The sequence below is a fragment of the Gossypium hirsutum genome, chromosome A03, assembly GCF_007990345.1.
Source record: "Gossypium hirsutum isolate 1008001.06 chromosome A03, Gossypium_hirsutum_v2.1, whole genome shotgun sequence".
NCBI classification, from domain to species: Eukaryota; Viridiplantae; Streptophyta; class Magnoliopsida; order Malvales; family Malvaceae; genus Gossypium; species Gossypium hirsutum.
Window position 1 is genome coordinate 9,532,184 of NC_053426.1, and position 144,179 is coordinate 9,676,362.

The following is a 144,179-nucleotide window of genomic DNA, read 5'->3' on the forward strand; positions in this document are numbered from 1 at the left end:
ACTTAAAATGAGACTCGAGTACTTTTATTGAGCAAGTTTAAAGAGCTAACAATTTCATGAAACGTTAATTTAGCCATAATATTTTCAATTCTATAAAACACATGTCGTTCAAATTTAAGCAATAAATAGTTATTCATGAATTACCCAATTTTTTGAATTAACTAAGCATAGGAATTGAATGTTCAATTTCGAAAAAATAAAAAATAACCTCAATATAAGAATTAACACATGCAAAGATGAACAAGTAATAACATGGCATGTCTTATGAATCCTCCCTACTTAGCCCACATTGCCTTCAATGTGCAATTTTAAAAGAATAATAAATAGAAGGGTCAAGTGTACTCCTCGTATTAATTTGGCAAAAGGTGGTTTGGGTAGTTCGGGTTGGTTTTGGTCGATTCAGTCCTAGGTGTATGTTTCAACAAATGTTAGCAATAAAATTTGGCAAGGTGTGCCCATGCCATAAAATAAATCCTATTTTGATTTATTTTTGAATGAAAAGGGACAGCCTTCACCATCGTTCTTGGAAAATAACACATTAAAATAGATTAAATAAAAATATTTTTATTTTTATTTTTATTTTCAACATAAATTAAACTTAATTCAAAATTTAATGAATTAAAATAAATATGGGTTGCCTCCCAAAAAGCGCTTTTATTTAACGTCGTTAGCTCGACGAACTTAATTTTATTCGTTTGGCTCCTTGAGAATTAACTCATCCTTTACGTTCACTTGGAAGTTCTCATAAAAATGTTTCAACATTTTCCCATTGACCTTGAAATTCTTCCTGGATTCCTCCATCATTGGTGGATTGAAGCGTCTTTTGAGCTTTTTCATTCAGGTTTGTCTTTCCTCTATCAGAATCTTTAAATGTTCCAGTAACTGTTTGAGCTCCAATTTCGGGGCCTCTATATGAATGACGTCTTCACGTATTGGTTCTTTGATCATCAATAGTTCTTCATTTTTTCTATACCATCGAGATCTAAATTTCTGCATAGAAAAGTTTGTAATTCATCCCCTTTTTTATATTCAAAATTAAAGTTTGTCAATGGTTCAATTATATTGACAATAGAAACATTTGTCATTGCATTGGGACGACCCATATCCTTATAAACATTGAACTTGATCACTTCAACGTCAAATTCCATGGTGAGTGTTCCATTCATAACATCAATTTTTATTCATGCGGTGCTTAAAAATGGTCTCTCAAGTAGAATATCAGAAGAATTTGTTGAGTTGTCATCCTTTATGTCAACGATGTAAAAATCTATAGGAAAGGTTAGTTCATTTACCTTCATGAAGTCATTTTCCAACATCCCTCCCGGATGCACAACTGATCTATCTACTAATTGGATGATCACCTATGTTTCTTTCAAAGGACCCATGTTTAGTAATTTAAAAATAGATAAAGGTATAACATTAATAGATGTACCTGAATCACACATGACCTTTTTAATACCAACAGTACCTATTTTGCAAGATATAGCAAACATACATTGGTCCTTACACTTAAGTGGAATTTTCCTTTGTAAAATCATGGAAACGTTTTCTCCCATACCTACTATGTCGTTATCATGAGCTTCTTCCTACTAGTGCATAATTCTTTTAAGAATTAAAGAATTTCACATAGCGTGGAACTTGTTTTGTCGCATCGAGTAGTGGTATGTTAATTTCAACTTTTTGGAACATCTCTAGGATTTCTTTCACTTCTCGCTCCTTATTACATTGGGCGAGCCTTCCAAGGAATGGGGGTGGTACCACAAACAGTTTCTATGGTGCTGAACCCGTGGTAGCTGCTGGATCAAGTTTTTGTACTCCACAATCAGTTTCGTGATCACAACTCGTGCCAAGTGTTGGTTCCAAAATCGTTCTACTTCTTAAAGTCATAGCACTTACATGTTGTCGTGGATATGGTTCTGTTTGAGATGGAAACTTTGCTTGGGATTCCAAATGACTAACCGTAAGTGTAAGCTTTTTCATTTGCTTATCTAACTCTTGTAGGTGCACTTCAGTCTTTTGTTGAAAATTTGGTAGTAAGAGCTAACTTCCCCACTATGGTCTCAAGAGATGATCTTGAGGTTTGAAACGGTTGAGTCGGAGGTAGTCTTGGCTGATATGGTTAATTGTATTGAGATTTGATCCATAGCTCAGATTCGGGTGATCCCACTACCCTGCCTTATAAGTATTTGATTGTGAATCATAACATCTTTGAGGTGGCCTTAGGAAGTTCCCAACAGTATCTACTTTTGTTGTTGTATTCTCATGTAAAATTGGACACGAATCTGTTAGATGATCAGCTATGGCACAAATCCCGCATAACCAAATTGGTTTCATTTTTCTTGCAAATAAATTTTGAGATACATTAGTGAGTTTATCAATTTTATCTTCTAAGGATGGAGTACTTAACCCATGAACTCGTCTTGTAGGTATTGTAGTTAGTCGGAATTGTTGGGAATTCGTAACCATAGTTAAAATTAATTCTCTTGCTTTTTGAGGAATCATGTTAACAAGTGCTCCTCCACTGGTGGCATCAATCATCTTTATTTCCCTAGGGAGTAACCCCTTATACAAATATTGAAGAAGTGATTTTTCAGTTAGGCCAGGCTTGCACACAACTTCTTGTATCGCTCCTAATAGCCATAAAATGATTTGGTCTCTTTTTTTCCGTATTCCAACAATATCTCTCTTTAATTCAGCTGCCCGAGCTGCTGGAAAGAACTTGTCAAGAAATAAACGAGACATATCAGACCATGTATTAACAGATCTTAGAAGTAATTAACATAGTCATTCTCTAGCAGAGTCGGCTAATGAAAAAGGAAAAGCCCAAAGTCTAATTTGATCTCTTGTTACTCCTTGAGGTTTCATGCTTAAGCAAACTATGTGAAACTCCTTAAGATGAGTGTAGGAGTTCTCATTTTGCAAACCGTGGAAAGTGAGTGATAAATGAATTAAGCCCGACTTTAATTCAAATGGTGTCCCTCTCTTCGGATAAGTTATGCACAGCGACTGTTGCTTATTCGGTGCCACAGCGAGCTGACGAATGGTTAGATTCACCATTTCTTCTAGTTCACTGAGTGTATCGTCTATTGCTTCCGTGTAAGATAATGTTTCATATTTGACCTCTCTCACTTGTTATTGATTTCCACGTCGAATAACTTCTCTTTGTAGTGTTCGAGCTAACTTTTCGATTTTTGGTTAAACTTTTAAAGTCCCCAATTCTGATACGATCATAAGTAAAATAAATGAAAATTAGATTTATTTTCAATCCCCGGAAACAGTGTCAAAATTTGATAGGCGTCGAAACCACCAAATATAATTTCCTACGCTTTAATTGAATCAAATAGTATTATAGAGTAGTAGATTCAATCCAGTAGGGACTAGGATTCCTAATTTTCCTGTTTACAAGAACAAATTCTTGAGTCTAGGCAGTTGTCGTGCCTACGACCTATATGTGTAGAGCTGAAAAATAAATGAGGGGTAGTTTAGTTGATAAATAAAAATAAGTATAAAATGAAATGAAATAATAACAAAATGATATTTTCAAAAAAAAATATTAAGTAATTTAAATTAAGCCGGTAAATCAATGTGTGAATGCTTAGCCGTAGCCTCGATACACTCTGAATTTGAACCGATCATTGAAAATGAATTTCCTTTCTCTTAACAATAAGTTGGTTATAACGATTAAGGATGCCTTAACCGCCAACTCTTTCTTGTGTAGTTGGTTCCAGTATGACCTGCAAACCAACTCTTACCGATTATCTAACCACATTACACGCGTTCGCGATTTTAGATCTCTGCAGCCTTGTGATCTAGAAAAGCCCAACTCGAATGAACAGCCTCAACTGTGTGGGTCACTTAAATTCAATCATTATCTCCCTTGACGGAACCCAACTAGCTTTTTCCAATTGGACATGCCAATTTGTTCGCAAGAATCTAAGCTCAGCAGACGACCGTCTCGTTTTCTCAACTGTACGCCAAACAATTCGAACATGCGCTTTTTGAATTGAAATTGAATTAACTTTAAGAGATGATTGTGACTATCCCATATTCTGGAGAGATAACAAATACCGTGTTGAAAGGTTTTAGTGCAGGTTCATATCTCACGATTTTCAATAAGAATGATGACTGACGTAAGACTAAATGGGGTTTAATTGAACATGAAATTTATCATACTCAATTGGGGTTTAAAAGTGAAATTGATTGTAATGGTGATAGGTGAAAAGGAGAACGGACTTACAAAGTAATTGAACCTAAAAGAAAGAAAAAGAAAGAAATTGGCAGTAAACTAAAAAGCTATAGATGTTGGATGAAATAAAAGAAAGCAATTGTATTTAATTTCATTCAAGTGTGTCTTTTCATGCCACCCATACAAGGTATTTATACACTTTTCATATGCTAAATTTAGCATGATTCCTCCTAAGAATATATCAACTAAAATTAGATTTTTTCTATTTATAGAATTTGATAATTTCAAAAATCTAATTTAATTATCTACTAATTCTGTAATTTTTTAATTTGACCCATTTTCTTGTTTCTTGTTTCTTGTTTCAATTTAGCCCATTTTGCTTGATTTTGAATTTTGGCATTCCAATTTCATCCTTAATAAGATTTAAGCAAGAAATCATAAGTTTAGTAGTATTCTATTAAAAAATTAGCCAAAAATAGATGAATTAAAAGCACAAAATTAACTTGATGTCAATGGTTTTATTCTTCTGCTCTGTAACCTCGTTCCATTGTGATGTGTATGTAGCTATCAATTGTTTTTTATGCCAATTTCATTACAAAAACTAATAAAATCTTGTGATGTAAACTCTCCTCCTCAATCTATATGTAAGCATCTAATAAAGAGTTTGTCTCCTTTTCAACATAAGTTTAAAATTTTTTAAAAACAACAAAAGCTTCAAACTTGCCAACTAAAAAAAAAAAGCCTATAATTTTCTACTGAAATCATCAATGAAAGTTAACAAATACCTCTCTTTTTTTATGTTGGAAAGTAGCTTGATCGATTCACAAATATCAACATGGACCAACTATAGAATTTGTGAAGCTCTTCTTTGGAAATGGATCTCGTTGTTGCTTCCCTACTAAATAGTCTTTGCATAGCTTTAAAGGAGACTTGAATTGTAATAAGCCATGCACCATATTTTTTTTGAAGAATCTTCAAGCCTTTAAGGCTTAAGTGTCTATAACAACAATGCCAAAACTACACCAAAGCTTTTGTAATTATGTTGAAGGAAACAAATGCTATAGGCTGAGATACATCATGCGAAATGAACATCCGATTTGAAGACATTATTGCATCCTTAATTAAACCTTTATCATGATGAAAAACCTTACACCTGTCATATTGAAATAGAATGAAAAGTCCTTTTTCTTGTAATTGCCCGATACTCAACAAATTATCCTTCAACTCCAGCACATAGAAAACACATGTGATAATCTGTATTATTTTATTCACTCAAAGCCTTACATTGCCCTTTCTTATTACAATCAAGCTTGAGTTGTTTCCCTATTTTACAAAATCTTTGTAACATCCATCAAAATTAAATAATTGTTCCTTCTTTCCACATATATAATTACAAAATCTTTGTAACATCCATCAAAATCAAGAAACCATGTATCTTATTGGTTGGAAATGTTTGTATCGATCATCAACATCTCTTCCTGAGTCTCTGCATAATTGGCCTATTTTCCTTTTCGTGGAAATTCCCATTGAAAATTTCTAAGTCTATGACAATGATAACACTCTATCGTAACTTTGTTAAAACTTTGTTTGACTCATTCACTTTCACATCTTCTTCTGCCATTACCTTGACCCCTTTCTCCGAATTAATTTTTATGAGAAACCTTTAAGGCATGTTCTTTCTTAATATGAGAGCTCGTAAATTGTTTATGCATAAGTAGATTGCTTTGTAAATCATCAATTTTCAGTGTACTCGTATCCTTCGATTCCTCTATGAAGCATACAACATAGTCAAACTTGGAAGTCATAGAACGCAAAATCTTTTCAACAATAGCATCACCCTTATCTTCACCATTTGCTTTCATTTTGTTAGCAATGATAAGAGTCCGAGCAAAATACTCAATCACAGATTTTCCCTCATTCATGTGAAGAACCTCAAACTCTTTGTGAAGAACTTGTAAATATGCACCCTTAACTCGTCTTGAACCGTTATATTTCTACATCATATAATCTCATATGTCTTTTTCCATGTCTATGTTGAGAATCATTTCCAAGATCGAATGATCTAAGGCTTGAAATAAATAATTATTTTCTTTCAATTCTTTTAGTTTCTTATCGTCGATTTGCTTTCTTTGTGCTTCTATTAGAACCATAACTTCTGTTGTAGGAACTCCATTCTTCATCAGGTCTCAATGTTCTTTTGATCATAAAAATTTCTCCATGAGCATCACCCAATAATCATAGTGCCCATTAAATTTTGGTGATGTCGATTGCAAAAAAGAACTCTCTATTGTCATTTTGGAATTACAAAATACTAAAAAAAATATTGCTCTAATACCAAATGTTATAAACTTAAGGAGAATTTATAAAAGAAAAAGAACTGATAGAGAAAATCTAATGCATTAAACTGAAACAAAATTGGCTTTACATTATAGAGTCTTACATAACAAACCAAGCTAAAAATAATCTAAGTCTAAAGATTTTAACTAACAAACACAATCAAGTAACAAGAGAAAATCCTAGTAAAATAATGATTTTATTTACTAAAAACTAACCAAATCCAAACAGAAATCTTCATTTTTTTAAAATATCCGTTTCTAGTAAGATACTCCAAATATATAATTTTTTTTAGAAATGTCTAACCATACTTGTACGGGAGATATACATTGTAACCAACACTAACACCCAAGTTTGGGTCCTTTGTTGTTCTCTCTTCAAAATTTCAATTATTAACAAATAATAAAAACATATAGCCAATTCAAACCCCAAAAATTAAGAAAGAGGAAAGGAGGAAGAAAAAGGAAATTAGCAAACAATGGAAAAGATTAAAAAAAACATTGGAAAGGGAAGAAAACAAGCTAGAACCGTAAGGCAAAAATCACTCGAGACCAAGAAAATAACTTTGCTTCTTCTACTAAAGAATAATCACTCTTGACAGCAACCTACAAAAACAATAAAAAAACATTCCATGAGGTAAAAGTACCAAGAAAGCCCCTGTATATAGCGGCGTATTGCATTTCGACCCCTCTTTTAAAAATGGGCAAATTAGCCCTTATACATTTCAAATGTGCAAATTAGCCCCTATGTTAATTTTATTAATTAAATGATGACATGAAATGTTAATTTAAACGGTTAGTTATTAATTTGATCCCCGGAATATAACTAAAATATCATTTTGATTTTTTAGAAATTTTTCTTAACAATAATTCTAAAAAATTAAAAAAAATCTTTAAAATAAATATAAATTATTAAAAATATTTTAAAAATTATGTTTAAACTTCTTTAAAAAATTATCTAATACAATGAGACACCAATGTTACCTGTTGACAACGGTTTCCAATGCAATTCTAAAAGCACTCATTTCAATAAAATCATGGTTTTATTATTGTTAAAATATAAAAAAACCAAAGAAAGAACATATTTACAATAAACAAAATCTTTCGATTTTTACAGCTTTCTTTGATAACGAAGAAGAAGATAAAGAGAATGAGCTCCTTTCATTGCTTCTCCACCTCTAGAAACATGTTGATAGTTTTGAGATTTTATTTTAAATTAAAATTTCACCTTTTATCTTTTATTTTTTCGTAAATTTAAAACATTATTTTCTAAAATTTCAAAACCCATTGAATCTTTATTCAGAATCCAAATATTTATATTAAAAATTCAAAGCCCAGTAACTTAAAATTAAAGTTTCTTAGGCTATTAAATAATAACATATTCAAATGGAAAAGTTTATAATAGCTAAGAGGATGTAAAAATAAATAAATCAAAATTTTATAACGAATATTATACACCATCAGGAGAGACGATAGGAGATGCAAAGATGAATATTTACTAAACTAGGGGAAAATCTTGTAAAGTAGGGCTTCAATAAAGTCTGGGAAGTTTAGATTTTTTTGAATTTTTTAAAATTGGGAAGAAAGTCTTGTAAAAAGATGGTGATTTCTAGGTTTCAACTTGAAAGTTTGATAAATTTTTAAACATTTTGTTTCTGTAATATTTTTAGATTTTTTTACATATATATTTTGAATTTTTAGAAATTATTTATTTATAATTTTTATTTTTAAAAATATTTTAATATAATTTTTAATATTTTTAATATTTTATTTTTATTTTAAAGATTTTTTTTAAAAAAAATTTAGAATTATCGTTAAGAATTTTAAAAAAAATTTAAAATTATATTTTAGTTATAATTTAAGGGCCAAATTAGTAATAAACCATTTAAATTAATGTTTCAGACCATCATTTCACACCATCATTTAAATTAGTAAATTAGTAATTATTTACTCTCTCTCTCTCTCGAGTTTTACTGGCTAAATCTAACAAATGTAAGTTGATTGAATTAGCTAAAAATAATTTGAAAATGGTCTTAAGCTAAAAATAGGGGAAATATAGGTGTTACAAGCAAGGGCGAAGCCAGAATAATTTGTTAGGGAGGGCAGATGAAATTTTAATTTTTTATGGTCTATATCTTTATAATTTTTAAAAGATTAAATCAAATTTTTATAATTTTAAGGGAGCAAAGTATAATTTTACCTTTACTAATTTAAAATTTTTGAAAAATTTTAACGGCCTAAATAGTAATTTTACATTTTAAGGGGGTCGGACCCTTGCTAGCGCCCCTAAATTTGCCTTTGGTTACAAGTTAAGAAGTTCATTTTTCTTACACTCTCAAAAATTTAATAAAATATATTTTCAAAAATAGAAAAACTCAAATGTATATTATATTAACTTATTGAACTCAATGCACAAGTGCACCCTCTCAACTTAATTTCTATTAATTTAATATAGTATAATGACTTACAAACAAAAACCTCAAAGTCGAGTAACATAGGCTTTCTGCATTTTTTGAATTACATAAAACTTCCAACACTTACATGGGATCTTCATGTAATATTTGGATTGAGAAGAAAACGGCTTAGGAGAAAGTCTTGGCTTATTACTGGTGAAGGAACATAAATAGAGAGAGGTCTCTTGGGTTGTTGTGACTGTGAGAGTAGGAAGTTGAACAGAGGCTAAACAGTGGCACTGCAAGCCATTGTAAGAGAAAAGAAGAAAAAACCTCAGACGGCTGGTAGGAAAATTTCCTGCTTTTATCTTGTTCCTGTTTTGTTTTGATTTGTTTTCCATGAGATGGACCAATACTTGAACTTCGTTTTGACATCAACTCTAAAAGTGGTATGTGGTTTTGATTTTTTATTAGAGTTCATTGAATCCTTAGGTAAATTTTAACATGGGTTAATTGATTGTTTAAGTATTAATATTCTATTAATAAAGACAAATATTTTCACTAGTTGTCTTGGTTTATTTAGAATGATAGTTAAAATTTTTGTTAGACACTCGTTCGACACTCGTTCGACACGAGTTTAAATCGTATGACCCTCATCTTCTATCTTTGTAAAATATATTTTCATCAGTTTAACTATTTATATTTATATGGTGTTTAACCATTTACTTAATCATCAATAATATGTATTTTGTAGACAACTTGGATTTAATGTATTACAAACATTATCTATTTTTAATATGTCAGATTTAAGTTGTTCATATGATAAGAACATTCGTACTTACAATTAGATCTACGTATTTTAAATATGCTATATGTCATATCTAAACTTATTTTTAGTATCTAAATTACCAAGTGATTGGAAAAAAAGAAGAAGAAGTAGAAGTGAACTTCTCTCAAGCATTTGGATCAAATTTGAATTTTAGGCTTCGTTTGTTTGCAGGTAAAATGTTTTCAGGAAAATGATTTCTGGAAAATGATTTCTTGGAAAATGATTTCTGGAAAATGATTTACTTTTCTGTTGTTTGGATGAATCTGTGTAAAATATTTTCTGTTGTTTGGCAGATTTCCTGAAAATATTTTCCTGAAAAGCTGTTTTAATAAAAATTTATATATTTAAAAATTTATTATCTTTTCTTTGTTTGATTGAGTTTACTTTATATATATATCAATAAATTTATATTTTAAATTATTTTTACGTGTATTGCAATGATTTATTTATAAATAAATAAATCATTTTAAATATATAATAATACTCAATTATTAAATTAGAATATTAATCGTCATAAATTGAAAACAACCAAAGTCAAATAAAATTATTTGTAATTGTGTTATAAAAAAATAAAAAATAAGGATTGAATAATTATAAATTAGCTTCCAAACCACAATTAATACTAGAAATTAATAATATTATCCAAATACATAATTAGTATTACACCACATATAACAACAACATTATCCAATTGCATAACTAATATTACACCATATGATAACTAATATTACGCCACATGATAACAACAATATTGTCCAAGTGCATAACTAATATTACACCACATTAAAAGTATCAATATCTTCAACCTTGAGAAAATTTTTGAAGCCAAATTTTTCTATGCTTCTTACTTTTAACTAAAAAAGCTTTTGCCTCACATTCATGACTCACTAAATAATCAAACACGGAACAAAGGAAGTCATCATCAAATCCTTCTACCTCCATTGACACCACTTCTTCGTAAAGATGTGGTGTCTTATCCGCAGTAAATTGTTCCAAAGCGTTAGCAATTTTGCCAAGTTGTTCACCCACAAATTTAATTTGTTCATCATTGACACTTTCTTGAGCCTTTTTTCTTTTACGTTTGGATGTGCCAGATGAAGATACATTTGTTCTTACCTCTTCAGTCGCTTCATTCTCGCAGTCGATAGGCACTGAATCTATGTTATCATCATCCAAATATATGTCAGCAAATGTTCTGGCAAAACTCCCTGTTGCCATATCTTTGCCAACAACCAAAGTCATTTCATCATAATGATCAATACTTTTATTCAAAAATAGCTCATACTTCTTGTGCGCCTGTTGGATATTATACAAAATTAGAATAACAAGTAAAAAATAATTGAAATATACTTACCATATATATACATATATTACCATTACTGCTGCATCATATGTCGCTCTATCACATGTGATCATTTTCATGTTATCATCCCATCCAAAACCACTTTCACCCCGAATTGTGCATATAATCTGCCACTATTTTTTTACAGTCTTCAAATGATTTTCCACATGTTTTGCATCGCATTGGACTTGAAATTTTTCAGAAATAGCTTCGACAACTCGATTAATAGAAACTGCTTTGAAAGTATTAGAAGGCTTATTTCCTTTCTGGGCCTCCTCTGCTAAAATTTCAAGAAAAAGATGTTCCATCGATTTTGTCCACCTGAATTGCTTGGAGGTCCCTTCTTTGTTGCCCTTACCCATTCTACATTAATAAATGTCATTGTCAATCATTTCAATATCCAACAAGCTTAAAACATAATAAACTCAATATCTAACAAGCTTGAAACATAATCAATATCTAACAAAATCAAGACATAATAATTTCAGAATCCAACAAATATAATAAACTAAAATTTTAGAATCCAACATTAACAAAAAAAACAATTTTAATACTAAAACATACATAACATAGAAACAACAACCCTAAGCCTTAAACCTACCTAATATTTCTAGCCATATAATCAGTCCACATAGTTTGTGCAATTTCATCTCTCTTAGCAGACCATTCTCTTGCTTCTTCTCTTTCTTCTCGCTCCGTAAGAGTTGATATTATCAAATCAGACTCAGGCTCCTCGTATAATCCTTGATTAAGTAAATCACTAGGATCAACTCCCATGATATGATTATGAATGATGCAACAAGCCAAAACTATATCTACTTGAGTTTGAAAATTCCAAAATGGTTCAGCATCTAATACACGAAACCGTTTCTTCAAAATCCCAAAAACACGTTCAATAGTGATTCGTAATGATGAATGACGAAGATTAAAGAGTTCCTTTGCATTTTCAGGCCCTGAGCACTAAACTCTTTTAAGTGATATCGAACACCACGATATGGGGTAATAAATCCATTACGGATGCCATATCCAGCATCAGCAAGATAATATTTACCTACAATTTGACAAAACATAATTATTACTAATAAATTATGAGCTTACTAGAACTATTTGGTATTTAATGTTGTATAATTCTTACCTTCCGGAATTCTTAATCCTCTTGGGAGTGAAAGTGCATCACTTAAAATACGAGAATCATGTGCACTACCTTCCTAACCAGCTAGAACATAGGAAAATTTCAAATCAAATGTAATGGCAGCCAATACATTTTGTGTCATCCCCCCTTTACGGCTACAAAATCTTCCTTGAATGTTAAGTGGAACGGATGCACGAACATGAGTTCCATCTAATGCTCCAATACAATCTTTAAAATAAGGATAAAACCTTGGATTGTTTCTGATTTCACTAGGAATTGACTCATCAGGTAATCTAATAACTAGCTTATACAATTTCAAAATAGCTCTCAATACAACCCTAAAATAACGGTGAATTGTCTCAGTTGATCTATAATATCTAGATCCTATCACTCGAAGCCTTACATTATGACCAATTATATGTAAAAATATAACCATTTGCTCCCTAATATTCACCGATTTAGTTGATTGTAACAAATTATTTCTACTAAGAATATCACACAAATTAAAAATACAATCGGTCTCATCCTTATCACATCAATACAATGCTGGTCACCACTATATAAAATACTATTAATATAATTTTCTCTTTCATAATCTCTATTCACATGAGGGTGAGAAGTAATTTCCTTCCTAGTTTTTAATTTTTTAATCCAGAGAGCCCCAAAAGCTAAAACTGAAGCCACGACTCCGACAATTGCATGATGTTGATTACGATCCATCTACACAATACCACATAAATATTTGATCACTACAAAAAATACGTAAACTTTTCATAAGATCACATATATGACTAAAATTACCATGACTAAAATGCATACATATATATATAAAGCTTCTCAAGTAATGACTAAAGTTACCATGACTAAAGGGAATAGAGTTAACTATCATAAAAATTACAATGATTTTTTAATAACAGAAATTGATAAAATATTTAATCAAAAAGACCGATTTACTATCAGACCTAACATGTAAAAACTAATTTATCTATTCTATTAACGAAAAGAATAAAATATAATCTAATTCGTAACACACGAACCTGTATAATAATTTTACCTAGGATTAATTTTGAATCTTGGGACAAAAGGAAATTAAATCAAAAGTGGTCGGCCAAGGGTGGCCCAAAGAAAAAGAATCATGGTCATTAACTTTATTGAACAACGACTAAATGATGGAGAAGAAAGAAGACAGACAGACAGACAGGTCAGTTGCTGTTACCTCTTTTTACTTTTTTGATCAAAATTTGATTATACAATTTTTTTAATTCAAATAAATTCTATTTGTAATTAGTTTTCATAATAAAATAAATATTTTATTTTCAAATTAGTGAAATTTTTTAAATATTATAGAATAAAGATATATTAAAAAAGATTAAGAAAGCTGATAAATAAACGATTTTATTCAATTTGGTTATATACAATATTCAATTGGACTTGGGTTGTATATGTGAGTTACACTTATACATTTCTTTTAAGGTTGAGTCTTCTTCTTCTTCTTCTTCTTCTTTTTTTATAATCAAAATTTGCGGCGCTTATCAGGTAGTCGCGCTGCTCCAGCGGATAAATCTTTTGCTGGAGCGAAAAACTACTTTCCTCGCACAAATCAAACTAACATTTCTTTATACTTTATCCAATCTAAAATCTAAAAATATATAATAAACTTAAAAGTCCTAAAATATACTAAAAACTAATTTATAAAATAAAGTGAAATTCTAAAATCCTACTAAAATAAAAAACAAATAACTTTGATATGAATGCTCCTCCAAAAGAAGCTCTTCCCACTTCGCAAGGCCTCATTTCTGCTTAATTAAATTTTTTAGGATTTGACCTTTGGCTATTGTCTTCTTTTGTTGCAGTGTATTATCTCAACTTCTCATTTCACATAACGTGTTTCTCAATTTCTTTTTCATTTTTATCCATTTCTCTTCGAGCTTTCATCTTTTCTTGCTTTTGAAAATAAATCTTTTTTATCAAGACTTCAACTTTTATTAACTTTTGAGTTTTCACAAGTCGTTTCTTTTTTCCTTCACCAAGAACAAAATGATAAAAGTTCATGAGATTAATTAATTTTTGTAGTCACTAAAGAGTAAAAGAAAACCCAACTTTGAGTAAGGTCAAAGAAATCATTCAGCAACAAAACTCCAATTTTGAAGTAGATACATAGTCAAAATCAAGAAAAAAAAGTAAGCTATTATTTTCAAGAATAAAATGTTTTAAATGATAACTAAGATAAGACGCATAAAATTGAAGAAAATTTATTGGATTTAACCCAAAGAAAACAAAAGCAGAGTAATAGTAGTTTTCAACATAAAGACAATGAGAGAAGACCAAGAAACAATGCAGAAGAAAGAATTAAGCACGTTACTGGATGATTCTGTCATATTTGGCATCTTTATTAATGAGTCAAGCAAGAACACTTAGCATTACAACTCTCTTCTAATTTCGAATCATGATATTTGCACATCAGATTTTCAAATCTGTTTTATAAGAAGAATCCAAATTTGCTTTTAACATTTCCAGTTGATGGAGCCTAATTCATATACTTCTTGTGTTGGCAAAATTAAGATGTCCGGATCCTAAGAGTATTTGTGCTAGAACTAGTAGTGAAGCTTCTGGTTCTATAGGTTCACAAAGTATATGACACAACTAACCTAAAACAACACATGAGAACACCAGTCAAAACCCATCGAATGAAAAATGATAATCCCACCAACAACCGAAAGTATAAGCCAAAGTCATTGCCGACTACCAAGAGAATGACCACGGTTTGTTAGTATGGCAAAAAAAGCAGAAACAACAAGAATAAAAAGAACTAAAAGAGAGACAACAACCACACGTCAATCTCAATCCAAGGGAATCAGAATCCATATGAAAAAGAGAATCACCAAAACCACACGTTAATTGTATGTATGAATTAAAACAAATAAAATGCACCAATAAGAAAGGGAGTATGCTATATGGTAAATTTATTTGATGGTATGGCTTAATGCTATATGGTAAACTATGGGATTTTTTTTTCATGCAATCTAACAATCTTTGCATGAATACAAGGAAGAAGTAGAGAAGCATACAAAAATGGTGCCTGCAACTTTCTCAAGTAATCTTGAAGCTTGCTTTCTGCCATTTTAGCCTAAACTGGTATGCATTCTGTCTAGGAAGAATTAGAGTATGTTCTAAAACAATATTATCACAAGTCATCTGTCTAAAATTCCCAGACCAATTTATTCCTGATGCTAGGAAAATGAACTAAAAAGCACATTTTGTGTTGTTTATCTATCATATAATCAAAGATCTATGGCATGACATATGACTAGAACTTTTTTAAATTTCTTTTTTAATCTTTACTCATTGGTGCTGTTATTGAAGAAAGTGAATGCGAATTCATGAACTACTTTCTATGAATAGTTGAAGCCTATGAAGCTGAGTCATGGCCGTACTCATTGTGGCAGACTAACTTTTATCAATCCAAGGGAATCAGAATCCATATGAAAAAGAGGATCACCAAAACCACAACTCCACATCACAAAACCCATCACCAAAACAAAATGAAAAAGCAGAATAAGAAGATGCCATACCTTGCAAGGAAGAATGAGATCCTGAGAAAGAGGGGAAGACAGAAAACGAAACAGCAGCTTGTGTAAATTTTGCCTGAGCAGAAACGAAATGCGACGAATTAAGGAAAAAGGGAAGAGATTTGAAGAACGAAAGAAGAAGAAGACATGGAAGAATTTGAAGAATGGAAGAAAAAGAAGGCAGAACGAATGAAAAACAAAGCCTTACCTGGATGAAGAAGAGATGGAAAATGTCTTACACAATTGAAATCGGTAAGACGTTTTCCCCAAATTGAAGGCGATTTTACCCGTGTCCAGTAAAATATTTTCCCTTTGGAAAATGTTTTCAAGCATCCAAACACGGTAAAACCAGGAAAACATTTTCCGGAAAATGTTTTCCTGGCTTCCAAACGGACCCTTAGAGTTATTATTATTGGAAGGATTTTACCTGAATATCACCCTAAATAAATAAAATTAGTCTCCGAACTAAAATAGAGGACACTTGTAATTAAAAAAAACACCTAAATTAACTATTAAACAAATCGAAAGATCTTAATTCTATAAGATTCATACTTAGGCTGAGTTTGGATAGGCGGTGCATTTACTTGCAGTTAGTGTAAAAATAGCGATGGTGGTGAAATTAAATATTGTAGCATGGGATAAAAAGTAAACCAAACACATCGCACCACACCATACTCGTATTCAAACCCATACTTAATTAAAACATTTTAAAGATGAATAATGTGGCACGCTGAATAATGTCAATGTGACTTTTGGCAAGGTGAATGTATTTGGAACATCTTGGATTAGATTAAATTAATCTCTTTATTATTAAGTTAATTTATTTATTTTTATATTATTAAAAAGAATCAAATAAGTTTAAATTGTAACAGGTTTAATATTTATTAGATAAAGAAATATTTTGAAAACTATTTCTTTCGATTACAATTCAATTTCAAACGAAAGATTTCACTTATAAAACCATAAAAATTTTAAAAAATAATAAATTTGTTAATCAATAAATGATTTTTTTTAAACAATAAATGTTAACTCTATTCCAATTTAACTTTTTTTTTATTCATTTTAATAGTACAATAACTAAATTAATTCATTTAATAGTACAGGGACTAATATGATCAAGTTCTTACAATAAAGGGACCTCTCAAGTACATTCACCCTTTTGTCAAAGTACAAATCACCTTTCAAAGTCGAATTTAATCGAGTGTAATTCAAGTTGAATAATAATAAATTTAATCAAATATTATTTTGTAAATTCAAACACAACTCAAAATACAATCAAATTACTCAAATTTAATTAAATTTATGTATTCCATTTATATAGCATATTTCATATACAACCTTTTATTTAAATAAAGTACATAGACACTTTTTTTCTAAAACTATAATTTTTTATCATACACAACTTTCTTTTCTATATATATTATAAATAGGTTAAGCTAGAGTTAGCCTTAAAAGTGGATTGTGGTTTAATTTTTTTTAAAAAAAATATAAAATTAATTTCATTTTAATTTAAAAAAATTTATAATTCATTTTTATTTGTCCTAAAGATTTTTTTGAGTACATAAATTCAAGGCAGGACAAAATTTGGAAGTGTCATACTAGCTTATAAACTTTAGGTTACAACCCAAAACTAACAAGTTGGAGTTTAAAGAAAGATCAAACCCATTAGGGATTTAAACACTTGGTATGCTTAGTCGTTAGTCAGCCACTTAATAGAACAAATATAATGAATTAACCACTAAGCAGATGAGGTAGGGCAGCGTAGCAGACATACAACCACTGCCTATGCATCAAGCAGTTTTTCGAATATTAGGTACAAATATCCAGGTTGAACCCTGGTACTGGAATTCCTTTGTACTCTCTGCATCTTTATCACCTAAAGCTATTTTGCTTCATTATATTTACCCTCTTATTTATAATTATTGTTTAATATAATTATTGTTTAATACGAGCAAGGGTGAAACCTTTTGTGTTGGATATTAGACTATAATTTGGGTTTCATCTCGATGGAACTCATCTTCAAGGTTTTGAACATAAGTGATTAATTTGAGCTTTATAATTATTTTTTGGGTAAACTATATTAACAGTCATTTAATTATGACTTTTTTTTTTCTTTTGGTCACCAAGTTAGCTAATATAAAATTAGGAACACCAAAAATCTAAGATAATTGGGTGAGCAAAAAAAAATACTAATAGATAAATGATCATTTTATCACTTTTTATAGTTGGGGTTAAAAAAGAAACAAAAAATCAAAATTAGGTGACTACTAATGTAGTTTACTCGTAAATTTTTTCCTAGGGATTAGATGATCTATTTTAATTAGATTTTTTTAATATTTAATTTGTATTTTTTTTCCAACCATATGATTTTTTATTTATGATTGATTGAATATGATTTAATTGGTACTCGCAATGTCACTTCAATTGTACGGAAAAATGCTACAATTTGATTTATTAAATAATATCAAAATGATTAAAGTCTCATTTGATAAACTAAAAAAATTAAATATAAAAAATTAAGTATTTAAACTTTAAACACTAAATTTAAGTTATAAAATCTATTTGATATATTATACAAAATATAATTAATTTTTTTGATAAATATAAATTTGAATTATGAAAATTTTAATTCTACATTTTATTTTTAATTTATAAACATTTTGCCTTATTCTTAACAAAATCAAAATTTAAATGTACAGTCTTTACATGATAAAAATTAATTGAAAATATTCTCCTTGCTCTTATCCACTGTACCCAGTTTGGACACGTGACACCACGAGAAGCTATTTGAGAAGCATCTGTGGATGGCCCTTCACGTCGCATCATCCAACTGGACATCAAGTGACCGGCTGCTTAGACGGCTCATCTTCCTCCAGACTATCCAGTGTCGAGCCACTCGCTTTTAACAAGAACACCCTTTTCTCCAATAAAGGGTCACATAGGGACCAATAAGGCCTACCAACCTCATACCTCCTCAGCAAGGGGATGTTAATCATACAGAGCAACAATGCCAATTGGCTGACCATATGTTTATCACATTCTGAGTTTGTTGGCAACTAGACTCTATCGAATAAGGGATATTTTCCCCTACAAATAGCCCAGGGCATAATGAGAAAGGGATCTCTCCTTTCTTTTCGATAACCCTAACAACATACTAAGTCATCAACCCTCTTCTTCTCTCATATTTCGACTCTGGGCCTAGCTCAAGTGAACTGGCATCTTTGTCTCCATTGTCATTGTCAAAACCATTTTTTTTTGTAAAAGGGGTCGACTTGGTGTTTGAAAATGAAAACGAACAATGGGAGTCGCCACAGATCTTTTTTTATAAGGTGTAATCAAGTCGCCTTGTGATTGATCGTTTTAATAAAACATTTTGATTTACTAAAACAACAATTTTGGTCTACAAAATTTGAGAAGGCGGGTTCAGGCGTCGATTACGCAGGAGGAAGGGTTAGCACCCTCGTAACGTCCAAAATTGGTACCTAATTGATTAATTAACGTCTTAATGTCGAAAGTTGAAAACTCGAAAAGAATTTAAAATACGATTATTTCTTATATTAATATTTAAAAAAATGCTTGAATGAATTGAAACGAGCATTAAAGGCCCTCTTGTCTCGAGATAACAAAATGTCACATCCCGTAAGTTAGGACACAACATTTGAACCCTCGGAAATAAGCTTGCCTTTAAATCATTTTATTTTAAAATTTGTACTTTGATTTTTAAAAGGATATTCGGTTGTTTAGATCCAACGAGAAAAATCGAAACCCCGTAAGTTAGGGCACGACCTTCTTGAATTTCTAAACACGGAATATTGCTTTTACTTTTATTTAAAATTCATGTATTTTGAAATTTAAAAGGATGTTCGGCTATTTAGGTTCAACGAGAAAATTCGAAACCCCGTAAGTTAGGGTACGATCTTCTCGAATCTCCAAAATTCAAAACATTGCCTCATTATTGAAAATTCCCTTTTTACGCATTTGGATAAAGATTAATGTAATGCTTAAAACGAAACACGAATGAAATGTCGTATTAATAAAAGGCAATAATGAATACACTAATAAAACAATGCATGAGAATCGTATAATGTACACCATTTTAACATTAACAAGAACCATCAAGAGATAAATAAATAGATAATGGCAATAATGCTAAAGAACAATGCCACTCAAATAATGGAGATGAACAAACAAATACACAAATAAATACAAGGGAAAAATAATTTGTAAAATATCGAAAATATAGAATCAAATCAAAGTAAAATGAAATTGAGGATATAATTTGTAATAAATTATATAAATAATAATAATAAAAGCAAGTAAAAAAATGAAATATAAAATGCATAATAAAAGGGAAATAAATCAATTTGAAATATCTAAAAAGTAAGGAACAATGAATAAATAGATAAATAATAGGTAAAATAATAAATGAAAAAATAAAGAAAATCCATAAATGGTTGAAATTAAGTAAATGAAGACCAAATTGGAATTAAAATGGACCAAATTGGAATTAAAATGAACTTAAAGGCCTAAATTATAATAAAATAAACCTAAAGGATCAAAATGTAACTTAGAAGGATTTTAGAGATACATTTTAAAAATAAAATACTAAAGGGGCAAGTTAAAGGGTTTAATGAAAACGCGCGCAGGAGTGTAGGGACTACATAGGGAATTATTCTCAGTCCCCATGCACAACGTTTCAATATAGGCCAAAATGCAACAAAAATAAAATTGTGCAGTAAGATTGAAAAGGAAAAAAACAAATTAAGACCAAATTTTAAGGCATCGCAAAAGCAAAAGGATCAAAAGGGTAAATAACCCTTTTTAAACAAAAATATGCGGATTCTCAGGTATTCGGTCGGGTCGCGCGCGTGTCAGATGAAACGGTGTCATTCCAGCGCCTAAATGCATGGCCTAAAACGACGTTATTTCAGGCACTTATAAAAGTCAGTTTTTTCTTTAAAAAAATCATTTCTGCTTATTTCTCCAAAAAAAAGCTACTCTTCTTTCTCAAGGCCCTCGAGAATCCAACAATCAAGCCCGGCGAGATCCAAGGCAGCCACCGATCGCCAATGACGGGCTCCGCCATGCCCGGTGGCCGAAAATTGCAAAAAAAAAACTCTTTTTTGGCCATCGACCTTCCTTGTTTTCAAAAATAAAATGAAATAAAACAAAACAAAACAAAAAAAAGAACTTTTGACATCCTTCGAAACCATTGGGCTGAACATTGGTAGGTCTTAGGTTTCCGGCGCTAGAAAAGGGCCTCCGATGACGGAGGGATACTAAACACCCCAAGTAACCTTTTTATCCTCTTTCTTATATTTTATGTATATAAAGAAAAATAGAGAATTAAAAGCATAAAAAGATCACCTTTTTTTAATCTGTAATTTTTGTATTCAACTCTTTTTTTTTGTATTCGATTTAGTGTCTGTATTCGTGTGTAAAAAAAAATACACTGATGATTTCACGGCTTTTATAGCCGAATGAAAGTACAATGTTTTGCTTTGTTTTTGTTATTTGCTGTGCTATTGTGTTTTTGTCTTCTTTGCGGGTACAGACGCTAACTGTGGATGTACGGAGGCTGATGTGGCGTGCGGTGGTGGTGGCGCTGGAAGCTGGGGGCTGCGGTGCGCCTAGGGCTAGGGTTTCCTAGGTTGTCTGAAAGTGTTTAAGTTTTTTGGGCCATTCGGGCCTTGTAATTTTGGGTTTAAATTTCAGGCTTGTATTTGGGTTTTGAATTTGGGTTATGTTTTTATTTTTGGGCCTGGTGTAATGGACATTTAGACTATTAATATTTGGTTTTATTTATCTGATCTTGTTTGTTGGCCCGGGCAGATTTGGCCTATTACAGCTGCCCCTCTTTGCTCATTTTCTTGTAACGAGAATGGAGCAAAGACTTTAAAACCGGTCAAATTTGTCTGGTCTTGCAGGATCTCGACTTCTTTGGTGATTCTAATCTACTGCAACTTCAGGGGTATAGGAATTGGCGCTTTAATCTACTCTACTGTGACTTTAGAGAGGTGAGATTTGTGGTTTCAATCTACTCTACTGCAACTTCAGGGAGATAAGGTTTATGATTTTGACCTGCTCTACTGCTACTTCAGAGAGATAAGATTCGTAACTTGTAGCTTTAATCTGCTCCACCGCAACTTCAGGGAAATGAGATTCGCTATCTTCAGTCTGCTCCGCTGCAACTCCAGAGAGATAAGGCTGGTGGCTTCAATCTACTCCACTGCAACTTTAGAAAGATAAGATTCACCATAATTTGTAGCTTTAATATATTCCACTGCAATGTCATGGAAATAAGATTCGCTGTCTTTAGTTTGCTCCACTACAACTTCAAGGAGATAAAGCTGGTGGCTTTAATCTACTCCACTGCAACTTCAAGAAGATAAGATCCGCCACAATTTGTAGCTTTAATCTGTTCCACTGCAACGTCAAGGAAATAAGATTCGCTGTCTTCAGTCTGCTCCGCTGCAACATTAGGGAAATAAGGTTGGTGGCTTCAATCTGCTCCACTACAACTTCAGGAAGATAAGATCCACCATAATTTGTAGCTTTAATCTGTTCCACTGCAACGTCAAGGAAATAAGATTCACTGTCTTCAGTCTGCTCCGCTGCAACTTCAGGAAGATAAGGCTAGTGGCTTCAATTTGCTCCACTGCTACTTTAAGTAGATGAGATTTGTGGATTCACCGATCTTGCTACACCGTCTTCTGGGGGACATGACCTGTAGGATTGATTTCATGGGCCTATGCTTATGCCAAATGATTAGGATGTCATGATCAGAATGAATCAAATGATCCTAACTAGATGTGTATGAATGATATTTGCATGAACACAGAATGCCATGAGAATGATCCCTTCTTAATGTTTAGGTTGCCATTGCTTATTATTCATCAAGATTCTACCACTGACGCAATATCCTATCTTCTTCTTCAGCTAATATCTTTGACAGAAAATTCGAAGAAATAGTCGCACTTTAGACTCTTCTTTCTCAAATATTTCCAAACCTTAGGCTTGGTGAGTTCTAAATAATAGTCTTGTTTCAAGTTCTTGTACTATTTAGAAGCTTCCAGAGTAATATGCAAAACTCCTCTTGTGAAAGTATTGTTAATCCATTAATCGTTATTTCAATGCAAAATGCTTGAAAAAGATCATAATGATGGATAAAAAAGAAATTGATTGAAGGCATAGCTTGAGACGAATAAGTTAATCAAAGATGGAAAATACAATAAGAAAGAAATTGATTGAGAGAATAGCTCGAAACGAATAAATTAATCAAAGATAGCAAACTATACTAAAATTCAAAATGAGTAAGATGAAAACAGATGCCCCAAATATCGCAGCATGAGCTTCTCTACACAAACTTCTTGAGGACCATTTTGAGTTTGAGATGTGTCTAGGAGACCTAGAGTACTTTGTTGATGCCCTAAGATGTAAAGTTCCTCCTCTTTGTTAATTCTGAGAGGACAAGACTACCACATGCCCCATCTTCGATCAAAATTTGAGTTGCCCTTTTTCGGGTTTTCAACTCAAATCCCTTTTGGTCTCAAGGTGCCTTTTACTAGTTTTCACCTTGGCCTTTCCAATTTTTCTTCTTTTTTTTAAGCGATTTACCTATTGACTAAATGCCCATTCTTTGGTCAAAATTTGAGCTGCTCTTTTTGGGTTTTCAACTCAAAACTCTTTTGGTCTTAAGACGCCCTTTGCGGGTTTTTGTAACGCCCCACTTTTCGAGAATTCTGTGAATGTTGGCATAGGTTTAATTATGTTAGTGGGCCTCTAGAAGGCCCAAGCTTAAGATAGAACCCAGCAATTTTAGTTAATTTTTGTTCCATAAGAAAAAGGAGGTGAAATTATGAAATAGGACCTATGTGAAAATGTTTGAAAATGCTATAGGCTAAATTGAAGTGGCCAAATAAATAGGAGTGCAAAATAGGAGGATTTGCATGACAAACCTCCCATTTTACATGAAGTGGCCAGCTATCATGTTGTTGTAGACAATATGAGCACTTGATATCCATAATTCATGGTACAAATTGATAATGGGTTAGGTAAATATTCCATGATAATGGATTAGGTAAATATTCCATGATAATGGGTTAGGTATATGTTCCATGATGGGCATTTCATGCCTTTTGTATTAAAGAATTAAATGGATGAAATATGAAATTTGATTAAAAGAAAAAGGGGTGAAAAGAACAAAGTTTTGTCCATCTTTGTTCATCATAGCCGAAAGTTAGAGAAGAGAAAGGAGAGGAGAAAGCTCTTGAATGTTTGGTCACTTGGGGAAGAAAATTGAAGGTAAGTTCATGGTAGTTTGCTTCTATCTTGATGTTCATGAGTTCTTCTTGATTCTACCTTAACTCTTGAAGCATATTTTGGTTTTTGGTTGTGTTGTGAGCATTTGGTCATGAATTAAAATGAAGGAAATGGTTGTTGTTTCATGTTCTTTTGATGAAAAATGGAAGATAGGTGAAGTTGAGCCAAACAAATGAACATGCATGTGCCTTAGATGCTAAAGGGAAAAATCGGCTAACATGTTGTGCTTTAAAATGATGAAATGGAGATTATACTTAAGTAAAATCATAGATATGTGATGATTGATTGGTGATATACATGTTTAAATAACATGCATGCAAGTTATGTGTGAAAGAGTGATTTGGTAATAAATCTGCTTGGGACAGCAGCAGTAACGTGACTTTGGAAAATCACCATAAATTGTGGGAGATGAATTAGAAGCTGAATAAATTATGTAATTAAAGCTTGTTGATTCTAGTTTCAAATGAAATAAACGAGAACATATTTTGAATTCTGTACAATCAGAAATTTGATTCGTAATGAAGAGTGGTCAGATTAGTCAAACAGTGAAACATGCGAAACTTTGAGAAAAATCTGGTATTGATTGGCCAAACCAAAAATTCTGAAAATTTTATGGATATAAGATATATGAGTCTATTTTCAGGGAAAATTAACAGCACTTGATTTGGAGTTTCATAGCTCCAGTTATAAATGATTTAGTGACTGCTGCTCAGGAAGACAGCTTGCAGTGAAATTATGATTATGTGGTAAACATTGACAAAAATTTGTTAATGTGTTGCTTATTGATTTCTTATAAGCTTACTATGATCTGTAGGTGTGGTTGGCCAAATATTGTAAGGGGTTAATACGTAGTTTGTATTTGAATAGTTAGATTAACGTGTTAGTAATCCAATTGTAGGCAGTTCGTGTGTGGATCTCGTCAGCATATCGTCGCAAACAAGTGTGTAACTAACACCTTCTTTCTTAGTCTAGATCGGCAAAAGTCGAAAAGCTGAAATGTCTAAAACCGGTATTTTGTAGATTTGCGAGTGTGCGAATGCTCGTGAGGTAAATCGATTAATGTTTTTGGTAAGCTGCAAAATTTGGACTGCAAAGTGCATGATTTCTGTGCCCTCAATATTTTTGGGCTTAATGGGCCAAAATTGGAATGATGGGCCAACGGGCCCAATTCGGTAAGAACCCTCGGTACGTAATTCTGTTAGTACGTGAAAAGTAGGAATATGCATGAAAAACCCTAAAATAGATAAATTACTGAAATACCTTTAAAAGTGGAAAATTTACAGTTTTACCCCTAGTAGATAAATTACCGAAATACCCTCTAGCGTTAAATTGACCTAAATGCATGTTTGACTGTTGTTATTTACTGCATGCCATGTTGTTATTATCTGATGCATGGGATTGGGATATTGACGGAGGAAGTACTGAAAGTGGCTTGTCCACGTACTGGAGGCTTTGCCTCAATTTACTGTTAACTGAGCAGCAAGGCTGCAACTGTGGAGTGTTGGGCTGGGTGGGTTGAGCTATTCCCCACATGGAGTGTAGGGCTGGTACGGGTGGAATGTAGTGGTTGGTGGGTTGAGTAGTCTCCTCAAATGGGCTTGCATATGTTATTGATGTTGCATGTATTTTGAAATGGGCCTATGGGCCATACTGTTATCTGAATAAGGGGCTAAGGCCTAGTCTATTGTAATCTGAAAAGGGCTCTGGTCCAGTACCACTGTTACCTAAATGGGCTTAGGCCCAATAGGCTTGAGCTGACTTGGGCTTTGAATGGGTTTTCCTTACACACTGAGTTTCCCCAAACTCACCCCTTTTATTTTCATCCACGCAGGAAATCCCCACCCATAGTGGGCTTGGAGCTGTGAGGAAATTCGGAGTGGCCACCCGTTCTGAAAGTTTAATTTTCTTCTAGTGAACTGGACATCCTTTTAATTACGTTTGAGGTTTTGGGTTTTTAAATGTAATAAGGCCGCTTAATTATTTTTGATGGTTTTAATATGTATTACTAAGATAGGTATTACTTATTTTAACTGTTGAAATTGGATAGCTTCAGGGCGCGTTTTCAAAAACAACAATTGATTTCAAAATAACACGACAACAAGCAAAGCTTCCGCAATGAAAGTATTTTCCAAAATTAATCACTTTTCTTAAAAATGACTTAATCAAATCGGTTTCCTAGAAATATCCATAACGTTAAGGTGTGGCAATGGCGGTATGCATGTCTAGGATTGGATCCGAATGGAGCTTGGTACTTAAGCAGTCTGATGGACTCACCACCTCTTTTCCGGTTTCCTACTTGGTGCACAGCTTCCATTCACTTTAACCTATAATGAAATTATCTTTTAAAACACTAAGTAAGTTTTTCTGGATCAACAATATAAAATGTTTTGAACGCTTCGATGTGGCATGTCGGATCCGGTCATAACATCTGGGCCGGGTTTGGGGTGTTACAATTTTCGCCTTAGCCTCTCCTTTTTCTTTTCTTTTTCTTTTTTCTTTTCTTTTTTTGTTTTTTCTTTTCTTTTCTTTTTTCTTTTTCTTTTTATTTTTTTCTTTTTCTTTTTTCTTTTTATTTTTATTTTTTTAAGGTGAAGTATTTCTTAATTGAATTGAAATTCACAGGATTAGGCAGGTTCTTGCCATCAATATCGACCTCCTCCAGAGAAAGCCTTCTTTACCACATAAGGTCCCTCTCAGTTTGGCATCCACTTTTCTCTAAAGTCCTTTTTATATGGGAAAGATCTTTTTCAATACTAAGTCTCCCTCATGGAGTTTCTGGGGTGAACCTTTTTGTTCTAAGCTTTCATCATTCGTTTTTGGTACATCTGACCATGACGGATGACTTTCAACCTTTTTTCTTCAATTAAGTTTAACTGATGATATAGGGATTGGATTTATTCTGCTTCATCCAACTTCAGCTCAACCAAAACTTAGAAAGAAGGAATCTCAACTTCAATGGGCAAAATCGCTTCTATTCCATACCAATGAGAAATGTGTTGCCCCAATGAAGGTCCTGATAGTTGTTTAATAAGCATAGAGGGTAAATGATAACTTCTCATGCTAATCTTTATAAGTTTCAGTCATTTTCCTCACGATCTTCTTAATGTTCTTATTGGCTGCCTTAACTGCACCATTCATTTTTGGGCTAAATAGAGATGAGTTGTGCTGTTTGATCTTGAATTGACTGTAAACCTCCGCTATCATGCTGTTGTTCAAATTCAACGTGTTGTCAGATATGACCTTTTCTGGCATTCAATATCAACATATAATTTCTTTCTTTAAGAACTTGCTTACTGCCGATTTTGTGACATTGGAATATGAAGCAGCTCCTACCCATTTAGTGAAGTAATCGACGACCCCAAAGATGAATCGATGCCTGCTAGAAGCTTTTGACGGGATCGGCCCAATAACATCTAATCCCCGCATAGAGAAAGTCTATGAAGAAGTCATAATATGAAGAGATGAAGGAGGCACATGATTCTTGTCTCCATGAATTCGGCACTTATGGCATTTCTTGGTATAACGGATGCAATCCTCTTCCATAGTGGACCAGCAGTTCCCAAACCTCATGGTTTACCTGGCCATTGTAAAACCATTAGCATGTGTTCTTCAGACATCCTTATAGACCTCTTCTAAGATTTTTCTTAGGCTTAACAGTATCTACACGTCTTAGTAGCCCAGGTATATCTTGATACGATCATGCGAAAACATCTTGGAATTTTCGGGATAACTCAATGACGTCTCACTTTATCTTTATGGTAATACAAACTCTGATTTTCACCTCTTTCTCTTCTCCTAGAATCACAATGTCCACTGACTCTTTGTAAGGTAGGATCTATTTTTCATCTTCTCCTACCATCCTTAACAAATCAGGAGATAGGTTATAATATTTGTCATCTTCAAAGTCCTGAGATCCCTCTAGACACATGTCTCGCTCAAACGGAGCTTCTGGGTCAGTAGCAGCGTCGCTCATGTCATTGATATCTGGAGACCTGTTGTAGGTACGAAGGAATATCCAAAGAATAAAAGAATTTAAGAATAATTATTTATATGGTATGATCATGAATGAAGAATAAAAGAATATTTGAAAGGAAGTCTAAAGAACAAAAGAATTTAAGAATAATTATCTGTATAGGATGATTATGAATGAAATGGAAAGAATAAAAGAATATTTGCTCAAAGTGACAGCAAAAATGCATTTTATTGAAATAAAGATGTTGGACATGAGCTTATTTCATAAAAGGATTCTTATTGCTTCTAGGCTTAAAGCAACAAACATGTTTTGAACATTACTCTGAATCAATTCTAAAAACTACAGGAATCTCTTCCGCAATCCAATTATTCAGAACACTTTCAGGCTCATAAGGGCAAATGTCTAATAAATTTTCTCTTCCAATTACTTCTTCGGATATAACATTGATGCTCCAATTTCTGAACATTCCTTCTGGTTATTCAGTATATTCAAAGAATTCTAGTTCATTATTATTCATCAGGCCTTGCACCAAGGCTCTGAATTCGTTATACTTTTGAATCTTGTGACCCTTTTCATTATGGAACTCACAATAGTTCGTTGCTTCTACGAGTTTCTCCCCTAAATCCTGTGTGATTAATCCTCCTTCTACCATTTTCTTCCAAACCTCTCTCAGCGGGGTTTTTACTTCTGCTACATCTGTCTTGATCCTCTTCCCTACACTCTTAATTATTACGTTTACCCCTTTGTCTGAATAGTTGGGTAACGGATTTTCTGCACCAGAGATCATCAAATTTCACAATACCCATTTTGATGAGTCTTTCGATTATCTTTTTGAAAGCAGTGCAGTTCTCGATCGAGTGTCCTGTGATCCCTGCGTGGTACTCGCATTGGGCATTTGCGTATACTATTTGGGGTATAGGGGCTACATAAGTTTTAGGTAGAAAGGGGATACTATATGTGTATCAAACAAACTTTGGTACTACTCCCTATATGTGATTGGTATGAGCGTGAACCGGAGTTTTTCTGAATTTGGACTTGGATTGGGTTCTTGCTTTGGGGGGATCTGATGCATAATAGTTGTCGTCCTTGGCTGGCTTACGGTGATCGGCTTTGAATAGCCCTTGTTATACCTACTTGCATTATTCACCTCATTTTCCCTCTTCCTCGGGGCCTTTAAAGTATTAATTTAGGGGCTCCACTTTCTCCTTTTTCGTTTGCAACGATCTTCAAATTGCTTTGGGATTTCCACTCTCGCCTTTTCTGTTTCTGCTATATCATCCAGATCAAGGACAACAGGATTGGTTCGATTACCCCTCGGGTTAGAACCTAAACCTGTAGGGAAGTTTACCGGTGTTGAGGTACTGGTCTGGTATTGAGGTCTGATGTCAACGGACACCCTTTATGGATACGCGTTTGGTTATGCTTGGGTGTTTGTTTGGGTAAAGCCTGAAGGATAAGTAGGGTCCTCATTATTGCCCACGGCATTGACCATGGGGCTTTTTTCTTTTTCTAACCCTCTAGCCAGCAACTGGGTTAACTGACTCATCATATTTCTTTGGAATTATAGCATCTGATCCCTCATATCTTGTTAAATTTTGGCTAATTGCTCTTGTATTTGTATTTGCATTTGCTCTAATCTCTTCAACCTTTGGTCCATTGCTTCAGTTTTTCCTCGTGTACTGTAACGATGTTCCAGGGTAACTGCCATGATTTTAGGGTCTTTTGTGAGTTTTATTACATATGATGCAATGCAATACTAATGTATGAAATGAATGCAAAAAAGAAGCGTTGATTCTGATTCAATTCTGTTAGAACAACTTTACTAGAAGACAAATATCTTTACATAAAACAGATACATATACGGCCTTGCCCTCATACTCCTAGCGACGATATCAATCCTTTTTTTCATATCCGAATGTTAAGATTGAATCTTGCGAATCTTCCAAAAGATGTCTCTATTATCTCTGTTTTGTTTGATCTGGGCTGCGACCCATTGCTCACTTATCCCCGCGATGCTCGTTAGCTTCTTTAAAAAAGTCGAGACGTTGATTGCTCTCAAATAATCTTGGTTGGTTTGAATCATCGGGCAACGAAGCAAAGTCGTGTATTCCTCCACAGATTATCACCCTTCTCTCATTGTGTTTACTCGGACCATATTCGGAAGGCCGTATTGTATTCCACTTTATCAAGAAATCTATTTTCCATTACAAGCTTTCTATTTAGCAATTGAACATGAATCAACACTTCTTTTCTATGATGAAAGTGCAATGCAATCACAGTCAAAGCGAAACAAAATAAATCAGTACATAAAGTAAACATGAAATAATAAAGCGCCTATTCGGGTAACCACTAATGGTTCGGTGCGGCTTTACCTAGGGTGGGCTCTTAGGACTCATTATATGAGGTTCAATTCTAAAGAAAAGGTACCCGAACCGCCAGATTCCTCGATCCTCACCCATTATAGGCTCATACGGATCGAGTTTGGTTCAAGGGAATACATTTCCCTATGGCTATACGAAGATGAAACGAGCATTAAAGGTTCTCTCATCTCGAGATAACAAAATGTCACATCCCGTAGGATACAGCATTTGAACCCTCGGAAATAAGCTTGCCTTTAAATTATTTTATTTTAAAATTTGTACTTTGATTTTTAAAAGGATATTCGGTTGTTTAGATCCAACGAGAAAAATTGAAACCCCGTAAGTTAGGGTACGACTTTCTCGAATTTCTAAACACGGAATATTGCTTTTACTTTTATTTAAAATTCATGTATTTTGAAATTTAAAAGGATGTTCGGCTATTTAGGTTCAACGAGAAAAATTGAAACCCCGTAAGTTAGGGTACGATCTTCTCGAATCTCCAAAATTCAAAATATTGCCTCATTAAAATTCCCTTTTTACACATTTGGATAAAGATTAATGTAATGCTTAAAACGAAACACGAATGAAATGTCGTATTAGTAAAAGGCAATAATGAATACACTAATAAAACAACGCATGAGAATCGTATAATGTACACCATTTTAACATTAACAAGAACCATCAAGAGATAAATAAATAGATAATGGCAATGATAATAGCAACAATGCTAAAGAACAATGCCACTCAAATAATGGAGATGAAGAAACAAATACACAAATAAATACAAGGGAAAAATAATTTGTAAAAATTCGAAAATATAGAATCAAATCAAAGTAAAATGAAATTGAGGATATAATTTGTAATAAATTATATAAATAAATAATAGTAATAATAATAATAATAATAAAAGCAAGTAAAAAAATGAAATATAAAATGCATAATAAATCAATTTGAAATATTTAAAAAGTAAGGAACAATAAATAAATAGATAAATAATAGGTAAAATAATAAATGAAAAAAATAAAGAAAAGCCATAAATGGTCGAAATTAAATAAATGAAGACCAAATTGGAATTAAAATGAACGTAAAGGCCTAAATTATAATAAAATAAACCTAAAGGATCAAAATGTAACTTAGAAGGATTTTAGAGATACATTTTAAAAATAAAAGACTAAAGGGGCTAGTTAAAGGGCTTAATTAAAACGCGTGCAGGAGTGTAGGGACTACATAGGGAATTATTCCCAGTCCCCATGCGCAGCGTTTCAATTTGGGCCAAAATGTAACAAAAATAAAATTGTGCAGTATGATTGAAAAGGAAAAAAACAAATAAAGACCAATGTGTAAGGTGTCGCAAAAGCGGAAGGATCAAAAGGGTAAATAACCCTTTTTAAACAAAAACGTGCAGATTCTCAGGTATTGAGTCGGGTCGCGCTCGTGTCAAATGAAATGGTGCCGTTTCAACGCCTAAATGCATGGCCTAAAACGACTCAGTTTCAGGCACTTATAAAAGTCAGTTTTTTCTTTTAAAAAAATCATTTCTGCTTATTTCTCCAAAAAAAACCAAAAAAAAAAGCTACTCTTCTCTTTCAAGGCCCTCCAGAATCTGACCATCAAGTCCGGCGAGACCCACGGCGGCCACCGGTCACCTACGACGGGCTCTGCCGTGCCCAATGGCCAGAAATCACAAAAAAAAACTCTTTTTTTGCCCTCGACCCCCTTGTTTCAAAAATTAAAAAAAAAGACAAAAAAGGACTTTCGACATCCCTCGAAACCATTGCGTCGAACCTTGGTAGGTCTTAGGTTTTTGGCACCAAAAAAGGGCCTCCGATGACGGAGGAATACTAAACACCTTAGGTAACCTTTTTATCCCCTTTTCTTATATTTTATGTATATAAAGAAAAATAGAGAATTAAAAACATAAAAAGATCACCTTTTTTTAATCTGTAATTTTTGTATTCGATTTAGTGTCTGTATTCGTGTGTAAAAATTAAAAAAAAATACACTGATGATTTCATGGCTTTTATAGCCGAATGAAAATACAATGTTTTGCTTGTTTTTTTTTTGGTTTGCTGCGCTGTTGTGTTTTTGTCTTCTTTGCAAGTACGGACGCCAGCTGTAGATGTACGGAGGTTGACGTGGCGTGCGGTGGTGGTGGCGCTAGAGGCTGGGGGCTGCGGCGTGCCTAGGGCTAGGGTTTCCTAGGTAGGCTGAGAGTGTTTAAGTTTTTTGGGCCATTCGGGCCTTGTAATTTTGGGTTTAAATTTTAGGCTTGTATTTGGGTTTTGAATTTGGGTTATGTTTTTATTTTTGGGCCTAGTGTAATGGACATTTGAACTATTAATATTCGGTTTTATTTAGCTGATCTTGTTTGTTGGGCCCGGGCAGATTTGACCCGTTACAATCATATCCTCCCCTTGTTGATACCCAATATCAACATCCATTAATCAATTTTCATTTTTTTTAAGAAAGAAATCTATCTAGTTATTTTATTTAGATTATTAAATTTATATAAAAAAATTAGCTATTAAAAATATTAAATCTTAATTGATTTAATTTTTTCATGCCCAAATTAAATTTTGGCTACAAGCATTTCAAGATTATTTGGAGGCTTTCTCATATAAGACATTGAAAGAGGTTTCAAAATATCTTAGTGAGAGGATACGAAACTTGTCATAAGATAGTCGAAAACATTTGAAAAATAAAATGCTCCTTCGACCCTTTAATCTATAAGGCAAATGAAATTTTGTAAAATATAGTACTCCCTTTAGTTTACAAGGCAAATGAACTCCAACCCAAAATAAAATGCTTCGCTACGCCAATCAATGAGACAAACAAAATACCTTCTTGTTCAAATGAGGGGTTTTTTTCTTATCGGTTGAGGTCTAATCGATATAGCAAATATATGAAGTCTAGGGTATACCCCAAACTTTACAAGATGCCCGAAGTGAAAACTGAAAACCAACCACCTTTTGTCAACTCCTCAAAATGGTTCCAACTCATAAACCACTTCACTATTTTCAACCATGTTTCCTCGAAAGAAAAAAAATGCTATAAACAGCAACTCAGAGACGTTAAACTCAACGCTTGTTACAATATCGTTTCAAAGAGTTGGTTATTCTTTCTTTATTTCTTTCTGTAGGTATTAGGATGTTTGGTAGTTGGTTCCAACTCATAAACCACTTCACTATTTTCAACCATGTTTCCTCGAAAGAAAAAAAATGCTATAAACAGCAACTCAGAGACGTTAAACTCAACGCTTGTTACAATATCGTTTCAAAGAGTTGGTTATTCTTTCTTTATTTCTTTCTGTAGGTATTAGGATGTTTGGTAGCTATGTAAAGAAGCAAAACCTCACTCATAATAATGGTGCAATGCAGGGAAAAGCCAAGTTGAATTTATTTATATAAGCTTTGGACCAACCGAAACAGTATCTATATGTACGTTGAGAGTGGTGACTAGAGTGTACAAGTATCTTAAAGGGTAGTCTTACAAATCCCACAATAGAGCGTACCGTCTTCACTGATATGTTGACCAACGGTAGGGATCATGGAGCTTTTCACTTCAAGATCTTGGATTCAATCTCTTCCAAACTCAAACCTTTAGTCTCCGGGACGTAGAGGGCCACAAACAAAAGTGATATCAGAGCAATACCACCAAAAAGAAGGAAAAGATTTTCTGCCCCTAGCAGCTCCTGCAGAATCACAAACAGTGAAGTGGAATTCAAAGCATGAAAAATGATATTAAAAGAAAAGCAACTTTGAAAGAAGTAGACTGTTTGAGTATTGAACTGATACCTTCAATGGTGAGAATGCAAAGGTGACTATAGCATTTGAACCAAAGTTAGTGAGAACTGCAAGGCTAATCCCTTTCCCTCTTGTTCTCAGAGGGAAAATTTCAGACACCATCAGCCAACTGATAGGCCCAAAAGATATCTGCAGCACCATTTATGGGGTAAACTTGTCAGATTAACTCAATCTCAACAACAAGGAAAGCATATGAACAAATATTAGCTCACTTCTCAATCTGATTTTTTTTTTAAAAAAAAATTCCATGGTACTCTCTCTCTGATTGACTATTGGGGTTTTTTTCCCGATTTCGATGTGTTGAAGATGTATGGTTCATTTAATATATATAAGACTTTAGGAGTAAATGAAAACAAAAGTAAGATCTCTTGTCCTAGAAGGTCTCCCAGAAACACTATCAACAAGTAAACAAAAAAATTACTGGCCTGATAGCAACCGACATAGAGAAGTAGAGCAGCTACAGCAACATAAGGGAATTCTCCAAGAAATTTGTAATAAGCACAGAGCAGAAACAAGGAAAGAGCCTGCAGTGCAACGAGTTCATAAAGGAAAATAAGAACTTGCATAAAAACTAGGGCATCCAACAGCTGAAACAGTTAAAACAGAACCGAGGGGTATAGGTTACATACAATCCCACCAACACCTCCAATCAGCAAAGGCCTTCTACCAAGATCATCAACTTTTGCAACAGCTATCCAAGTCATCAGTAACTACAGGAACATATATACCAAACAGTACTTAATCAGCATTGGAAAGAAGATAACATAATAAACCATGATTTAGAGGTTAAATATCAACAACTATGAAGAATTACCTTGAACAAACCTACAACAACAGAAAGGCGGGTAGCATCAGCAGCTGCAGAGAATCCAGCACTCTGCAGAAACAATTTTACAGATGCTATTATACAGTTCGCCTAATTTACATTACATGACATGATTCATTTCAAAAACACAAGAAAAAAGTGGGAAAAAAAATTCAATTATCAATTACCTGTAGAATTGGACCAGCATAATACAAAACACTTGGTTGGCCAGTTATCTGTCATAATCAGGTTGTAAATAAATCCTTAAAACATAAAATTCTGCATTCTTAGTATTCTCTCCTTTTATCATTATATTAGCAAAAAGAAACAGAATTGTTTACTAACAAATGAATAAACAGTAAGTTCAGCAAGGAGGAAGAGATACCTGTTGAAAAAGGACTAAACCTCCACCAATTATGAAGGCTTTCAAACTTGGCCCCTGAAATACCTCCAAGATATTTCCTTAAGATTCCTGTTCCATATAGGCAGACTTCACTGAGATTAGGGTATCTTCTATTTGTTTCTCAGATGCTGCATCACCCGGAGCCCGACCCCGAAGTTTGCTTAGGGCAAGGATGGCCTTCTCTTTGAGTTCTTGTAAAGACCCTTTACCTTGAACCGCTCTGAGAATTAACCAACGTGGTGATGGTGGGAGACTCCACATTCCTAGTCCCATCAATAATGCGACTGGGGCACTACACCCATACATGTATCGCCATCCCCCAACAGCATTGATTTGGAAGCTTCCCACAAAATACCCCAACTACAGATGAATCTATACTTCAGCTCAGCTTATTTACAAAGAAATAATGTGCATAGTAATACCGCATCTTAAAAACCTTACCAAAATTCCCAGAACTATAAATAGTTCCTTTAGAGATATTAGTGTACCACGTATCTGAGACGGGCAAGTTTCTGCTATGTAGAGCGGAGCCCCATGCATGGCCTGTCAAATAGCATCCAAGCAAGTTGTTACAAATAAGCGCGTCATAATAAATCTACAAGAAATATCGGCAATTGGTTTTGCGAAGCTCACTAATCCAATACCCAGGCCATACAGTAGCCGTCCTACTAAGAGAACACTAAGGCCTGGAGCAAAAGCAGTCAGCACACCACCAAGCACATATAGTAAAGCAGCAATGAGGAGTTCCCTCCTCCTTCCTACATGCAGAAATAGAAATTATTTGTTAAGACAGATTCATATGTATAATCTCCAAGTATGATGAAGAAGTTGAATGATGTACCTAGGGAATCTGCAATTGGATAGACAAGGAGGGAACCGAGAAGGGCCCCATAAAGCGAGCCACTGACCTGCACTCAAGATATCACATATTACAGAAAGAAAAAGAACTGCAAATGTCCTCAAATGATGCATCAATTTTCCAAGTATCACCAAGAAATCATACCACTAGACCCAGCTGAATAGCTGAGAGATTGAACCAAGTAGTTCCACTAAGCTCAGGTGACTGACATTATCAACATAAGACATTAAATACAATAATAATATTTTCCAGTATAGTTAATGCTAACCAGGCATTAAATGGCAAGTTAATTGGATAAGGCTACAAGAAAAACCGTTAATCTGTTGAAGCACCTGCAAAGAGATTGTAGCACCAGAGGTGGCACCAATGTCATAGCCAAATAATAACCCTCCCAGAGCTGGAAACAAAAATCTGATTGCAATAATCAAAATTAAGTCGTGTCACTAAATGAACACTAATTTAGAACCTTTGAGGAGACTTCATGGTAATATGGTCTACACTTCATTGTTCTCTCTTTAAAATTTCGATCATAAACAAATAATAAAATAAAATACAGCAATTGAAACCCAAAAAATAAAGGGGAAATAGAAAACTACCCAGTCAAGGAAAAGGTCAAAGAAACACAGGATAGAGCAGAAGACAAGATAAAAACGTACGGAAAAATCACTGAAGACCAAGAAAAAGGCTCTTGGTAAGCTGAGTCAGGTAAAAGTGACTCTGCTTCTTCTCCTGAAGAATAACCACTCTGGGCAGCAACCTAAATAAATAATAATAATAATAATAAATTCCATGATTTCGAAACAACCAGAGTTGAAAATACATCTTAATTGTCGATATCTTACATGGGATCCGGGTTTCTGCCTAGAAAACAGCGATGGGCTTGAAAAAATGTTGATCTTGGTGTAATCTTTGGATTGAGAGAAAAAGAGCTTTGGAGAAAGTCTTGGCTTTTTAATGAAGGAACATAAAGGGAGAGAGTAAGGTCTCTTTGGTTGATGTGAGTGTGAGAGTTCAAAGTTCAACAGAGGCTGAGTAGTGGCACTGCAAGCCATTGAAAGAGAAAAAAAAAAAAAGAAGAGAAAAATCTGACGGTTGGCAGGAAATTTTCCCGCTTTTATCTTCTTCCTGTTTTAGTTTTAGTTTTTATTTTTTTACGTTTCATTATTTGATTTTTATTTAATTTTCCATATGAGTGGATTTGATCCTCCGTCCAATAATTGAACTTCCCTTCAACGTTTGCCTTAAAATGAAAGTCAAATAGAGCATTAGTGACTAAACTATAACTAAAGTTTTTGTTTCGGTTACGTAACTAAAAAAAGTTATAAATTAATTACTAAACTATTCAAAAGTTTTCATTTAAGTCAGTAAACTATTCAAAAATATTCATTAAAGTCACTGAGTTGTTAAATTTTTTTTAAAGTTCTGCCAACTAGTTTCAAGTGATGATTCGACAATTGGTACGGTAGATTAGTACCCATTGACAAATAGAAGAACATATCTTATATCTAAGCCGATCTAACGGTCACTGTTAGAGATTAGAGAAAAAAGTTATTTAAATTTTGGTTCGTAAATTTATGATGTCCAAAGTTATTTCATGAAAAAAATAAACTATAGAAAAGAAGGGAAAAAGAGAACTTTCGATTGGTGTAGGTAATACGAACAGAGAAAACCGTATAACATCAATTTTAATAACCTCACTTAAATAAAAATTTTTGAATAGTTTAGTGATCAAATTATCAATTTTTTAGTTAATGACCAAAACAAAAATTTATCCATAATTTAGTGACTAACGGTGTAGATTACCCTTTTCTTTATGAATGACCTTTAATTTACTCAAATTCCTTACAAAAAAAAGATGACGAGTTTACTATTAAAAAAGACAAAAAGCAAAATAAGTAATAACTAGTTAAAAAAGGATGGCGAGGATATAATGAGTAGAAAAAGGGCAGGAGAACAAGTGACAATAAGGACCAAACCTCAGCCATCAAGACTTAAATTAGGTTCATCTTGGTTCATTCGGTCGAATTTTTTAAAATTTTTATTAGTTTTTACTAATTTAGTTGGATTTCTAGTTTTTCATATTGCGTTGAAGTTTTCGAATTTGGGTTATGTTGATAAAACAATTTTTTGTTTCAAGGTGAAAAGCAAAGTGCATCTCACCTGGGAGCAGGAAAGAGATCCGATGAGAGGAGCCATTCTCATCAAAATAATATGAACTATATTGATAAACAACAAAAAGTGGAAATGTCGCCAATGGCACTTGAAAAGCTTGATCATAATAACCATGGTTTGGATTCAGGTTCTGAAGGAAGTGATAAGCACAGAACTAAGCATAAGGAGAAGAGAAAGCATAAAAGGCGTGAAGTTACGTCAGATGACGATTCTAGTTATGATTCTGAAATTGAGGATAGGAAAGAAGCTAAGAGGAGGAAGGAAGAAAAAAGACTAAGAAAGGAGGAGAAGCGTAGATGTTGTGAGGAGTGAAGTCGCAAAAGAGAAGAGTGGCGTGCGGAGAAGCTGAAAATGAAAGGGCAAGATGATGATGGTGAGGTGGAAAGTCTCATCCAAGTTTTGATGAAGAGGCAGAGACTAAGCAGAAGAAGCTTGAAATTGAGCTAAGGAAAAGGGCACTTGAATCACTCAAAGCAAAGAAGGGCATCACTGGCTGAAGCTATTGTGTTTAGGACACTAAAATGTTATTTCATCTTTGTTATTGTTGAGTAGATATTTGTATTTTTAAAGTTTGATTGGACTTATTTTTCAAGTGCAGTGTCTTTATATTTATTATGGCTTAATGTAGTTTGTGTTTACCGCTGGCAACTTGATTGGATAAATGAGGATTTCTTGAGCTATTCTCTTGAGTACAACTTTATGCTGACCTTGTTGGGTATGGGTCCCACTATGTGGGAAACCCATATTTTCTGGCACAAATGTTTTGCCTTCCTTTTTCTTTTGGTTTTGTCAAAAGCCAATTTTTTGGCTTATTAACGGGTGTTGGGCAGAAATTTTTCTGCAGAGAGCTAAAGAAAAAATAGAGAGAAAGAGAATAGAAAAAATCAGATTTTCAAGCTTGGTGCAGCAGTGATCAACTCTTCGATCGAAGGTCCATCCGTGGTTCGATTGAGCTGATTTTTGGACAGCAGCTAGGTGATAAGGTGTTCTTGACTTTGTACGGTCGGATTTTTCATCCGAGTCTTGTAGCGTCGGAAATACCCATTTTTCAGCAGCTACGTTTTTGGTGATGTTCTCTCATTTTTCTCTCTTTTGCTAAAGATTACATGTTGTTAGCCTTGTCGGAGTTGAATGCTTGTTGTAGGCTTGATATTGTGATCTTGTAGTTGAACATTTGATGATAGTGGAGCTCTTTATCGGACTCTAAAGTCCCGTGGTTTTTACCTTTAATTTAGAGGGGTTTTCCACGTAAAAATATCGGTGTCTCTATTTATTTTTGTTGTGGTTGCATTAGTTGATTTGTGGTTGATTAAGGTTGCTAGAGAACATATCTTGTGCTATTGTGCTTGCCATAATTTTTACAGGAGTTATAAGGAGAGAAAGAACACCGGTTGTGCTTTCGCTTTGTTTCGGTTGTTCGGTTTCTTCCCAACAAACTGGTACCAGAGCTTGGTTATTTTGTCAGATAATTATGGAAATTAATACGAGCAAGATGATTATGTTGAATGGCACAAATTATCAACTTTGGCGGAATAAAATGAAGGACTTGTTGTTTGTGAAGGCTTTGCATCTTCCGGTCTTTACTACTCAAAAACCCGATTCGAAAAGTGATGAAGAATGGGAATTTGAGCATCAACAAGTGTGTGGCTTTATTCGGCAATTTGTTGAAGAAAATGTTTACAATCACATTGATCAGGAGACACATGCTCGAACATTGTGGGAGAAGCTTGAAAGCTTGTATGCTTCGAGGTCGGGCAATAACAAGTTATTTTTGCTGAAGAAAATGATGGCGCTGAAATATAAAGAAGGAATGTCTATAGTTGACCATGTTAGTGAATTTCAGAGTATGATGAATCAGTTGCTTGGTATGGGTGTCAAATTTGATGACGAGATTTTAGGACTTTGGTTGCTTGCTACTCTACCAGACTCTTGGGAGACCTTTCGAGTCTCACTCATTAATTCTGCCCCACAGGGTATTATTACTTTGAATTTGGCTAAGAGTGGTGTGTTGAATGAAGAGGTTAGAAGAAGATCTCAGGGTTCTACATCACAGTCCGAGGTGTTGGTTATCGAGAACAGGGGGAGAAACAGAGACAAAGATGGAAAGGGTAGAGATAAAAGCCGAAGCAAGTCAAGATCGAGATACAAGAATCTTGAGTGTCATCATTGTGGTAAGAAAGGTCATATCAAGAAATATTGCTTCAAGTGGAAGAAAGAGAACAAAGGTGGTGGTGATAAACACGACCGGAATGACGATGAAAAATCCGAGCGTGTTGCTACTGTTACTCGTGAAGATTTGTTAGTTATTTGTGATCAGAATTTGGTCAACCTAGCATGCGACGAGACTAGTTGGGTGATTGATACTGGTGCATCACTTCATGTCACGTCGAGGAAGGAATTCTTCACATCTTATACTCCTGGTGATTTTGGGGTATTGAAGATGGGTAATGATGGTTTGGTTTCGGTTATTGGTATGGGAGATGTTAGCTTGGTAAGTAACAATGGAACAAAGTTAACTCTCAAGGATGTCAGACATGCACCGGATGTCCGTTTGAATTTGATTTCTGCAGGAAAGCTTGATGATGAGGGATTCTGTAACACCTTCAGTGAAGGGCAGTGGAAGCTGACTAAAGGCTCCTTAGTTGTGGCTCGAGGAAAGAAGAACTCAAATTTGTACTTGATGCAAGCTTTGACTTCTCGAGAGACGGTGAATGTGACACTGAATGACAACTCAACTGAGTTGTGGCATAAACGACTCAGTCACATGAGTGAGAAGGGGCTTAGCTGTTTAGCGAAGAAGAATCAACTTTCGGGTTTAAAGAATGCTACACTGAAGAATTGTGCTCATTGTCTAGCAGGAAAGCAGAAAAGAGTTTCATTTAGAAGCCATCCTCCTCATAGGAAATCAGAGTTGCTAGAGTTGGTCCATTCAGATGTTTGTGGTCCGATAAAAGTAAGATCACATGGTGGTGCACTTTACTTTGTGACTTTCATTGATGATTGTTCAAGAAAGCTATGGGTTTACACTTTGAAGTCTAAAAATCAAGTCTTTGAGGTGTTTAAACAGTTTCAAGCATCAGTTGAAAGGGAAACTGGGAAGAAGTTGAAGTGCATTCGTACTGATAATGGTGGCGAGTACACAGGGTCGTTTCATGAGTATTGTCTGCGACAGGGAATCAGACATCAGAGAACACCACCAAAGACTCCACAGTTAAATGGGTTAGCTGAAAGAATGAACCGAACATTGATTGAGAGAGTCAGATGTTTGTTGTCAGATGCAAAGTTACCAAGATCGTTTTGGGCTGAAGCTTTGAATACAGTGACACATGTGATAAATCTGTCTCCTAGTGTTCCTTTGAAAGGTGATGTGCCAGATAGAGTTTGGTTTGGTAAAGACGTGTCATATGATCACCTACGTGTGTTCGGTTGTAAAGCATTTGTTCATGTTCCAAAGGATGAAAGATCCAAGTTGGATGCCAAGGCTCGACAATGCATTTTTATTGGTTATGGTCTAGATGGTGAGTTTGGTTATAGACTCTATGATCCAGTTCAGAAGAAACTCGTGAGAAGCAGAGATGTTGTCTTCATTGAGGATCAGACCATTGATGACATTGATAAGACGGAGAAAGTGGATTCACAAGGTAGTGGTGACTTGATCGATGTGAATCCGGTTCCCCTAGACTCTTCACCAGATCCTATCCAGGATGTTGTGCATGGTGATGTTAGTGGTGACCATCAGACTATAGGTGACTTTGATACTCCCATGGATGATGTTGTGAATGATCAACAACAAGCACCTATAGCTCCACCAGCAGTTCCACTTCGAAGGTCTTCCAGAGACCGACGATCTTCTGTCAGGTATTCTCCTGATGAATATGTTCTTTTGACTGACGGGGGAGAACCTGAATGTTATGAAGAGGCTATGGAGAGTGAATGCAAAGATCAGTGGGTTGAAGCGATGAAAGGCGAACTTCAATCATTGCATGAGAACCATACTTTTGAATTGGTGAAACTGCCTAAGGGCAAAAGAGCTTTGAAGAATCGGTGGGTTTACAGGTTGAAGCAAGAAGAGAAGTCTTCATCTCCACGATACAAAGCTAGATTGGTCGTCAAGGGTTATACTCAGAAAAAGGGGGTTGATTTTGAAGAAATATTTTCTCCGGTTGTGAAGATGTCCTCTATCAGAACTATACTGAGTTTGGCAGCTTGTTATGACCTAGAGGTTGAACAAATGGATGTGAAAACTGCTTTTCTTCATGGTGACTTGGAAGAAGAGCTTTACATGGAGCAGCCAGAGGGTTTTGTTGCACAAGGGAAAGAGGACTATGTGTGCAGATTGAAGAAGAGCTTGTATGGTTTGAAGCAAGCTCCAAGGCAATGGTACAAGAAGTTTGAGTCTGTTATGGGGGAGCAAGGCTACAAGAAGACTACTTCTGATCATTGTGTGTTTGTTAAGAGATTCTCTGGTGATGATTTTATTATTCTTTTGCTCTATGTTGATGATATGCTTATTGTTGGTCAGAATGCTTCTAGAATTGAGAAGTTGAAACAAGAGTTGAGTAAATCATTTGCAATGAAGGATTTGGGGCCAGCAAAGCAAATTCTTGGCATAAGACTGACACGTGATAGAAAGGCCAAGAAATTATGGTTATCACAAGAGAGGTACATTGAGAAAGTACTTCAAAGGTTTAGTATGGACAAAGCTAAAGCGGTGAATACTCCCTTTGCTATGCACTTTAGATTGAGTGTTAAGCATAGTCCTTCCACAGAAAAGGAGAAGGAAGAGATGCAGAAAATTCCTTACTCTTCAGCCGTGGGTAGTTTGATGTACGCAATGGTTTGCACGAGACCAGACTTGGCTTATGCCGTTGGTACAGTTAGTCGGTTTCTTTCTAATCCAGGCAGAGAGCATTGGAATGCAGTGAAGTGGATTATGAGATATCTTCGTGGCACTTCCAACATGAAACTTTGTTTCGGCAATGAGAAACCTGTTCTTGTTGGGTATACAGATTCAGACATGGCCGGAGACATTGACTCGAGGAGATCTACTTCAGGTTACTTAATCACTTATGCAGGGGGAGCTGTGGCATGGCAATCGAGACTGCAAAAGTGTGTTGCATTGTCCACCACCGAATCAGAGTTCATTGCAGCAACCGAAGCGTGTAAGGAGATGCTTTGGATGAAGAAGTTTGTGCATGAGCTTGGTTTTACTCAGGAGAAGTATGTCCTGTACTGTGATAGCCAGAGTGCTATTCATCTTGGTAAGAACTCAACTTTTCATGCTAGATCTAAGCATATTGATGTGAGGTACCATTGGATACGAGATGTTCTTGAAGCTAAGCTGTTAGAGCTTGAGAAGATACACACTAATGATAATGGTGCTGATATGTTGACGAAGGCCTTACCAAGAGGAAAATTTGAAGCATGTTGTTTGACCTCCGGTATGGAGGCATTCCCCACATAGTTGGAGGGGGAGATTTGTTGGGTATGGGTCCCACTATGTGGGAAACCCATATTTTCTGGCACAAATGTTTTGCCTTCCTTTTTCTTTTGGTTTTGTCAAAAGCCAATTTTTTGGCTTATTAACGGGTGTTGGGCAGAAATTTTTCTGCAGAGAGCTAAAGAAAAAATAGAGAGAAAGAGAATAGAAAAAATCAGATTTTCAAGCTTGGTGCAGCAGTGATCAACTCTTCGATCGAAGGTCCATTCGTGGTTCGATTGAGCTGATTTTTGGACAGCAGCTAGGTGATAAGGTGTTCTTGACTTTGTACGGTCGGATTTTTCATCCGAGTCTTGTAGCGTCGGAAATACCCATTTTTCAGCAGCTACGTTTTTGGTGATGTTCTCTCATTTTTCTCTCTTTTGCTAAAGATTACATGTTGTTAGCCTTGTCGGAGTTGAATGCTTGTTGTAGGCTTGATATTGTGATCTTGTAGTTGAACATTTGATGATAGTGGAGCTCTTTATCGGACTCTAAAGTCCCGTGGTTTTTACCTTTAATTTAGAGGGGTTTTCCACGTAAAAATATCGGTGTCTCTATTTATTTTTGTTGTGGTTGCATTAGTTGATTTGTGGTTGATTAAGGTTGCTAGAGAACATATCTTGTGCTATTGTGCTTGCCATAATTTTTACAGGAGTTATAAGGAGAGAAAGAACACCGGTTGTGCTTTCGCTTTGTTTCGGTTGTTCGGTTTCTTCCCAACAGACCTTGCTGCTAGATTTCTGGTAATAACTGTCGTCCCACAACTGGGAATTTATTTTCTCAATTTTAGTCTTGTGGGTGTGAATTGTGAAGGCATGATTCTGCCTTTGATTGATATTTGCAGTTGACATATTTGGTTTTTGACATGAGTTTGACTTATGCCTGTGGTTGAAGATTAAGCAGGTCTAAGTTCAAATAGTTTGTTTATTTAGATAAACATTATATTAAGGATTTGCTTGGTAGGAAGGATGAGAAACTTATTAATTTAATGGTTAAGGTTCATGGTAGGGAACTAATTATTAATATTAACCATTAGATTGATAAGTTTTGTCCTTCCTACCAAGCAAGGACTTGGTCTTTTCTTATGTGTTAATGTGAGATTTCAGAATCAGCTTTTGGGGCTTAGATGAATTTTCATTTTTGTTTTTTTCAACTAGATGACTTGGTTGAGCAGGCCATGTGCAGATCTCTACTTTGAACTTCAATTCAGGTGCGGAGTTTTCATTCTTTTTATAGGCTTAGGAGAATAAATCAGCCTAGAGATTAATTTTCCTTTTGTATTGTACTACACCTACTCTCTCACTTTGTTTGGTGAACACCTATGGCCCTTTGTTTGATTAATTTTTTTTTTTAAGGCTTGGATAAGTTTTGTCATTTTACATAATGGGGTTGTAGGGAGAACAAGATATTAATTCGAATAGTTGGTGAGTTTGAATCATCTCAAGTCGATGTGAGATCAAGTCAGTAGGAGAGTAGAAGCTCACGAACCATGATGACTTTCATTTTTAAGAACTAATCATGAAATGTTAACAAAATAAAACAACAATAAAAGAATAAAAATCTGCGGATTCTATGCTTATTATCGATGTCCACAAAAAATTACGGTTTGTTCGTTTATGATTCGAACCAATATACACATATACATTCATGATTATTATACGAATTGGCTCATATGAGGCAAGTATTCTAGTAGTCTCAAGAATCCGTTTATATTTTAAGTAAGGTAAGATGAAACGTCGTGAATCAATTGGATATGATGATAGTAAAACCGATGTATAATTGGAACGTTTGGTTATCCTAGTTTCGGGTGGAGTCAGATATAGTTATTATGCCATAGAATTAGATTTGTGTACAGGTTTATACCTCGGTATTTACCGATGAGGCGTGGAGCGCATATTTTCTGCGGACATCCAATGAGGTACGAATCACATTTTACTTTAGTTATATCGATGAGACACGCAGAGCACAATATTTACTTCGGACATTCTGACGAGACATTAGGTGCCGGATTAGTGTGATGGTTGGATGATTCGTGAATCCGATCTTGAGTCCATATTCGGTCAATAGGGATTATATAACATGAAGTGTTATTTTAAGTTTTTTTTAATAGTTATATTATTAAACAATGAACTAATCGGATTGGTAGTTAAACTAATTGAATCGATCTAATTGGAATTCAATGATTTGATTGATTCAACCACTGGTCCAATTTTGAAAATATTAATTTTCATTTTATTTATTAAAATGTGTAATAAACTCTTCTAACGTGACTATATGTAAATTTTTCTATATTGAATTAGTATTTATATTATTGGAAGTCTTGTATTGAGCACTTACAAAGGTGACTAATTGAGATGCCATCGAGTTAAACGGTCGTTGTACCCTCGTAAAAGTGTGAGTGAAGATGCAGATGCCATTTATAGCATTGATCCCATTCCATCCATCCTCTTTCCTTTGGGAAAAGGTAAAAAGATATTTTTATTTAATATTTAGAGCGTATTTCAAGACTTAAGTTATCAATATTTATAATGCACTTTATAAATATATATATTATAAACTAATTTGTATCGTACCCTTTTATTATCGAGAGTTTACACATATCTATATTGGTACAAATAAGTACGCAAATGAAGAGGTAAGTGCTTAACTATTTGTATTTAATATAATTATTTGTATTTTCTACTGATTTCATATCAGAGAGAGGAGATTTAAGACTTAGTATCGAGGATCGTACCCCAGGTGGCATACATCTTAGAGAGGGCATACATCTCGATTATGTGGTGCCATACTATCGAGTGGCAATATAATGACCGGATATTGCACTAGTTTGGCATGTGGCAATCGATCCCACAAGAGTTAATAAACATACACTTCAAAATGAAAATTTGAAAAATGGAATCCAGAAAGAAAATGGACCGTTAAACGTAGACAATATATTATAGATTAGGACAAGCATCATTAATAGGTCTTCATTCATCACTTAATCCATTGGTATCATCTCCAAATGGAAAGAGTAGTTATTAAATGTAAAGAGTAACCATTAAATTTGACATCAACGAACATGAGTATAAGAGTCATTAAATGTAAAGAGTAACCATTAAATTTGACATCAACGAACATGAGTATAAGGGTATATACATGTTTTCAAAGAACATGTAGAACAATCAATCTAGTGGATCCACCTATTGAGAATATGTTGGTAAAATTCAGTTTAGAAATCAATTTTGTTATATAATAAAAAATTAAAGTTCTTTTTAAAATTAAGTAGTTGTGTTGTTTATAACAAATTTTTTTTTTACTAAATTTATACCTATATTTAGAAATAAGCTGTTTTGTTGTAGTGTTTTACTAACATGATTTTCTCTGTTATTCTCAAACCATCGGCTTGCTTAGAGTGTAAGCTCTAATTTAAGAATCGAAAAATATCTTACTAAAATTTGACAAAGTAACAACACTTAGTGATGTATGTTTGACTTAGCTTATAGTCTCTATTTATAGAGAATATCACAAGAGTCTTTATTGAACAAGAAATGACCAAATAATAATATTTTAATGAAAAAAATGTAGTCTTACTAGGACTAAACGAGATGGGTAACACCACCTCCTATTAAGAATAGTATTTGTCGCCCATCATGTACTAATTGTACCTCTTAGATTGAATTTTATTTGGGAATAATTATATTTGTTATTTGAATCATCATATATATGTTTCTATTTTTACACTTTGATACTCAATTTAAAGCATCCTCCAATGAGAAACATACGAAGGAAAACATTGTATAGTGATATTTAAATTGATATATAATATTATAAACAAATGTCGAGTGAAATAGTGAAACACATTACATTTTAAATGGGAGGCATAAATTTAAATTTTAAAAATGACATTATTAAAAAATACAACTATGAATCCTAAATATAAACAGTAAAACGAATATGAATTATAAAATACTGATATTAAAAATTTTTCAAATTATAAAAACATGTCATATTTTTTTAATTGAAGAAATAAATCTCTGTCCGGATTAAATGTGATTGCGACACGTTCCATTTTGCTGAAATTTAAAGAAAAAGAGACATCCTTATCTCATCCGAATTATGAAATCAATTTTTCCTAAAAGAAATACGAGACAGGTGGCGGAAAGGGGTAAAAGAATTTAGATTTTTGTATATTTCTTAAATTGTAATTTTAATTCTTTACTATTCAAATTTTTAAAATTTAATTAATTTGAGTTAATATATTTATAAAATACGAAAAATTAATTATTGAATTAATTCCAATAAATACTTAATAAATAAATAAATAAAAGCAACTAAAAATAAATAAAAGAAGCCGCTTTTAGGGAAGAGCACATGCGTGTGAGGTAAAGTTCCCCTCTGACTGGAGTTTAAAGTGAATTAGAGCACGTATGCGGAGGACACATAGTTAGAGAAGACACGTGGTGGATTTCAAAGTAAAGAGATATGAGGTCAGTGCTAGATATGACTTTTATTTAGTGGGAAGTGAGCACTACGTCACTCTCCCATTTTGGTATTACATTTCTAAATATCCAGCTATTCATCCCTTTTCTTTCGATAAAAATATTCAGTGTGAAAATAAATTTAGATAAAAAATTATTTTTTATTTTTTTATAAAATACTTATAATTATCTATAATTTCTCTAATTTAGTTTTTAAATAAGAAAATAATATATTTCAGTATGCTCAAACTTATATCTTATTGTATTTATTATAATACTGATGTTAACTAAATTAAAATTTCGTCCGTAAATCTAGATCATTTTAAATTTTGTTAAATAATATCATTAAAGTTGAATATATATATAATATATAAAAATATATTAAATAAAATGTATATAATTATTAAATATTAAATAAAATGGTTATATATTTTTTAAAGCATGAAAGAATTTATATATTTATTTTATAAATACGAATAAACTTAAATAAAATTTGAATATTATATTGATGAGGATTGAACTTGAACAATTATGTGAAATATAATAATACTATATAATGTTGGAATATTTTCAAATATTTATAGTGTTTTAATAACTATAAATGAATAGGTGTAATTAATCAAAAGATTATATTATTTAATTTTTAAAAAAAGAATTATAACTATCTAAATAATATTATTTGAATAGTTATAATTAAATGAATAATTATTCGTTTATTTTAAAGACATTATTATTCAGAAAGACACCTATTGGTGAAAGATGTCTCTACGAAGAGACATGAAAATTTTTATAAATAAGAATGAGATTTCATTTGGAAATCATACCAACAAATTCTAATATTCTTTCTTTCCTTCCTTCATTTTCTAATATTATTAGATTAATTTATAAAGTATTACTGCAGAAATCCTTTATAGAAATTGAGTTTCTTGTCATACATTGCTCAGTGTGTGGTGGGTTATTCTCGTCAGTTCAAAACGCAAATAGTCATTGGCTTCATTGTATCCTCGATGTTAATTTGCTTGGAACTCGTTTGCACATCAAAGATAGGTGGGGCGAATATAACCTTAAAGATAGTGATTTGATACACGCTTTGGAGCCTTATCCTATTTCTTTTTCTATTCAAATTATGTTCGTGTGTTTGAGATTTTCCTTACTGAAAATTTGTACTAACTTATAAAAATCTGATCTAAACCTAACTCGAGTGAACTATGAAAACATCTAATAAAGAGTTATGAATTTCGGTTCATATATTGGTGTTTTAAATATATTTTAATTTGGATAAAACAATATTTAGTCTCTAATTTGGATTAAGTCAGATAATTTTATCTTTTTTAACATTGTTAAAAAAATAACGTGACACTTTGAGAATTATATTAATTTAAAAAAATTAAAAATTAAAAATATATATAGAAATTTATAAAAGAATATATAAATATATAAAATTGAGAAACGTTATAATTAGACTTTCTATGGGTATGGTTTAGAATTGTGTAGGACTGCGACATTTTGATTGTTTTTTACTTGGTTTGCTTCGTCGGTTGGTTTTCAATATATTACTTGTTTAATATTAAAAACTAAAGGTAACAGTATTAGGTAACCTGTTAAAATGTGTAAATTAATGCTTTCTTATCTATTAAATAACGACGTAGGTCTAAACTATAACTAAAATGTTATTTAGTAATTTTAAAAGATTAAATTATTTTTAAAAAAAATTATAAATAAAATATTTCAAAAAATACAGAATATATATGTACAAAAATCTAAAAAGTTATAAAAAAAATTTAAATTTTTTTTTAATCAAACCTTCATGTTGAAACCCAAAAACTATGGTCTTTTTACAAGTCTTTCTTCCCTATACTATAAAACCTAAAAAAAATAAAAAATAAAAAAAATTCCATGCTTGATTGAACCCATAAATAAAATAAAATATTGATTGAAGAAAAAAAATTTAACTCAAAGTTTTGATTACTCGCTTTCAAATTTTTGATCCTTTTGTAACGTTCAGTTTCATCTTCATCACCCGTGCTTTCAACTAAAAGGTACATAAAAATTATCTAATGTTTACTTCCTTCTACTCTAGTAAATATTCATTTTCCCATCTCTTATCCTTTCGTATCTCTTGATAGTATATAATCACCGTTATAAAATTTTAATTACTCATTTTCGCATCCCTTAGCTGTTACAAACTTTCTCATTTAAATATCTTATTGTTTAATTGTGACAGCCCTAATTTGGCCCTAGTTGGAAAGTGGTTTCGGGATCACAAAACCGAGTCACAGAAATAATTAAATGTTATACTCTGTGTTTATTATATGTGAAAGTGCATGTATGAAAATTTCATGCTTTGATTTTGTCATTTGAGAGTAAAATTATGAAATAGGACCTATGTGAAAATTTCTGAAAATGTTATAGGCCAAATTGTAGTGGGCAAATAATTTGTAGTGTAAAATGGGAGGATTTGCATGTCAAACTCCCCATTTTATGTGTAGTGGCCGGCCATGATGTTGGTGGGAAGCAACATGTGCATTAGATAATAATAATTTAAGACATGAAGTTATGGTACTAATTGATATGTGTCATTTTATGTCATAAAATAAAGACTAAAAATAACAAAATGATGGAAGGGAAAAGTTTGTCCATCCTTGTTCATGGTAGCCGAAAATAGAAGAGAAAGGAGAGGAAAAGAGCTCTTGAATGTTCAGTCACTTGGGGAAGAAAATCCAAGGTGAGTTCATGGTGATTTGCTTCTATTTTGATGTTCATGGGTTTTTCTTGTTTCTACCTTAACCCATGAAGCATATTTTTTATTTTTGGTTGTGTTGTGAGCATTCGGTCATGAATGGAAATGAGAGAAATGGTTGTTGTTTCATGTTCTTTTGATAAAAAATGGAGAATAGATAAAGTTGAGCCAAGCAAATGAGCATGCATGTGCCTTAGATGCTAAGGGGGGGAAATCAGCTAACATGTTGTGTGTATTATGGCCGAATGTGAACTTGGATAATATTGAGTAATGTTGTGCTTTAAAATGATGAAAGGAAGATTATGCTTAAGTGAAGTTATAGGTATGTGATGATTGATTTGTGATATGCATGTTTAAATAACATGCATGCAAGGTATGTGTGAAAGAGTGAATTGGTAATAAATCTGCTTGGGACAGCAGTAGTAACGTGATTTTGGAAAATCACCATAAATTGTGGGAGATAAGTTAGAAGCTGAATAAATTATGTAATTAAAGCTTAATGAGTCTAGTTTCTTATAAAAGAAACCGTGTAAGCAAAAGAATTTCCGATGATGAGATATTTGAAGTGATGTGGGACAGGGTAAGAATGACTTCTAGATCCTCTGTTCTGTTTTTATAAAATCATTATAAATTGTAAAAAAATGGTTATAAGATGAAGCTTATATGCTTAGACTCCTTAATGAGTCTAGTTTCAAATGAAATAAACGAGAACATATTTTGAATTCTGTACAATGAGAAATTTGATTCGTAGTGAAGAGTGGTCAGATTAGCCAAGCAGTGAAATAAGGGAAACTTTAAGAAAAATCTGGTATTGATTGGCCAAACCAAAAATCTTGATAATTTTATGGGTAAAAGATATATGGGTCTATTTTCAGATAAAATTAATGGCACTTGATTTGGAGTTTCGTAGCTCCATTTATAAATGATTTAGTGACTGTTGCTCAGGAAGACAGCTTGCAGTGAAATTATGATTATGTGGTAAACATAGACAAAAATTTGTTAATGAGTTGCTTATTGATTTCTTATAAGCTTACTATGATCAGTAGGTGTGAAAGTTGAATATATGTATTATATTTTGAAAGTGATGCTTGAATAGTCGAATAATGACTAATTTAAAATCTTTAAATTTTAAGCTCAAGAGCATAGAGGGGCAAATTCGGATAAGAGAAAAGAGAAAGTAATCGAATAGCCGTTGTAATCGTTCGGCAACATTCGAGGTAAGCTCTTAAGTGTTTAAGCTTGATTTCTTTTTATATGCCCAAGAGTTAAATTAATATGGTAAAGGGAATGTAAATTTTTTTTAGTTAATGTGCCGAATATGTAATGATTTAAGGTTATAAGCCGATTATGGCTATTATGCTTAAGTTGAATTGGATTTGGAAATTTGATGCACTAAATGAGTGTTACAATGAATAAACTATGCCGTATATGTACTGGTGGAGATATCACGATTTGTGATTATTAAATACTTAAAGGAAACCATGATGTGTATAAAATTATTATTATTAGTCCTTTGTGGTAGCCGAATATGGCTTGGCACTAAAGTGATTAAATGTGAACTTCAATGAGGTAAACCATTAAAAGTGTGGTGCTATAAGACTATGGCCTAATACGATATGTGGATTCGTTCCGTAAAGTAAATTATTCAGGTATGCGATATGTACTTAGGCATGTTAAATTGATTGGAATTGAATCATGAATGTGAATTGAGAAGCATAGGTAAAAATACCTATGACATATATGTGAGTAAGGGTAAAACCATCGTAAATTATCAATAAGGATGGGCTATGTGTGGAACCATCTTATAATTGCTAATTTGAAAGGTTGTGTGCGAATCAGTGAGCAATATGTATATATTAGATGAATCGTGACCTTTTGGTTCTACTTGAACTAAGTTGCGCGATAAATAATTTATGCATATGACTTATAGTCGAATGGTCACTATGGGTTAAGTTTGAATGGTGAAATGGAAATGTGATATGTTGAATGAGATGTGTTAATATATGATTAAAGATGCATGATATTTGATGTGTATCCGGGCTTAAAGACCCGCAGGCTTCGTGCTGGTAAAATATCCGGGCTTAAAGACCCGCAGGCTTCGTGCTGGTAAAATATCTGGGTTAAATCTCGCAGGCTTCGTGCTGGTGATGTATATTCAGGCCTTCGTGCCTAGCAGGCTTCGTGCCTAGCAGGCTTCGTGCCGGTGATGTGTATTCGGGCCTTCGTGCCTAGCAGGCTTCGTGCCGGTGATGTGTATTCGGGCCTTCGTGCCTAGCAGGCTTCGTGCCGGTGATGTGTACTCGGGCCTTCGTGCCTAGCAGGCTTCGTGCCGGTGATGTGTACTCGGGCCTTCGTGCCTAGCAGGCTTCGTGCCGGTGATGTGTACTCGGGCCTTCGTGCCTAGCAGGCTTCGTGTCGGTGATGTGTACTCGGGCCTTCGTGTCTAGCAGGCTTCGTACTGGTGATGTGTATTCGGACCTTCGTGCCTAGCAGGCTTCGTGCCGATGATGTGTATTCAGGCCTTCGTGCCTAGCAGGCTTCGTGCCGGTGATGTATATTCGGGCCTTCGTGCCTAGCAGGCTTCGTGCCGGTGATGTGTATTCGGGCCTTCGTGCCTAGCAGGCTTCGTACCGGTGATGTGTTTTCGAGCCTTCGTGCCTAGCAAGCTTCGTGCCGGTGATGTGTATTCGGGCCTTCGTGCCTAGCAGGCGTAATGCCGGTGAAATGATATGTTATTTGAATTCGGTGTTCCTTGTAAGATAAGGGTTTAACCGAATGTTAAAGATGAAATGATAGTGTATAGTATCATGCTTATATGGCCTAATGGCAAGTATAACATGTTGGTAAATATGCAATATGCCTTTATAATCGAATGATAAGTTTGAAATGAATGTGAGTGAAATGTTATGCATAAGTTATCAAATGTTAAGTGTGAAAATGAGATGAAAGAAAAGTATTTGAGATGTATAATTATATACGTTCGAATGATGTTAGTACTCAATTGATATGAATATGTTATATGGAACTTGTTGATTTGATTATTCGGGCTTTTGAGCTTAACAGACTATAATATCGGTAAGATACTATTCGGGCTTTCGAGCCTAGCAAGCTATAAAGCCGGTGAAATGATATCGGGCCTCGAGCCTAGTAGGCGAAATGCCGGTGATTTGAGAAAAGCCTATGACTAAGGTACCTCGTGCTAGATTGTCAAATGAATACATTTAATACGTAAAGTGGGCCAGGTACGCAGTATGTACTCAGATGTGAGTTTGATTTGAAGTGAATCATAAGTGAGTAATGTGATACGTACGTGAATAAATGTTAAAACTATACCTATGATCATGATACACTTGGTCAGGGTGTGAAAGTATGTGAGGGTATTTGATTTAAATATGTTATATGAATTCAGATTAAGTGTGATAAGAATGCTGAACGTACATTATGTGCTTGTGTATATTCGGCCAGATGGCAATATCCCTAGAATTTGGCCTCTTAAGAAATTAAATAATCGAAGTATAATTGCGTTTATTTGTTTGCATTGCTTAAGACTTACTAAGCTTATGAAAGCTTACTCCGTTGTTACATTTCTTTGTTTTATAGATTGTTGACTTCAGTTACCTGCTCGGGTTGGAGTTCGCCAGAGATATTATCACACTGTCGAGCTCACGTTATCGGTGTAAGTAAATCCTAGTATTTCGAGTCTATGGCATGTATAGGGTTTTAATATTTTGGACCTCGTCAGCTCATATATGGGATAGATTGCATGTGAAAAGAAAAGTTTTAAATTGATTGAAATTTTTCAGCATGGTTTTTGTGTGATTGATTGAGTTTAAGCCGGGTAACACCTCGAACCCTGTTCCGGTGAAGGATACGGGCGAGGGGTGTTACATTAATACCCTAAGAACCTTTAATCTTTAAGTTACTGGATTTAACAACTTCTAGGTTTTGAATTTTGAATATAAATTTTTGAGTTCTGAACAATAACTCTATAATTTTCGAAATTTTAGAAAATAATGTTTTAAATTTATGAAAATAAATAAAAGATAAAAAGTGGAATTATAGTTTAAAATAAAACCCCAAAGTTATCATCACGTCTTCAGAGGTGGAGAAGTAGCAAAATGAGCTCATTGTTTTCATCTTCTTTTTCGTAGTATAAGAGATGAAAATTGAAAGATTTTGTTTACCGTAAATGTTTTGTTTTTTTTTTGTTTGATTATATTTCAATGGTAATAAAACCGTGATTTTATTAAAATGGGTATTTTTAGAATTGCATTAGATAACATCTTTGACGAGTAAGGTTTGTGTCTCATTGCGTTAGATAGTTTTCATTAAATTGAGAATTTTATTAAAAATGGAAATATTTTCCCATTATTCAAAGAGAGCTAAATTTTTCAAAAATAAAAAATAAAAACATCATGGTTCATCAAAAAAGAGCTTATTTGAATGTAAGTTTGGCTTTAATAAATTTGGGTTTGATTTTGTTTTAACATAATTTTTAATATTTTTCATAATTTATATTTATATTTAATATATTTTTAGAATTATTATTAAGGGAAAAATTTTACAATGAAAATGCTATTTTAATAGTAACTTAGGGACCAAATTAATAATTAACCATTTAAATTAACATTTTATTACACTATTTAACAGATAAAATTTAATGAATGGGCTAATTTGCACGTTTCGAAACGTAAAAGAGCTAATTTTCCTATTTTTCAGTAGAAATGCCAAAATGCAATCCAACCCTAAATACGGAGGCTTTCCTAAAACTTTTACCAAAATTAAAATTATTAAAAATTTATAATTAAATTTAAATCTATATACCTGTATATAAAAGCCATTGTTGACACGTTAGTCTGCGTCCACGTAATTTTTCTTTACATTTTTTAAAAATGATTAAATTCTAGTTTTGGTCCCCTGTGATACCAACCTTTAATATCTAATCTTTGTACTTAAATTTCTAACATAATTTAGTCTTTATATTTTTATAATGTTATTAAATTTCCAAATAGTTAATATGATTATTGAACAAAAAAATAGCTAATATGATTAATTTTTTGTTTAAAATATTACATGATTATATATAATTTAAACGACTTGAGTCTCATAGAGTGACTAATGGCTTCTCATTTCTTTTAGATTTGTGATCTTTTCTTTTTCTTTTTCTTTTTTTTTATGTTATAAGACGATTGTAAAATTTCAATTTTAGTCCTTAAACTATACTAGAACTTGAGATTTAATCTATTTACTTTAAATTTTCGATATCAATTGATTCCTCTATTTTTATAATATCATTAGTAAGTTTAAATAGTTAATATTATTAATTATTTCAATTAAATTAATCACGTCAATTTCTCTTGAGAATACTATTAAAATCCAAAAAAATATTTTTTTTAAAAAATAAGTATAAATATAAAATTATATGTGATGTATATTTGTTTGTATGTACAAGATTCAACAAGAATTAATAGAAAAGTGCATTATATATTATATAAAAATACATAAATTATAAAATGGAAATAGAAAATATAAAATATAAAAAATACATTATATCTAAAAAAAATAAAACCTTACATTGCATATTAATCCAAAAAGGGTAATTATACAACGCATTTACTAACCACTTGTTACAAATAGACTGATGCTACCTGCTGTTTGGTCTGCCCGTATCAGTGACGGGCAATCTGCCCGTAGTCATCCGGAAAAGACTAAAGAGCCTTCATATTTAAAAGCCTTCCATCTCTAGAGCGCGCGAACATTCTTTTTCATTTCACTTTCGAATTCGATTTCGCATTGAATTTTTTTTCCTTTAAAAGAAAGCGTTACTAAAAGAAAATATTGTAGCTTTAATCACAAGTTCAAGAGCTTCACTTATTACCGGAAATTTTTTATGGTAATAATCGAGTGGTTTTAGTCGTTGATGGCGGAGATCTATCGCGGAGTGATGAACGAAGGTGAAGCATCATCAACAGGTTGTAAACCGAGTTCACGTGCAACAACCTCGAGACGTAGGATGAAGATCAGACGGATCAAATTCGTGGACGTGACTCCATCGGAGGCTGAGAACGGCCGTAAACGCCACAAGTTTCAGGTATACGCGGCCTCATTTTCTCTAGACCGTGAAAACAGAGAAGGTAATTCTATATCCGATGAAGGGGAAAAACAGACAGTAATACATAAAAAATTCAAATCGAAAACGAGGGGAACTCCCTCGCTTTTGATGCCTGTCATCGATTCAGAGATGTATCCTAAATTTGGCGCCGCTTCGGTTTGTGGAAGGCGGAGAGACATGGAAGACGCCGTCGCTATTCGCCCTTCGTTTCACCGCCAAGGACAGGATTCTGCCGACTTTGGCTTCCACTATTTTGGCGTCTACGATGGCCACGGTTGTTCTCATGTAGGAGTCCTAAAATTTTGAAAATAGAATAATTATCGGTTATTTCTCTTCCTTTTATGAAGAAACTGAACCTTGTTTTTGACGGTTTTGGTGGTTATTATTTGTTAGGTGGCGACGAGGTGCAGAGAGCGGTTACATGAGCTGGTCAAAGAAGAGCTGGAATGCGAGCAACAATGGAAAAGTGCGATGGAGCGTAGCTTCAAGCGCATGGATAACGAAGTCATCAAGTGGAACGAGAGCGTCGTCGGAGCTAATTGCCGATGCGAGTTACAGTCTCCGGAGTGCGACGCTGTTGGCTCCACCGCAGTCGTCTCTATCGTTACGTCCGATAAAATCGTCGTTGCAAACTGCGGTGATTCTAGAGCCGTTTTATGTCGTAAAGGCAAGCCAGTTCCGTTATCGTCTGACCACAAGGTAATTTAACACTTCGTAGCTAATTTTATTTCGTTCAGAGGAAGAAATACTATGATCGGTTATAGTCTGTTTGTTTTCCGAGAAAATGTTCATTTTATTTTATCATGATTTTCTCCCAATCATCTTTTATTATTAATCGCGTATTATATTCATGCATATCATGTGAAAACGATGAGATATCCGAATCCGACGGTTGGGATTCGCTTGAGACCTAAAATTTGAAATTATACATATCGATACGATTTATTTATTTCTTGTCAAATATGCAACAGCCGGATCGACCGGATAAGCTAGACCGGATTCAAGAAGCCGGCGGTCGGGTCATTTACTGGGATGGCCCTCGAGTCCTCGGAGTCCTAGCAATGTCCAGATCCATAGGTGATACCTACTTGAAACCTTACGTGAGCTGTGAACCGGAGGTTACAGTAACTGATCGGACGGTAGACGACGAATGTTTGATAATAGCGAGTGACGGTTTATGGGATGTAGTGTCGAATGATACTGCATGCAGGGTGGCGCGTATGTGTTTGAGGGGAAAGGTCGACGTACACGCGCCGCCATGTTTGGTGAAAGGGATGGAAGGGGAGGTGGTAGTAGGTTCAACGAAAGGAGGGGAAGGGGGAGAGATCTCGGACAAGGCATGCAGTGACGCGTCGTTATTGCTGACGAAGCTGGCATTGGCGAGGCATAGTACCGATAATGTAAGCGTGGTCGTGGTGGATCTAAAGAGAGCCACGTAGACATTTGAAGTTTCAAAAGATTTTTTCTCCCTCAACACTTCTCTGAAAATGTAAGAGATCGTGGTTTAATTTTATTGGTCAAAATATATGTCGGTTTTAGATTTTAAAGTTTTTTTACTTGAACTGTTAACAATATATATATTTTTTATTTTTATTTAAATGTGTTAATCTAATTGATAATATTTTTCGTAAACAATGAGATTAAAAATTTTAAATAAAACAAAAAATTAAAATTAAAATTAAAATTTTATTTTATTTTATTTTATTTTTAAAGACGGATAATTTATTTATTTTTTATATGAATTATAATAATAAAATAAAATTTTATATAATAAAAATAAATAGAACGATTTTAACTCAAATTACAATTAAAGTGGTAAACACTATTATGTTATTACATGGAATTTATTTTATTTTATTATTTTAAGATTTAATAAAAAAATAATGAACAACTTTTTGAAGTTTACATTTTATTTCTTTTAATTCTAATATCTTGCACCATATTTCTAGTTCAAGTTCTGAGCAATCACAAACCAAACGTAAAAAATACTAAAAGGAAATATATTTTAACTAATTATATGTTAAGCCCCTTTTGAACGATGAAAAGAGAATCAGAGAGTGATGTAAATGGTAAAATTGAAAAATAAAATGTTTTTATAATTTTGTAAATTATAATTTTTTTTATTATGTATTTAAATTCATTTTTGGTCAAAAGTGAGTGGTAATTAGATTTTGATTCTATCATTTTTAGTTCAATACCTTTAAAAAGAATTCCTAACCAATTATAGTAGGCTACAACTCAATTAAATATTAAATGAATTAATATTTTAATAATCTCTCTTTCACCCTCCCCTCTCTCTTCCCCATTTCTAGTTACTTTCAAATTCCTCCATTTTTATCCCCACTCTCTCTCCAATCTCCCGTCTCCATTTTCACCTCTCTCTCCCCCTTTTATTCTCCTCGAGGTTTCTTGTTTCACTCCGAAATTAGGACAGAGAATTGATGGATTATCCAATCCGAAATTGCATCAGATGATTAATGGAGTCCTGTGAGAACAATTTTCCTAATAGCTACCAGCTAACTGTGAGATGGAGCTGCACGTTGTGGGTGAAATGTTTGCAATGAAATAAGCCTTGTTTTCAAAAGGAGATGCCAAATCTTGTTTCACCTGTGAAATTATGCTTCCAAACAAACTTGTCGACACCTTCAAAGAGCAAAATAAAAAACAAAAAAATAAAACTACGAGTTGTCAATTCCTTAAGCCATTCATCTCCTAATCATTAACGAATTAGATAATGATCCCATATTTTATGTATGGTATGGAAATTATTTTTAAGTCTTCTTCCATTTTGTTCACTGATATTTGAGGAATTTAACATAAAACATAGCAGTTCCCTTTCCAAATTTGAACCTTTCTTACAAATATCCTTCTTTTTAGTAAACTTTTCACAACCATGAATCTGTATTTTTTTTTTTGCCCAACATTATAAAAATGTTGGTGTTTGTGAAAGTGAAACTATAGCTATGAACTATTAAAGTTGATTAACAGGTAGAAAAACTAACAAAATACGAAGTGATATGCTGAAGAATAATGATCTAAAAACCTGCATTGATCAGAAACTTGTACAGCTTATATACATGCATTAGTAGAGGCTGCCAGCAATATAACTGAAAAGTAACAACTCTAACAGACTTAACTAGTTTGTTGGTTAACAACTAAGCTGAGCAGCTCAATACTCTAATATTCTCCTGGTTTTCTGCCCTTTGTTGATTTGCAGACGCATTAACAAATTGCTTTGGTGTGATTGGCTTTGTAAGAACATCAAACACTTGATTTGATGAGGGAACAAAATTGACTTGCAAAACACCATCAAGAACTTTTTCACGGACAAAATAAAGATCGATCTTCATGTGCTTGACCTTAGCATGGTGTGTAGGATTAGCAACCATCGAAACTGTAAAGGTATTATCACACCACACAACTAGCAATTGATTTACTGACAAACCAATTTTAGACAATAACTGTTTTACCCATAGCACCTCAGAAACACAGTTAAGCTGCGGTACTCAACTTCTAACAATGATATAGACACAATTGCTTGCTTCTTAGAACACCATGCAATAGGATTAGGTCCGAGATACACATAGTATCCTGTTGTTGAATAACGATCTTCAGTGGTGGAGGCCCAGTTAGCATCAAAATAGCAGACCAAATCAAACTAGCTTTTTGTAAAATACCAACCATGATATATGGTGCCACTAGGATACCGTTACACTCATTTGACAACTTTCTAATGAATGTCAAGAGGTGAATTCATATACTAACTAAGTTTATTGACACAATAAGCTAGATCAACTCGTCTAATACATACATATTGAAGTGTCCCAATAATGTTGCGATATAAGTTATTATCTTCGAAAGGGCTGGAATCCAAGGAAGTCAACTTAGGAGTGCCTACCATGGGCATAGGAGTAGGAATGGCTCCAATCATACCTATTTCATGAAGTAACTCAGTAATGTGCTTCTTCTGAGTAAGAAACATCCCGTGAGATGTTTGATGAACCTCAATACTAAGAAAGAAATGAAGATCACCAAGATCTTTGAGCAAGAATTTGTTGTTGAGTTGCTTTATTACCTCATTGATTTCTATATTCGAACTACTGGTAAGGGCTATGTCATCAACATAAGCTATGAGAAGAAGCAAAGTACATAATACATATCAAATAAATAACGAGGGATCAACTTTTGAAGGTTGAAAACTAATCTGGTTAACAAGAAACTTTCTTAGAGTGTGAAGTTAGACTCGAGGTGCCTGTCAAAGCCCATACAACGCCTTATTCAACTTGCAAACAAGACGTTCCCCATTGACACCTTGAACTTCAAATCCAAATGGTTGATCCATGTATATTTCCTTAGACAATGCACTATTAAGGAATGCATTATCGACATCTATCTGCCTCAATGACCATCCAGTTATTATAACAACAATAATAATGGTTTGAATGATATTTGCTCGAACCACTAGATTGAATATATCCGTAAAATCAGACCCAACATGCTAAGAAAACCTTTTAGAAGCCAATTGTGCTTTATATTGTTCCACAGTTCCATCGGGTTTCTTTCCACCTTTAAGAACCACTTGCAGCTTATAGATCGTCATGTTCAAAGAAGAAGACAAAGACCCCAAGTGTTGTTAATGGGAAGAGCCTACAATTCATTATATACAACACCTTGCCAATGAGAATAAGCCATTGCCTAATGAATATGAGGAGCAGAATCTAATAAACAAGTTGCCTTGGTAAGATAGACCTTAGGTTTGAAGACATCACTTTTATTACGAGCGATTATAGAGTAAGTATTAAGTAGGGTTAGTGGTATAGGTGAGAAGAACTAGAAATAAAAATAAGAAGTTAGGAAGGCAAATGAAAAACCCCTAACCCATATCCGCCGCTAGAACAGGATTTTGGATGTAACATCCCGAATTAAGGTCTAGTCAGAATAGTAGTTTTGAGACCACAAATCCAAAGTATAAATAATTAATTTGTGATCATTATGAGGTCTATGATATGAATTCATGCTTGTGTGAAAATTTCATAAAGAAATTTTATGTGTAAAGAGTCCAATTTGACTTTAGGGACTAAATTGAATAAGTTGTAAAATATGTGTTTCTAGAAGCTTTTAGTATGAAATAGCTTTGGATTATTAATTAGAGATCCCTAAATAGCAATTTTTCCAATTTCTATTTTTATGGACAAAAATGTGCATGCATGGTTAAAATTTGAAAGTTTAGTGAAAAAGGCATTTTGGTCATTTGGTTAATAAAAGAATAAAAAGGGAAAAATCAAGAAAAATTTGCTCATCTTCTCCATGCCATAGCCGAAATTCTCAAGCTCTCCATAGCTAGGGTTTTTCAAGATTTCAAGCTTGAAAGTAGGTCAATCCTAGCCCCGTTTTTAATGTTCTTTGCATTTTTAAGATCTTTGAAGCATTATTTAACCATTTCTACCCTTTATTTGAACTAGGGTTTATGTTAAAAATTTTACCATGTGTTTCATGCATGTATTTTGATGATTAATGGAAGAATATGAAGGATTGGTGCTAGATGAACATCTTTTTCTAAGTGATTTTTTCATGAAAACATCAAAAAGGACTTGTTTGTAAAACTTGTAAAAATAGGTCTTAAAAATGTGGTTTTATGAAAAATATGGGCTATTATAAAGGGAATATGAATCATCTAGGCTTAGGTGATAAAGAAATTAGACACGTTTCATTTTACGAGCTTAGGGACAAAAGTGTAAATATGTGAAAGTTTAGGGGCAAAATTATAATTTTGCCAAAATATGATTTATGGATTGATTTGAATAATGTGATAATTAAATAAGTGAAATTTTCTATAATAGATTAAGAAAAACAAAGTCCACACCTAAACCGAGGGAAGAACAAGGTTGTGGACTAAATCAAATAGTAGCTACATTTTTGTACCGAGGTAAGTTTGTTTGTAATTGATACAACATTTTATTATGTATTTAACACTTAATGTTGCATGAATTGTATGTTTGTCTTTGTGAGTATAATTGATGTTGTTTGAAAGATTTGAGGTGATGAAAGCTGGTTGAACCTCAGAAATACTTAGGGTATAAATATCATGACATTGGTTTGATGAGATCCCGTATAAGACCATATCTAGGATATGACATCGGCATCGATGTGAGATCCCATGTAAGACCATGTCTGGGACATGGCTTTGGCATCGTTATGTGATCCCATGTAAGACCATGTCTAGGACATGGCATTGGCATCGATATGAGACATCGTGTAAGACCATAGCTAGGCTATCGGCTTCGATATATGTGATCCCATGTAAGACCATATCTCGGATATGGCATTGGCACCTTACCATGTGTACATGATTTCCTGAGTATCCCTTAGTATTCAAAGTGGTTCAACGGATAGTCCAAGGACTCGTTAAAGGAAAGTCAATGTGTGATTGTGTTGAAAGGGTACAAGTATGTACATCAAGCTTGTAGTTATTGAGATTACGAAATGATAAAACTTTGGTAAGGTGGAAATGAAGGGATTATGATCTTGAGTTCTATTGAACATTATGTAAATCGAATGAGATAGAATATGACTACAATGATTATTGAGGATGAGATGATTTAAATTATGTTATGTATGTGTATGAAAATGCATATTTTTATTGTTTATTAATTACATGCAGGCTTACTAAGCTTTATGCTTACTCCCTCTCTTTTTCCATTTTCTTATAGTATTGCCAAGCTAGTTCGGGGATCAAAGGACGTCGGAGGTTCGCTCACACTATCAATTGGATCTTTTGGGTATAGTTAGTCTCATTATTTTGAGTATGGCATGTATAAGAAACTTGGTTATTTTGTTATGTGTCATATTGGTTAGCCAAATGTGTTGGCTTATAATGGTGTTGCAATTATTTTGTATATGGCCATGAGAGATGGCCCATATTGACTATTGGGTTGTATCCCTAATTAAGTATGCATGCATACAAGTGTGTTTATGCTTTGATGTGGTTGTGGATGATGAGTGTGATGAATAGCATATGTGCTTGATGGATAGTTGTAACCAATAGGGTGACCATATCGATAAATTCATGAATAATTTGAAAATGGATTAATAATGTTGATTGAATATGAAATTGATGTGAAAAGCTTTAAAGAAATATATCAATTTGAGTATGTGTTAAATGCCATTATAGACATAATTTAACCATGAATGTAAATGCTTGAGTATCCAAAAGTGCCATGTTGCACGCCATAAAGTGGGTTTAAGTATGTGAGTGCATAAAGGTGACAAATGGCTTGGAAAATAGCCTAAAATTTGTCCACACGGTTAGGCACACGGGCGTGTGTTTAGGCCGTGTATGACACACGGTCTACCCCCTTGGGCATGTGCTCAGGCTGTGTGACCCCTGCACCCTAGTTCATGCAAATAGAATGCCTAGTAGTAAACACACAGACTGAGACACGACCGTTTGTCTCGGCCATGTGAGAGACACGGCCATAGGACATGGGCGTGTGCCCAGACCGTGTGAAGTCTGCACCTATTTTATGGAAATTTATGAATTTTAATTGCCCACACGGGTGTGACTACATTTTGTGCATGACGTCACAAACAGAGAGCTCCACGGGCAAGGGAAACGGGCGTGTCCTAAGCCACACGGGTATGTGTGAGAACACGACCTAATCACATGAGCGTGTGGCCCTCTAAAAAGTGAAAATTTTTTTAAGTGTTATAAATGTCCCAGAAGTTTGTAGTTTAACCCTGAATCTTTCCCGATATATGTTTTGGGCCTTGTAAGCCCTTATAAGGGACGTTAAGCCTATGTGTGAATGAGCTTAAATTGGAGTGAAATTTTATGGCCCGATTTTGCATGTTTGATTATGTTTAAGTCCGGTAATACCCTATACCCGATTTCAGCGTCGAATACGGGTGAGGGGTGTTACATCGGAGCATTACTAGAATTTACAGATCATTTAACAAAAAATTCACTTCATTTAATATTCATACCTGAAAATAATCAAATTTAATCATAATGTCCCTTATATGAGCCATCAGGGCCCGAAATATTTATCGGGACTAAACCAAAAACTCAGAAAATTTTTTGGAAATATTAATTTTTTTAAAAAAATTTTAACACTGCAGGGATTATTCTGCTGTATGGCCAGGCCGTGTGAGAGACATGCCCGTGTCTTAGGCCGTGTGGCCATTCTGTTTTGCATAAATTAGAAGTTGTAGTGGATCCACAGCCATGTCATTTGGACGTGTGTCACACACGGCTAAGACATACGCTTATGTCTCTGCCTGTGTGGACGAAATAGACCATTTTTCCTATCCTTATTTCTTACCCAACTTGTCATCAAACTAACCAAACATTTTAGAATATCAACATCATAAGGCAAATTGGGCATATACCAAAATATCAAAACTCATATAGGCTAATATTTAATCAAAATAACTTATACATGCCATTATAACCAGAATCAAATTATCCAAAATTACCAATAGAACAGATGGATAGTGTGATATAACTCCGACAAGCTTCCAACCCATTCGAGCTTCCGATAATCGATTCAATGCATCATATAAATAAACATATTACCATTCAATCAATAGCTTGGCACTTGCCTAAGCATCAAACAACAACACTTGTTAGTGTACTTACACATATTTCATATAATTTCAACATTGATATACTTATTTTCTCAACATGTCACACTTGAACTTAATATTCGTCTCAACTTACATAATTTCCTTATATCAACATATCAAAAATAATCATATATGTACATGTCATGATACATATCATTCTCTCACCATGTCATAATACATATCATTCTCCTATCGTTTTTTTGTAATAATATATATCATTCATTTCATTATATCAATATTTCATGTACCATAATTTCCATGTATTTCACATATATTTATTCCGGTAACAGTTCATATCGAACTTAACATAAATCAAATTCCATGTACATATACTTTCCACAGCATGTGTCCATATATCATGTACAAATCATTATATATATTTCGGGCATATACGATAATAATTCATTTCGTATTCATATTGTTTCATATCAAAATTTTACTGTAACACCCCTTACCCAAGTCCGAGGCCGGGGTTGGGCACGAGGCATTATCATACTTAATTACATGCATACAATCGTTTCCAAGTCACCAAGACTTAATCAAATTTAAAGCTCTTTCGAACTTTGTTTAAACTCCTTAATGTGGGCCTACGAAACCTCAAACTTTCATTGGAAACCATCTGGACCCAACTCGGGTCCTTAAACTGACTAAATAAAAATAACTCTTGTAACAGGGCACACGCTCGTGTGGAAGGGCAACACGCCCGTGTGGTCATTATAACATGGTCGTGTTGATGGCCCGTATGACACACACAGCCTAAGCATCTAGGGACACACCCGTGTCCCATGCCCGTGTGAATTAAATTCTAAATTCGAACCTATAGGGGTTTTTCACACTTCCTGACACACGCCCGTGTCTATGGCTCGTGTCCCTCACACGGCCACGACACGCCTATGTCCTAGCTCGTGTCTAAAAATCTTGACATTCTGTTTCTGATGCCAGCATCCAATTTAAGGCATACGGTCGAGGCACACGCCCGTGGCCAGAGGCCGTGTCCTCCACACGACTGAGACACACGGTCGTGTCTCTGCCCGTGTGTTACTACCATGCATACTGACTTAAAATTTTTACGTGCAGGGGACACACGGCTAGACAACACACACATGGGGCTAGCTGTGTGTCACACATGGCCTAGGCACACGCTCGTGTGTCTACCCGTGTGGACAATATAGGGCTATCTACCAAGTTCTTTACCACTCTGAAACACAACATAATAACATCATAGCTAAAGTCTATATACAATTCATGTATTCAACCATACCAACAATTTCTCATTCATGAAAGACTACTTTCCATTCATATAATAACTTTCAATATTAGCAATTTTTCATGGCCTTGTACAAAATGAGTCAAACATTAAAGCAAGCCAACACATTTGACCCAAAACAATATGACACTAAAACAAAATCAAAGGGTCCTATACATGCCATAATAAAAAATAAAAGATCTAACTATGCCAAGTGCTTCGGATGATAGTGTGACTGGCTTCTCCGACGTAGGTAAGGATCCTCGAGCTACTTTGGCGACACTATAAGAAAATGGAAAGGAAAATAGGGTAAGCATAAAGCTTAGTAAGTTGCATGAAAATAAACATCAACTAATCATTATAAAAAAATATACTCATAACTTTTCATAGCTTATTCATGAATACCATAAATAGACGAAGGTACAACTTACTCATCGTCAACCATTACATTTCATATGTCATATATTGAGCCCACATCTCATACATTTCAAATAGGTACCTGTACCACTCATCACATGATCATAACTTTTCTCATATCGATATAAATCATAAATCTTTCGTTGAACCATTTAGAATTCTACCAGATACTCAATAGCCCTAACATGGGTTAAAATGCCGACGCCATGTCTCAAACATGGTCTTACGCTGGCTCTCATCTATCGGTGTCGATGTCATGTCCCAGACAGGTCTTATATTAACATAAAACAAGCTAACGCCATGTCCCAGATAGGTCTTACACTAGCTTGTATATCGCGAGGCCGATGCATGTCCCAGACATGTCTTACACTAGCTTTCGTCTCAATGCCGATGCATGTCTCAGACATGTCTCACACTGGCTTAAATATCTCGAGGCTAATGCATGTCCCAGACATGTCTTACACTGGCTCTTATACTGTGATTGATGCATGTCCCAGACATTTCTTACACTATCACACATATCACCCTTTATCACGGTACAAATATCCAAGTCTATTCCAAATGTTCAACTAAAGTCTTTACTACGTAAATTTCTCGGCATGTATTCTCATATTCAAAATCAAGAAAATTTATGTATATCAACTCAATTACACATCATAAATATATAGTTGCATTATTAACATACAACTTACCTCGGATCACAAAATGTAGGCGACTAGTCGGTTTTAGTCTACTTACTTGGCTTTCCCCCGGTCTAGGTTCGGATGTTGTATTTCTTGATCTAAAATAATAAAAATTCATCCATTTAATCACTAGATAATTTACTCAAGCAACAATTCACATTTTTGGCAAATTAACCATTTTGTTCCTAGACTTTCACAAAATGACCATTTTACCCCTAGACCCAGAAATCGATTTTTATCAAGTTTCCTTATTAGTCAAGCCTAATCGACCATTCATCTCTCTTATTAAAACCCAAAATTTCTAATATTTCACAACATTACTATTTATTTTACAAACTTTACAAAATGGTCCTATTAGAGTTTTTATGAGAGATTCTAGCACAAAAATTGTTTATTTCACAACCATGATTCATTTTCTTCCATAAAATTTCAGAAAAAAATATGAACACTCTTATGGTGAAACCCTATACTTTCAACCATTTTGCAAAATAGTCCCCTCATTTGAAAACTCATGCTATAAGGGTTCTAAAAATACAAAAATCATCAAGAAAGACCATCAAAATCACTTACTTGAGAGGGTTACAAGTCGCTCAAAATTTCAAGCTTTAAAACAACTACAATGGCTGAATTTTCAGTGGAGAAGAAATGGTGAAATTGGATGATATCATCTTTCTTTTATTTTATTTCTTTTTGTTCAAATAAGCCACCAATTTTTTACCTAACATTTGACTACCTTAATTCTTTGTCTCATGGCCGGCCAAGCTATAATATAAGGGTCTATTTGCCCTTTAAAGATCCCCAATTTATGATACATGGCAATTTAACCCCCTTAGCTATCAAATTAAGACTTTTCACTTTATGCAATTTAGTCATTTTTCACAATTAAGCCCACAAACACTAAAATTACTTCACCAAATTTTTCATGCACTAATATAAACATGCTATAACTCTAAAATAATAATAAAATAATTTTTTCGACTTCGGGTTGGTGGTCTCAAAATCACCGTTCCGACTAAGCCCAAAATCGAGCTGTTACATTTACCCATTAAATCAATTAAAATATCGATGATTACACGGGTAGTACACTCAAGGTGTACAAATCTATAATCATAGATGAACATATTCATCAAAAAAATTCCATATTCATATAGCATTATTTCATACTTCTATATATCATGTATCATCATTTTCATGTATTTCAAGAATATTCGAGATATAAATTCATTTAAACTCATATTTCTCATTTCGAGAGTTTATATCCGTTGAATTATTGAAATTTCGATGGGTACTCCAGTAGTACACACAAAGTGTACAAATCATTAACCCGTCAATTCCTTTTCAGAGGTATCCATTAGGGCACTTATTCCGAGCCACATATCATACAGCAGGATTACCAGTCCAGGCTAAATCCTGTCTGTAACATATGCTCTAAGAGCTTTGTCAAGATTACCAGTCCAGGCTAAATCCTTTCAGTGGCAAATACAAGCTTAAATCTAGATTACCAACCCAGGCTAAATCTAGTCAATTAGGATTATCAGTTCAGGTTAAATCCTAATTGAAACATTTGCTCATGAAAGCTCAATTAGAATTACCAGTCCAGACTAAATTCTAATTGAATCATATGCTCAAGAGACTTATATATGGATTACCCATCCGGGCTAAATCCATTATGCAACACATGCAATTCCACCAGGGAAATCACCTTTATCTATCGAAATCCAATATTCACACGAAATTTAATCCTTTTCAATTATTTCCGATCATGTGTTCACTTCTTGCATTCATATCATTCATATTATATGAATGTACTAATATTTCACATTCAACCCAATACAACATACAATTTAACATATTTTCATACTCAATTAAGTTGCACAAACTTACCTGACTAAATTGCAAAAAATACCAAGATTTAGGGGTATTTTGGAAATTTTTCATTTTTTCCCAATTTTCATTCAATCTTGATTTGAATTAATAATTTCATTCAATTTATTAATTTAGACAATAAAATAATTTATTTCCTTCAATTTGGTCATTTTGATATTTTTACAAAATTACCCCTAAAGTTTTACTTTTATTCAATTTAGTCTCTAAGCCTAAAACATGCAAATTATCCATTTTTAATATAAACCCTTTCTAGCTAAATATTCATATATTTATTTTCCTCCTCCTCCTCTCTATTCCACATCCTTAATATACATAATTCCACTATTTACTTATATTATTAACACCCCTAACCCGTATCCGTCGCCAAAATAGGGTTTCGGAGTATTACTAAGATTTACAGATCATTTAACAAAAATTTCACTTCATATAATATTCACACCTAAAATCAATCAAATTTAATCATAATGCCCCTTATGTGAGCGATCAAGACCCTAAATATTTATCAGGACTAAACCAGAAACTCATAAATATTTTCAAAAATATTTAAAAGTTTTCAACACTGCAGAGATCACACGGACGTGTCATCTGGCTGTGTGTCACACATGGCTGAGACATACACCCGTGTCTCTACCCGTGTGGATGAAATAGGTCATTTTCCCTAGCCTCATTTCTTGCCCAACTTGTCATCAAATTAAGCAAACATTTTAGAACATCAACATTATAAAGCAAATTATGCATACCAAAATACCAAAACACATATAGGCGAATATTTAATCAAAATAACCTATACATGCTATTATAACCAGAATCAGATTATCCAAAAGTACCAATAGAACCAAGGAATAGTGTGATATAGCTTCGACAAGCTTCCAACTCATTCGAGCTTCCGATAATTGGTTCAATGCATCGTATAAATAAACATATTACCATTCAATCAATAGCTTGGCACTTGCCTAAGCATCAAACAACAACATTTGTTATTGTACTTACACATATTTCATATAAATTCAACATTGATATACTTATTTTCTCGACATGTCACACTTGAGTTTAATATTCATCTTAACTTACATAATTTCCTTGTATCAAAATATTAAAGATAATCATATATGTACATGTCATGATACATATCATTCTCTTACCGTTTCTTCATAAACATATATCATTCATTTCATTATATCAATATTCCATGTACCATAATTTCCATGTATTTCATGTATATTTATTCCAGTAATAGTTCATATCGAACTTAACATTAATCAAATTCCATATACATATACTTTCCACACCATGTGTCCATATAACATTTACAAATCATTATATATATTTCAGGCATATACGGGTAATAATTCATTTTATACTCATATTGTTTCATATTAGAATTTTACCCATTAAATCAATTAAAGTATCGATGATTACACTGGTAGTACACTCAATGTGTACAAATCTATAATCATAGATGAACATATTCATCAAACAAATTCCATGTTCATATAACATTATTTCATACTTCTATATATCATGTATCATCATTTTCATGTATTTCAGGAATATTCGAGAATAAATTCATTTGAGGGGTTAAAGTGTAAATATAAAAAAGTTGAAGGACCAATAGTACAAATATTTTAAGGGTGGAATGATCTAGAAACTAAGGGAAACGGATAAATTAGGACCAAATTGAATAGGTGAAGAATTATGAGGGACTAAATTGTAATTTTACCAAATTAAGTGATGACTCAAAGATGGAATTTTAAAAGATCATGAAGGGAAAAATGGCCAATTAGAAAGAGAGAGAAATCTAGAAGGTAATGATAATGTTGAAAGTATTTTAGATTAATTAAATAAAAATTAGTTTATAAATATTTTGATTTGATTTTTAAATGATATTTTATTATTTTATTATTATTTTATTTAGTATATATAAGGAATGAAAGATGAAGAATCATCATCATCTTCTCATGCTTTCCAACATATGAAGAGAAAAGAAAGAAATAAACTTTCTTTTCTTTACAATTTGGTCCTTTCCCAAAAATCCACCATTTTTACTTAGAAATCAAAAGAATTTCCATAGCTACCAAGAGGGAAAAATATTAAGGAAACTATGGAGACTTATAATATCAAGTTAGATTTAAGAAATAGAAGTTGGAGGAGAGAGAAAATCAAGTTAAATATTGAAATCAATAGGATAAGGCAAGAATATCAAGATTTCAATATATTTTTAAGTTTGATATTGTTGAAAAAGCATGGAAATGATGTTAATGTAGAGTTTTCTTATATAAGATTTTATATTCTTGATATGTTAGTGAAGGAAAATAAGAGAAAGTGATGAGAAATATTGTAGAGAAAGGAAATAAAGGTGTTACAAACTTGGTAATTAACATTTTGCACTAAAACAGTTTTGGACAGTAACAGTAGTCTAACTTTGAAAATTCACCAAAAATTTTGGAAATCAAATTAGAGGATGAATAAAATATTAAATTAAATATTTAAATTTTGTGAGACAAGGTTAGAATGATTTTGGGTTCCCTTGTTCTGACTTTGGAAAATCATTAAAATTTGTATAAAAGTATATGGGGTTTTAAATTTATATTTTTAAATTATTAATAAGTCTATTTTCAATAGAAACAAACAGGAACATCATCCAAATCCCGTACTAAGAGATAATTAATTTTTAGTGAAGAAAGGTCAAAGCTGTCAAACAGCAGAACATGGAAACATTTGAAGATTTACTATACTTATTGGCTAAACTATAAATTCTGAAAATTGTATGGTAGAAATATATGTGAGTCTAGTTTCTAAAAAATCAAGCAATCTTGATTTAGAATTCTGTAGCTTAAGATATAAATAATTTAGTGACTATAACTGAAATGGACAACTTGATATGAACATATAAGTAAATAGTGGAATAAGAATGTGAAATGGAGAGGAGGAAGAAAAATATATATATATGAATATTCATCTAGAATGAGTTTATATTAAAAATGGCTATTTTGTATGTTTTAGGCTTAGAGACTAAATTGAATAAAAGTAAAACTTTAGGGGGCAATTTTGTAAAAATGTCAAAAATGACCAAATTGAAGGAAATGAATTGTTTGTTTTCTAAATTAATAAATTGAATGAAATTATTAATTTAGATCAAGATCGGGTGAAAATCGGGAAAAATGAAAAATTACCAAAATGCCCCTAAAACTTGGTATTTTTGCAATTTAGTCAGGTAAGTTCGTGTAACTTAATTGAGCATGTAAATATGTTAAGATTGAATGTTGTATTAGTTAGAATGTGGAATATTAGTAAATGTATATAATATGAATGCAAGAAATGAACACATGCTCGAAAATATTTGAAAAGGGTTAAATTCTGTATGAATATTGGATTTCGATGGATAAAGGTGACTTCCCAAATGGAGTGAGGTCCTGTATTTGTTGCAGAATGGATTTAGCTCGGAAGAGTAATCCTATTGACCTCATTATTGAAAGGATTCAGCCCAGACAGGTAATCCTAATTGAGCCTTTGAGCATATGTTAAAGTCTGGATTTAACCTAAGCTGGTAATCCAGATTAAACTCTTTAGAGTATTTGTCACAGAAAGGATTTAGCCTGGACTGGTAATCTTGACAAAGCTCTTAGAGCATATGTTACAGACAGGATTTAGCCTGGACTAGTAATCCTGTTGTATGATATGTGGCTCGAGAATGTGCGTTACAGGCAGGATTTAGCTTGGACTGGTAATCCTGCTGTATGATATGTGGCTCAAAAATGTGCTCTCAGAATAAGTGCCCTAATAGGTACCTCTGAAAAGGAATTGACGGGTTAATGATTTGTGATACAGAAAGATATTATCTTTGATACAGTAAAATAAGGAAATAAAGTGACAAAAAGGGAAATTTTGAGTTATGACAACATTGGGAAGTATATTATGATATATTAATTCAAGAATGGACTAAATTGTAAAAGTGAGAAAAGTTTTGTTGTCTAAAAGTAAATACTCAACTTAAAGGGTTAAAGTGTAAATATAAAAAAGTTGAAGGACTAATAGTGCAAATATTTTAAGGGTGGAATGATCTAGAAATTAAGGAAAATGGATAAATTAGGACCAAATTGAATAGGTGAAGAATTATGAGGGACTAAATTGTAAAAAAAGTAAAACTTTCTTTCTTTCTTTCTCTCTTCTTCTTACGTTGTTGCATGGGAAAGATGATGATGATTCTTCATCTTTCTTTCCTTATATATACTAAATAAAATAATAATAAAATAATAAAATATCATTTAAAAATCAAATCAAAATATTTATAAACTAATATTTATTTATTTAAGGCATAATTGTAAAAAAAGCCCTCAAGCTTTGGGGGCTTTGGATATATGCCCTAACCTTTTTTTTTTTGAAATCAGCCCTTAACATAACGGATTTTTCAAACATCAACCCAGTTGAAACGATAAACGTCAGCTGAACGTTAGTCAATAGCCGGTCAAAAATTTTGGTCTACATGGCGTTGCTGTTGACCGATGACGTGGCTCATATTAAAATAAATAAGCTGATGTGGCAAAAAATTAAACAAATTTAATAATCATAAAACCAAAAAAAAAACCCGAAATACCCAAACCCCTAAAATTATTTTCCCAAATTCTAAAATCCTCAAATCGTGAAATTCCCTAAATCCCTAACCTCCGAAATCTTTCATTAAATCCCTAACAATCTTCAAGTCCTTAAATCTTCAAATACCTAAATCCATAGCATTCCGAAATCTTTTTGAAATCCCTAAAATTTTTACGAATCAAATCGTTGAATCTCTAAAACTATTAGGAACGAAATTGTGAAATCCCTTAGAACCAAATTGTGAAATTTTTAATCTTTCCAGAAATTTTTATTTTTCTTCCTTGTTGTCTGAAATCATGGATTCACATAGTTCGAATAGTCAGCCTAAAGGTTGGGTAACGCATGGTTCGAAGAAAAAATCGTCATATGCAAATGTTGTTACTTCATCACGAAAGGAGTATGCCTACGATGGACCAACAGTAAAATGTCACTGCAATAAGTTAGCTCCAAGAGACACTTCATGGAGCGATTTAAATCCGGGGAGGAGGTTTTATGGTTGTTCAGATTTTCGGGTAAGTAAAGAATTTTTATTTGCAAATTGAGCTTGAGCTCAATTTTGATGATTTCATAGATCTCAGTATTTGTTTTGTTTTTATTTTGGATTATTAATGTAACACCCCTAACCTGAATCCGAACGCCGGATTAAGGCTAAGAGGTATTACCGAACTAAACATTTAATTATCTCAGTCACAGTGTCAATAAACATAAACAGAGATCGAGCTGAAATACATACTGATATTTAAGTTATACGCCATTTTCGTATGGCCAAAATATTTACAATTTCAAAACATAGTTATCATCAGCCTAACCTATACATGTCATATCGAGTCCAAAATATAATTCTACCAAAAAGATAGATAGTGTGATGAACTGCTGACGATCCCTGAGTCGGTGGCCAAAATCAACAATCTATAAAACAGAGAAATAAAGAACAGAGTAAGCTTTCAAAGCTTAGTAAGTTTTAAGCATCACAAACAATTAAAGACTTATCGAACATCGAAACATTCATTCACACTTAAGTATCATTCTTTAGTACTAATAATTCACAAAAAACATTGACTGAATGTACATGAGTACATAAAGAAATTTTAACAATAATTCATATACAAATATACCATGACCGATTAAATCATTCTCATATTCACAAATATAACCATCAATCATATTTATATATATATTCTTCTTTGATGCTAATGATTCACTTCGAAATCAATTCACCGATGAGTAAGTAATACGTACCTGAACATTTTAAATGTATAGTACTTACTCGACGATGGTTTACTACGAACATTCAATATCGTAATCTTACTTAACTTACTGGCATTAAGCCTGTTAGGTCTTCGGACTTGAAACCAATTACCAGCACAAGCCTGCGGGAATTTAAACCCGGTATAATACCAGCTCGAAGCCTGCGGGACTTTAGCCCGGACATATTTCCAGCACGTAGCCTGCGGACCTTAAGTCCGGATATAATTCCAGCACATAGCCTGCGGACCCTAAGTCCGGATATAATTCCAGCACATAGCCTGCGGACCCTAAGTCCGGATATACATCACTGAATGCCATGCATACTTATTCGCAAGAAAATTCAATTCACATAACATCTCACAATCATAGTTCATTTATTCCATTCGAATAATAGCATAACATGGGCACCATTCATATAACTTTTGGCTCAATAACATACATAAGAATATATTCCATTTACTTTCCAAGCTTAACTTCTAATGTCTATTCGGCTTTAAGCCTTAAACATAAATTATTTGTCACTCAACTATATTCAAATAGAATCAATAGATCGCAGTACAGTTATCATACACATATCAAGACATTATCAATTACGTACTAAATGTGACTATTCAAAACTTACCTCGGATATACTTGAACGGTTGCGGAAAGGCTACTCAATTACTTTCTCTTTTCCCCTATCCAACTTCGACCCTCTTTGCTCTTGAGCTTAAATTCAAAAATTTTAAACTAGTCATTATTCGACTATTCAAGCATTTCTTCAGAAATATAATATATATATTCGACTTTCACACACATAGATCATAGTAAGTTTATAAGAAAACATTAAGCAACTCATTAACAAATTTTTATCAATGATTACCACATAATCACAAATTCACAATAAGCTGTCTTCCTGAGCAACAGTCACCAAATTATTTATAACTGGAGCTACAAAACTCCAAATCAATTGCCGTAAAATTTCCCTGAAAATAGACTCATATATATTTTATCCATAAAATTTTAAGAATTTTTTGTTTGGCCAATCAATACCAGATTTTTCTTAAAGTTTCCCCCTGTTTCACTGTTTGACTAATCTGACCACCCTTTATTACGAATCAAATTTCTAATTGTACAGAAGTCAAAATATGTTCTCGTTGATTTCATTTGAAACTAGACTCATTAAGCTTTAATTAAATAGTTTATTCATCTTCTAACTCCACTCTCACAATTTATGGTGATTTTCCAAAATCACTTTACAGCTGCTGTCCCGTTCAGATTTATTACAATATACTAAATCACAACTCTTTGCATTCATATTATTAACCAAATATAGTTATGCAACCAAAACACAAATCATACATACCTTGTAATATGCATATCAAAATAACTCCAACCATGATCAGATATAACCGAATTTAAACATGAAAATTAAGCCATTTTCGAACTCCTATACTAAATCAATACATACCAAAAGCTAATTTTTACATATCCGCCAACTCGAACCTAAAACCATAACCGAATACTCAAGTACATATTATCTATTCTATTATTACAATTTATGCACATGTGGCTAAAACAAATTGAACCATTTTGAACACAAATATCAACTAAAAATACAACCATTTCCATATGTATATTTTACTCATGCAAAGACCATAACCGAATCAACCATAGATACCACCCAAATCATCAATTATTTTTTTTTAACACACCTAACTACTCAAAATCAACCTTTCATACACTCATATCTAATATCATAGGTAATGCCAAATGTTCAAATTCAACTAAATTTAAAGATTTAACCTTCATCATTTTAATTAATCACTACCTATTCTTCAAAACTTCAAATATAAGGTAATTAACACATATACTCATTTTATTTTATTCCCACCATGACCGAAAGCTCAAATTCTCCCAAAACTCAAAATTTTAACATGGGTTGAAATAAGAACTTGATAACTAACTTAAAAACAACTAAAATTTTAAGAACTAATAAAAATTCTTACCTTGATTTAAGCCTATGGTAACCGAATGAAGTTTTCTCCCTTTTCCTCTCTTACATTTCGGCCAAGAAGAACAAAGGTGAAGCTTTGTTTTCATCACCCATTTTCTTTTTATTAATTCATTACTAAATTAAAATTATAAAGCCACTATAATTAAATAATACATATATTCTATATAACATATCATCATTGCCGGCCACTACCTAAATAAAATGAATATTTGACATGCAAGTCCATCCTCTTTGTCACATGCATTAATAGGCCACTTAAGATTAACCTATCACATTTCAGAATTTTCTCACATAAGTCCTATTTAATAATTTCACATACAATTGACCAAATTAAAACATGAAACTTTCACACGTGCATGTACACATACAGTAAGCATAGATTATAATGGTTAATTATTTTTATGACTCGGTTTTGTGGTCCCGAAACCACTTTCTGACTAGGGCCAAATTAGGGCTGTCACAATTTCAATTTGGCTAAATTGGGATTTGTTTGTAGGACAGTGGTTGTGATTTCTTCAAGTGGTACGATGGGAAAATGTGTGACCGTGCGACTGAGTTACTGCGTCAATTGCGTGATAGTGAACGAAATCTTTTGAAGGATAATTTAGCACTTAGAAAGAATGCTATGGATTTGGTTGCATTTGATGGTAACCATAATGGTGGCAGTAGTGCTGTTGACGTTGAGGTTGAAGGAGGTAGATCAATTTGTGGTGTTGAAGGAGAAGTAGCATTAAGGAAAAAAATGTTGACCATGAAGCAAAAAATTAAAGTTATCAAGAAAGAGAAGTCATTGTATAAGATGTTATTTTCTTGCTCTATGTTATGTATTGTATGCATCACCATAGGTTTCTTTTTTGGTAGTACTGGTAAGAGGCATATGCAACTAGTAGTTGCAAATGTTGATTAAAAAATATTAGTTGTTTTTTATGTAATTTAACATTATGCTTGGAAGTAATGACCAATATTTGTTGTTTATGCCTAATTTAATTTAGCTTAATAAATAATGCAGTGACAATAAACATAAAACTAAAAGGAAAAATTTGATCATTTAAGCATATGATTTGGATAAATGTACTTTACAATTTCGATAAGTGTACTTTACAAAAGCATATGATTAGTCTATACAACATTCACCCTATACACCATCAACGCTATACCAACCAAAAACCAAAATGTGAGTGAGCTATACATAAACCAAAATGAAAACCAACATATTGGTTTTTAATACAACAAAATAACATTCAAAAATGGGAAATTCCAAAACCAGAATGTTGTAGGCTCAAAATGTAACTACCATCTTCTGTTCCAAAGCCAAAATGTTGTAGGCAAAATACCTTACACAGTACTTTTTAGATCACGAGCTGTCACGAGATGGTCCTGTTAAATAGAAAACATATACAACACAAGTTCAAAAGCAAGTTATTATAGTGAATCACAAGACAAACAACAGAAGTCATTCAAAACAAAATAACGATGATTTACTCGTGTTTCCTGCAACTCATTCTTATGTTCCCAGGTGGCCGAGAAGAGCCTTTCGCTTGTTATTTCGCTACTTGGGTGTTGAAGAAGTTTGTCCAGTACCATCTTGGCATAAAGCTGTCGTCATGCTCCTTGTGGTTCTACTAGACTACAAAAGCATTTTATATTAATATTAACATTGTATAAAATAACTCATATCAATAGTAAAAAGGAAGAAACTTACTGCAAAAAATGGAAGATTTCCCTTAGATTTATCTAAGGTAGTTGACCTTTTAATGGAAGATTTTCCTTTTTGTTTAGGTGGTTGGGCATCTTGCTGCAAAAAATTAAACATAATCATTGGTTAAACAAAATTAAAAAAATTTTAAAATAAAAAATGTACTCAATATTTATAACTAAAGAACAACACTGTACCTATTTCGAATTTATGCAAGACCGCTTGTTATGGCCATGTTGGCCACATTGAGTACATGTCATGAGTAAACCTTTCCTACTCAAATGACTAGGCTTCAATTTTTTGGGTTCATCTTTGGCCATCCTCCTATTCTTTTTTAGCCTCCCAGGCATCTTCCTTTCAATAGGAGGTAGCATAGGCTGAATACCTATTTTTTTCCCAATCATGTGGCCCATTTATGGGCTGCATTGGAAAAGAGTAAGCTTTCTTGTAGGTATCAATGTGATAATATTCATGCAGATATTCATCTGGTTGAAGCCCTAGGTGATACATGGCAGCACATGCATGGGAACATGGAATCCCACTTATTTGCCAACTTCTACAACTACATATCCTTTGACTTAGGTCCACTGTATACTGATAACTTCCTTTCCTCAACTCACATCCATTTTCACCATTCCATATCAGTTGCCACTCTACACAATCCTTCTTGTTGGCATCAAACTTAGCTTTCACCAATGGACCATAATTTTGCTTCCATCCATTACATAACTTCCTTTTTTGTACTATCCTAGTCATCATCTTGGTCCTAATATCCTCAAGCATTCTGATAATGCTTTTGAACCTAGCTTCGACAATACTTAAATTGAATGCTTCACACAAATTGTTGTCAACTATATCTGATTTACAAGTAGTCCCCAAAAATGCCCTAGTCCACGTCTTTGGAGACTTTTTCATCAAATTATTATAAACATCCTTATCTTTCTTCTCCAGTGCTGAACATAGATCCTCCCACTCCTTCTCAGTCGTGCACTTTGCAATCTGCCAGAAATCACACTCATAAGATTTCCCTAACTTCCTCCCTGACCAATTTGTAAACACGTGCCTCGCACAATTCCTATGCTCCACCCTTGGTAGTATGTCAGAAATTGCAATCTCAAGGCCCTAAGTCAAATTAATGAACGATTGTTAAAAAATTTTAGTTAAATACAAATAACAGATTAAAAAAAACAATATCAAGCTTAAAATTGCATATTTACTAACCTTTTGTTGGTCACTGATAATTGTGTACCCATACCCATCTTCCAAGCCCAAATCAGTTGATAGGAGACTGAGAAACCAACCCCATGAATCAGTGCACTCCACTTTAACCATAGCCCATGCAATAGGGCACATTTGGTTGTTTGCGTCTCTTCCAACAGCTGTGAGAAATTCACTCTTAATTGGGCCTTTTAGAAAGCAACCATCTAATCCAATGAGTGGCCTACACCCTGCTTTCCAGCCTCTCTTTAATGCATCAAAGCACACATAATACCTCTTAAAATGTGGAAGGGAGTCTGCTGTCACCCTTTGAACAACCATTTTTATTGTACTTCCTGGTATCTTTGACCTTAACTCATGAGCATAGTCCCATAGCAAACCAAATGCATCCTTATGATTCCCAACCATTTTCTCATTCACTATTTTCTTCGCTCTATAACAACAGTCAATGGTCACATTTACATGCATCTCAAAAGCACATCTTTTTTGAATTTCCCTCAGATTCATCTTAGGATGATCCTTGATAGTTGCTTCAAAATGTTGGGCAATCATAGCAGTAGTCACCATTTTGTTCTTAAAACTAACCGAACAATAGTGCTTATTCTGAAACGTCTTTATTTGCAAGCATTTCGCAACAGGACCGTAGCTAGCTCTAATTCTCCATGGACAGTTAGGGGAAGCAATGCACCTCACAACAACCCTTTTCGGTTCATTCTTAATAAACTTTAGTTGTCTTCTACATTCTTTGGAGTACTTTCAAATTGCACTCTTAAACTGTTTGCCATCCTTAAATAACATTCCCAGACTAAACTTTAACATGTCATTGTATACGGGAAACTTGCTCCTCTTTCTCTCACTATTTTCATGTTCTTCATCTTCATTAGACTCAACCAAGCTTCCATATTCATCTGAGTCCCATACCTCAATCTCATTTCCATCCTCCTCTTCTCCACTACGTGTAGCAGCAACATTATCTAGTCCATTTGATGTTGCAAAGTCATCAGCATATTCATCCGCAACATTATTCACTCTATCTGATGTTGCAAAATCACCAACATATTCATCAGCAACATTATCCACTCCATCTGATGTTGCAAAATCACTAGCATATCCATTACCAGAAACTTCACTATCATTATCCTCTCCAACAGTAGACCCTAAACTAATATGTCCACCACTTTCCATACCAATATCCTCATCTACCTCAATACCAGTAGCAGACACACCCTCCCCATCAGCTTGTACCTTTCCTACATCACCTTCCTCACCAGATTCTACCTTTTCTAAATCACCTTCATCATCAGATTCTACCCCTTTATCATCACCCTCCCCATCAACTTCCACCCCTTCAACATCACCCTCCCCAGTAGTCAACAAAAAAATTTCATCTACAATTATTGGGTTATCAACCTCATGTTCAACATATAACTCAATCTCCTTAAACTTGACCCAAAAGTCCAGCATAGCTATGGTTGAAGTGTCATCATAAATCACCCTTAGATTATTTTGTAACCCTATTGTATTAGGCTCATGAAAATAGATTAACATGACAGTGTTAAACCCTAACCCAATTTTGACTATTTTACATAATTCAAAATAAGATATTGTGTCTGGGTCTTCTTTAAGCCTAATCACTTCCCCACTTATATATCTAACATATGGATCATTTACAAAGTGCCCACCCACATGCAAAATAATATAATATTCATCATCTGATGACATCTACAAAAAACAGTAACACATTGTAAGCAAAAAAATTTAAAAAACAAACAAAGCAGTAACAGAAGTCTACCAGTTTAACATCTTTTCTGAGAAAAAGCAATTTACTTTGAATAAACAAACATTTTTCTAAGCAGAAAACATTAAAAAATAATAAAACAGAACTCACTACCTACATCGGGACCACTTCTTTGAATACAATACAAAATAGTAACACATGTCTATGATTTTATCTTTTTTTGCTTGGGTAATAGAAATCAACATCATCGGGACCACTGTCTCATCACAAATCGACAAAACAAACCCTACATTCTAGCACTGAAATTGCAATAATAAATCACAATTAACCATCTACAATTTTTACAACAGTTTTATCAATAACATTAGGATCACCATCGCATCAAAAATCGACAAAATAAACCTTACATTTTCGCACTCAAATTGCAATAGTTAATCACAAATAACCAACTAATCAAACCAAAAATAGAATTTATTTTCCCAACAAACCAAATAAGAAAGCACCTACCTTTCGATTTTGGGTTGCGGAAACTCTCACGATGGTTGATGTTTTTTCGTTCTCAATGATTTGATTCGTAAAAGTTTTAGGGATTTCAAGAAGATTTCGGAATGCTATCGATTTAGGTATTTGAAGATTTAGGGACTTGAAGATTGTTAGGGATTTAATAAAAGATTTCAGAGGTTAGGGATTTAGGGAATTTCACGATTTGGGGATTTTAGAATTTCGAAAAACGATTTTGGGGGTTTGGGGATTTAGGGGTTTTCTTTTGGTTTTATGATTATTAAATTTGTTTAATTTTTGCCACGTCAGCTTATTTATTTTAATGTGAGCCACGTCATTGGTCAACAGCAACGCCACGTAGACCAAATTTTTTGACCGGCTATTGACTAACGGTCAGCTGACGTTTACCGTTTCAACTGGGTTGATGTCTGAAAAATCTGTTACGTTAAGGGCTGATTTCAAAAAAAAAATGTTAGGGGCATATATCCAAAAGCCCCCAAAGGTTGAGGGCTTTTTTTACAATTATGCCTTTATTTAATTAATCTAAAATATCTCCAACATCATCATTACCTTCTAAATTTCTCTCTCTTTCTAATTGACCATTTTGCCCTTTTATGATATTTTAAAATTCCATCTTTGAGTAATCACTTAATTTGGTAAAATTATAATTTAGTCCTTCATAATTCTTCACCTATTCAATTTGGTCCTAATTCATCCATTTTCCTTAGTTTCTAGATAATTCCACCCTTCAAATATTTTCACTATTGGTCCTTCAAATTTTTCATATTTACACTTTAACCCCTCAAGTTTTAAGTATTTACTCTTAGGCAACAAAACTTTTTTCACTTTTACAATTTAGTCTTTTCTTGAATTAATATATCATAATATACTTCCCAATATTTTCATAACTCAAAGTTTCCCTTTTTGTCACTTTATTCCCTTATTTTACTATATCAAAGATAATATCTTACTATAGAAATTTTTGGGATATTACAGCAAATGTGATGAAGTGATTGATAAGGACACTATTGAGAAATATGCCCATATTGTGGTAATCATGTAACTGTTTTCTATTTATTTGAACGATAAACAAGTAAATAAATAAAGTTCATTTCACATTTCACTATTATGTCTTTTGTATTTATGTCTTTTATATTTTACATGCATAACGAAATTGTGATGAACAAATATTAGCTTATTCATTGTATAAAGTTCAAACTAAAGAAAAATAGTATTGTAAAAATGTTTACATTGCGAGAAAGACGACTTACTTCAGTAGATAATCTAAATGAGTCTGTAATCTCATAAAAGAATCAAAGTGAGCATTTGATTCAAATACTGAGAAAGATTATTATATCGTCTACAATTCTAATTGGGGAGATGACTAGTATTGATTATTGGAACAGTTGACTCCACAAGTAGAGACATAGATGTATTCTGAATTCATTTGTGAATTAATTCACTTTTGACGTTCATGGTGTGATTTACCTAAATCTTGAATTAGTCACTGACCATGTGTATACAACTTATGTGTTTTGATATAAGTGGATGCTTATGCTCTAAAGATGATCGAGCCAATAGCCAGTATTTTGGGTACATGACTTGTGTATAGCATGGCTTTACTAGCAACAGTGAAATTTATAGCTCAAATAAAGAGTTAATGATATCCTCTCATTGGCATTGTGTGAATTGATAAATATGGAGCGTGACTACGAGTTGCTTGTTCTCAAACAAGCAATTTATCACAGTTATTTGTTGACAATGATCATATGGAATCCACTAGCTATATGGATTTGGTATATAATTATGCGTGCAAGAAAATTTGAAAGGTTGTAAGTGTTTACAATTAGGTACCAAAACTTATTCTTTTGAAAACAAAATGTCACTCTACAGCGTCGAATGTTGGTCGTCACTACAAGACTTGATTACCATATCAGGGTGTGACACCGGACTTTGGTCGCCATGACGAGGCTATACAGTATGTTGCATCACGACAAGGAACCCCCTAACATCGCGATGTCAACCCGAAGTTTTTAAACTGTTACAAATTGGTCCTTTTCTATCTTGTGGTAATTTTAGAGCCGCCGTAAGCTCATGTAAGACCTAATAATAGTTGTTTAATGTATGATATACATGTTTGATTGCAATTAATTATTAAATTGTGAAATTCACACGAAATTTGATTGTATTTTCTCTGACAACGAACATGACACCTTGTAACTCAGACCCGACGATCGAGTCGAGGATCAAGGTATTACAGACCCGATGAGAAAAAAAACTACCTTGTGAACTGGCAACAAGGGAGGAGTTAATTACAGACACAATAGGTTGAACGGTGGCATCCAAGATTGCACTTGAGGCCCAACACCAAAATTACATAAATTTGCTTAAGGAGGAGACCTGTAGGCAGCACTCTTATAAGAAGCATCAAAACGATAGTAGCAACGATCAACGAGATGGCTTGTTTTTCCTTATAGCTGACACTGAATTCGAGAACCAGAAGAACGACCATGCTCATATCCTTGGAGGGAACTAGAACTAGAAAAAGGGATATAAGCTGAAGGAGAAACATTGTTAACTTGTTTATGAGTAACCACATTAACTGAGCTAAGAATATCTACCATTGTAGTTTGCTGACGTGCCTCAGCATCAAGGAGCATGGTAGTAACACTCTGAACACTATAAGGCACCTGACTAGCTAAAATAATTGTAACAACAAACTCAAAATCAGAAGAAATTCCATTTAGAATTGTTGTGACATGTTCATGTTCACTAATAACTTCACCACAGTTAGTAAGATTGTCACAGTAGCCTAGCCTTTGATTTTCATCAAAAACTCCTTCATGAAAAGATTACCTTTGCATTGAAAATGCAAAGCTCGTCTATAGAACATTAACCGAGAAGTAGTCTTACCGCCATAGATGCTAGCAAGAGTATTCCAAATCTTAGCAGTAAAGTCCATTCCGATGAGATGAGGAAGGACACCTTGACTAATAGAAAACTAGAGTCAAGACACGAAAGCACCGTCTTGCTATTCAAGACGTAAAAAATCAGGATTTTCCTGAAGTAAATCAGTTGCATCGATAATGAACTGTGGAGGTGGAACAATAGAAGAATCAAGAAACCCCTGAAGTTTGTAGGTCTTGAGAGCAAGGAGAACCTGTTGAATCTTCTTGGTTGAAAAAAGTCGACTATCAAAAAAACCATCGTTGGAAACAGAAGACACCAGTGGTGCAGCAGTTGAAATAGAGGATAGGCTAGTAGGATGAGCCATGAAACCTACAGCAAGACTTGTAATATGAAACCCCCAGGCAATCAAAGGATCAAATCTGTGAGGAAACAGACATTTGATACCATGTGAAACTATAACTATGAGCTATTAAAGTTGATTAACAGCTAAAAAACCTAACAAAATACAAAGTAATATGCTGAAGAATAATGATCTAAAAACTGCATTGATCAGAAACTTGTACAGCTTATATACATGCATTAGTACAGGTTGCTAGCAGTATAATTGAAAGTAACAACTAACAGACTTAAAACAGTTTTAACAAACTTAACTGATCTATTGGTTAACAACTAAGCTGAGCAGCTCAATACTCTAATAATGTCAACAATATTTCTTCAATAAGACTCATTGAGCTAAATTTATTTGTTGGCTTCGTAAAGAATATACAAGCTTGTTTGCATAATAATGCATTATTTGACAATTCTACATTCCAAATACCAAGTCCTCCTTCAAGTGTTTCGGCTATACATATATAGTTTCCTTTGGTTTTGATCATGTCTCCACTAGAACCATCGAATAATACAATTGGTTTTGATCATGTCTCCACTAGAACCATCGAATAATACAATCAACCTTATTTAGGCGCCTTAAAGTAGGATATTGTGTGTACCGGAATAGAGAATAGGATTGGTTTAATTAACGTATACCTTCCACCTTGAAGTAAACGTAAGGATTTCCATGTTGCCAACTTCCATTGCATCTTCTCCACATTTGGATGGAAAAATAATTCCTTGTATACCCAAATACTTCCCCAGTTGGCAATATGCTTTACTCTTAAGAGTTCCTAACATTCATCATTTCTTTTGTGCTGTTATTTACTCAAATTAATTATGAGACCTGAGAGCTTATAATATTGAGCAAATACTGGAGCTCGATAGGAACGAACATTCCCATTGAAGAACAAATAACAATCATTTGCAAATAGTAGATGAGATATTGGAAGGAATTTTTTTGCTATCTTTATACCTTGAATTTTTTTATTATTCTCCGCTTTAAGAATATAGAATGTTCTAACACAAGAGAAATTAAGTAGTTAAAGGGAGAAATTAAGTAGTTAAAGGGATAAAAGAGCTCTTTAGTGTTATTGATTCCAAAGGACTCCCATTCATAAGTACCTAATACAATATATCACTTATATACTAATGTATAGTTTGCCTCCATCGATCACTGCATCCCATCATTCCCATAATTTTAAGCTGGAAATTCCAACTAATGCGATTATATGCTTTAGACATATCAAGTTTAAATGCCCAAAATTCTCTAACCCTTCTTTTGATGAACTGCATATATGATCTTGTTGCCCAGCATGACATTATCCATGATGTTACGCCCGTGTATAAATGCATTTTGATATGACGTAATTATACCTTTCATGATTGACTTAAGACCATTACATTACATAATCAGTTTTATACCTTTCATCTAATTCAATCGACTAGCCGTGACACAATGCTTTTTATGCCCTTATATGAAACGCAGCAAATAGTAAACAGCCGATCTGACAGTTCCTTCTAATCCTGCGAAAAGGACTAGCATCTGTAGCTCACACAATGCTCCCATATTCCAACCCTATCTTATCTTGTTTGTGGATTTTCTTTTTTATTTCCTGACTGGTAATAGAATAATAGGTAATTATTTGATACACTTTTTATAAAGTCATAAGCAAATTAAAGATATAACAAATGTCACATTTATTTATATATTTAATTATTTTACTACACCTTACAATACACTTGTCATACCTAATAAACTAAACTCATTTGTAGAATCTAAAACACTCAATAATTTTCTAATAATAATTACTCTTTATTTAAAGGAGTGTATGTACTAGAAAGTGGTGAACTAAAAATTTTCACAAACGAGTGTCCTCTTTTAATTAGTTTTTATTTTTTAGTATAATTTAAAAACATATGTCAACTTCTTAATGTTGTTTGTGGAACTTAACTCCACTTCATTGTACCTTGTAATTATCTTTATTTAAATACTATTTTGAAAGGATTTCCCCTTAACAGGGTCCAATATCTGCAGAGTCTGTAAGTAAACAAGGGGGACAAAATTTTATGGCCACTGTATATGCATAATTGGCAAAACACCAGAGTCCAGTATAACAAGAGAATTAAGGATATTCTTTAAAAAAAACAAAGAGTTAAAAATAAAAATAAGACAGCAACTTCATTCATGCAAGGAACACAGAGATAACCAGGTCGCTAAATGTTCAAACAAATCTTAATCCTATGATGCTACAAAACATAAAACAGCAATTTAAACAACCAAAAAAAGAGGTGGATTTGCACACAAGATGCAGAAGAAGCTCACAATGAGAAAAACCCTTCCTCAACATGACATTTTATCAGGAACCAGTGTTTCTGCTGGTCAAAGCCTTCGAAAACTCATCTTCTCGGTTATGTTTCCTTGCTTTCTTCTTCGACTCCATCGCGCTTTAGTGCTTTCAATTTTCTGTAACCCTTGTCAGTACCGAATATCCTGTAAGAGAATATAACATGGTGGTCACCCATGGTCAGTATTCAAGGTTAATCAATGGTCAAACTGGGATTTATATCCATGACTGTATTGTGAAAATCAAATTGGAGTTCATATGAAACAGATTCGGAATGATTAACTATGATTAGTTTATAAACGGCTGATCAAAATTACAGACAGCATTGTGCATAGAGAATTTTAGGCAGGCAAATCCGTCCACCATATTAATGGCCAGAACTTGGAATGATCCAAAACCAAAATGACCTGAATCCTTGATGAACCAAACAAGTAAACTGAAATGACCTGAACCCGAGATGATTTGACCCGAAAAAATATGACTAGCAAACCCAAACAACTCGAACCAGAAAAGGCCTGAACTTGAAATGACCCGAATCTGAAATGATATGAAAATTTTAAAACCCATTCAACCTAAAGCTAACCCAGCCCATCCAATTGACAGGTTTGATTATAAACATAAGAGAAAGCAGATATTTTCTGCAAAACTTTCTTCTAAGCAAATATTGGAAGTGAACAAAGTGAAGCTTTTGAAGTTACAACCTCAGGCAGAGACCTAAGACAACATTTCATAACAAATATGAACTTGGGATGATGCAATTGAACCGCAAAAGCAGATCCAGTACATAAGGAAGCCTATTTTTGATAAAATGGACAAAGCTTAAAGTATCGAAATGTTTAAGAAGATTCATATAAATTCATCTACTACTCAAATGGAAGAAATAGTAGAAACCACAATAACCTACAATCTAACCATGGAAAATATGCCAGTGCTTCAATAAAAAATAAATGCCGAAAAACTCACCAGTCCATGTAAACAAATGTAGATGAGTAGTTGCCAGATTTTGTATAAAGCAAACGATGATGATAGTCATGAAAATCAGCACTGAAAAAGTGAAAATACGAACAATTACTTACAGCTAAAGGATAAAAGATAAACATCTAACCATGCGTATAAACTCAAGAAGCAAAGCAGCAAGCAAACATGGAGCTCACCCCCCATATAAAGGTAGAAAGTTTGAGAGGCTCCATGGAAAATGGTAACCACAATGTGCCTCAACTGTCTCTAGGACTCTAAGAGTCATCCATAACCAGAGAGTAATAAGATGTGGGCCAGTGATGGCTGGACCAATTATTGTTGCAAAGCCAAGGAACAATATCTCGGCAGGGTGAGCATACTCGGATGTCAGTCCAAATGGAGTAGCATACCTGTACAGTGTATGTATATCAAGTAACCAATAAGCACATGCAAAAGATCCAAGTGAGAACACTATTGTTCATAGTTTTAACTAGTACAAGCACCTAACATTGACACTTACTCATGATGAACACTGTGCACATGCTTGTACAGCCATTTTGTATGTAAAAAACGATGTCCCCAGTAAAACACAAAATCCTCCAGGATGAAATAGAATATTATCTGTGACAGAACCACTTTCCTGCCAACCAGATCCAGCTAGTTAGAGCTCTGAAACTAAGAATTTAATTTCATGCAGGTATATCTATGGAGAACATACTTCAGGACTAGTAATGAAGGTATTATGTCTGAATATGGTAAAAAGGAAGGGAAAAAAGCTCTAGCACATAAAGAACCTGTAAATACCAGGATGGAAATGGCAGACTACTCTTCATGCCCATGAATCTGAAGAAAGGATAAGATGCAATCATAAGCGGAAGGTTGACACCAATGTGATACAGAAGCAGGCGGGTGATACATTTTTCCTGAGCAGCAAGGCTGTTGTTTTTCGTCTATATAGAAACATAAATTACAAATGAAACAGATTTATTATGAATTCCACTAGAAAAAATACAAAGAAAGGATATTTTTTGTTATTAACAGCATTCATCCCCACAAATTTTATGTCAACAAAGTAAAAACGGTTGATAACAATACCAGCAATGAAGGGAGTTAACCTGAATCTTGTATTTGCTCAGCAATCCAGCTCTTTCCAGATATATAAATGGAAGTCCGGATAAGAAGAAAACACTTTCGTGAAGAAAGAAACTTCCTAGACTTGCTAGTTGGAAGTCACTGAAATGCGTGATCAGATACTGCATGGCGAACAAAGAAGATTTTCAGGGAGAATGTATTATATCTGATGACATAAACTGCTGTTCTAAGCTTAAAAACATCAGTGGTAGTGTTCAAACTAATGAACAAGGTCACTGTCACTGAAATGTGTGATCCAATATTGCATGGTGAACAAAGAAGATTTCAGGAAGAATTTCTTACACCTTAGAACATAAACCACTATTTCGGAGCTTAAAAGATCACATTATTGCTCAATGTAGATTAATAAACATTGCATCCAGAAGTGAAATCAATAAGCACAATTAGACACATTTACATTTTACCTGGAAAAAAGGGGAAAGGATCGATGAAAATGAATCGAAGCTTCATTAAGGTCCTTTGCTAGAGACCAATGAGATATAGGATAAAAGGAAACACTTGCAAGAAACACATATTCAACATTAACAACAAAGTCCTCAAATCTAGATTTCAATCTCAGGTACTTGTTACTGTAAGTAAACATACATTTTGTTTTGAACTGTAAGTAACATCCTAGATGAACTAATTAATGAAGAAGCCATTCTAGCAACAAATATATACACATAGTGAAACAGTGACCTGAATTCAAAACTAAAAACAATCTCCAATTTCGTAGCTATATAATCATTTGCAACACTTAAAATGCATTTCAAATTGTAAGAGACAAGAAAACCAAAGAGCATTATTCAATCAAACACTGCCTTGTAAAAATCGAAGATCAACATCCACCATTAGCCATCCAAATGTACCTTGATGTCACCATCCAAAAACAACTAAAACAAACAAAAATATAAATAATCCAATCGACCCAAACTTGAGATTTAACTATCTTTACATACAAAACCAAAAAAAAAAAACCAACAAAGATAGATCCATAACAAGTAATGGGCAGTGGATAAAAAAACTGAAAAAGCAACAAGAAAGAAGGAAAAAGAAAGAGCTTTACCAGCCACCCAGATTCAATAATGGCAGCCATGAGAGCTTGAAAGTGAAAAAAAAGAAGAAGCTAATTGATCTCCACAATGTTGCTTTCACAATAATAAAATCTTTTTGGAGAGAGAGATGGAGGGTAAAGAGACAGAGAGTGAATATTGAGAGAAGCAAAAAAAAAACCACGAGATGAGTACAGACTGTCGAAAGGAATCTGGGCTCTATTCATGGGCCCCTTGTTTTTATGCATGTAATTTCATCACACAGTAAGAAAACAAACTCCAAAATCACTACTTTTGCAGTGTAAGAAATTCTAACATGTGGACGGTAGAAGTTTTCAAGTTTGAACTGACATTTTAAAAGGAAAAAAAATAGGTTTTTTCTTAGGTTCTCCACTTTTGCCTTTTAATGTTTTTTCACTTTTCTTTTCAAGTTTGAACGTGTGTGGGTTTTGGCCTTTTCCTATTAGTTTGATTCTTAAATGATCCTTCAATTATTAACTTTAATATATTTAAAATTTAAGTGTTCAATCAAAAACTCTTCAATTTTATTAACCTTGTTTTTTCTTAATACGTTATATATATACATGATTTATGTGTTTTAATTATATTTTATTTTAAAGTAATATTTAATTTCTAAATTTACAATTCGACTAACAGGCCAACAGCTATTGTCAATTATGTTATATAAAATGAGAGTTTAAGTTCAATATCTAGAAACTCTACTCGTTTCTCCAATTATCAGAAAGAAAAAAAAAAATCAGATTAACTGAAGTACCCTAATAATAATTTTGCAAATAATTGGTGAAATTAAAACATAATTTCCAAAACTTCTTAAAAATTAAACATAAAACTCTCTAATGTACTCTTTATACTTTTAGAATTTACTCTTTATTTTTCAATTTAGAATTTACTCTTTATTTTTTAATTTTCAAAATTCGAGTACACGTGAATAAGGCTTTACCAAGGGTCAATGCCTCTTAAACAAGGTTTTAGACTCAGATTTTGCGAAAAAAATATTATTAGAGTCTACTTTATTCTCATATAAAAAAAAGTTGTTCAAGATGTACTTTCTTCGGATTATCCACATATTTCATCTTATTCATTAACCATAAGCAGCCATGGAAGGTCTCATTCATTGTTCAAAGATGCAAAGCAAGACTTGTATTTAAGTAAATGTGAGCTGATGAAATGAAAAACCAACTGCAATAACCAAATCAATGCAAAATACTAAATGCTACCCATATTACATATGACAAAGAAGAATACACACAAGTCAGATACTATTTAAGAGTCAACTAAATAGAAGACAAAATCTCATCAGCCATGGATAGATATATATAAGCATTTAAAAGGTGGCCTAAACCTTTTATTTAAGTAATAAACCCTAAACTAAAACACACAATCTAGTTTGTTCTTGGTGTAGCCCATTCAACTCTCAGGATGAGATTATCATAACCATAGCCATTGAGTTTGTTTATAGCTCTCTGGGCATCATCCTTGTTCACAAAATTAACGAAACCAAAACCCCGACTCATGCCAGTCTTCTGGTCAATGGCAACATAAACTCGACTTACTGCACCAAATGGCCGGAAAAGCTCGTGCAAGTCAGCTTCCCGGGTGTCCTCCGAAAGATTAGTGACCCGGACAGAGTTCTCGTCGTTTCTGCGTCTCATATCAGTTCCGCTTCTATCAGCTCCGGCTCTCATACCTGGAGGAACATAAGTATTCTTCCCTGATCCAGCAGCAGCAGTTGCAGTTTCAGGTACTGCAGGCTTATCGACGAATGACTCAGCCGGCAGAGCGAGGTCCTTGTATGGGCACCGAGATGTCCAGTGATCACCCTTCTTACCACAAGTCCTACACACCATAAGGACAGCACCTCCTTTTCCTAGTTGAGCCAAGGAATCTCCGGCAGCCTTCGGTTCTTCTGCTTTGCTACCTGTAGGCAGCTCCAAGAATAATTGTTGTAAATTAACCAAGGCCATTTACACCCAACAAGTAAGGTTCACTAATAATTCTAAGCTACTAAAATGCTAATTTTTTCCCCATCAAAACCTTCCATAAATTAAGCTAAGTTTTTGATTCACCAATTCACAAAGACGACAATGAATATCTAAGCTACCAGGATTCTTTGTACTCCTGTAATTACAAATGTGTGTATATATGCACAAAAATAAGCAAAAGTTGTCGGCTTAAATTAAAATACAACTCACCAGTGCCAAAATTAACAAAACAAACATCCATAAATTTATTTTTAAAAACCGAAAATTTTCATATTTTCCAAAAGCTATAATCCCATAAATTCAGTAACCTACCACCCCCCCAAAAAAAAAAAGAAAAAAAGGTTAAGAGAAAAAACCAGAAAGAAACGAACCAGGAGCTCTAGGTCGTTCAAGGAGGATTTCTTCAGTGGAAACCATAGTGAGTCGGCTACCAACATCTTCCCTTACAGCATCCCCAAACTTGGGCCAAGACCTTCGCTCCACCGCCTGTTTACTGAGCCGGGCATTAGCGAGTTTTCGGACCCGGGTCGTCGTCGTAATTTTGACCTTGTTTCCCTCATCGTTGAACTTGTACTCTATCACTTTCTTGATCCCGTTCTCGTCGGGTCCGATTACTTGCTTTGGCGGCAACAAGAAATCCAAATCCTCGCCGTCGTCTTCGTCTAATTCACCCCATCGGAGCTTTGTTGGCGGGGCCGGGTTTTGGGTCGCTCCGGTCACCATCATTTTCCAAAAAGAGAAATCAAATTTTAGGGTTTCGGCTACGCGGCGTGTGAGGGAAATGTAAAAAAATAGGTAAATAATATTAGGCGGTGGTCGAAAGAATGCCGGTTCAATGAAGAGCTCAGTAGAACGATGCCGTTTTTATTATTATATAACCTACAGTTTAAATTTATTTGGTCCTGAAATTTAAAATTTAAATATTTTTACTTTAATTTGATATAATTTACTCTCTATATCTATAATAATATTTATCTGTTTAAATTAATAACATAATTAGTTACTACTTTCAGGTAAAAAACATTTACCCCTCACCCTATGATTTCAAGAACATATACTTACCCTTGAGCTTGAAGAAAATCCATAAATCCCTAAAATTATTGTAAATGAAACAACAATTATATTCTTGTTATTATTTATTTATGAAAATTAATGGAAATTTAATTACATATTAAAATGTTATAAAATTTCATAAAAATTATTTTTTTACTTCAAATAAAGTTCAGTATTTTAATTTTATACTTAATCTATATTATATAAAATCTAACTCTTAAGGAGTCATAAAAGTAAATAGGGGTATAAATTATTTTTTAATTTTTTTTAAAATATACATTCCGTTTCTAGTAAATAAACAGGGTTATAGTAGATTTTTATTAAGTTAAAATTTGTATGTCTATATAATATAATATATATTATATAAAACCAATTCCTAACAGAAACATAAGAGTAAACATAGGGATATAAATGATTTTTTAATTTATATTAATATATACTTTCTGTTTCTAGAAAATAAATAGGATTGTGATAGACTTTTAGTATGTTATAATTTGTATATCTACGTAATATTTTTTATATATATACATAGCTCTTATTTGGTTCATATGAGTTAATAGGGTTAAATTTATCATTTAATCTTATTTTCTCTTTGGCTTATAAAAGTTTAATAAATCAAAATGTTTATTTAATTTCAATATCATATCAATAGGGTTAAAATTATTGTTATTAATTTTTATTTAGGAGTGAATATAAACATATTAGATAATTGAAGTTAATATAAATTTAAGTATATTACAAGTTACAAATTTGTTTTTAATTTTTCTGTTTCTATTTTAAGTAAATATAAAAAATTGCGTTGGAAATAATGGAGATTAAAAAGAAATAAAAATTTGTAGCCTGCTAGTTCGGCACGTTCTTTTTCTTTAAAAGTATTTTAGGGTTTTGTCTTTCAAGACCTTATTCGCACGCAACAGGGAGGCAGATTTGGGGAATTCCTGTTGCAGATTTGGCGAATTTATTGTTAGAGGAAGAAGAATCAAGGTAACGTGGATGTGGTGGATGATGATTTTCGATTTTGTTTAGTGTGAACAGTTCTTATAGAGAGTATGGTGAGTTTTTTGTCGTTACGAAACACTCTTGTGGGTCTCTGGCTTCCATTGAGGGGGTGATCATTACGGAAATTGGTGATGAGAGGTTTTTGTTCAGATTTTTTGTGAGGTGGATCTGAAGCGGGTTTGTGATGGTATGCCATGGACTTTTAATTGACATTTATTAATTTTTCATAAGTTAGAGGTAGGAGAGGATTCAATGCAGGTACCTCTGGTCTATTTGATCTTTTGGGTTCATATCTATAATCTTTTGTTAGGTTTTATTTTAGAAGAGATGGCACAGTAGTTTGGTAATTTTATTGGATCTTTTGTAACACCCCTAACCCGTATCCGTCACTAGAATAGGGTTATGGAGTATTACAGGACAACAAAATTGTAAATCATTCAAATCATACACTAATACAAACATAATTAAATTGTTTGGACCTTAAGAAACCCAAATGCTAACCAAGATACAAAATCAAAATGACATTAATCGGGTCAAAAACACATCAAAACCAACCTAATATGTGCCTAACCAATATACCCTCATTGGTACCACAATTATATACAATTTAATACAAAATACACATTAATTCAATTCATCAACTCATTCAAGCAATACCAAATCAAAATACTTAACAAAATTACCATAACCACAACAAATTAAATATATGTAAGCCACACATACTAGCATAACAACTATACCTCATTCTCATACCCTTTGCAAATTGGTTATTTGCACAAAATTTCATTCATAACATTTACATAAGCCAAACATTAACCAAAATAGCACAAGAGCCTATACATGCCATATAATCCGAATTTAACATTTCAAAAACTATTGAGATAAACTGGATAGTGTGACTTGAGTGCCGTTTCGATCGTCCAACCTTCTGAAAATCTACAATGACATTAAACAACACAAGTAAGCTTAATGAAGCTTAGTAATTTCGACGAGATAAACAAAAATCTTACCAAACTAACTATAATAAATCAAATAATTTCCAACAATAGAATATATGCATAATACCAATCATCAATTTATACAAAGTTAAATTTTAACCATACGAACTTACCTAGACTGAATTGTAGTAATTGCAGAAGTTCAGGGACTATTTTGTTATTTTTCCTTTTCCATGAGTATCTACGGGATCTTGATCAAATCATCAAACCAAAGTTGGCTAAATACTAAGCCCTAGCTATGACTTCCTTCTTTAACAATTTCGGTGGGAAAACAAAGGTTAAAGAAAATGATGCCACAGTTTATTTGTTTTACTTTTCTTTTAATTATTAAATTACTAATTTAACATTTGTTATAATATTAAAATTCACCGTTTAATGTCCACCTTTATCCATTATTTTTAATAATGGTCTAATTTTCAACTAAGTCTCTTTTCCTTATTCAATAAACCATTTAATCACTGAAAGCAAATAGTGACTAAATTTTACATCTTTTACAATTTAGTCCTTTTTAATTAATTAACCATCGAAACATTAAAATTTTTCAACGAAACTTTAATGCCACCTTAATGATAATCCGTAAATTTTTATAAAAATATTTACGACTCGATTTATAGAAATGAGGTCCCGATACCTCACTTTCTAAAACCACTTGACCTAATAAATCGTTATAAAACATAAATTACCAAATCAAAAACCTTTTTAAAACCATATTTGACTCATTTACGAACTTACTCGCCGAATTTGGCTTCCTCGAAACTACTATTTCTGACACTATTGAAAAATCGGGTTGTTACATTTTTCCTAGAATATGATGCTTCTTTGATTGCAAGGGGGTGTTAATAGATTTATGAGAATTCGAGTAAGGCTAGACGTCCAGCTCCGATTGAAAAGGAAAAATCAAATTGTATTGGACCAGGATCGTTCGGTTTATGCCCTTTTTAAGTATGAAAAAATAACGTTGTTATGCTTTCTATGTGGTAGGTTGGGGCACAGTGAGAATTTCTATCTTATTTGGGTAACATTGGGCACACAGGTTGTGGATTTTGGATGAGATATTTCTCTCAGGGCGGCGCCTAGGAGAGGAGCGGCAGTAGTGAGCAAGTGGTTGAGAGAGGAAATTTCTAAGGGAAATCTGAATGGAAGGTTTAATGAGAGGGGTAGGAGGACTAAGGCGAGAGGATATAACCCTATTGGTAAGAATAATCCTTAATATGAGCATAATGGTGGAGGGTTAGGTACAGAAGGGCCGATAGAGATAGGATCGTACTTGGAGGATAACCCGTTAGAATCAATGAATGGTAAGAAAAGGCAACATACCAAAGAGAGAGATTCAAGTGTTTTTAATCCTATGGTGTTAGAAAATAAATTTTCTTTTATCAATAGATCGGCGGCCGCTAGCAAGTCGGCGGACTGGGGGTAATAAAAATTTTAAGTTGAAATGTCTATGGGTTGGGTCATTCACGGGCTGTGAGGTGTCTCAAGAATAAGTTGAGACAAATAAAGCCCCAAGTTTTGTTTCTTATGGAGACGAAACTAAGTGTGAGAATGATGAGAAGGGTTCATGAGAGGTATGGGTTTGCTAGTGGAATTGAAGTCACTGCGGAGGGTTCTAGAGGAGGTTTACCGGTGGGATGGGTTAGTGGTTGTTCGATATAATTGAGAAATTTTTCACATTCGCACATTGATGTTGAAATTAAAGAGAGTGAGGGGTCGCCAAAATAAAGATTTACGAGGTTTTACGGATAGCTGAATGAGAGAGAAAACGAAGAATCCTAGCATCTACTGAGATAATATGGAAATAATAACTCATTTTCGTGGTTGATAATGGGTGGATTCAATGAAATATTGTATTCGTTCGAGAAATGATTAGGTCAGATGCTAAATGAGAGGAGGATGCAGAAGTTCTAAGGTGTTTTGAAAGATTGCGAACTGAGTGATTTAGGGTTTTCTGGCTAATGGCATACTTGGGAAAGAGGAAAGATTCCAGAAAATAATAAACGTGAATGGTTAGATAGGGGAGTGGCAACTTTGGATTGGTGGGAACTTTTTCCACTATTCTATGAAACACCTAATGCATACTTTTTTTTATAATTGTCCTTTACTAGTAGATATTATGGGTAAACATGGTGTGCAAAGAGGAATGAGTAATTTTCAGTTTAGATTTAATGCGGATTGGATTTTTGAGAATTCATGTAACAAGTGCATTATAGATCTATAGGAATCGTCTCGTTTGGATGTGCCAGAAAGGTTGGAAGAGTTAGGGAAGGAATTGAATAAATAGGCGAAAGAAGAGGCAAAAGGATAGAAAGCAGAAAACAAAGAAGTTGAGTTTGAGGTTAGAGAAGTTATCATTTATTGATCCTAATGAGGATAATTTGATAGAGTTGTTAGAAGTTAAACTTGCTTTAAACATTGAGACTGACAAAGAAGAACTGTTTTGGGAACAAAGGGATATGGTTAATTGATTAAAGTTTGGTGATCGTAATATAACTTTTTTCCACAAATTCACATCAAATCGTAAGAGAAAAAATGTTTTCAAGTGCTTATATGAAAAAAGTTGGAAGATGGGTAACAGAAGAAATTGATATTACTGAGGTTGCTGCTAAGTATTTTAAAGAGTTGTTTACTGCTCCATCAATTATTGATAGTGATCACATGCTGTTAGGCATAACCCCTAGCATATTGGATGGTATGAATGAGGAGTTGTCTGTGGCCTTTACAGAAGAAAAGGTGTGGGAAGCAGTTAAAAGCATAGCGCCTTTAAAAGCTTTAGGTATGGATGGTTTTCAAGCATTATTGTAGCAGAAATATTGACACATTGTGGGGAAGGATATCACCTAGTTCTATATTCAGGTGTTGAACAAAGTAAGGGAGGTAGAGGACATTAATAAAACCAATATAGTTCTTATCTCGAATGTCACAAATCCGGTACCGATGTCACAATTTCGCCTAATTAATCTATGCAACGTCATCTACCAAATTATTGCCAAGGTTATTGCAAATATGTTTAGGAAAGTTTTGGATGTATGCATTGATGAAACTCAAAGGGTTTTTATTCCAGGAAAATAGATTTTTGATAATTTTTTAATTGCCTATGAGTTTTTGCACACATTTAAAAAGAAGCATTCCACAAATAAAGGTTCCTTTGCTTTAAAATTGGACATGAGTAAGGCTTATGATAGGGTAGAGTAGGGTTTCGTGGCCAAGGTTATCAAATGTATGGGTTTACACTCACAATGGATCGATATGGTAATAAAGTGTGTGACAACAGTCTCTTATTCCGTCATATTGAATTGGAAACAAGGGAACCAGTTTTCACCTTTTCGGGGACTAAGACAGGGGGATCCTTTAAGCCCATATTTTTTTTTATTTGTTCTGAAGGGCTTTCATGTCTTCTTTGTTTGGCCAGGCGGGAGGGTAGTATTAGAGGAGAAAGAGTGGGGAGGAAGGATTTAACGATGACACATCTGTTTTTTTGGAAATGATAGTGCTTTATTCGAGGAGGCAAATGAAGAGGGAGTAAGGGCGATGAAAGATTTGTTAATAGAATATGAAAGATTCTCAGGACAAGTAATTAACTTTGACAAATCGTTGGCCTATTTCAGTAGTAACGTCAATAGCAGAATGAAAGCTCAAATAGAGGATATATTGGAAGTTCAAATTTTGTCAAACCCGGAAAAGTACCTAGGATTGCCAACAGTTTTGGATTGGAAGAAAAAAGAGGCATTTATGGGATTTAAGGAAAGGTTCTTAGAAATGTATTGATAGTTGGAATTTGCATTATCTCTCCGCAGGAGGTAAAGAGATCTTTGTTAAATCCATTTTACAATCAATACCAATTTATGCTATGAATTGTTTCTTACTTCTGAATACATTATGTCGTACGTTAGAAAGCATTATTAATAAATTTTGGTGGCGTAACCACAAAACAAATAGGGAAATACATTGGTAAATTTGGACATATCTTTTTAGTTAAATTTGACTTTTAACATTTTAAAAAAAAATCAAATTGCTTTTCTTTTTTTTAAACTGAAATTCTAACTAAAACATTAATATTTTTACAATGTTGAATTGACAACCAGTGTGATAGTATACGTTTACTTAATAATGACATGACATAATTTGTCTTACATGCTATGTTAACAAATATTTTAAAATTTATAAAAATATTAAAAAAATAAAAATCTAAAGAAATAAAAAGTTCATAAAAATTCAAAAAAATTAGTCCAAATTACCATGTTTCAAAATGTGACATTTTAATCTGTATTTACTTTAAAAAACCAACAATTTAACTCTTTTTGAAATCTCATGGTCAAATTCGACTTTTTTTTTAAAAGGTTAAAAACAAAATTTAGTTAACAAAGGACCAAATAGATAAAAGATATAAACATTGAGGGCTTAATTTCACATTATGCCTAAATTAAAGTATAATATTAAATATTAAATTTCAGCGTAACACAATTACTCCGGAAAAAAGAAAAACATATTTCATATGAAACAGTAAAAACAAGTAAAATTAAGAACAACCATTTGAATCAAACCAATTGAAGTTAAAAATACATATTTTGGCGAAGATCAGCAAATTGAGTCCCAAAAGATTGAAGAACCGTTAAAACCCCCGTCCAGATATATATAATTCCCTGCATTCAAAGGAAAATAAATAGAAGGGAAGAAGAACATTTTATTGTGATTCTTTCTTTTCTTTTCTTTTCTTTTCTTTTAACGATGAACGCTCACCATGCTTCCCTCGGTCGACGGACGGTAAGAGTAATTTCTTCCAAGATTTTGATTTTGCTTTTTTTTCCTTTTCATCGAATTTTCTTCTAATTTGACTCCAAGTTTTGATTACATTCATTTATTTATTTTAATTTTTGAGTGATTGTTTCTGTGATGATTTTGAATAGCTGGAGGAGATTCGTCAAAAGAGAGCCGCCGAAAGAATCAGCAAAGCTTCTTCCGGATCGGATCTCACCAAAGCTCCAATCCCTATTGGTCTCCCTTTACCATTTTTTATTCGATTTTTCCGCCAAATTTAAAAAAAAATTCTAATTTGTGCATTTTATTTTTTATGCTTGCAGATGTTCAAGGCATGAAGAAATCAGAAAGCGAAAATCGACTCTCTGAGGTATTTTCTGTCATTATTTTTTTTAAAAAATTAATGATGAATTTTTTGAATTATTGGCTGAAAACAATTCTATGAAATCTCCTTAGTTTTTATTTTATCCTTAATTGTCTGTTTGGATGCTTAAATAGTGATGGAAAAAAAAATTATGTTTTTACTTTTATTTTTCACGTGGTGTAATTTTAGTACTAGTTTTTCTGTCTCATGGAAGTTTAGGTTTAAATTCTTATGCACAGTTTGATGGAAGTTCTGGTTTAATTTGTGGCTTTGAAATAAGGAGCTTTTTGGAAAAATCAAAGTCATTCAGTACACACAAAATATTTAAAATTATACACATTGTTAGCATGATATTGGTGTGATGAATATATCATTCTCATGCTGTTAAATTGGCAATGCAGGTGGACATTAGTGGTTTAGTATCTCAACTAAAGGACTTGCAGAAGAAAAATGCAGAACTAGAAGAAAGTAACCAGATGTTATCTGTGGAGGTACTATAATCATTTTGCTTTTAGATCTTATCCTTGGAGTTTGAGCTAAACTAAGCCATCAGAACCTGCAATATGTGAATTTGTTGTTATTTTCCTGATTCAGCTTCAAGCTAAGGAAGCCGAGCATGAAACACTGCAAACACGGTTTAATGATCTGGTGAGTTGAGGCACCTCAATCTTTTATACCATGGGTTCCTGGTTATATCTTTTGCAAATTTACTCTTTTATCGGGTATAAGTGGACAAGTTTGTCAGACAGTGATCTTTGTTTACAAGTTTCTTCCCTGTTGTTTGGTTTGCTTTCTTTCTACTCTAATTCAAATTCAGGACTGTAAATATGGTATGGTTTAAACTTTTGAATAGTGATGCTTTCACTCAGGTATACTTATTTATATTCAAACTCTATTGATTTACAGGAACAGAATACTGTACCATCTCTAAGAAAGGCTCTGAAAGATGTTGCTATGGAGAAAGATGCTGCTGTTGTTGCGCGGGTATGGGCTTGTTTTTGCATTTTTTGTTATATGGGTTCTCTAACTTGTTCATTTTATGATTTGCTTACAGTCTGTTGTTTTAGTATAGGAGGACCTCTCAGCCCAACTTCGCATGCTCAAGAAACGCCTGAAAGAGGCAGAAGATGAGCAATACAGAGTGAGTGAGCAGTTTCTACTCTTGATGCAAGAAGACGACTTAGCTTTTAGCTTATCTGTTTGTCTTTCTTTAGGCTGAGGAAGATGCTGCAGCCTTGAGGGCTGAACTCAACTCAATGCAGCAACAATTGATGAGCAATTCATTTAGTGGAATAAATGCCATGGGGAGTTCACCAGATCAACTACAAGCATTAGAAAATGAGTTGGCTAGATTGAAGTCTGAATTACAGGTTGCAATGAGCTTAGTTTGTTTTTCTTTTTCCCTTTTGAAGTGTTCCTATGTGGATCTCTCATGGTAGTTTCTGAATTACAGCAAGAGTCATCGTTGAGGCAACAAGAGCGACAGCAATTAGCAGAGGAGCAAGCTCGGGTTTCTGCCCTGAAATCAGAAAAGCAGGAACTGGAAGAAAGACTTACTGCTATGTCCAAAAGGAGTTCAGGTAATTACTGTTTACTCAAAAGGGTTTTCATGGACAAACTGTGAGTGTCACCAGTGATGTTTTAAAATAACATGTGTCCACGACTGTACATGTTTAGGCCTGTAACTTCATAAAATTAAAATCAAGGATAAAAATCTCCTTTCCATTCGTTTTCCCCATTTGAAACCTATATTTTATTTTATAACACATGAATATTAAGTTCCCATCAAACATAAGTAACCTTGATGTACTATTTCCATGACTCCTGTTTTCTGCAATGCAGAAGTAGCCTCTGAGAAAGGAACGCGCAAGGAATTTTCAGTGGTAAGATAGTGCCTTTAAGTTATTGAGGATTAATTTGTTCAGAAGAATTTTATATCCTTGATTTGTCATGATAAATAACTTTGGCATGCATCTTGTAGTGCCAAAGTGTTATGATAACTTAATGCAGACACATTCATACTCCCCTTTCTACCCAAATGGGAGAATTCTTCTCTTTTTGTTGTTTCCATGGTTTGAAAAATATTTTCCTCCAAGTTCCTACCACCTCATTTCATCTTGTTTATCTACTGCTATTCAGCTTCTAAACAACATATAGTTGTTTCATCATTTAATGTACTGATAGTGGATTCATTTTGAAAGAGGCTTATGCTTCATCTAAGGTAACCTTTTCTGTATTTTACAGGAAGAAAAAGAAAAACTTGAGAAACAGCTACATGATATGGCAGTAGCAGTGGAGAGACTTGAAAACAGCAGACAAAAACTTCTAATGGAGGTAGAACCTTTCCTCAAGTCCTTATAGTTATGCCATGTGCGTTGGAAACTTAAATTGCAGTTTCCATGTTAAGGCAAAGTCTCTTTTTGCATTGACAGATTGATAACCAATCTTCGGAGATAGAAAGGCTTTTTGAGGAAAATTCTAATCTCTCATCTTCTTATCAAGAGGCAACGAACACAGCAAAGCAGTGGGAGAATCAGGTACAAATCAGTTGATGTAGTCTGTGCGATTTATGCAAACCGTTTTCATGAACTTTTCTATGAACAACATAAATCTTTACTATTCTAGTTTTCAATATGTGTTATTTGATTGATAAACGAGTCATCGAGTATTTGCAGGTTAAAGACTGTCTTAAGCAAAATGAAGAGCTTCGTAGAATTCTAGATAACTTGAGAACAGAGCAGGCTAGTTTGCTATCCAAAAACGGTTCTGGGGCTATTCAAACTGGTTCACAGGGAAATACAACTGAAATTCTCTCCCTCAAGGTTAGTTTGTTCCGGAGGGAAAACCTTATGACATGTATTGCATACTTTAGAACTCCATGTTGAACCTTAGGTCAATTACATGATTTTTTCCCCCTTCCAACAGCCTTCTGGCCTTCAAATAATAATAATACATTATCTGATTGTGTGCTATATATTCGTTTTCTAGGGACAACTTGTGCAAGAACAGAGCAGAGTAGATTCACTATCAGCTGAAGTAATGCAGCTTTCAGCGCGTCTCCAACAAGCGACGCTAGCATATAACAGTCTTGCTCGCCTGTAAGATATTTCCTTTCCTCTTCCTAACGACTTCTGAACTCATATCTGACAAGATTTTAGATGCTAAACTTCATTTGAAATGCCACAGCTACAAACCAGTTCTCCGAAACATCGAAAGCAGTCTCATCAAAATGAAGCAAGATGGCTCGATTACCATCTAGTGAATGCAATAGCATAGTTTCTTTTGGTGTAATTTGTTTTCGAAGCCGATTCTTGGGCAGAGGATTGAATTTCTGCAGGCAGTCTTTTTGGTTTGGCATGAGCCATTCATTATTTTTACGAGACAGGTAGTGTTTGTACTGCTTCTTTTAAGTGTAATTCGAACAACAAAAGAAGAATTACAGGAAAAATGTATTTCACAGAGATATTTCTTCATGAGCGAGGTTGTAAAAATCTAGACTGGATTGGTTGATTTCATCAAAAATTAGTCAATCCCACAGTTTAATCATATGTGCTGTTTTGAGGTTTTATTGTATAAATTGAATTGAAAAATTAGTAAACTGGTCAAAATTGATAAAAAGAAAAAACAAAAATCAATTAATTAATTTTTATTACTTTTAGATTTCATTAACAAAAAAATTTAGTTTTTCATTGAACTTCGATTTTTTTTTTGTTGTTGTAAATATAGCCTTCTTTCCCTTTTTTTTTTGTAAATATATTGTTTTTTCTTTTGATTTTTTTAAATATATGTCCTTATTTTCCTTATTTTTTTATTATTTTATATTTATTAGCTGAATTTTCTGTTCATTAAATTTATAAGATGATTGAATATTCAGATTAAATGGAAAATTATAGATTCAATTGATTCCACCTCCCATTCAATTTTGAACATGAAAGACAAGTTTCATCAACTAAGCTAAAATCATTAAATATCGAAAGATAAAAGGACTAGTTTTTAAAAATTTTCATTAAATCCTTTAAAATTTTTATTAGCCTTCAAAGTTTTTGAAATTTCTCATTGGAATTTTTTATAATTTTAATTAAACCTTTAAAATTTTTAAAAATTTCATTAAATTCCAAATTTTTTTTAAATAAATTAATCAAATCATCCGCCTCTTACTCGACCAAGAAAATCGACATAACTTGGTTACTGGTCTGCTGTATTAAATTATGGGAGAAAAAACACAACCATGAGAAGCCAACAAAACTTGGTTACTGGTCTGCTGTACATATCTCTATGTTCTCTCTGTTGTTTTTATGACTTGTTTTCCAAAACTTAAAAATAAATAAAAGAGAAAATAGTTATTACTACTAATTCATGAGCTGGACTAAATTGAATCTAAATATGATATTAACATATTTTATGTTTGATCAAATTCGGTTTGACCTGAAATATGGATCTAAAATTTTATTTAAACTTACCATATTTGTAAAAACTAATCTAAGCTCATTTTAGTTCTACACATTATTTTTAAAATATTTAAAAAATATTTATATTATTTTAATTAAATATTTTTTTTTGTTTATTGAAAATTTTTACACAATTATTTTAACATTATTTTAATATTTATAAGAGTGCTGAAACCATCAAGTCTGATAAAATGGGTTAAATAATACTTTAGAACACTCAAACAAGATCCTTTCGGACAGCGCAAGTTTGATTGCATTTATGATCTAACAGGTACTTAGTTTCATTTATTTACTGATAGCGTTGTTAAGTTGGATGCAGGATGGGCTGCTGATGGAGGGGTGGTGTACAAGTAAGATGGGCAATGGATCGCTAGATATAATCGATATTTGCATTTTTGTTCAGTTTTTTATGCTAAATTATGGAAAATCTTAGATGGCCTAAACTTTGTTCAAAAGGAGGGATGCAAAAAAGTTACCATTCACATTGACAATTTGAAGGTGGTCAAAGCTCTTCAACACATCCATACGACTAAATTAATTTCGGCCTTGATTAGAAGAATCGATATAATCTTACAAACTATGGAGTAATAAAAAATCAAGTATATCACCAAAGAGAGAAATCAAGTTACAGATAGTCTTGCAAAAATGACTTCAAAGAAAAATTCAGCTTTGCAAGTGTTTGCAAAAATTCCAGACAAGATAGCAGTAATTACTTTCATATTATGACTGTTTAATATGTTTCATTTGTCTTTTTCACCAAAAAAAAAATTTACAGAAGAGCAGTATTATATATTTAATGTAAAATTATTATTTCTATGTGTTATAAATTACATAATATAAAATATTATAAACTTAAAAATGAGCCAAGCCGAACCAAGTTTAGGTCTTGAATATTTAAGTTTGAGCTCGACCTATGTTTTAAACGGGTCTAATTTTTTTATCCAACCTATTTTTTGAGCCTAATATTTTACCTTAAATCCTCTCTAATTTCAAGCGAACCTAAAAGCGAAGCCCACCCCACAAACAGTTCTACTACCAATAATCCCCACATGAACAAACCCCATTCTGGAAATGGTGAAACCGATTCACATCACGAACCAGAATCTCTTTGTTTGTAAACTTGGAAATGAATTTTGTAAACGAGTGGCAGTCTTCACACAGCCTCAAATTCTTTGTTATCCTAATGGTTTCCCCTTTTTTCGTGTTGATCAGCCCGAATGCGACCGCTAGTTTCTCGCTGTGACCCAATAGGATCCGTTCCTTTTCGCTTTCATCGAGATCATACAGCACGACTTTCGTTTGTGGTGAGTATCCCTTCTCCTTCATCTCAGCGGCCAGTTTAATCAACAATGATTGGATCAGTTCGATCTGAGGGTTGGGCTCGTCAACGGAGACGAATGAGTACATTTTCCTTCTCACTTCAATCCAACTTCTTCCCGCAACTTTTTGCAGCGAGCGAGTTTCGAGTAGCTTCCTCACTCGCTTTACATCATCCCACATCTCAGCTTCTGCATAAATATCAGCTAGGAGTACATAGTTCCCAGCACTATGGGGTTCAAGTTGAAATAGCCTATGGCTAGCTCTCTCTGCTAGCTCTACATTACAATGAATCCTACATGAGCCAAGAAGTGAACCCCAAACCTTGGCCCCGGGTTCAATCCGCATTTCATCTATAATCTTAGCTGCCTCCTCTAACCTATTGGCACGACCGAGAAGATCGACCATACAAGCATAGTGCTCAACGCTAGGATGTATTCCGTGTTCTTTACACATCGAATCAAACAACTTTTTCCCTTCTTCAACAAGACCAGCATGGCTGCATGCTCCTAAAACACTGACAAAAGTTATAGGACTTGGGGAAACACCTTGATGAATCATCTCCTCGAAAATTTGCATTGCTTTCTTCCCATATCCATGAAGACCGTAACTCGAAATCAACGAATTCCATGACACAACATCCCTTTTCTCCATTCGGTCGAATATCCGTTGTCCTAATTCCAGCTCACCACATCGAGCATACATTGTAATAAGAGCACTGATTACGGGCAAAACCGAATCAAGCCCTCTCCTAAGGATATAAGCATGAACCAACTTCCCTTGCTCCAAAGCCGACAGAGCTGCACAAGCTTGAAGAACACTAACCATAGTAACCGAATTCGGAGCCGAATCCCGAGTCTCAATCATCATTTCCCTAAAAAGCTCCAATGCCTCAAATGGCTTCCCATTTTTCGCATAACAGGCCATCATCGCACTCCAAGAAACCACATTCCTCACAGGCATCTTCTCAAAAACAAAACTCGCATGCGCAACGCAACCGAACCTTGCATACATATCCACCAAAGTAGTCATAATATGAACATACCCTTCCAACCCATGTCTTAAAATATGAGCATGAATCTCTTTCCCTTTATTTAAAAGCGAAACCATACATTCAGAAGCAACACAAGCTTTCAGCACATAAGTATAAGTAAATCTATCCGACGGAAGTCCAATCCTATTCATCTTTCTATACAAACCCAAAACTTCTTCCCCAAAACCAGCCAAAGTAAGCGCTCGAAAAAGCGCATTCCAAACAAAAATCGTTCTCTTACGCGTTTTATCGAACACCTTGCGAGCATCGTCCAGAGAATCCAAAACAGCGTACATAGATATAAGTTTGGTAACCAAGAAAGGATCTTGGTCGAACCCATTTTCGGAAATATGGGAATGAAGGGATTGAGCGAGGGAAAGGGAGTTTTGGTCGGCGCATGAGAGGATAAGGACCTCGTAAGTCCTTTGAGAAGGGTTGGGTTCTCGGGAAAGAAGCTTGAAAGCTTGTTTAAGGTCGCCTTGCTTGCATAAGGATTGGATAAGTTGATTGTGGTTGGGTGTTGAATTAGAGATGGAGGGGTTTAAGGTGAGAGAAGAAGAAGGGAGCTTTGGTGGCGTACGACGTGGGTTGAACAGTGATGGTGGTTGCGTTGGCTGGGGAGTGTGAAACGCCCACATCAGTACTCAAATCCCACGGTCTTCTATTTTGTTAACCTTTTTCTTTTGAAGACTGATCTCTCTCTCTCACATTTGATTTTTTGTTGCACAAATTCAAGGGTCTTGTACCATTTTTAAGGCTTAGATTTTTCTCCATTGTATCACGTGGGTATCACGTGACATAATATCCCATTCATGCTGGTTTTTCTAAAATATGAATTTTAAATTAGGTTCGGGATGAAATAAAAATCAAATTATAAATATTTGAAAGCTAAAATAAATAATTTTTTTTACTATTCCTCATGCACAAACAATTTTAAAGACGATACACATAGGAGGAGGGGTTTTGCCATTGTCAGCTCCTCTTTATTTACCATATAAGTATTTTTCAAATTATACGTTGAATCGAGAATTAATGATTTAATCAATTTAATTAATATAAAATTAATAAATCGATAAAAAAATTTATTTAATAAATTTAAAAATAATCTGAACTATATTTTAGCTAGTTTAAATATTTAATTTTGTTGTTATAAATTATAAAATAATGTTTATATTTCTATTATTATTTTTTATTATTATTGTTATTTTCTTTTAAAAATTATTCGATATTTTTATTTTGTAATGGTTGAATTTGTGGTTAAACAGTCGAATCGAAAATCGATGATCTGATCAGTTTAAACAACGATATAATTCTTACAATATTGATATTTATTTGTTCATTTTAAAGCTTTTGTATGTTTGATTTGTATTCCATAAAAATTTTAAAATTGTGCTTTGTGTTTGTTGATTTTAATTTATATGTGTTTGTATTCCTTTGTTTAGAGTTAATAAACTCTTTCAAGTTCTTTCAATAAATAAATAAATAAACTCTTTCATGAAATATATGCATGAACAATAAAAAATTCAATAATAAAGAAACATATTTTATAATTTTTAGATATAAAATAATAAAATATGTATTAATAATTATAATATGGATAAATAAGATAAAATAAACACTAGCCTCGAGATAAAGATATTTAAACCTCTTAACTGGGTACTCTTACTAGAACTTATGTAAAGACTTTTTCACGAGAATAACAAACTCTAAGCTTAAACTCTTATCTCTAAATATACCCAAAGCGGACCCAACACATCATGCAATGAAGTGTCTCTGTCACTTGGAGTGGTCTTAGACAGATAAACAAACTCTTTCAAAGGCTTACTTTGGGTCGTTAAATATGGTTAAACTATTAGAATCTGGATTGATAATTGGTTTGAACTTGGTGCACCTAGGCATATTATTTTAGGACCAATTATACCATGTGAGGATGAGAAAACTTTCCGACAAGTTAAAGAAGATAGGAACAAAAGTTGTCACCCAGCTCTTCATCAAACTTCCCATTGAGGTCCTAAATCGATTCTTGAGCACTCTTTCACTAAGTCATGCATTCGATTGGGATCAATTTGTTAGTCTAGATCAAAGAATGAAGTCTCCATTCTTTCTAGTTGTTACGATTTTGCGGATGAAAAGAGACCATTTGCTTGTGAAAACAGCAGGCTTCTTTGGTCAACCATTTGGAAGATTTATCTCTTCTCTCCCCTTTCTTCCAAGTTGAAAATCTTTATGTGGAAATGCAATATTAGCATTCTCTCCACCAATCCTATCTGGTCAAGGTACGGTGGTGGATCTTTCATGCTCTTTCTGTAACAATCATGAGGAAAACATTGATCATATACTTTGTGGATGTCCAATTAACTATCTCTGGTGGAGTAGACTTCATCATGAAGGGAATATCCACATTTCTAATGATGTTGAATGGAAAAGTTGACTCTACAAATGGTTCTTTTGATGGAGAATGGAAACGTTGCAAACAAGTGAACAAGATGTACTAGAAGAAGGCGAAGAGGAAGACTGAAGCAAATTCGAAAACACTAAACGCAGTGACAGGTTGTGATTGGTAAGGTGGAGAAAAGGAAATGTGATTGACTATAAGGCTAAGCAAAGAAAATAAGTTAAGAGAACCTTAGAGAGGACTTTGAGATCTAGAATTCTAAAGTCCTTAAAGTCTTTTCACCAGTTGTGAAAGGCTCCTATTTATAATGTCTCAAAATGAGAGTTAAAAATTGGTAATAAATAGGAATAATGGAATAAATTTTAGTTACAATGGAATTAATGGTTAATATGGGATGATGAAGAGTTTTTGTTGGTAATAGTGATGGTAAATAGTGAAGAAGAGCTCACTATATTTCAGAAAGAAGGGAGAAGCACTTAGTGTTATAGGAAAAGGTAAAGAGGAAAGCCTCTTTAACTATTTTTATATCTGATCCACCAAGTCAAACTCTTTGGAACATCCCAAGAGTGCAAATAACCTAAGAACCTTGACATATTCTTGTTGGAAAAATCTAGTTTAAAAAACGTTTTTTAAAATAATTTATACTATTATAGTAATACAAACCGTGATTTTCTCAAGTTTACTCTTCGATAATCTTCTCTTTTCTCTTCTGTGTCGATGCCTCTGGTTCTTTGCTAGCTACATAAATTAAAATAATTTATACTATTAATACAACACTAATTTATATTAAATAATTGAATTTCTATTCAACTTCTACCTTAATTTCAATTTGATCCTAACTAAATTTACTTACTTTTCTATCTCAATTCATACCTTATTTCTACTCAATTTTCTACCAAATTCAACTTAACTATCTAATGTTCACCATAAAACCCTAATTTCAAATTTATTTCAATTTATTCCCTCTAACACAGGACTTATAGCTTACTTTACATGCAACAGCCTAATTTTCAGTGGTGTCGGAACAGTGATTCGAGATCACTAAATCCGACAAATGAGTAGGAAATATTATTAATTTAGTGAGTATAAGTTAAATGTGAAGTTAGGAAAAATTTTAAAATAGTGAATAGTGTACTAAAAATAAATATTAAAATAATTAGAATCGAGAACGAGGTATCGAGACCTCAGAAATTTTAAATCGAGCCATAAATATTTTTATAAAATATCTATGGAGTGTTAATATGTTAATATTAAGGTTTCATGAAGAAATTTTAAAGTTCTGATAGTTAATTGAACAAAAAGGACTAAATTGTATCAAATGCAAAATTGTGGGGAATGATTAAATAGCTTAGTTGATAAAAGATAAAGGGTTTAAAAGGAAATAGACCCAAGGTCTATTTGGGCTGGACGGCAAGGGCATGAAATCAGCAAGAAAATAAGGCGAATTAAGGGTAAAATTAGAAAATTGCAAAATTTACTTAATAAAGCTAGGACTAAAGTGGAATTATCTAGATTTCTCTTTATTTTTCTGCATTCTCATCAGCAAAAACACCATGAAAGAGTTCCCTTAAGCTGGTTTTTCATATTTTTACTTCAAGTAAGTTCAATTCTTGATTATTTCTTGAATTTTTTTTTGTGTTTTTGTGACTTTTACAACTAGGTCCACTTGTTAAATTCATTAGTTTTTGATTCTGTGAAAGAAATTGAAAGTTTCTATGAATATTTTTTGGAATTATATGATTATTTGGCATGGAATTAGAGCTTTAAATTGTTTATATGCTGATTTTATTGAAATAATTGAATAGAAAGTGAATGTTTGGGACCTAATTGTAAAAGAGTTTGAAGTTAGAGTTTTATGTAGAAATTATGAATTTCAATAGTTATGAAATAACTTATAATGTCTAGGAAAAGTATTAATTGAGAAAATTATCTTAATTGAGGGGTTAATTGAGTAAGGACTGAGTTGTATGAATTGTGAAATTTGGGGCAAAATGGAAATCAACATTTTGCACTAAAACTGTTTTGGACAGCAGCAGTAGTCTAACTTTGAAAAATCACCAAAAATTTTAGAAATGGAATTAGAGGATGAATAAAATATGAAATTAAAGCTTATTGAGTCTAGTTTCTTATAGAATCAATGGAATTGTAAATCATGAGATATGATAAATTTTGTGAGACAAGGTCAGAATGATTTCGGGTTCCTCTGTTTTGACTTTGTAAAATCATAAAAAATTAGATAAAAATAATTAGGGGTGAAAATTTATATGTTTAGAATCCTTAATGAGTCTATTTTCAATAGAAACAAATGAGAACATCATTCGAATCCTGTACTAGGAGATAATTAATTTTTAGTGAAGAAGGGTCGAAACTATCAGACAGCAGAATAGGGGAGACTTCAATGAATAAATTGTATTAATTGGCCCAACCAAAAATTATGAAAATTTTATGGTAAGAATATATGTGAATCTAGTTTTAGGAAAAATTAGCGGATCTTAATTTGGAATTTCGTAGCTTCAGATATAAATAATTTAGTGACTATGACACGGGTGGATAGCTTGAATATTCACATAAGTAATTAGTGAAAATTATGGATAAGGTTACTTACAAGTGTGTTATTTATACCAAGGATGTGGATGGAGAGGAGGAGGAGGAAAAATATATGAATGACTCGTGTATAAATTGATCACATGCCCGATTATAATCGATAAGTGTTGAATTAGAAATGATATAATGTTTTATTTAGAATATTTATTATGAAATTATGATTATCGCTATAATACAAAAATCGAACTTGTGAGTTTATATAACTAAATTTAGTGACCATTTGTTAATATTATTAAATTTCAATATTATTTTATGAATGGTGATTAATATTTATGTATGTTAATTGTTGAAAATAAGTGAATTATGTACAAAAGTTATGAAATTGAACTGAGAATTTCGGAGGAACGGAACGCAGGAAATGAGTACGATCTTTCAGTGAAAAAGATGAATTGACGGTAAATTACCCAAGTAAACAGAGATTCAGCATTTGTTGCGAATTCTCGTGTTTGCTTTCCGTTTAGCTCTTATGAGCTTTCGTTAACTCATATGAGTTTCAGTTAACCCTTTTGGGGTTTCAGTTCAACTCTGATAAGCTTCAGTTAGCCTTTGGGCTTCCGTTTAGCACTTATGTGCTTCAGTTAGCCTTCGGGCTTCCATTTAGCACTTATGTGCTTCAGCTAGACTTCGGGCTGCAGTTTAGCACTTATGTGCTTCAACTAGACTTCGGGCTTCAGATCACGATGTACTCAAATCCGTAAGCCGTTCCTTGAATGGACAAGTTGGTAAGTCATAAATGTAACGTGTGGAAAAAAAGAAATGTAAGTAATGTTATCATTATTATTGTTGAGCTCAATTATGTGATTTTGTCATTCAGAGATTGTGTTTGACAGGATATGTTAGTAAATTATGAGTATGTGAATCAAAGTGACAGAATTTAAACACCTAATGAGGATGAGCTCATTCACACGAATTTGTCATTTGAAATTGTGATTAATAGGAAGAAACAGTGAATTGCATGCTTATCAATGGTTACACATAATTATCTAAAAAACAAGAAAAATGATGGTTATTGATATATGGAAACGTGAGACATTGATATATGAATGTGGAATATATTTGATAAATGTGTTCATTTTTAATTATGGAATTATGTACCTCATGTGTGCTATTTGCATAAAGATGATATTTCAAATACTTTGGTGAGTAAAGCTTAAATATGAAATAGTATGAAATCGAGACAAGTTGTTAAGAAAATATATTTTAATTATCTGTAAGTGTTTTGTACTCCTTGGTAATGCCTCATACTCTATTCCGGCGACGGATACGGGTAGGGGGTGTTACATTACAATTTAATCCTTTTATCAATTCTAACTAGAAATTCTATCAATTAAACCCTTAATTCATCAATTTGTTCAACATGAATTATGTTCAAAAACCTAAGAACTTTCAAAATCTTAATATAAATTCAACAAAACTTTGTTCTAAAGCTTATAAAACATCAAAATTAAAAGAAAAGGGCTTAATTGACTTACCAAATAAAAGCTTAAAGCCTCAAACCCTAGTTTTTCCTTCTATTTTTCTTTCTTTCTTTTTCCTTCCCCTATTTCGAATAATCTCTGTTTCTTTTCTTCTTTGTTTCTTTTATTCTTTTACTTTATTTCTTTTATGTATTAGTTAATAATAATAATAATATAACAATATTTAATAATATTATTATAAATATCTTTTACTTATTATTTAAGAAAATATATAAATATTTTACAAGTGTATAAATACAAACATTACTCATGTATTTTATCATCACCATACATTTGTCACTATTTGATTTAATTTATAATATAATATCATAATTTTAATTAATATAAATTATATTATATAATAAAATAATAATATTCATTATAATTTATTAAGATATTTATATAATTAAATCATAAAAATCTAAGATTTTTATGAAGTAATTGCCGCCTTAAATTCTTAAATAGGCTTAATTCCCTATTTGGGCCCTTTTATTTTCTATTAATCTATAATTCAATTTTTACCCCTTATTCAATTTAATCATTTTTACTATTTACTCTTACTTAGACTAAATTCACCTAATCAAGACCTAATTAAACATATCACTAGGCTCATAGATATTTCTAGTAATTATTTATGAACCCATTTCGCTAAGACAGAGGCCCGATAATGTACTTTTCTGATGCCCGTGAATTTTGGGTCATTACATTATGTTGAAAAATTCTGGTTTAAAAAAAGGTTTTCTATCTAAGTAAAAAGTTAAAATTTTGAAAACTAATTCAGTTTGTGATATTTATAGCAATAAACTTTTTTTTCCAAAAAAGAGTACCTATGCTTTGACAGGGACAGATTCTAGACATTCCCGACTTTCAACCGAATGATCTTCTCTACTATTCTCGTACCACAAACTTCTTTGAGTGTAGGCTCAAACCAATTGAATCGAAACACATAACTAGAAAAAAAAAGTTTTTTCTCTTTTATTTAAGGTGAAAACGAAAATTCTCTCTTTTTAATAAAAACTAGTAGAATTGTCATTCTGGAAAAATATATTTGATAGTTGAGAATAAATTTTCTCTATTTTAAGGTAGAGTAACAATCTCTTAAAGTTATGTTAATAGTTCTTCTGATGCATCTATTTATAAGAAGAGAAGGTAAAACCATTGTTGAGTTGAAGTGATTTATTTCAAATAGAAAATCAACTTCCTACTTAGAGTAGGAGTGGGGTGGACAGCACACTATCGTATTCCTACTAGGGTTATCACCCCTTACATGTTATATGAGGGGTTTGGGGCCTCTCTCACATCGGATCCAATTACGAGTACTTCCTAGGCTTTTTGACCCAGTACTCTGTAATGTGATCCAACCCGATTCGATTTTTCTATTTCTCAAAATAAACTTTAATATTCTATATTAAACAATTTTCTCATTCCTATTTTACCCTAGTAAAAATTTGACGATTTTACGCTTGGTAAAATTTTGAGAAAATATGTTCAATATTTCATAACTCAACATGTTCACTATGACCGAATGGTTTATTTTCATTTTCGGGCTTCAAACCAGCTCAAAAATATAAACTGATTATTCCAATCATTTTTAAGCAATCCATACAGAATAACAAATGGATCATTTCCATTTTCATTTTTGGAAACCTAAATTGATTTCCAAATATTCCATTTCCATTTTGGGAAAAACCATAATCATTCATGAATGTTTTCTATTTCTCTATTTCTATTCATCCTATTCATTTCTATTCAAACTCGCAATTCATTTCTAGTTTCAACGAGCTAGTGGAGGGACAGATTGGACATATGTAATTAGGGATCAAATGATTTATAATTAAGTTTCGGCTTTTTGCCTATTAATTATAAACACATTTAGTCATGAATTCATTCTATTATAGTATCATGATTGAGCTATCCCAAAAAACATACAATTACTATCTATGTCTCTATTTTTTGGGAGTTATCCACTCTGTTGCCCAATATAAGACATCTCCCCAATTGAACTTGATAGATACATATTTGTCTTTCAATTGGTTTTCTCATTTTCTATTAGACTAAGGACATGTTTAGGTTTGTCTACTAATACAAGCCGTCTTTTCGTATTATGATCTAGCCACGTAATACCGCTTAGTATTAGTTAAATATTAGATAACCAATGAGCACCATTTGCTTCCATTTTGCTTTTCGTGCAAAAACCTTGTAAAGACAATATACAAAGTATTAATGCAATTAATGAATAATTTTATTAACCAATAAGTTCAAAAAATTATAAGTGTAATTAGACAAAAATACTACACTTAGGGCACCAAATCCAACAGTGTCAAGTCTAAGATATGAGATTTGAAAATTGAGTCTGTTGTTTATATAGATTGAAATGCTAGAATAAGTACCATGTTGATTAGTCCCATGTGGATGTGATATAATTAATGATTGGTCCATTGAGGATGAGATGTGATTAATGATTAGCTTAGTAAGCGTTGTTCTTTAGTACCTTGCTAAGATATAGTGTAAAAAATCCTTAAAGGTATCGTAGTCTCAAAAAAAGATGATGGCAATGAATTTTGTATATTTTATTATTACTGGTTAATGATTGAGTAATATAACTTGTGAATGCATTGGTACTAAATGTACTTGAATCATGCTATATGATAGTTGAATGTGTATAGACTTGATAAGTGTTGATTTGAATGATGAAAGTGTGGTGCATATTATATAAATCATAGCTGTAACAACCCAATTTCAATGGTGTTGGAAACAGTGGTTTCAGGACCGTAATTCTGACGAGTGAGTTATCATTTTAATATTTATTTAATGTCTACGAGATTATTTTAAGGTCATATTAAAGTTTCGTTAAGAAATTTTGAAGTTTAAATTGTTAATTAGATAAAAAGGACTAAATTGAAAAATATGCAAAAGATGGATTCTAGTAATTAAATGGATTAAATGGCTTTAGAATTATAAACTGAAGGATGTATTTGGTAAATATACCATATTGCACGTTAGTGGATTGCATGGATAGGTTTTGTTGTAAATAAAGTGAATTTTAAAGGTGAAATTTGTGATTAAATAAAACAAGTAAAAGTTGTTAATTACAGATGAATTAAAACATCATTTTCATCATTTTGATAGCCCTAAAAGCGATTAGCCGTTTTTAAAAAAGGGGAAGCTTTCAATCATGGAGTTTCTTCATGCATGGTAGGTTTTTAAACCTTGTTTTTAGTTTTTGAGCTTGTATTAGCTTAATCTAGCTAGCCCGTGGGTTAATTTGTAAAATTTTTAAAGGTTCAGGGACTTAACATGATTATTTTTTAATGTGTTTTCATGTTATTCGATAGATTATTAACTTTAGTTGTTAAACAAACATGTTTTGTTAAGTGATTTTTGGTGAAATTGTATTTAAGGATCTATTTGTGAAAATAATAAAATTTCATGGTAAAATTATGAAATGATAATTTAAGTGGGTTGGTATGAGTCCATAAGCAATTTGGCTAGCTTGTATGGAGGGTTAAAGTAGTTAAATTTCAAGTTACGAGCTCAAGGACTAAATTATGAAAAGTTAAAATATTGGGGGTAATTTCATAATTTTACATAAATATGAATTATGGATTGAATTGAATACTTGAAGTACTTAATTGAATGAAATTATCTATTTAGATAAAAATAAACAACAAACGGACTTAAATCAAGGAAAGACGAAAGCTTCAGATTAGTTTCAAATTCTATTTCTTCGACCATAATTGTTGAGGTAAGTTCGTATAAATTATGATTATATTAATGATAGAGAAATTGATTATTTGCTATATTGTGTTAATATAAACGGACTTGAAATTGCATATGTATCGATGTTTTGAGTAATTGACGGATAACGAATCTCGTTTGAACCTCAAGAATTCTTAGGATACGAATGACATGCTATTAGGGATTTCATGTTTCAGGTACTGGTCTTGAATGTCCTACTGATGGCTAAGGTCCTGCATTCATTGCGGATTCTCTATAGCTCGTGTGAGCAGCATTGTGTAGCTAATATTTCGACCTACAGCTCGGTAGTTTTTGAGTATTTTGGCCAATGTTATAGATGGCATGTATAGGACTTTGTGTAATGGTAGTTCTTGAATGTGTTAATGGTCAATTCGGTATGTATTTGCTTTTGATGTTTATGTTTGGTTTAATGTACTTTAATGCTGTAACACCCTGAAAATTTCTACAGTAAGATATTATTCTTAATATAGTAAAATAAGAAAATAAAGTGACAATAAGAGGAAAATTGAGTTATGTCACTGGGAAGTATATTATGACATATTGATTCAAGAAAGGACTAAATTGTAAAAGTGAGAAAAGTTTTGTGGCCCAAGAGTAAATACTCAAAATTTAAGGGATTAAAGTGTAAATATGAAAAGTTGAAGGACTAATAGTGCAAATATTTTAAGGGTGGAATGATCTATAAACTAAGAAAAATTGATGAATTAGGACCAAATTGAATAGGTGAAAAATTATGAGGGACTAAATTGTAATTTTACCAAATTAAGTGATGGCTCTAGAATGAAATTTTAAAAGATCAAAAAGGGCAAAATGGTCAACTAGAAGAGACAGAAATCTAGAAAGTAATGATGATGTTGGTGATATTTTATAATTATTTAATTATTATTTATTTAATATTTTAATAAGATATTTTATTATTTTATTTAGTCTATATATATGTGTGTGTGGGGGAAAACACACACACACACACACACACACACTATCCATCATCTTTCCCATGCAAACTAACGTGAGAAGAAGAGAGCAAGAAAGAAAGTTTTACTTTCTTTACAATTTGGTCCTTTCACCAAAAATCCACCATTTTCACCTAGAAATCAAAAGAATTTCCATAGCCATCAAGAGAGAAAGATCACAAGGAGACAATGGGAAGCTAGAATATCAAGTTAGATTCAAGAAATAGAAGCTGAAGGAGAGAGAAAATCAAGTTAAAGATTGGAAACAGTAAGACAAGGTAAGAACATCAAGATTTCCATGTATTTTTAAGTTTGATATTATTGAAAAAGCATGGAAATGAAGCTAAAGTAGAATTTTTTCTATGTTCTTGATATGCTAGTGAATAGAAAATAAGAGAAAGTGATAAGAAATAGTGTAGAGAAAAAAAATAAGGGTGTTATAAACATAGTAATTAACATCTTGCAGTAAAACAGTTTTGGATAGCAGCAGTAGGCTAACTTTGAAAAATTACCATAAATTGTGTAAATCGAATTAGAGAATGAAAAAAAATGAAATTAAATATTATTTATTCTAGTTTCTTATAGAAGAAACGCTGTAAGCAATGGAACCGTGAATTGTGAGATATAATAAATTTAGTGAGACAAGGTCATAATGATTTTGGGTTCCCCTATTCTGAATTTGAAAAATTATAAAAAAATTGAGAAAAATAATTAAGTTCTTAAAGTTATATGTTTAAAATCCTATATGAGTCTATTTTCAATAGAAACAAACGAGAATATCATTCGAATTCTGTACAATGAGATAATTAATCTTTAGTAAAGGAGGGTTGGAACTGTCAGACAGCAGAACAATGGTGACTTTAAAGAATAAACTGTATTTATTGGCTAAACCAAAAATTCTGAAAATTTTATGGTAAGAAGATACGTAAGTCTAGTTTCATATAAAATTAGCGGATCTTAATTTCGAGTTCTGCAACTCAAGATATAAATAATTTAGTGACTATGACGCAAATGGATAGTTTTGAATATACATATAAGTAAATAGTGAAATTATTGATAATGTTTCTTATAGCTAGAGGTGTGCATGGGCCGGGCAGGGCCGAGTTTGGGCCGGGCCCATAAAAAATTTCGGCCTATTTTCAAGGCCCGGGCCCGGCCCGGCCCGAAATATGGGCCTAGAAATTTGTCCAAGCCTGGCCTGAGAAAAAATGCTAGGCTCGAGCCCGGCCCGGCCCGGCCCGACCATATTAAAAAAATTTGCTTTTTTTATTAAATAAAAAACTTTAAAATATAATAAATCAAATACATTTAAAACATAAAAACAAATATTAACATTAAATTAAGAACTAAATTATATTAATAACAAAAGTTTTACAATATTAAAATAACATTAAAAACAACAAAAAGAGTAAAGTAAAATACTAAAGTTACTTAAAATTAAAAATAAAATTTTTTAAAAATAATTTAATATTAAATTTAATATTAAAATTTAATACTTATAGCATGTTATATAAATAAAGGATGTGGAATGGAGAGTAGGGAAGAGGAAAATATGTATGAATATTCAGCTAGTATGGCTAATTTGCATGTTTTAGGCTCAGGAATTAAATTGAATAAAAGTAAAACTTTATGGGCAATTTTGTAAAAATTTTAAAAATGACCAATTTGAATGAAATGGATTATTTTATTATTTTAAATTGCAAAATTGAATGAAATTATTAATTTAGTTCAAGATCGGGGAAAAACATGTTTTAAGGATTAAATTGAAAAGTGTTGAAATTATGAAAAATTCTGATATTTTATAGAATTCATGGGTTGTTATCAATTTATATAAGAATAACGGCTGGAAATAAGGATTAAATTGCAAGAATTTTATTTTTTTGAGCCTAAGGATGAAATTGTCATTAATTAAAAGTTTAGGGGTAAAATGGTAATTTTGTTTAGAACATTAATTGAATGTATTAGAACATGAAATAAATGAAAACGACGATCAAATTTATTTATAAAGATCCGGATGACTCGAATATGAGGCTTGAACATGGAAAAGAAAAGATATCGGATTAATGAAATTATAAACATGAACAAGCAACGAGGTAAGTTAGTGTAACTTGAATTGTATTTTTAAATGCATGAAATATCGATATAATCAATTACCTGATTTATGTTTATGAAAAAATGGCAAGAGAATGATATTTATCATGACATGTAAATATGTGATTATCTTTGATACGTTAATATAAAGAAATTAAGTATATTGAGACAAGTAATAAATTCAAGTAAAAATGTCGAGAAAAATAAGTACGTTTAAGGGACAATATGTTTAATTTTAATTGGTTCCAAATATGAAAATTTGATGAAATAAAATATCTGATAAATAAATTGGTAACTCCGGTAATGCTCCGTAACCTCTATTCCGGTGACGGATTTGGGTTAGGGGCGTTACAAATGCCTTACCAAGTTAGGTCATTTTGGCTACTCTTAAGTGCTTGTATATAAGATCCTTTTGGATGACATATTGGTTAGATGAAATAGGATGTTGGAAATGGTATGTTTATAAGAGTTTGAATGATGCTCAGGTCAATTGAATGTGTGCACAAATGGGATGAATGGTTAGGTGTGTTTTGGCCTTAAAATGACTTGTTTTTAGGGTCAAGTTATGGATCACACGGCCTGAGAATGGGCTGTCACATGGTCGTGTGTCATTTGTAAATTTTTAGTGTATTAAGTTAGTGAGTTACACGGCCGTGTGTTTCAAGTCAGAGAGTTACACGGTCTGGCACACAACACGACTTGCGACACGACCGTGTGATCTAACTTAATAAGTTACATGGGTGGAGATATGGCTGGGACACAATCGTGTGTCCATTTTTTCGATTTTTACACGGCTTGGGCCATTTCACACGGCCTGGCCACACGGTTGTGTGACCCCTATTTTCAAATTTTGCAACTTTCTCCCAAATCTTCTGTTTTGTTTCAAATTAGTCCTGAATTGCTTCTAAGATATTTTTAGGGCCTCGAAGGCTCGATTTAGGGACCAAATGCATATGTTTGATAGGTTTTTAATGAGATTAATTTATTTAATGTTATGATGTTAAATGTTGTTTCGATTGTTCGGTAATGCTTCGTAACCCTAATCTGATGACGGAGACGGATTAGGGGTGTTACAATAGCTATGAAACAATATTTGATAGACAGAGTCATGAGTTAATGTTTTTGTTTTTTTTGAAAATAAGCATAAAAGAGTAAGTAAGTATAAAGAGTTTAAATGATTCTAATGACATTGTTATGTTGATATATTTAAACCCCATTAGTGGTAACTGTTGATGAATGTATATATGCTCATGACTAGAATTATGAATGTAAAGGGTATGTGACTAATATGTGTATAAAGATTTTTTCATGATGCTTAGATGGATTATACATGATAACTTGAAATTAACTTTATTGAGTTATGTTAAATTACTGGATTGATAAAGGAAATTCGGAGGAATACCTCGACTTATAAAAAGTAGGACCATTTCAGAGTTAAGTATAGTGAATATGCTTTTGAATAGATAATATGTAGAAAATATAAGCCTAGTATTATGACTCATTCACCTTTGAGACTTGAATAAGTAGTAGTAGAGACTTTCGAAAAATTTTGTTTAGAATTTAAACTCAAAAGTTGAATGAGGTGTTAACTGAAGTACTATGTGCTTGTATGTATGTATGTATGTATGTATGTATGTATGTATGTGAAATTGTTCCTTATGTTCTGAGAAATCTCGAAGGAATGAAAGAAAAAATAATGGTTCTAATATGTTCTCGTGATACGGTTGATCTGGAATTGGAAATGGATAATGATTGGTTTATATATATGCATTTCGAATTCAATCTGGGATACTTGAAACTCGCAAAGGTGAGAGAATGGTTGACTATAAATAGAGTGATTGATTGATTACTCCGTAATAGAATTCATTAGTTAAAAATTGACATCTAATACTAATAGGTACTGTTATAGCCAATTTTGGCCTGGCCAACAAAATAATAAAACCCAAATTAAAAGTCCAAAATAAATGGCCCATTACAGATTAAAACCAAAAACAAATCAAAACCCTATTAGCCCATTACCTAAACTAACCCTAATAGCCCATTATCTTTATTTTTTCAGCAGCCACCAACCATAGATGCCAAAAGCTTCAGCCGCCGCTCAGCCCCCACGCGTGCTGCTGAACCCTTGGCCTCCCCTCGGCCACCACGCCCTTCTATCGCCTCTTCCACGCGTCGCATGGCTCCTACAACAGAATAAAAAAAACAGCAGCAAGCAGGCACGCGATAGACAGAGAAATAAATGGCAAAATAACAAAAGGCATGAAGTGAACAGTTTTTAGATTGGCTTTAAAAGCTAATATCTTTTCTTTGTAATTTTTTTACAGACATTTACAAGCAAGATTAATCAAAAAGAACAGAAGTTTCGAAAGGTGGATTTTTTATCTATTTTCGTCTCTGCCTCTTTCATTTTTTATTTTTTTTCATAACAAAAAATCTTTCAAAATAAAGAAGGAAGAAATAAACTTACCTGAGTAGCCTCACGTCCTCCGTCGTCGTGGTTGTTTCACCGGCGCCGAGGGCCTCGCAGCTTTTTAAGGCTTGGCTGAAAGGACCAAAGTCCTCTTTATTCGTCTTTTTGTCACAAATAAAGGACTAGACCTTTAGATCCGGTCTGAACGGGACTAAAAGAACCGTTTTGCGACTCACCGACCACCATCTACGGTGGAGGAGCGGCGGTCCGGCGAGGATGGGTATATTACCCTAGCCAAATGGGAGCATTAGAAAAGGGAGAGAGAGGGAAGGAATGCTCTCTGTTGTTTTTTTTTTTAAACACTAGGGGAAAATGAAACAAACAAAAATTTGGGGCGTTTTATCAGGCTACAAAACGGTGCCGTTTAGAAAAGGGGGGGTCCGCATGTTTCCCTTAAATGGGAAATTACCCGCTTTGGTCTCTCCCCCTTTTCCTGATATTCGATTTAGTGCCGATTTCTTTTTTTTTTCTTTTTAAATCTAGCCCGATTTTTTTGTCCCCTCTCTGATTTGGTCCCTGATCTGGGCTAATGAAACGCGGCGTATAGATTTGGGACATTACTCCAGTTGGTCCTCGCAAGTCTCAGCGCGTTTCAATTTAGTCACTGGTGGCCCCTTTTTTTATTATTTCAAATTTATACCCTGAAATTTTGATTTGTTTTCATCTATATCCTAAATTCATTTAATTTATTCTCTTTACATCTATCTTAATTTGTTTAATATACTGTTTGTTCATATCATTATTGTTTGTTGTAACTCACTTTAATATGTTGTTTATTCTAAATATTATTTTATCTCAACTTACTTTATGTATGTATTATTTATTTTATAATCCTTACTTATCATATTTGTATATATATATACCATCTATTTCAAGTTTCTGTATGTTTGCTATTATTTCAAAACTGCTTTGCTATATACTTATTTCAAATTATATTACGTTGTTTATTCTTTAGTTATTATGTATTATGTATATCTAATAATCCTTTATATATTATATCTAAATCGTTATTATAAAGTATATTTATATTGTCTATTTTTAATTCTTTTACGTATCATATATTCTAAACTTCTTATTAATTACTTTTAAATTAACTTATATATTATTTATTTTAAAACTATTCATATATGTCATTCTTTAATTTGCTTTGTGTATTATTGATTTTAAAATGCTTTATACATTATTTATTTTAAACTTGTTTTATGTATTATTCATTTTAAATTGTTTTATTGTTTACTTTAATTTCTTTTCCCTATATTATCAATTTCAAATTTTTATATGTATTATCTATTTTTTATATACCATTTATTTTTAAAATTTTTTATACGTTACTTATTTTAAATTTCTCACTACATAATATTCATTTTAAACTTATTTTTATTATTTGTCTTAAATCACCTTACATATCATTTATTTTAAACCCTTTTTTATATAAGTCATTTTGAATTATTATATATATGTTAATCACTTTACATTTGCTTTTTATTTATTTATTTTAAACCCTTTTTATATATTATTTTTGAATAGCTTATTATTTTTAAGTTTATAGAATGTTTGTTCTTAAACTTCTTTTTGTATAGATCACTTATTTTGAATTTCCTTATGTTTTTATCTTAAACTCTTTATACATTATTTATTCTTTATATACATATATTTATGTTAAGTTGTTTTTATATATACTATGTATGTTATTTTTAAAAAAAAAATTATTTTTACGTATTACTTATTTTAGACTTTGCGTTAATGGTTTTTAAATTATTTTTTATTATTTACTTTAAGTTGCTTTTATAGTTTTTATCTTAAACCTTTTTCACATATATTTTATATTTAAGATCATCTTATTATTTGATTTAAGTTGTTTCATACTATTGCTTCATTTCTATATTTATTAAGCTTAATGTTAAATAATGTATGTTGTGGAATTATTGCTATTGCATGTATGTAAATTTGCTTACTCACGTTCATATTATTGCCATGCGCTTGTGGAATATTTTATGCGTGGATCCTTGTTCTATGTCGCACTATACTTCATTTCATATCATTACCTCAAATTAGACCCCAATACATTTATCCAATAAATCACCTTATTTTAATCTAACAAATACATGTCGTTTAAATATTGTATTCGCTACTATTCAAAAACAAATTTTTCCAAATAAGGTAATGTTATGCATTTTGAAATATCTAGGAGTTGTGCCCTAACTTACGGGGTTTCGATTTTCTCGTTGTTTCTAAATAGCTAAATATCCTTTTCGAGTTTTAAAACACATGAAATTCTCATTTAAATTAAAAGACGACCTTGTGCTCGGGAATTTATGGTATTGTGTCCTAACTTACGGGATGTGATACTCCGATATCTTGAGAATAAGGAAATCTTTAAACAATCGATTCGAGCTAATTCAAGAATTTTAAAATCAATATTAATAGAAAAGATCGTATTTCAAATCCATTCCCGATTTTCCATTTTCGACATTAAGACACTAACTAATCAATTCGGTACCAATTTTTGGGCGTGTCGAGGGTGCTAATCCTTCCTCGCATGTAACCGACTTCCGATCCCGTTCCCTTGAGTTTCGTAGACCAAAAACACTGTTTTAGTAAACTAAAATGTTTTATTAAAACAAAGGTGATCCGATCACACCTAACAAGGATCGGTGGCGACTCCTGCTTTAATTTTCGTTTTCAAAATCAAGTCGATCCCGTTTTCAAAAAAATGGTTACGACATGTACAAGTCGTATGTTTGACTTCCAAATGGCCTAGGAAAATAATACAATCTCATACTCTTCTCTTTTTTTTTTGGGAAATTTTAAAGACGAAATTTCGAATTGTAATGACCTAATTTTTGTTGGAGTCGAAAATTTGATTTGAAGTTGAATTTTCTTAAATCAAGATAATCCGAGTATTAAACTGAAAAAATTACAAGTTAATTATGAAAATTAGTATAACATTTATAAGGTGATTTATTCAATTAATTAAAGAAATATTACAGGAACTAAATTGTATAATGGTTAAAATTAATTGAAAGTGAATTAAATTAAAATAGGGGTTTAAATGACAATTGAACCAAGGGCTAAATAATAATTTAACTATTAAGTATGTCAAGTGACCTTGGTGAATCTTGGTTGTTGATAAATGGTGGCCTTTAGATTGAGATTTAATTAATTGATTTAATTAATATTAATTAAAAAAAAATCATCCTCATCCTTTCCTTCTCCACGAAAAGAAAGAAGAGATTGGCATCCTTGAAGGTTAGAAAGATTTCTATCTTGATTGTTGTCAAATTCTTAGTTTAGTAAGATACATAAACAAAGCCCACTTGTTAGAATATGGTAAGAGTTGCCATAGATGGAAGCTTTTTTTTAAAAAAAAAAATAGATATTAAAAGCTCGGAGAATGCATGTTGCTGTTAAGGTGGTTCATGGAAAATCATATTAGAAAAATAGTGGAAGGTATTGAAACAAGCATGAATTAATTTGGTTGATATAGTTAATTATATAGTGAATTGAAGCTTGATACCATGTAAAGTTAGTAATTGCAATTGATTTAAGTGAGAAATATGTTAGTTGATTAAGTTTAAGTTATATAATTAATTAATTGTGTGTATTATTAAGGACCAAATTATAAAAATTGAAAGTTGTTAGAAATAATTGATTTGAATTAATAGTTTGAGGTCCCTAGAATATAAATAGAAAGCCATATATAAATTCGATTGGGTAATTTGTAAAATACAAGAATTTCACATATTAGTGATATAAAGGACTCAATTGAAAAGAATGTAAATAAGTTAAATAACTCTTGGTTTATGCTACTATAAATTATTTCTAAGTTCTTATTTCGTTGAATAGCTGGTTGGTACAGTCAAGCATAAAATATACTTGAAATCTTTGAAATTATTGAAAGTTATTGTGCATATATAAGATTTTATACAAATGCTGATAATTGCTAATATATGTGTAAATGCATAGAATGAATTGAACTCATAGTTGATGGTGACCTAAAGCATGATATCATGATAATGTGACTACATATTCTTTGACATATAGTATGTGATGCTTTTTCTTTTTACTAAAAGAACTTAAAAGACAACAAGATTATATTTTCTTATCCGTTTTCAAGAAAGATGAAAATTTTCCTCCGATAAACCTCGAACATAAAGTGGAGGTTCTTTGATGACCATCAACTCATTCAAACCACCTCCAATTGCCTTATTTAAACAGTTAGCAATTTTGTTATTATATCTCTGGATGTGTCTGAATTTGATACATTGATGATACTATGAAAATGAATATTGATTCGTGATATGATGGCAAATATATTAAATTGAATATTGATAATAACTAATGATAAAAATGTTTTGTTAAATGATGTTAGACATAATCCGTAGGGGTGAGCATTCGATCGAATTAAGTAAAAAAATTTCAAGTTAATCGAGTTGACAAGTCCTATTTTATCATCCTAACTCAATTTAAAATTATTTCGAATCGTGTAGAGTGAAATTATTCGAGTTAAATTAAAAAACTAAACATGTCAAATTAAATCTTGTTACAGTCTAAGCAAAATAATAAAAAAATAAGATACTTTAGTGTGATAAATTTGAATCATTAATTAACTTACTTAGGTCCCAAAATTATTATTTTAGAAAATTTCTAAAATTTTAACTTTCTTTATATATTTCTTAGAATTTTTATAATTTTTTAAAAAATATAAATTTTGAAATTTTTATAAAAATTTTGAATTTTAAAAAATATTTGGAAAATTTGAAAATTATTTTGATTTTTTTTTGTAATTTTTTGTTGAGAAAGACTAATTTGTTCATTTTTGAAATTGATAGGGATCAAAAGGGTATTTATATCAATATGTTATTTGAATTATTCGAATTGTAAAATTCAATTATAAAATTCAACTCGACTCGAACTTGAAACTTGAATTACTTATTCGAGTTGACTCGAATAACTTAAAATTCGAATTTATTTTTATTTTTTTCGAATCGAATTGAATTTTTTTACCCCTAATAATTCAAGTATAATTGACATGCTATAGAGTTTGAAATATTATAGACATTGTTTTAGCTCCAATTCCTAAAGTATCGTGAGCAACCCTAATTTTTAGAAGGTCATGAGTAACTTCAAATTTCAAAAAATTATGGGTAATTTCAATTTTTAGATATTGACATATAAATAAGAATATTCGTTGGATTCTTTACAGTTAGGTGCCAAACAAAGTAAAGAAATGAAAATGAGATAGTGATTGAAATTGTACATATATAATTGGAATATATAATGACATGTGATTATGGTATATAGATATATGTGAAAATGGAATTTGAATATGGAAAATGAGAAGAGATGTGTATTCCCTGAAAGTGCACCACGTAATGAAATATTTGTGAAATTGGAAAATATACGCAAGAATGAGTGGATTTGAATATGTGGAAACTTGTGAAAATATAGGCCCAAAATAACCTGAGGGTGCTATGAAAATAATGGATGCTGTGATATCAAATGACATGATATATGTATTTTAATTCTTGACATGTGATAATTATAATGTTATACACTTGTTTATTATTTACTTCATTCATTATTGAATTTGAGTATTTTATACTCAACGTATAAATTTGTTTGTTTTCGTACGTAAGTTTAGATTAAATTTTGTTAAAAGTAAAGGATTCATTAAGTATACAAGATTTGATAACTCAGCTTAGATCAATTTCTTTTAGCTATAGATAATTAATGTCATATTTCTAAGTTCAATCATAGGATTTAATGTCAATTTGGGGCCTTCTGATATGTATCGGTAAATTGATGGATTTTAAGGTGTCTTAAAGCTCAACTTAGAGATATGACTATGATAGCCAATTGCATGGTTTAACTTGCTTTATTATTTCCTACTTGCACAACTATTAGATGCACTTGATGCCATTTTTGTGAATGGTTTAGATGTTTTTTTACATGTTAAAATGATATATGTTAATGTGATACTATGTTGGCCTAGGTTAAATTTGCATTTGGAACTCATGGATTGTCATAAAATGTGTATTTTAGGTAAATGGATCATTGTGTGTTGAGACACCAAGAATAAAATGACCATTTCGTACTTTTTTAAGTTTGGGGTCTCGAGATATACATTGTTAGGTCTTGAGGCAATGGCTATATATCTAGAGACAAGGGAACTTTGAAATTAAAATAGTTTTGTCCTGCTCCATGTCTCGAGACAATAACCCATTTGTCTCAAAACATCCAAACACTAATGTAAATAGTTAAAATAGGGGAAGCATGTCTCGAGGCATGAGCCCCTATGTATCAAGACATATTGTACAATTTTATTAGATTGAGTTTAGATTCAAATTTTAATTCCAATTTAGACCTCGTATAACCCTGAGACTTGGAAAATGTGGTCATTTAACATATATAGTGCTTGTTTATGGATATGAATGATGATTGCTTTGACGTGGATGATAATTACTTGATAAATTTGTGAAAATCATTGTGTTAATCAGAATTACTTCGGCAACGTAATGTGACATCTTGTATTTAGATCTGATGATTGGATCGGATATGGGGTGTCACAACTATAACCAATTGTAATTGAGTAAACATCATTAGGGGTGTGACTCCAAATAATAACATTTTCTCTCTATTGTTACATATGAAAATTACCATAATTCTTTTTGCATCTTCCTTAGAGAAAAGGTGCCTAAACAAGTCTTCATCCCAAAAAGAGAATTGTATCTCGTAAGGCTATTTGCCACCACATCATTGGGAATGATGCCTTTATAATCTAACTTTTTTCCATCAAGCTCCCCCACTCTATTTGTCCATCCAAACTCTAGCTCATTGCCCATTACCAATGCACCTATAGAAACCTGGAGGCAAATCTTTAAGAGTAGCCATAAGACATTTCCAAACGTAAGAAGGTTTATCAAATTCTTTAAAAAAAATCGTTTGATGGGAAATACTTAACCGAAAGAACTTTAAATTAGAAAGTGTCCTTATGATGTAACAATCTCCAAATTTGATTGCCTAAAAGAGCCAAGTTAAACAACTCAACACCATAGAAGCCCAATCCTTCCATCTCCTCGGTTGATGGATCATTTCCCAAGCCAACATTGCCCAACCCATGTCTTTGCCATTGTTGGACCACCGATATCTACAAATAGCACCAACAATGTCATTAATAATGCAATTAAACAACATAAACGTACTTTAGGTATAAGAGGAAGATCTTGAAGGATAGATTTTTAAAAATCTCTTTCCCCCTTTTTATAAGAGCTACTTAGATTAGTCTTGGCCTTTGAAAGATTAGTATTTAGATTAGTTTGCATTTGATCCATGATCATTTTGAAAACATTTTTCTTGCTCTTACCAACCACCAATTAGAGTCCCAAGTGAGGCTCGATTCTTTCACCACTCAAATGTCTAAATTGTTACTCAAAATGCTTATTTGCCTTAATCTTTGTATTAGGACGAAAGTAGAGCAAAGACTTGTCCAAGTTTACTTTTTGGCCTGAGCTCCTTCTAAAAGCTTCCAACAAATGCTTTATCGCCTCATCCTCACACCTTTTATCGTAGATGAACATGATACTATCATTTGCAAAAAGGGAGGTGATTCATCATTGGTTTGTTTTGGCTGACAAATATGCCTTTTACTTTAACCTCCTCTGATACCTTTAATAACATCGTTGACAATCTCTACATGCACAATAGAAACAAATATAAAGATAGAGTAAGATCAGAAGCGATTCTAGGGGGGCTGGCATGGGCCCCGGCCCTACTAAAATGAAAAATTGCCATTTAGGCTCTTTAATTTTTTTTAAAATTTTAAATTAGTAAAGGTAAAATTACACTTTGGCCTCCTTAAAATTATAAAAATTTGATTTAATCCTCTAAAAATTATAAAGATATAGACTATAAAAAATTAAAATTTCGTTCGAACCCCTAAAAAATTGTTTTGGCTTCGCCCCTAAGTAAGATATTGCCTAACTATACAAAAATACCAAGGTATATATACATCACAATATTTAAAAAAGATATTGACTTATTTGATTGAATTAGCAAAAAGATGCTGACTTAGGAATACAAATTTCGAAAAAGCAAAAGGATTAAAAATATCAAATTGTAATAAAGAAAAGAGACGTACCAAAAGAAAAAAAAATAAAGAAAAGAGAATAAATCTATAAAAGGAAAACATATTATAGGGACCTTATGTAAAAATTTACCAATCGTTTCCTATTCTATTTATTTGACTATTTATTTTTCCAACTTCCAGTTTTGGACATTTACAAGCAAAGGGGCCACAGTAGTAGCAGCAAATTCCAACATTTTTGCATTTCTGAATTTTCAATTGTTTAGATTTTAGATCTCCTTTTACCGCGAATTATCAAAACCCTAGCTGGATCCGCCATCGCCACCGTGACCACAGCCCCCTTTTATTCTCTCTCTTTCAGGTTCGATCCACGCTAATGCTCATTTTATCCTGCGAAATTTATTTTGCTAACCATTTAGGCATTTACCATTACGCTAGCATTGCTTGATTTATCTATGTGCAGAGGGGGAGGTGATCGAGTGATCTATAAAAATGCAACACATTCCGTCTACGGTCGAGGAACAGTTGTTTTTGAAAGCGATCAAGGAAGAAAGTCCGTGGGAGAATTTGCCTAAACGGCTTCAAGCCAATCTTAATTCTAAAGAAGAATGGCACAGAAAGTTAGTTTGGATTCTGATGCTCACTTTTTGTTTTATTTTATTTAATTTTTTAAAACTACAGTTATTAGGATCATTTGATTTTTAACTTTGAAGAAGTTCATTGTCTTGTTTTAGAGGACGGTTTAGGATCAATTTGACAAACAGAGCATATTTTAACGGTTACTTTGAAGAGGAAATACTTATTTTATGCTTAATATATCGATATGCTTAAATAGGTTAAGTAACGGGGGCTTCTGTTAAATAGTTCAGTGAAGCTAAGTAGAAATTTGAGCAGGCATTGCTCTTCTATATACATTGCAAGAAAAACATAATTGCAACTCGCGCAGAATAGAACTTGTGCATCTATGGTTTGGTTAATTGCTTTTATAGATCTTCCGAGCATAAAGGTGTTACCATGTTAGTAAAGAACTTGTTTTGTAATATTCATCTGTAATTTGGATGCTTTCTGGTATTTCTTTAAATAAAATTAAATTGGTTTGGGATGCTGACATGAAGTACCTCTACAGAATCTTAATACATTGTTGTTATCTCAGTTTTCACTTGCTATTTTGCAAATATCACTTCATTTTCTGTGTTAAGCTTGCACATAATGGTTTTTGGTTGGTTCTAAAAAACATTTTTAGTTTAGCCCCAGGTTGAACTGAAGTGCATCCTTATTTATCCTGATTGGTCTTTAAATGCTCATTTATTTATGTGCTTTTGGGATTAGTTTTCTATAGCTGGATCTTACCCAATTTTCTTCTTTTCATAACTCCATTTAGGATCATTGAGCATTGTATCAAGAAAAGGCTCCAATGGAACACTTCTTTTGCTCGTAAAGTATGTAAAGAAGGCGAATATTATGAGGACATGATGCGTTACTTGCGAAGGAATCTAGCGGTTCGTGCTAAAGAATGTTTTTCGAACTTTTTTTATTTCACTTTGTATGATTTATTTGTTATGTTTTTGGAATTTTTTTTCATATGGTGTGTTATTCTTGTTTCTCAATGATAAAGGAATACGTTTTTCAACTCTTGGTTTCAAACTCGAATAAAATTACCCTTTTGAAGTAGAAGCAAAACTATCTGATGTGGTTTAGGGGAGAAAACTGCAGTAAATAAATGAAACAAATAGGAAATAAGATGGAACTCTAGAAAACTTAGGGTTATAGGAAACCTTAGTTTTTTCTATTAATTCGAAGAAAATAATAAGAATAATAATATGGCTGCAAATATTTAACAGCCTATTTATACTAAAACTCTAACAATCCTATTAACCTTCTAGCAGACTATTTAAACACTAAGAGTCCTATCCTAATCACATAGAGTCTTATCCCATTCACATAGCTCATTAAATATTTAATATAATACAAATAAAAGTAAATAATTAAACTAATTTAGATTCTCCTGCATCACAATCGTAGTAAGAAACTGCCTTTTAGTGCATTGGAGCAATATTAGCTACATTTCTTGTCATGCCGAATGGGTTTCATTGCTTGACTGCTTGAATACATAATAAAAACTGTTTGCCTAAGTTGCAGTTTGTACAAGGTGTTGCATGACTCTGTGGTTCGGATTTTCCCCCTGATACATTTCTAGTGGTTCTTTGCAGCTCACTTTTTGAATTTCTAATTGTAGTTATTCCCTTACCACCTTGCGGAGTATGTTTGCCGTGTCATGAGGGTCTCTCCTTTCCGATATTACTGTGATATGATATTTGAGGTTATGAAAAATGGTAATTGCTCCCTCCTATTTGGTTTTCTCCCACAACCTCCTTTTTATGTGGTGTTCCATTGATGATGGACAAAAAAAAGTTTGGTTTTCAAAGATTTCATTTCATAATAACCTTATCATGAAATTATTGAATCCCATTATTGAAGTGATAATTCCTAAATTCCTATATTCTTATAGTTTATGTAAGGATGGGTCTATTTTTATTGGCATAGAAGTTTATTATGTGCAAAAAGACTGATCTCTAGGGTGTTAAGGGGGAAAGAGACAAGATGATGCAACTGTGAAACTGTCCTATATTGTTGTGTAATTGAGCTTTATTTACTAGGTAACTGGAAATTTATAGATAGCATCAACTGTTTAGTACAGATTTCTTGGGTGGTTGAAAGTTGAAACTTAAAGGCATGCACTGATTACTGATGAAACAGTAGCAACTTAAAATCTGGACATGAATTAATTGCTAGACAAAACGCTACTCATGATGAAATGATTGCTTGAAGAATTGATCAGCTAGAGATGATTTAAATAAATTACATATGTAGTTGTCTCTTCTCTTCTCTTTGCCTCCAATTTTTATCCTTGTAGAAAGTAGCACCTAATTAAGAATGATAGTGGCTATTCATTTGACCACATGTTTTTGACAGCTCTTGAAAGATTCCTTGTAATCTCAAAGAAAAATATTAATATATGGCAGTTTGCAGTGTTGATTAATGCAATCTGTCTATAGGTTTCTTTTTAAATTAAATTATATATTTAAATTCATGTCTAATATGTCAACCTTGATTTTTAGTGTATTGATTTACTATTTATAATATGTTTGATTTGTTCTTATTGAAGTTTTATTTGGTTGGTTGTCCAATCCTATGGTATCGAGTGTTTACATTTTGTTTTGTATACAAATATGTGTGCATTTGGGCCAATTTTGTGCAGCATTGTCCTTTCAGCAATGGTTACTACTTTATGGATCAATGTTGGCTACATATTTAGATAGGTACTGACCATTTTCAGGCATTTCTTATTGTTGACAGAGCAACCATATGACAGTATACCAAATTTCAGTGCTGCTGATGCCTTGAGACTTACTGGAATAGGAAGAAATGAATTTATTGATATCATGAACAAATGCCGGTCTAAGGTACTTGATCAGATTTTTTTCTTACAAATTAATGTGTTTAACAGTGTTCCAGTGAGCACCATTGTGATTGTTTCTGCTTTTCCTTGCTCCTTTATCATATGCATGCATAAGTGATCCAAGTCAAATTGCATGCACGGATACAATGATTAATTCTCATCATAAAGCTTTGATAATTTGGCAGTTGTAACATGAGTCATTCTTTATTCTTCTTTCTGTAGGCAGATTTGCAAATTAATTTTTTTGGGCCGCACTATTTCATTGCCTTTATGTTTAAAGCAAAACTAGATTAGAGAATAGAACTTGAACCTCTTTTGTTACTCTTTACTTGAAAGCAACTGAGGCAATAATAACATTATCTTAAGCAGTGAACTGCTGCATGATTAAGTAAAAAATAGAGTTGTTCTGCAAACTGTCCAAGCTCCAATAATTCCCCTGTATATTTGGTTGTAGTTACTTTTGATTAACTTTTCGTTATTTTGGTCAAGTTGAGAGAAACCATTCTAATAGAAAAAATAATTTAAGTTGCTTGTGCTTACCTTGTAAACTCTTGATGGTACCATTTACTCTACATTATGCAAACTGATCATACTTATAAATCCAGTATAGTACCTTTGTTATCATCTTACCTATTGTTTACTTCTCTGGAGCTATCCAGAAAATTATGTGGAAGCTCAACAAGTCGATTGCAAAAGAGTTGTTACCTACCCAACCTGTGGACTTCCCAATTGAACCTTGGTGGGGAATTTGTCTTGTTAACTTTACTCTAGAAGAGTTTAAGGTAAGGTTTCTGACGACCCTTTGTCTTATTATCTAAAGAGTGTCATTAGATTAGCTCGATATTGTACCCTGTTCAGATGCTTATACTTGTTTTTTTTTTTGGTATAATTTGCATCCTCACAGTTCTTTGTTTCTTGTATAGAAACTTTCAGAAGAAGAAATGGCAACAATAGATAAAATCTGCAAAGAAGAAGCTAATGCATTTATCCTGTTTGATCCTGACATTGTAAAAGGTCTTTATCGACGGGGGTTGGTCTATTTTGATGTTCCTGTCTATCCAGATGACCGGTTTAAAGGTTAGCTTTTTGCTTTAAGACTTTATTATAAACTAGAAACTCTAAATTCATTGATCTTTACCTCTTCACTAAACTAATCAAAATTTCCCGTGCTTTCGGTTGCAACCAGTAAAAATAGATTTACTCTTCTGCTAATTACTCAAAGTTTATCATTTATGCATGAGCATTAGGAACAAACATGAGTATTTTCTTTTTGAATTAATATTCTCTGAAGCATGGAGTAGGTGACTGACCATTGAAGTTGGCTTTTCTTCTACAATCACAAACTATTTACATCAATTGTGAGAATCTTCTTCAACCCAAAAAAAAAAAAATCTTCGCTTTGAAACTGCATTTGGTTCAGGAAGATATACTTAGTACCATTACTCCTTGTCTTTATAATTTAGGATTGCTCTGACAAGTCCTTTTAGCACCTTTTTCCCCAGCAGTTTTGATTTGATGTTAAAATCTCTTCGTGTTTGGTTTTCATTCTGGTATCTTTGTGAGTGTTAGCTGGTGCTAATCTGAAAACTGAAGTATGCATTGTTTGGGCCTGAAGATCTGAAGTATACTCAGTACTCTGTCTTATTTTATTGATTAACCTTATCGAAAAGGAATATCCTACCTAACTTTCAGGTTAAATTCTACATCCCCCCCCCCAAAAAAAAAAATTGTACAAGCAGAGCAGTCCTCATGTGCTTGTTCGCCCTTCTTCCTTAATCCTTACCATGGCAAGTATTTTTAAGATAATAAAGAAATTCCATTGGAATAGAAAGAAGGAAGAGACACCCTTGGCAAACCCTAACCACTTGAAAATTCATTTCCATATGTACTTCCATTCTGAGTCAATAGATAGGTTATTTGACACATACTATTGCAGGATTAGCGGTGTTTATTTTTATTTTCTTTTTCTTTAAGATGCTCTGTCTAGTTAGTTGTTTACATAGCAAGCTCTCTAGTGTTTACTTTCTATGGATCTTCCTGTCGCTTAAATGTGTTCTGAATTTGGTGATTGAATGATAAGGTACTTGACCACCTATGTTTGAGTCCTTTTTGGGTTTGTAAATCAAGTTATTAATACTATTTTAATTCAGTTTCTAAGCTTGAAGGATTCATTTCAAACAAGGAGCAGTCCTATGAGGATCCTATTGAGGAGTAAGTTATTCTTTGATCTTTGGGTCATTTTCAATGTCCGTTATTAGCAGTGTAACTTGGAATTTTAATGCTAGTAACTGCACTCGTCAGGTTGCTCTATGCAGTTTTTGTTGTATCAAGTGAGAATGCTACTGTTGCGGAACTGGCATCAACCTTACAAGCGGATCTTAGTCAACTGCAGGCTGCTGCATCTTTTGTTTGTCGCTTGGGATGGGCTACAAAAGTAATTGATCCTTCATCTGTGCTTCAAGAAAATACAAGCGTACCGCCTCATGGTGTCAGCCTTGCAGATGAAGAAGAAACTTCTCACCGTAGTTCAACCTCTGCAAATGTGTCCACCGATGGTGAGGCTGCTCAACAAGGAGATGTTTGGGGGACAGAAAACCATGGGCCTCGTTCTAGCGATACTAGGGTTGGTTTTGTTGTTGATGCTAATATAACATCTTATCTTATGATGGGCTCTGTTTCACCAGGTTAGTTTCTTTTTCTCTTTACCCTTTTGAATGTCTAGTTTATATGTCCCAGTCCCAGATATAATTTTTCTATTGGACATCGTAACCATAAATGCAGACTAAGAATGTTCTAAATAAACTCAATTTTCTAACCTTTATTGAAGGGTTATTGTATTTATTTATTTTTTGTTTTAAACAGCCCATCATCTATCTAGAGTAGAGAAGGTGCTCCAAGATGGGCCAACAGAAACTAACTGTTATTCCATAGTGGTAGCATTAGGGGGAAGGAACTAGACATACTCCAGTGATTCTAGTTTGCATTGAAAATAAAACAGCCCAACATCTAGAGTAGAGAAGGTAATCCAAGCTAGGGTAATTCTAGTTTGCCTGTGATGATGTTTATTGAAACTAGTTTTCCTTTTTTAAATAACCCAACATCTATTTAGAGTAGAGAAGGTGCTCCAAGCTAGGCCAAGAGGAACTAACTGTTATTCCATGGTGATGGCATTAGGGGGGAGGAATGGACACATTCCTGTTATTCTAGTTTTTATGTGATGATGATTAGACTAGTTACAGTATTTGTCTTTTATGTTTTTTAGTCATTCTAGATTGAATATGCTTACTGTTTCCTCTTCTTTGACGTAATTTGTATGCCCCCTTACTGGGTTTTTTGCAGGATTGAAATCTCACGCTGTGACGCTATATGAAGCTGGGAAATTAGGCCATGCTAGCATCGCGGATCTTTGCAAAGACTTGAGCACATTGGAGGGAGCAAAATTTGAGGGGGAGTTGCAGGAATTTGCTAACCATGCATTTAGTCTTCGTTGTGTCCTGGAGTGTCTACTATCAGGTGGTGTTGCCACTGATAATAGATTTGTGAAAATGGCTGATAGAATGGGAGTGTCAGCTTCAGGTTATGATGAGTCTACCATGATAGCCGACACTTCACTGATGGATGTATCAGATCAATCTGCTGCTAATGAAACTGAAGTAAACATTAACGGTACTGATAATTTAGAAACATCACAGGAAGATTCTGTTCTGGATGACTCTGTTGTACCTGAAACTGCTGGTGATGACAGATCTGTTACCATATCACAAGATGGCAAGCCCTCGAGTGAGGTTTCCAAGTCAGATCTGAATGTCCAGAATGATGAGAAAATGATACGGATGGAAGTGACTGACATGGGAAAAGGAACTTCGAGGAAGAAAAAGAAATACCGATTGGATATCCTCCGCTGTGAAAGCTTGGCTGCTTTGCCAAAGGCAACCTTAGATCGGTTATTTCTTCGTGACTATGATATTATTGTGTCTATGATTCCTCTTCCACATTCATCTGTTCTTCCTGGACGAACAGGTCCTATTCATTTTGGTCCTCCCTCTCACTCATCTATGACACCATGGATGAAATTGGTGCTATATTCAACAGTGGCCAGTGGACCTGTATCAGTTGTTCTGATGAAAGGACAATGTCTACGCTTGTTGCCTGCACCATTAGCTGGTTGTGAGAAAGCCCTTGTATGGTCTTGGGATGATTCAACAATTGGAGGCTTAGGTGGAAAGTTTGAAGGAAATTTAGTTAAGGGAAGCGTACTTTTACACTGTTTGAATTCTCTTCTCAAATATTCTGCTGTAATAGTGCAGCCCTTCAGCAGATATGACCTCGATGGTTCTGGAAAAGTTGTTACACTTGACATACCCTTGCCCCTTAAGAATTCTGATGGCTCAGTTGCTCATGTGGGGGATGAGCTAGGACTATGTGTGGCCGAACGTTCAAAATTAAATGATCTATTAACTAATTTGGCTGACCAGATACAGTTGTGGACAGTCGGTTACATTCGAGTGCTAAGACTATTTAAAGAAAGAGATATGGATCATTTTGGCCCGGATAAAGAGATATATGAATGGGTTCCATTGACTGTTGAATTTGGGATGCCACTTTTCAACCCTAAGTTATGCAAGAGTATATGTGAAAGGATTGTCTCGTCTGAGTTACTTCAATCAGACTCACTTACTGAGCATCATGATTCAATGCAAAGCATACGTAGAATGTTGCGTGAGGTTTGTGCAGAGTATCAGGCAACAGGTCCTGCGGCAAAACTTTTGTACCAAAAGGAGCAGCAAAAGGATCATCCGAAGGACACAAAACAATCAAAGAAACTCATGAACTATGCTAGTGGGAAGTGGAACCCACTGCTAGATCCTTCTTCTCCCATTTCTGGAATGTCTAGTGAGCGTCAAAGATTAAAACTTGCCAGTCGCCAGCATTGTCGGACTGAAGTTTTGAGCTTTGATGGTAGCATTCTTAGGTCTGCCAAATCAGTATACTTGCCTTTTTTTTCTGTTGTAATGTTTTATTCTCATTTTAGTTTTTGGTTGTGCATTATTTATTCATATTGTTAAATGATATTTGCAGAGCATATGCCCTAGCCCCTGCATATGAAGCTGCCACAAGACCTGTTGAAGATTCCACCTCAGCAACCACAACAAAAGTTGATTCTGATGAAACTGACAGCAACGAAGTAATCCTTCCTGGCGTGAACCTTATTTTTGATGGTGCTGAGTTGCATCCCTTTGATATAGCTGCTTGCCTGCAGGCTCGCCAGCCAATTTCCTTAATCGCCGAGGCAGCTGCAGCCTCCTCATCTTTTGCAGTTAAATAGTTCTTATGAATATGAGAAGTGTGGATTGAATGTCTTGTTGGTATATTGACAAATGGAAGTTATTTTGTCCTTCATACTGCATTATTCTGGTTGTCTGCTTCATCTGCTTCATCTTTGATATCATTCTATGGATCTGAGCTGGCAGTTCCATTGAAGGTAATTATCATGGTCTTTTTCCCCTTGATAACATCATAAATATTTGTTTCATTGCTTTCATATGTTTCTAGTTATATTTTCAATTATCTGGTATATTAGCAGCCCCTTAGCTGTCTGAGGACTGCTATTGGTTTGGTGTAGAATGCGAAGCAGCTAATTGAGGGTTAACTCATTACCTTATAGTATCTACGGGGCTTCACTATAATAGTTTATATATTTAGGGTTTATTTGGTATTTTAAATTTATATCAGGGTTTAGGATCTTAGTTTTTATGTCTTGTTTTGAGTCCAATTCTTTTAGGATGAGCAATGACTTGCATGGAATCTTACATAAATCAATTAACTCTTTCTACCGTGATAGAGAATATAATGTTTTAGCGCTGTTGCTATTGTCAACTATTTGATGCTTAGATTTCGAATTTAAAACTGTGCCCCATCTGCTTCAGTTGATGTTATTGTAAGGCAGGGTAGTGTTATAACGCCAATGAGGCCTTGGCTTAGTAGCAATGAAGAGGCCTTCCGAAACGTGAGATTCCAAGTTCAAATTCCACCATGTGTGGGTACAATTCAAATTTATTCTGGTGAACTAATTGTTGAGTTAATTATTCAATTTAGTGCTATTCAATTTAGTGCTTAAAATGATATATGTTAATAGTTGTTAAAAAAAAAAAAACCACCCTTAAAGAGTGGCTCTTCGAAGGTTAAAGGAAAACTAGGTATGAAGTTTAGGTGTATTTCCATTATACAAGTTTTCCCCATTTCCTTGACTATGAATCCTAGTGGCAGTGCGTAGCTTTTGCTGCCCTACATCAATGAAATAAGATCCAACAAGTGCCTGATTATTATTTTATGTTTACTGGCATAAATGCAGATACTATATCTACATTGCTTGAAGGCTGCTTCCAGATTGCTTTTTTTTTTTTGGGGGGGGGGGGTGGGGGTAAGTGCATGTATTGTGAAAGAAAAGAGAATGCTTGTTTGTGATATCTGAGTTGATTACTTAAATGTAAACCCCTTTTTCATTGTTGCTTATTGGGTGCAGTAAGAGATAGAAACTATATTTTAGATGATATACTTTACATATATATATATAAATATAGGAATACAATTTAAGTTTGTTTTCTGTATTGAGAATTGTAAACAGTTTCAGTTTTCTGTCAGTTAATACATTTCAATATTTTTATTTCAAAATTCTCTCTTGCTTTGAGCTTTATATGTCTCACGCTGAATCTTTCGTTTCTTTTTAATTTTTTTCTCTGTTTTAGATGTGTGAATATTTTCTTTTAAAAAGGAAAATGCATTTGCTTCTTTTTTTATGCTTTGGTTTTTTATGGTTTAAGTTTTGTGTAGCCTTTCGAATTTCCAGAAGAAAATTTAAGAAGAGAAGAGAGAAATTTCAGAAGGGAACAAGAAGAAGAATAGTGAATTCTCCAATTTCATAACTGTCTCGTTGTCCTTGTTCTCCTAATAAATGAGAGAATAACAACCCTTAACAGCCTGGCAATGGTTACTTAAAACGGTGCGTTTTGTGCGAAAAAACCCTTAACAGCCTGGCAACGGTTACTTAAAACGGTGCGTTTTGTGCAAACAAACTAAGCCAAAACGTGCTATTTCATTAAACGATTCCAACCCATCCTTTAACGTAGCGTTTCGTTATTACAATTAAAACAAAAATTAAAATGAATAATGAACATAACGGCCATGCAAAACCATGCAACCCACGTAAGTAATAGAAGCAAAAACGATCTATAACAAGTATCCCCCATCGGAAGAAGATCCTTGTCCTCAAGGATCAAAGTGCTGATAACAGCGAAGAAGATCATTCCAATCCTCTCAGCTCGAATCTTTGTGAAAAGTGTCTACTCGTGCAATAAGAACTTCAGTAGCAACAACATTACCCCTTTTGATCATCCGTCGATCCAAAATTCAAACTAGTTCCTTGAGGAGGGAACCATCAGCAGAAGTGATTGGAAGAAGGGACGAGGTCACCGCAATTCCAACATGTTTCTTGAGTTGGAAGACGTGGAACGTAGAATGAATTCAAGCAGCGACAGGTAAGGTTAACTTGTAAGCAACAGTGCCAACATGAGCTTCCACTGGAAAGGGTCCAAAATAGCGAGGACTCAGCTTCTGATTCTTAAACTTTTCAACAAGTGCTAGCGACAGGGCTACAGTTTCACATATACCAAGTCACCAACAGCAAATTCACGGTCAGAACGTTTCTGATCAACAATTTGTTTCATCTGATCTTGCGTGCGCTTTAAATGAAAACGAAAGAGCTCATGAATACCTATCTGTTCAAAAGGCACTTATCCATCGCAGCAACTCAAGAGACCCCGACAAGATAAGGTAGATGGATGGGTGGCTCCTACCCATAGAAAGCTTTAAACGGCGTCATATATATGGCAGTCTGATAGGTGGTATTATACCACTATTCAGCCAAAGGAAGCCAAGTGGCCCACTCAGAGGGTTTCTCACCAAACGTATAGCACAAATAGACCTCCAAATATTTGTTCAGAGCCTCAGTTTGCGCATTGGTCTGTGGAGATAGGTTGTAGAAAGA

The 144,179-nt window shown here is 33.1% G+C and overlaps 8 protein-coding genes, 2 long non-coding RNA genes and 1 pseudogene across 15 annotated transcripts; 3 read left to right on the forward strand and 8 right to left on the reverse strand.

Moving 5' to 3' along the window:
• Nucleotides 1–10,413: 10,413 nt before the first annotated feature.
• Nucleotides 10,414–16,176, reverse strand: LOC107886018 (uncharacterized). Of its 3 annotated transcripts, XM_016809806.2 has the most exons (4): nucleotides 15,993–16,176; nucleotides 15,788–15,860; nucleotides 11,116–11,446; nucleotides 10,414–11,037 (listed from the first exon to the last, which is right to left on the reverse strand). In XM_016809806.2, the coding sequence occupies exons 3-4, from the start codon at nucleotides 11,161–11,163 to the stop codon at nucleotides 10,543–10,545; spliced, it is 543 nt and encodes a 180-aa protein (XP_016665295.1). In that variant the 5' UTR covers nucleotides 11,164–11,446; nucleotides 15,788–15,860; nucleotides 15,993–16,176; the 3' UTR covers nucleotides 10,414–10,542. The 3 variants fall into 3 exon arrangements, 2 of the variants coding, with proteins under 2 accessions (XP_016665295.1, XP_040963945.1); XR_005922151.1 differs by lacking the exons at nucleotides 10,414–11,037; nucleotides 11,116–11,446; nucleotides 15,993–16,176 and adding exons at nucleotides 11,466–12,134; nucleotides 12,219–12,935 and having other exon boundaries at nucleotides 15,788–15,910; XM_041108011.1 differs by lacking the exons at nucleotides 10,414–11,037; nucleotides 11,116–11,446 and adding an exon at nucleotides 12,505–12,935.
• Nucleotides 16,177–33,811: 17,635 nt separating this feature from the next.
• Nucleotides 33,812–37,424, reverse strand: LOC107886020 (D-xylose-proton symporter-like 3, chloroplastic; annotated as a pseudogene).
• Nucleotides 37,425–56,809: 19,385 nt separating this feature from the next.
• LOC107949971 (probable protein phosphatase 2C 24) lies at nucleotides 56,810–58,831 on the forward strand. Its single transcript, XM_041108024.1, has 3 exons — nucleotides 56,810–57,560; nucleotides 57,669–57,974; nucleotides 58,247–58,831. The coding sequence occupies exons 1-3, from the start codon at nucleotides 57,084–57,086 to the stop codon at nucleotides 58,712–58,714; spliced, it is 1,251 nt and encodes a 416-aa protein (XP_040963958.1). The 5' UTR covers nucleotides 56,810–57,083; the 3' UTR covers nucleotides 58,715–58,831.
• An 8,445-nt stretch (nucleotides 58,832–67,276) lies between these two features.
• Nucleotides 67,277–68,911, reverse strand: LOC121224564 (uncharacterized). Its single transcript, XR_005922154.1, has 3 exons — nucleotides 68,817–68,911; nucleotides 68,256–68,344; nucleotides 67,277–67,428 (listed from the first exon to the last, which is right to left on the reverse strand). It is a non-coding gene; the product is annotated as an uncharacterized lncRNA (long non-coding RNA).
• Nucleotides 68,912–80,023: 11,112 nt separating this feature from the next.
• Nucleotides 80,024–81,451, reverse strand: LOC107949960 (uncharacterized). Its single transcript, XM_016884715.1, has 2 exons — nucleotides 80,888–81,451; nucleotides 80,024–80,788 (listed from the first exon to the last, which is right to left on the reverse strand). The coding sequence occupies exons 1-2, from the start codon at nucleotides 81,449–81,451 to the stop codon at nucleotides 80,024–80,026; spliced, it is 1,329 nt and encodes a 442-aa protein (XP_016740204.1).
• Nucleotides 81,452–88,565: 7,114 nt separating this feature from the next.
• LOC107950248 (methylsterol monooxygenase 2-2) lies at nucleotides 88,566–92,214 on the reverse strand. Its single transcript, XM_016885060.2, has 7 exons — nucleotides 91,905–92,214; nucleotides 90,823–90,960; nucleotides 90,512–90,657; nucleotides 90,228–90,347; nucleotides 89,905–90,117; nucleotides 89,714–89,794; nucleotides 88,566–88,896 (listed from the first exon to the last, which is right to left on the reverse strand). The coding sequence occupies exons 1-7, from the start codon at nucleotides 91,932–91,934 to the stop codon at nucleotides 88,815–88,817; spliced, it is 810 nt and encodes a 269-aa protein (XP_016740549.1). The 5' UTR covers nucleotides 91,935–92,214; the 3' UTR covers nucleotides 88,566–88,814.
• Nucleotides 92,215–93,104: 890 nt separating this feature from the next.
• Nucleotides 93,105–94,734, reverse strand: LOC107950247 (eukaryotic translation initiation factor 3 subunit G). Its single transcript, XM_016885059.2, has 2 exons — nucleotides 94,265–94,734; nucleotides 93,105–93,829 (listed from the first exon to the last, which is right to left on the reverse strand). The coding sequence occupies exons 1-2, from the start codon at nucleotides 94,617–94,619 to the stop codon at nucleotides 93,294–93,296; spliced, it is 891 nt and encodes a 296-aa protein (XP_016740548.1). The 5' UTR covers nucleotides 94,620–94,734; the 3' UTR covers nucleotides 93,105–93,293.
• A 6,675-nt stretch (nucleotides 94,735–101,409) lies between these two features.
• LOC107950245 (autophagy-related protein 23) lies at nucleotides 101,410–105,608 on the forward strand. The gene is made up of 15 exons (XM_016885058.2): nucleotides 101,410–101,704; nucleotides 101,848–101,935; nucleotides 102,022–102,068; nucleotides 102,464–102,553; nucleotides 102,657–102,710; nucleotides 102,969–103,046; nucleotides 103,135–103,203; nucleotides 103,277–103,432; nucleotides 103,516–103,642; nucleotides 103,905–103,945; nucleotides 104,307–104,396; nucleotides 104,495–104,599; nucleotides 104,738–104,884; nucleotides 105,051–105,160; nucleotides 105,249–105,608. Exons 1-15 carry the CDS (start codon nucleotides 101,669–101,671, stop codon nucleotides 105,319–105,321), a joined length of 1,311 nt encoding a protein of 436 aa, XP_016740547.1. The 5' UTR covers nucleotides 101,410–101,668; the 3' UTR covers nucleotides 105,322–105,608.
• Nucleotides 105,609–107,298: 1,690 nt separating this feature from the next.
• Nucleotides 107,299–109,594, reverse strand: LOC107950244 (pentatricopeptide repeat-containing protein At3g46790, chloroplastic). Its single transcript, XM_041108033.1, has one exon. The coding sequence runs from the start codon at nucleotides 109,496–109,498 to the stop codon at nucleotides 107,543–107,545; it is 1,956 nt and encodes a 651-aa protein (XP_040963967.1). The 5' UTR covers nucleotides 109,499–109,594; the 3' UTR covers nucleotides 107,299–107,542.
• Nucleotides 109,595–123,938: 14,344 nt separating this feature from the next.
• LOC121224572 (uncharacterized) lies at nucleotides 123,939–125,347 on the reverse strand. The gene is made up of 2 exons (XR_005922156.1): nucleotides 124,587–125,347; nucleotides 123,939–124,302 (listed from the first exon to the last, which is right to left on the reverse strand). It is a non-coding gene; the product is annotated as an uncharacterized lncRNA (long non-coding RNA).
• A 7,509-nt stretch (nucleotides 125,348–132,856) lies between these two features.
• LOC107950243 (protein FAM91A1) lies at nucleotides 132,857–142,807 on the forward strand. 4 transcript variants are annotated; one of them, XR_005922157.1, is made up of 12 exons: nucleotides 132,868–133,036; nucleotides 133,139–133,295; nucleotides 134,057–134,174; nucleotides 134,912–135,008; nucleotides 136,033–136,139; nucleotides 136,795–136,917; nucleotides 137,059–137,212; nucleotides 138,286–138,346; nucleotides 138,437–138,819; nucleotides 139,475–141,107; nucleotides 141,215–141,617; nucleotides 142,488–142,807. XR_005922157.1 is itself a non-coding variant. In XM_016885054.2 (11 exons), exons 2-11 carry the CDS (start codon nucleotides 133,168–133,170, stop codon nucleotides 141,459–141,461), a joined length of 3,051 nt encoding a protein of 1,016 aa, XP_016740543.1. In that variant the 5' UTR covers nucleotides 132,857–133,036; nucleotides 133,139–133,167; the 3' UTR covers nucleotides 141,462–142,807. The 4 variants fall into 4 exon arrangements, 3 of the variants coding, with proteins under 3 accessions (XP_016740543.1, XP_040963975.1, XP_016740544.1); XM_016885054.2 differs by having other exon boundaries at nucleotides 132,857–133,036; nucleotides 141,215–142,807; XM_041108041.1 differs by lacking the exons at nucleotides 132,868–133,036; nucleotides 133,139–133,295; nucleotides 134,912–135,008 and having other exon boundaries at nucleotides 141,215–142,807.
• The last annotated feature ends 1,372 nt before the right edge of the window (nucleotides 142,808–144,179 follow it).

Excerpts from the sequence above, each read along its gene's own strand:
- LOC107950244 (XM_041108033.1), bottom strand. The coding sequence starts at position 109,498 with ATGTGGGCGTTTCACACTCCCCAGCCAACGCAACCACCATCACTGTTC.
- LOC107949971 (XM_041108024.1), top strand. The coding sequence starts at position 57,084 with ATGGCGGAGATCTATCGCGGAGTGATGAACGAAGGTGAAGCATCATCA. Across the intron at positions 57,561-57,668 it reads ATGGCCACGGTTGTTCTCAT|GTGGCGACGAGGTGCAGAGA; the intron begins GTAGGAGTCCTA and ends ATTATTTGTTAG. Across the intron at positions 57,975-58,246 it reads CGTTATCGTCTGACCACAAG|CCGGATCGACCGGATAAGCT; the intron begins GTAATTTAACAC and ends AATATGCAACAG.
- LOC107950245 (XM_016885058.2), top strand. The coding sequence starts at position 101,669 with ATGAACGCTCACCATGCTTCCCTCGGTCGACGGACG. Across the intron at positions 104,600-104,737 it reads CAAAGCAGTGGGAGAATCAG|GTTAAAGACTGTCTTAAGCA; the intron begins GTACAAATCAGT and ends GAGTATTTGCAG. Across the intron at positions 104,885-105,050 it reads CTGAAATTCTCTCCCTCAAG|GGACAACTTGTGCAAGAACA; the intron begins GTTAGTTTGTTC and ends TTCGTTTTCTAG.
- LOC107950247 (XM_016885059.2), bottom strand. The coding sequence starts at position 94,619 with ATGATGGTGACCGGAGCGACCCAAAACCCGGCCCCGCCAACAAAGCTC. Across the intron at positions 93,830-94,264 it reads TGAACGACCTAGAGCTCCTG|GTAGCAAAGCAGAAGAACCG; the intron begins GTTCGTTTCTTT and ends AGCTGCCTACAG.
- LOC107950243 (XM_016885054.2), top strand. The coding sequence starts at position 133,168 with ATGCAACACATTCCGTCTACGGTCGAGGAACAGTTGTTTTTGAAAGCG. Across the intron at positions 136,140-136,794 it reads TGAACAAATGCCGGTCTAAG|AAAATTATGTGGAAGCTCAA; the intron begins GTACTTGATCAG and ends GGAGCTATCCAG. Across the intron at positions 138,820-139,474 it reads GATGGGCTCTGTTTCACCAG|GATTGAAATCTCACGCTGTG; the intron begins GTTAGTTTCTTT and ends GGTTTTTTGCAG.
- LOC107886018 (XM_016809806.2), bottom strand. The coding sequence starts at position 11,163 with ATGAAAATGATCACATGTGATAGAGCGACATATGATGCAGCAGTAATG. Across the intron at positions 11,038-11,115 it reads CATATGATGCAGCAGTAATG|GCGCACAAGAAGTATGAGCT; the intron begins GTAATATATGTA and ends AATATCCAACAG.
- LOC107949960 (XM_016884715.1), bottom strand. The coding sequence starts at position 81,451 with ATGGTGACTACTGCTATGATTGCCCAACATTTTGAAGCAACTATCAAG. Across the intron at positions 80,789-80,887 it reads TTATCAGTGACCAACAAAAG|GGCCTTGAGATTGCAATTTC; the intron begins GTTAGTAAATAT and ends AATTTGACTTAG.
- LOC107950248 (XM_016885060.2), bottom strand. The coding sequence starts at position 91,934 with ATGGCTGCCATTATTGAATCTGGGTGGCTG. Across the intron at positions 90,658-90,822 it reads TGAGCAAATACAAGATTCAG|ACGAAAAACAACAGCCTTGC; the intron begins GTTAACTCCCTT and ends GTTTCTATATAG. Across the intron at positions 88,897-89,713 it reads ACATTTGTTTACATGGACTG|GATATTCGGTACTGACAAGG; the intron begins GTGAGTTTTTCG and ends ATTCTCTTACAG.